At 39.7% G+C, this 115,985-nt stretch overlaps 8 protein-coding genes across 10 annotated transcripts; all 8 read left to right on the plus strand.

Moving 5' to 3' along the window:
* Nucleotides 1-7,206: 7,206 nt before the first annotated feature.
* Nucleotides 7,207-47,041, plus strand: si:dkey-234i14.2 (heterogeneous nuclear ribonucleoprotein C). Its single transcript, XM_051943557.1, has 7 exons — nucleotides 7,207-7,410; nucleotides 14,754-14,829; nucleotides 38,084-38,134; nucleotides 42,639-42,808; nucleotides 43,993-44,106; nucleotides 45,251-45,408; nucleotides 45,759-47,041. The coding sequence occupies exons 1-7, from the start codon at nucleotides 7,389-7,391 to the stop codon at nucleotides 45,795-45,797; spliced, it is 630 nt and encodes a 209-aa protein (XP_051799517.1). The 5' UTR covers nucleotides 7,207-7,388; the 3' UTR covers nucleotides 45,798-47,041.
* A 1,238-nt stretch (nucleotides 47,042-48,279) lies between these two features.
* On the plus strand, nucleotides 48,280-50,272 carry LOC110948677 (5-hydroxyisourate hydrolase-like). Its single transcript, XM_022190323.2, has 4 exons — nucleotides 48,280-48,499; nucleotides 49,380-49,519; nucleotides 49,631-49,766; nucleotides 49,975-50,272. The coding sequence occupies exons 1-4, from the start codon at nucleotides 48,446-48,448 to the stop codon at nucleotides 50,062-50,064; spliced, it is 420 nt and encodes a 139-aa protein (XP_022046015.1). The 5' UTR covers nucleotides 48,280-48,445; the 3' UTR covers nucleotides 50,065-50,272.
* A 331-nt stretch (nucleotides 50,273-50,603) lies between these two features.
* Nucleotides 50,604-53,590, plus strand: pdcd5 (programmed cell death 5). Its single transcript, XM_022190325.2, has 6 exons — nucleotides 50,604-50,798; nucleotides 51,822-51,859; nucleotides 52,185-52,246; nucleotides 52,334-52,425; nucleotides 52,519-52,590; nucleotides 52,668-53,590. The coding sequence occupies exons 1-6, from the start codon at nucleotides 50,733-50,735 to the stop codon at nucleotides 52,713-52,715; spliced, it is 378 nt and encodes a 125-aa protein (XP_022046017.1). The 5' UTR covers nucleotides 50,604-50,732; the 3' UTR covers nucleotides 52,716-53,590.
* A 911-nt stretch (nucleotides 53,591-54,501) lies between these two features.
* mvda (mevalonate (diphospho) decarboxylase a) lies at nucleotides 54,502-59,056 on the plus strand. Its single transcript, XM_022190290.2, has 10 exons — nucleotides 54,502-54,724; nucleotides 54,955-55,025; nucleotides 55,528-55,642; nucleotides 55,745-55,891; nucleotides 56,193-56,392; nucleotides 56,565-56,639; nucleotides 56,761-56,979; nucleotides 57,556-57,671; nucleotides 57,943-58,051; nucleotides 58,498-59,056. The coding sequence occupies exons 1-10, from the start codon at nucleotides 54,649-54,651 to the stop codon at nucleotides 58,576-58,578; spliced, it is 1,209 nt and encodes a 402-aa protein (XP_022045982.1). The 5' UTR covers nucleotides 54,502-54,648; the 3' UTR covers nucleotides 58,579-59,056.
* A 695-nt stretch (nucleotides 59,057-59,751) lies between these two features.
* On the plus strand, nucleotides 59,752-62,751 carry LOC110948655 (cytochrome b-245 light chain). The gene is made up of 6 exons (XM_022190289.2): nucleotides 59,752-59,914; nucleotides 60,155-60,224; nucleotides 61,064-61,138; nucleotides 61,239-61,322; nucleotides 61,443-61,524; nucleotides 61,954-62,751. The coding sequence occupies exons 1-6, from the start codon at nucleotides 59,857-59,859 to the stop codon at nucleotides 62,140-62,142; spliced, it is 558 nt and encodes a 185-aa protein (XP_022045981.1). The 5' UTR covers nucleotides 59,752-59,856; the 3' UTR covers nucleotides 62,143-62,751.
* A 1,571-nt stretch (nucleotides 62,752-64,322) lies between these two features.
* Nucleotides 64,323-85,886, plus strand: tcf25 (transcription factor 25 (basic helix-loop-helix)). Its single transcript, XM_022190317.2, has 18 exons — nucleotides 64,323-64,662; nucleotides 65,620-65,766; nucleotides 65,875-65,946; nucleotides 66,195-66,319; nucleotides 67,421-67,486; nucleotides 67,586-67,668; nucleotides 68,810-68,940; nucleotides 70,121-70,220; nucleotides 72,448-72,541; nucleotides 72,681-72,773; nucleotides 74,865-74,970; nucleotides 75,073-75,232; nucleotides 75,420-75,507; nucleotides 75,765-75,923; nucleotides 76,061-76,151; nucleotides 76,923-77,002; nucleotides 77,118-77,193; nucleotides 80,752-85,886. Exons 1-18 carry the CDS (start codon nucleotides 64,441-64,443, stop codon nucleotides 80,917-80,919), a joined length of 2,061 nt encoding a protein of 686 aa, XP_022046009.1. The 5' UTR covers nucleotides 64,323-64,440; the 3' UTR covers nucleotides 80,920-85,886.
* A 1,159-nt stretch (nucleotides 85,887-87,045) lies between these two features.
* On the plus strand, nucleotides 87,046-90,668 carry mc1r (melanocortin 1 receptor). The gene has a single exon (XM_022190320.2). It carries the CDS (start codon nucleotides 87,654-87,656, stop codon nucleotides 88,626-88,628), a length of 975 nt encoding a protein of 324 aa, XP_022046012.1. The 5' UTR covers nucleotides 87,046-87,653; the 3' UTR covers nucleotides 88,629-90,668.
* A 4,182-nt stretch (nucleotides 90,669-94,850) lies between these two features.
* def8 (differentially expressed in FDCP 8 homolog) lies at nucleotides 94,851-113,069 on the plus strand. 3 transcript variants are annotated; one of them, XM_051943541.1, is made up of 12 exons: nucleotides 94,851-94,980; nucleotides 99,993-100,115; nucleotides 104,653-104,747; nucleotides 104,893-105,042; nucleotides 107,264-107,405; nucleotides 107,712-107,876; nucleotides 108,064-108,191; nucleotides 108,702-108,815; nucleotides 109,151-109,231; nucleotides 110,658-110,798; nucleotides 110,979-111,088; nucleotides 111,490-113,069. In XM_051943541.1, exons 2-12 carry the CDS (start codon nucleotides 100,007-100,009, stop codon nucleotides 111,581-111,583), a joined length of 1,329 nt encoding a protein of 442 aa, XP_051799501.1. In that variant the 5' UTR covers nucleotides 94,851-94,980; nucleotides 99,993-100,006; the 3' UTR covers nucleotides 111,584-113,069. The 3 variants fall into 3 exon arrangements, with proteins under 3 accessions (XP_051799501.1, XP_022046010.1, XP_022046011.1); XM_022190318.2 differs by lacking the exon at nucleotides 94,851-94,980 and adding an exon at nucleotides 98,363-98,522; XM_022190319.2 differs by lacking the exon at nucleotides 94,851-94,980 and adding an exon at nucleotides 98,606-98,772.
* Nucleotides 113,070-115,985: the final 2,916 nt, after the last annotated feature.

The following is a 115,985-nucleotide window of genomic DNA, read 5'->3' on the forward strand; positions in this document are numbered from 1 at the left end:
TGTTTCTCTACGTTGCTTCTACACAAACAATGATTTGCTTGAAAACAGCCTCAAATTCAACATACATGAGGGAAAATATTATTTCATGTTTTTAAGCAGACTTGGTTTCATATTTTCTTTGCATTTTATTGTTGTTGTGCGTTTTCATGTGTTTCTGCCAGAACTGATTTCTGTCAGGCTCTCAGTCTGATGCAGCAAAGTCTGGTTAGTTAAGAAGTTTTTTTTTTCCCGTCACAGCTGGGCAGTCCGAGTGAACAAGGCTGTCCCTGACACAAAAAGATAGGGCTGTGGAGGATGATGAATGGGGCTGTTTGAGAATGCTTCTCAGTTCAGCCACGCTCTCCATTGTGTCTGTCTCACTACAGGAAGCAGGGGAAAGAGACGCTAATTCAAAGTTAACCGAGTTTCAGATTCTCAATATCTCAGGGAATAATTAAATCCTCCTACTAATTAGTCATCAGAGACTGGCCAATGCAAGTTGGATCATCCTCTGAGGAACCTGCTGTGCTCCTCGTCGGGTCCATTTTTCTTTGTTCGGCACATCACAAGTCTGGAAACGGTGTGCAGTCATATGTGTGGTCTCGGTCCGAGAGATGCTCCAGGGGGAGACAGCCTCATCCAAAACTGAGATCAAACTGGACAGAGGACACTGTTATCTCACATTCAAGTTTCCAGCATTTAAACCAAATCCTAACAACAAAGGCATGGTCTAATTCCATGTTTTACAGCATCCAACGCTGGCCTTAATTTTTCAGTAACAGCATCAAACCATCAAACAGACTACACTCCAAGGTCATAGATTCTTTGCCACTGTCACCTGTTTTAAAACAAAAAAATTAAGCACTTTTCACAGTTGTATATACACACATATTAGATTAAAAAGCTGCAAAATTGTTCTAAAGAATGAATTTGAATGAGCAAAGAGTGTGTTAAAAGCCAGGTAAAAGCTTTTGATACACACAGCTCAAAAAAATTGCCTCACCTGGTCACTGCCTTGCTGATGGATCCCTCTTTGATTTGGTCACCACTGATCACACAAACAGGTATCTGCACACACACAAATGAGATCTGAGCACACACAGGCAACACAATAAAAGACACACTGGCTCAGACCCGGACTATAACTCGCTGTCCGATTGAGTTTGCAGGTCCAGTAGCAGAACATAATGAGGTTTTCACACTGAGACACTCCAGCTACAGAGAGTGGTGGTGGTGGTGTCGGGGGGATGATGTGGTGGGAGTCAGTGGGTGTGACACGGAGAAGAAAAAGGGGAAGGAAAAGAGAAAAGGCACTCAATGATAATGTATGAGCTGTCGGCAGTGCTCCGTGGTGGGGGAAAGAGCGCAGTGGTGCATTTAAAAAGAAGATTATCATGTCAAGATACAGTAATACCTCGCTGAACACTGATTTTCATTTGGTGTAGGTGCGCGGCTCCGTCTGTCTGGGTGTGAACGCTCGGAGTGGCTAATCAGGAGAGGTAGGAGGGCATCTGTGCAGGACATGTTGTCTTCAAATTGTGTCAGAAACAGGCGAAGATGAGCTAAAATGAGACACAAACACCACTGCTGGTTTCTTCTGGATTTCATGTCATCTTTCCCAAACCTCAAGGAGTGTTACACGACAATGTGAAAACAACGTGACAGGAGAGATGACTTAAAAGAGAATTATCACCCAAATCTGCAGCTCCTCCCAGTTACAGTTCAGTTTCTGCTCATTATTTGCTGTAAGCTGTGTGGCCTGAATCTGTACTGTTTTCTTTCACTCTCACAGCATCATTTTAAGTCACAAGGACCAGTTGTTTCAGTAAAGCTACGAAATTCCCATTCTCTAGTACCGCAAATTCACCCAAATTAAGGCGTTGGTACATCAATGTTGGGTTTCTTACTTATTCCTGCTGCCCTGTTGTCTAAATCCATAATCACAAAAGCATTATTTTACCATGTTATAGTTGCATAGAAGCAGATTTTGCACAATATTCAATATGTTCAAAAGTATTACATTGATTTTTGTGACTTTGCAGAAATTCTCATTTAAAGTGTTTATTCATTATGTTTCTAAAATCTACATAACTGTCCAACTTACTGCAAATTGTCACTGTTTATTGTAGTAAGAATTTATAGCACATACTTAGATTTGCATGCCAATGTTTACTGAGACAAATATCACACATAAATTTCATTTTGTGTTTCCCCGGCGAACAATGTAATTTTTCACGTTTAGGGTAAAATGAAGACGGGAATGCAAGTTCAGACTAAATGAGAAAATGGAAACAGAAAGAGCAGAAAAAAAGAAGATGCAGATGATTGTGCCAAAACTGAAAGGTGTGTTTCATTTGAAACTAAGCAGATGGGCGACAGGCCCAGCAGTACGTGGAGACAGAAAATCAAACTAACATGTAAAGTGTCTGCAAGTCCATTTGATTTCATGTCATTAATGCTGCTCTGCTACCTATATCTGCTGTAATTTATTAAATTCAAAGGCTTAATTCCACTGCTTGAATTGCTCCAAATCTGTGCAGTGATACATAATGCCTGATTAACAATATTTTACAGCAGCAAACTGCATTAGAGTGCGTTTGATGTTTTTTGTGTGAAACAGTCATGGTTGAACCAAAGGTCAGGAAGGCTACACAGACACCAAAAGTTAAAAACAAGAAACAATGCAGCATCCTAGTAGCTCAACAGGTTGATCAGTTAACCCATAAACAGGGGTTTAAGTTCAAATCTAGCCCATGGACCTTTGTTGCAGGTCCTTCTCCTGACTTTTCTGTTTCTCTCTTCCTACTGTCCTCTCAATAAAGCTGAAAAAGGCAAAAAAAAAAAAACAAACCCAAAAAACATCCAACAAAGTGACAATATCTAGCAAAGAGAAAAGTAAGTTTTCTCTCGGTTAATTTCATGCACCTTTTCCTCCTTGAGGTATATGACAGATGCTCAAAGTAAAAACAAAAACATTCTCATTAAAAATCAAGCATAAAGAAGCAACAAGAACTTTTACCTTCCCAATCATGATTGTGTCAGATTCTGTTCCGCCAGAGCAACCTCGTTTAATAATATGGTATTAGAATTTTGCTATTCTGTCTTTTTGCTCTAATTATCAGCTTGTTTGTGTATGTTTCTACCCAGCTGGGAACTTAAAATCAATATTTAATGAGTGTGTGGTTAAATATAGCCTGTGCCATGATTGGCAGATGTCAGAGGACTATTTTAAACTCTCTTTATATCTTTTCAGGTTCTCTCCAAGACAGATTCTGTGTATCCGAACACAGAAATTTGTGTTTTCATGTGAATAAAGACGTTAAGATCTTAGTTATGAGTCTAGTACTGAATTCTCAAGAGTTATCACACAACATTAGAAATGCAATCAATCTTCTACTTCAAACTTTCAATGCAGGAAAAATGTTTTGTCTTCAGTCATTACTAGCTGCCTGCTAAACCCCAGCATCTCCTCATGAGAGTTCATCAACAGTAAATAGCCTAAAGCACATACTTTGCTATGTGGTCAATTTGACAGTTGGCTAAGCACAGCTTGAGTATGTCAGCTAAAACTAATTTCTTTCTGCAGGCCTATAGCTGACTTTGATAGTCCAACATAAAGGCGCAGGTGCAAAGTAACACTTCTTAAATATCCATGTATTAAGTTAAGAGAAAGCAAATAATGTTCCACCTTCTTAAGTCTCTTCAGCCGGAATAGTTGTTTATCTACTCACATGCATTTTGTTCATTTCTGTAAGTATTTTTGCTTCATTTTTCCTTATTACTCCCCTCCCTTCATGTTTGTTCTGTTCCCAGCACTTTTGAACTCATTCCAACCGTTTCCTAAGCCTGCAGGCTAATTTTCTCCCTTTGCTTACCCTCCTCCCCCCCTCCTCCCTTCTCTGTTTAGGTGAGTCAGATCGCTGGACTGCATCAAGCTGAGTTCTGCTCTACTACCTCTTTCCTCCCTACTGTCCCTCTCTCACCCCCTCATCCCTCTGCTGTTTCTCTTTCTAATTCCTCAGATAGCTGACTGTGCACACAAATACATCTACAATATCTGTAAAGACTGGGAGAAGCAAAAACCATAAACAAACAAAGATGGAGAATATTCCACAATCTAGAATATAATAAATAGAGAGTACATTTATGTTTGATGTGTGCTGTTGGACGTGAATAAAGAGCTGTCTGGAGACGACATGCTACTGATTTTCCACATGTTTAACTCAGGCCACCATCCTAATTGTGTTTGCCATACACAATAATTACAAAAGACACAGCAGTAAAACTGACTAAAGCTGTCAGATACATTTAAAAATAAATAAGACTTTAAGAATAACACCGTCAAATCTATTATGTACACTATACCCCAGGATTCACCTCAACGTGAAGAGGCAGATGGCTTCCATCCCTGGGCCTGGTTCTGACGGAAGTTTTTCTAGTCCTTCCTCATAAAGGGGAGTTTATAATTTCTTCCCATTGTTGCCAGAAAAGTTTAGATTAGTTGAATTTCTCTTTAGAAATTTTCATACAATGTATGCTCCTTGAGATGACAGACAGTATGCTGTGAATCCTCTCTACATAAGTAAAATTGAATTGAACTGATCTTTGGAAGTTACAGTTTTCGTGTGATTCATGTTTCAGTCTGGCACAGCCTTAAGAAAACTGGTGTGTGAAAAAATTATCATTTTTTTCATCATTTCTTTGACTAGTGTATATTCTAAAATGTTTTTCTTCTCCTGTTTTGCTTCCATGTTGTCCACAGTGGTTTTTCCCTGGATGTGCATTTCTTTAATTTAAAGACCTCTTCTGGGACTATCCTATTTTTACCTTGTTAACATGTTAATATGGTGCTTTTTAAATGCACGCATTTCCATCCTGAAGCTGCCTTGTATGGATGGCCATGCCAAAAACATGCAATCAGACATCTGAGGTTTCATTTGTAACTTACTTCTGGAACCCTTTAAGCCAATGTGCAGATTGGGGCTTTCAGTATCATTACTCTTCTTTAGAATTGGTTTCTGCTTTGAACATGTTTAGCTAAACTCCTCCAATGTTGCTTCTTGCCATTAGACTAAAGTAGATTTGCAGTGTTTGACAGAGTCTTAGTTGAGCTGGTGTGCTCGAGCTCTAGAGAGCTGCAGAGGGGTTGTGGTGCATATCGGTGTGAACTTTATGGATCTGCACATTGTAAAGTCAGCAGCTGTGTGGAGTTACATCTAAGCAATTTCAAGTCAGGAAGGGATTCATTTTATACACAAATATGTGTTTTTGGAGTTTCAACAATGATCAGGGAAGAACTTCAAGTTTTACAAATATCAACCTGCAGTGCAAAACTTTTTTCTCCCTCTTCTGGCAGTGAGAGTAATTACATAAACACTGTTAATATTATGTGTGTCTCACCATTGATCAATTAGTTTTTTTTCCAAACTTCAATCTCTTCTCAGAATTTCGAGATCCTTTTCTATATGGAGCGTCAGAAGCTTTTCGCAGATGCTTACATGTTTTTCTGCCATACTCGTAGCTGCTATCCTTCTTCCATCTGTCACTATGGTTACTTCCCTTTACAGCCCTGTTAAACCAGTCATTGCTGGTTAATGTAGAACTCATTGCTACTGGTCTATGCAGGGATGTATCACAAATGTAAAACCTTTGTACAGAGATACTCAAATGGTACTGATATGTTCATGCAAATGTCCCATATTCTACCTTTAAACCGAGTTTAAAGATCAGAATAAAACCATACCGAGTGACTCATTCAATGTATCCTGCTGTATGGGGGTTTAAAGTGATACACAATCAACGTATAATGTGTGGCCATCATTGAATCCAGCTCAGCTTGCGTCAGTTTATTCATAACTTTTATTTTTTGTCATGCCAGTATGACTTTATGATAATCTGGAATAAATATTTTGATTTATCACTGCCTGTAATAGCAGCTTGTTTGAGATTCGTTTTACGCGTTTTTTTAATGTCTTTGTATGAAAACACACAAAAAGCGATAGAAGTAAATGCATCCATCAGTATTAAAATTACAAAGCTCTTTATATTTCATAATAAAACAACAACTCTATTCTTCACTTAATGTATTTCTCAGTGCTAAAGCACCTTGTAGACTGATGGCCTGAGGCTAATTTAGCTGCTTGTCACAACACTGAGCACTCAGTTATCCAAGGGTTAACAGTTTAATAATGCAATTGTGCCTGGGTTAAGTGTAGTGTGAAAAGAGGTAATAATCATTTTAGAGTTGACTAAGATTAAAGTTTGGCTTGCAGCCATTCTTACCCTGTGTTGGTTGTTAAAGAAGCTAATTAAACCCACATGAAAGCCCCTCCTCAGGAGCAAGAAAGATTAAACGCCCTCAGGTGGGTTCTCTCTCCGACTGCTGTGCAACAAAAATGGCATAACGATTAGACAGCATGCACAGTTTGCAGTATGTAAAAAATGGTTCTGCTGGGTGTGTTTTCAGATAGAGTATTAATTATAATAAAGATCCCACTGATGGAAATAACATTCTGATATGTGATACTAATATTAGATTACTAGACGTGTAAGAAGAGCTGTGCTTACCGTGTCGTCTATGCAGCTTGTTTTAGGTTTGGTGTAGTGATTAAAGCATTTTCAACTTGGATGTTTATTGATTCATCAGATGAACTTGCTGCACTTGTCATTAAAGCTATTATCTGCTGTCTTACATAATTACACTAGGGAAAATGCTCTTCTTTCTTCATAATGTGTATGTGCATGTCCTCAGTGTGTGCATTATTTTCCAAATGCCTCGTTCAGATAATCATTAGTGAATGAACTGAGGATCCTCTTAGAGTATGTTTAACCTATCTTCTGATGAAGCCCCCTTGTGTGATCGTCATTTCATTTGTTTAGAATACAGTGCTGTGTACTGCTTTGTTCTGTATGCGGTCTCACTGAAATGTGAAGTGAAGCAAGTGCACAGCTGTGTCTTCAGGCTTCTGCACTTTGACACTTGCATTAAGATGCACACACACAAACACACACATGCACATGTGCCACAGCAGCTTCCTCTTTGCCTGGCCGGAATTTGTAAGCCCTGAGCTTCAGCCAAGCTCCTGTTGCTGAGGGTGAACCAGCTGCACACTCATCCAATCCTCCTGCCAGTTCTGCTGCTAATGGAACAGCCCAGTGCACCCCTGTCCACCCCTTCCACAAGAACACATTTGGTACAACCCATTGGTGCTTCTCTAGCTGGTTTGTCACTGACTCAGTAGTATCACAGCAGTCAGCCAAACGGCAGCCAGAGCACACACACAGACACACACCATCAACACCGCACACACACACTAAGAGTGAGGACATAAGAAGAGAGAGTTATCAGAGAGAAGAAAGGAAACCCTCAGCTTCCACTCTTACTCTTCTGGTTGTTTTGCATCCCTGATATGACCCTGTTCAGTCCAAGATGTGAGTATATCGGAGTATATTCCCATATATGCATGTGTATATGTGCATGCATGTGTTAGTTGATGTTTGCATGCAGCACACTGTTTCTGAAAGACAGTATTTTCCACTGTGCCTCTCTATGCTCTTCCCCTTGCTCATTTCTGTGCTTTATCCTAAAGCTCAGGTTCTTTCTTTCTCATTTGTGCCTCTTAGCTGTTTTGTCTGGCGTTCTCTGCACCTACTACACATTGATCCAAACAGATGGGGGTTTGGAAAAGGCACTGTGGTTATGTTGGGGGGGGAGCTCGACTTTATGGCTGTGCCTCAGATAAATTTACACCAAAAAATGTGAGCTACTGGATCAAAGATAAACTTGCTTCCCACACTGGCAATGTCAGCACCTGCTCTCTGGACATAAAGGCGTCTGAGTCAGAAATGGCCCAAGGCTTAATTATGTTGTGCTCCCAAATCCGTGATGATGAATTGCGCCTACATTTCTTGTTTTCCCTTCTCATCCCCTGTTCAGCGGATAGTGTTTTTATGAACAATACTTAATAGCAGCACTTTCCCAGGTATGCAGGCAGAGCGGCTACATCCACTCACAACTTCCACACTACTTCAGAAACAACAATCTGCTGAGAAACTACATGTCTGCTGGGAAAGGAAAGGCTTCAGACAAGTGCAATGCAGGCTGGAAAAACTTCACAGTGAAAGAAAAACTCACCTTAGTGTGACTGTGATTTTGAATGATGTGGGATGTTTTCAGGATCTGTAACTGAATGTCCTCCTCGTTATAATTCAAGAGCTTTTCACTCGCCTGCTGTTTTACTGCTGTGGTGTGTAGATTCTGTCTCATTAATCTTGGCACACACCAGCATCTTTCTCAATCTGTCACATATTCATATCAGCCTAACGTGATAATCCATGGTGTCGGCTATGTTGACAGGGATGCCTGTGATTAGACTGCATTTAGTCCTGAAAGTGGATCTAAGGCTTCACGGTTGCTACTTGGCTCAAAGCCTGACCTGAGGTCAAATGCAGTGTGGAAGATGTTCCAAGTCACTGCAAGCTAGGATAAGTGGAATTAAAAAAATATCACAAAGCGGGTTGTTTTTAAATAGAATGTAATAATGTGTAATGATAACTTGAGTGAATTTCGGTGTAATTTTTTTTAAAGAAATTGCTTACATTTTTTAAATAATGCGTTAACATTGACAGTTGGTATCACTGTGGGACACAAACCCATGTCTCCTGGGTGAAGGTTTAGTGGTTGACCCATTTATCCACCCCGACCTCCTCCATATGTGGATTTTTGTGCTCTTTATTCTGCCTCATCTGATTTCCTAAAGCCTTTCAGGTAGAAAGCCCTGATGACAAACGTTTCCCACTATACACTGAGTAGACAGAAAAACTGTAGTTTCTCAGGAATTCAGAAAAACTGAAAAATTCAGAAACTAATACATACAGTCGATGTAAAATCTAGCGATGTGGTCTTGGCTAAAGTTGAATTATTTCGAGCTATTTACCCTACAGTTACTCACACATTCTAATATATCTGCAGATCAGTAGAATATATGTAAATTTGATAGTGACTAAATTAACTTAACTCATTAATTGTAACTGAATTCTTTAATTACATTTGCAATCTGGACTAACATCAGCATCTGCTACATTTTTTACACCCACCTCCATATGTGGGCAACCAGACTGTGGACTGATTAATAACCTTGAAAGGAAGCGAGGGCTAAACAACTCTGTGTGTATTTAAAAACCACACACGGTGAGAATGGCCTCTTTTATGATTTATGAAATGTTTAAAACATCAGCAAAATGCATCGCAGTTTGTCAAGAGGAAACAGAGAGAGAAAAACATACAGATCTGATTAATTGTAACTCAAACTGCACATGAAACAAATACTGTCAGTTTTGCGGAAAGGCTCAGAGTTGTTTTATATATACAGAGGTATAGAAATGAGTAAAGTGTAGTCCTATCAAAAAATGTCATTTTGTACTAATCCAGTTTTTCTGCTTGATAGCAATTAATATTTTATCTTGTCTAATTGGTTCTGAGTGAAAATGATCAAAAAGTTGTCAGATTCAACAATGCCAGTAACAATTACATCAAAAGAAGTCGCAGTAATAGGCAGTAAAAGGGGAAATGTACCATGCAGAGAAAGAAAACAACACAAGAAGAGCACATGAATATCTCACTGCAGCAGGATTTTCTTTTTTTCTTTTTTTTTTACCAAGGTACGAAATCGTTTCCTAAATCTGACAAATCAATCTTGCAATCCTAATTTAAATGATTGTTGCAAAAGAATTCAGTCTTAATTACTTTGTTTTTGCTGGAATGTTTGAGAAAGGAGAAAAAAAGCTACGGGAGCAGGATTCAAAATCAATTTTTGATTGAGATGCCTCCAAAAAAACCAGTGTCAGTCATCAGCTCAAGCATTTGTAATCTGTGTTGAAATTAGTTACGTGATTTTAGGTGCTGAATTGAATTAAATAGAAAAATACACGAAACATTTAAGGATGCGGTTCAACCTACTGCGTGGAAAATTGAAGAATCAGGAAGAAATTAAGTGATTATAGAAGGCAGCAAATTTAGCTGTTCATCTGATTATATTATTATCTTATCTCCCACACATCACAGACTTCAAGCTTGTGTGTGTTTGTGTTTGTGTATATGTGTGTTTGTCTACGTGTGTGTGTGCGTGTGTGTGTGTGTGCATGTGTGTGCGTGTGTGTGTAATCATATGCAGAGGATGGAAGAAGCTGCTTGCGAACATAAAACGAATGCAGTGAACAAATACCCCGAGTTGGCGTGTTGCAGAGTTCATGACTGCCATTTCATTTTTGAGTTTTTACAGTTGCACACATGGATTTCTAAAGGCAGGGATGTCTTTTCAGTGTGTGCAGGGAAGTGAAAGTACAGGTTCAGAACTCAAGGACACTTCAGCAGGGTGGATGCTGACTGACTGGGGTCTTCAGGGGGAGTCCAGTCGGTGCACGCACCCCTCTCCTGCTTCCTCTGGAAACTCAGAATAAGAACAGCTTTTCTGCTTTGTTGCTATGTAATTTTATTTCCAGGTAGTGTTGTGATGAAACCAGCTTTCACTTTGGCTCTGTATGAAGTGATGGTTTGGCACAGAGCCTGACATCCGCTGATACAAAGCACAGTGACTGACCTCAGAGGATGAGGCTTTAGAACTCATTATGTGTGATCTCATGTGACCTTGATGTGACCTTTGGTGCACTTTACTTCTATTTTTTTTACAAACTAGCTGTCTGTTATCTAAATCTCCTCTTTGATTTCTGTATCTTCCTGCCAGTTTTTAGCCAGAATCTGCTGGAGTTGTTCCTGCTTCCGCTGGTTTATAATGACAATCATGACTCACAGTGGTAATGATACGATCACCATGCAGGCATATCAGCTTAATGACGAGGAAAATATACCTCTGGAACGGAAAAATAATCTGTCAACAACCAGACAGCAGTTCTCCTTATGTTGCAGAAGTGATGCCATGTTTACGTAGTTTCATAACAACCGAGATGGAGCTGCATTTGTCACTGAAATTCTAACATAGATATGATACTTGTTTAAACATCTCAGTACTGATATTGAAACCATACCATTTGAGCTAACACTAACCCTAACACTTAAAACAGCAGGAAAAGAACATAGATCTTAAACTTCTTTGTGTGTGCGATTGCCATGTCAAACTAATGTCACACATGCTATGTTTAGTTACATGGGCATGGTGTAACTATGGTATCTTTCGCTTGTACGAACCTGCTGCTCTTTGAATCCTTTGAACAAGCTGGCCTGTCTGTTAGGGAGATGCTTTGCCAAGTTGGACATGTTGGCTCCTTTGGTTTGCGTAGGTTTAAAACATCTTTCTCAGACAGGCTTTGTAGTGTCTGTGGGCTCACACTGACTGTCGACTGTGCTTGGCAAATAATTCCACATTCCGCTGTGTGTCCCTCCTATGTTGACAATATGTCAATACATCCCTCAGTGCAACTCAGGAAATACTGATTAAAATACTGCAGCACTATAGCATAGACTACAGGACCTTCTTATTGTCAGGGTATTATTATATCTTTCAAGTGTCAGCATATTGTGCAACACCAGATGTACATAAGGTAGCCTGAGCCATTTAAACACATACAGTGTAGATGAACTAGCATTGTTTTATATAACGTATTCATGCTGAGGTTTTTCTTCCCCTTTGTTTAATTCAAAATCCTAAAATAATAAGGATTTTTTCAATAATTAAAAAAGCCAAAAAAGACATAAATGAGAAATACAATCATCCATAACTTACCCCTTCTTACAAAATATAGTAAACAGCATAAACAGATATCGAATGATAGAAGTCAAACACAGCTGTGGCAACATAAAATATGTGTTGGAAGGAGAAGTTATAATTTTTATCAGACATTGCACATCAGTAAGCACTCCTTTTGCTTGCATATGACTACATTACATTACAAATTCCCCTTATTTCCTTCATCACCTCATGTTTAATGGCGTTGCACAATGTAATAAATAATATACACAGACATTGCATGACGGGATTCCATTTTTGACCAACACTGCACATTAGTAAACACTTTTCCTTACACATGCCTACTCATGCTTGCATACAGATACATTACATTAAACATTAATTTGAAGGACACTTTTGTCTAAAGCAATGTGCAGCTGTAGGTGCTGTTAAGTATTTATGAATTATTTATAGACTGGTTATAAATGTGAAATAGGGCCAGTTAAATTTAAGTGATATTGCAATTGGTAATGGTAAGAGTAAATAATGTATACCGCATCTCAACAGCTCTTACAATTCCTTTTTCATTTATCATCACCACAGTGAAAGCTATTACTGTATAGTGCAGGTTATTGTAGGGAACATATGTTCTAAGTGGTATTTACATTGTCCTGTGTGTTTAAATAGTCAACTAGGGAGTGAGAATCCAAACAAAGGATTATATTCATCACTGATTAACTATATTTTTCATTTAATACATCTACTAACTTCGCAAAACTGCTAAAAAAAAAAAGCAGAACTCTTCCGAGTTTGCAGTAAAAGAAGAGTTCATTTTTTTCTGTACCTCACAACAGAAAATCAAAGAGAAAACAAGCAAACTGTATTTGTGTGTGTGTGTGGGCTTATATGTGAAGTCTACACCGGGGAAGCTAACTGTGGTGTACAGGATTTTGTTTACCAAATAGCACTCTGATTACCTCCTGAGGTTTTGCTCCTGTTGAGCGAGACAACTGTGCTCAGCAGCATCCTCCCCTCTCTTCCTGTGTAATGGCTTCATCATGCAGTCAATCATACAGTCTTCGTGTTGCTCGGCAAACGCATCAGAAAAACTCGGTTTTGTTTTCCTGCCACACAATACTAAGCCTGTGTAAAGAATTGTCCATAATATTTTCAGAAATGAAGGGCAAATCTTTTGTCCTCTTAGTGAAAAAGTATATAGTTGTTGTTATTCTACACTGATGTATAAACACTGTGGCCTGTTCAGTTTTACCTGCACAGTATGCAGTATTTTTAATATGATGCACTTTAAATTGAGTTATTTTGAGTATTTGAGGCTTCAATGCAATTTTATTCAAAATAGTAAGATGGTTTTGGCTGAATTAAACTAACAATAAATGCTTGTTTGTTCGTTGTTTTCAAAAATGCGTTTATCATACTTTAAAAACTGTGTTCACACTTAGTATATTTGGAAATGTCAGCCTTATTCCCTCAAATACGGTCATTTTTATACATTTTGGCGCATTAAAAACTTCCTCATATTCAAGCATTGTCTATATTCCTTACATTCAGTGCACATTACTGGTGTGCATAAATGCACGGTTCAGGCAAACAGTGGTGAAGGCGTCAGCAGGGTGCAGCTCCTCACCAGCAGAGACTCTGTTGGCTGCAGAGAAGCCATCCAGCAGGTCACTGTTTGACCATAAACTGTCAGGAAATTATCTCTGCTGTGGGAGGTAAAGGCGCATACACATGTCCATATTTCTTTTCACACATTCAGACCCATATTTAATTAATTGTAGCTTCCAGCCATTTGACAGTCACGCTGTGTGAGTGTATGTGCAGCTGGCCTGGTCACACTCCATTCACCACCCATCTGTCCATGTCAGGCCGGACTCCTCTCCTCCTGTCCACTCTCCCTTCTCTATCCCCTCTTTCCTCCTGCCTTCTCCCTCCTTTTTTTTTTACTTACCTCTGGTAAATCGACGCAAAGCAACTACAGTACGAGCAGCGATCCTGTAAACAAGATGCCTAATTGTCAATCAGAACATGTGTTTAACAGATATGTGGTTTAGCTTTGGGAAGAAGAGGCTGTTTATAATGTGTTGGTGCGGCTCAGACGGGAGACAGAAATAGAAGTGAACAGCAAGTTTAAAGTTGCTAGAGCAGTCAAACAGGGTGTGAAGGAAGATGGATATGAAAACTGGCTACAGTCAGTCCTTTCTGGCTCTTTCAGTGACGGAGCCAGACCATTTTTAAAAGCGTGGCCAAGCTGGGACTGGTACTCACACTGAGGTGGCAAAGAAAACCGATATCTTGTTAGTTTTCTTTCTGTGTGACAAATCACTGTGGCTCAAAAAGTCATTTTTTTGTGGTCAATTGCTTTTATATTCTGCTTATGCAGGAATGACCGACCATGTAAAAATAAATAATTTCTTACTCTGATATTCAAGAAATTCAAACATTGTGGTATTACAGTTTAAAGTGCATTACTCCCACAGGATAGATTTTCTGGATAACGCCCTTACAAAAATTTGTCTTGGGACAGAACAGAAGTATTCTCTCCCATTTGGACATTATTTTGAAAGTAATTAAAAAAAAAAAAAGCAACAACCGACCACATCTGCCTTCATGTAAAATCATGGATCCATTCATTTGCAAATCAAAGACTTCAGTTTCAGGGACTTAGGGGGATATTTTTGACTCGTATTTCCTTTTTTTGGGCCTTTTTGTTCTGTTTTTTGATTGGTCAGGGGTCACGTTAATGCTTGAAATCTTTTGCTTTAAGTTTGGAATCACTTTAATTTACTTACACACTTACACACTCCGAGTATGTGTGTAGCCCTCTACTACCATAGATCACGTCTCTTGTGTTCAAATAATTTGTTTTCAATGTTTTGGAAAGCACCTTGTAACTCCAGTGTTGAAAGTTTTAGTTATTATTAAACTTGAGCATAGGATAAACATGCACCAGCAATTTGCATTTCGGTTAATCATCTGAACAGTCTTCTAAGTGTGTTTTGTACTCTTCCTTTGTTGTGCTCTGCTTCTCTTTACTGTATCATTACAAAGTTAATTGGTTGTTCTTTCATTCAGACATGAGCATGAGTGGAGAGTTGAAGTCAAGCCGCTCCAGGGCAGCCAGTAAGAGGGCCAGCAACACCACTTATGGGTGAGTACGAACCCCCCCAACACACACACAAACACACGCGCGCATTCTAATACCCCCACACAGTCAGAGACAATCATGTGCCCTATTATTTTCTGCAGCCCTTTATCTGTAACTCAGTGGTTGCACCTCAGCTTTTCCAATCATTACTCGTTATTAGCTTCATACCAGCTGTGTGTGTAAGCTGCCATTGATTTTAGCCAAAGGTGCTGTCTCCATCAGTCAATGTTTTAATCTATCTGTTGATGTACTGCACACTTATGCCTGCTGGTGATTACTGTTTATTGCTGCCATTTCAATACGCCACTGTAGAGATGCACTAACGTAAACTGTGTGCTTCGAGGGCTGGAGGAGGGGAATGGAGGGCAGTGGGAGAAAGAAGAGTGTGTGTGGGCCTATTTGAATTCATTCACGCCTTTATTACTCCAGCTCTCTCCTTGAACTGCATCTTTTACTCAAGCTGCAGCTCTGCTGGCCTGAGCTCCTCTAATGAGCGCAAACCACAGCAAGTTCTCTTTGTGTGTGTGAAGTTTGTGTTGATTCAGATTTCGTCGCTCTCACCCCCCTGATTCTTGCAGCGTATTTTCTCTTACATGTCCTCTGGAAGTCCATATATTGTCCTTCATACTGCCACTGCTCACTGAGTTCCACTTGCACAGATACAGAAAGATAATAATACTGTGAATGGCTGAATCTTTAGAGCCAATTTTTACTTTTTGCTGAAAATAGAGATACAATAGTGAGAGGAGAGATTTTTTATTAAAGCAACTGGGATAGACAAAACATGAAAACAGAGCTTTAAAATGCTTTGCAGGACACCCTCCCAAGGATACCAGAATTATAAATTGGTTAGGGATACGAACACGAATTGAAAATGAACATTAACAGATGTAATAGTATTGAGGCCAACTTGTTTGTGCCGAGCTTAATCAGCAAATCTCATTATTATTCTGTCTTCTGTGCAAGTGGGGCTCCACATATGTTTCCAGCTCCACACTGAATACTGATACTTTTCCATCCGAGGCAGCTCCATTTCTGTCGCTCCGTTGGTTCTATCATCATCATAAAGTAGCATGTAGAAGTACAAGTACTGCAGTGTTGGACATTATGTCCCCAGAATGTCCTTTAAAACAACTAATCCAGCTCTCTGCCTGCGCTCCCTCTGACCATCTCCTCCTAAACCTTAAACCCTAAAACATTATTTATCCATTCCACCGTGAAGTTATTCAACAACGTGCAGCCATGCATTAATGAGGTTAGTCATACAACACACACATGCACACACACTCGCACACAATGACTAACCTCAAATGGAAAACACCTGAGGTATCAGCCCTGATATAGTCCGCCTGATATTTCACAGTGATGACATGGACTTAAAACTGGCCAAGTTGGATTTCTGTGGCCGCACATCAAGCTGGCTAAACTATGAACCTGTCCAGCCTGTTAACACACAGAGAAGAATAAGATGAATGGTCTGTGGCCCCACTGGGAGGCTGTGCACAACAGATTTTAAAAATGCTCACAGTGGTGACGCTTATGAGCTGATGCTGCACAAGTATAAAGCCATTGTAGTTTAGCATATTAGCAATGAACTCATCTTCTATAATCAGTGGAAATGTCATTAGTTTTGGAGTTATTTGTACATAAACTACAGAGCTGGACAGTTAGAATTTTGACCTGATGGTGGAATTAGATGTAAATTCAAAGGATCACCAGAATCATTACAATTCATCCAGAAGGGAGCACATAAGTCTGGAGGAAAAAATCCATTTGTTCAAGACCTCACAGTGGAAGTAGATTAAAAGTCAGAGGATCACAAAAGTAATTAGGATTCCTGCTCTGGACCCCATTACTGTCTGTGCAAAATTTCATGACAATCCATCCAGCAGCTGTAGAGGCACATCAACATTGCCACTTATGAAGCTATGCTGCCAGCATGGCTCACAATAGTCACATGGACATAATGGGAAACTGTGAACATAAAAAGAATGAGTAAATGGTTCATTTTTCATGTTATTTGGAAAGCAGCGTGCACATTTTCTTCTGCATACAATGTTATGAGTTCTGCTAAAAATGAGAGACATAAATTCCGAAATGATCCAATCTACATGATCATTTCCCAGAAACAGACACCACAATACAGCAACAGTCACAAATGTAAATGATGGGCGAGACAGCGACCAAAAATCTCTCTGTCCAGACTCCAGTAATCCTGCTCTGTGCTGCTGGCAGCAGTGTGCCCTGTCTACTCCCTCCTCCCACTGTTCTCACAGAGCCGGCCAACAAACACTTCTGCCTGTGGCCTAGATTACTTTGCGAACAAACTTTCATGTCTTAGATGCTAAAGCAGTGTAATCTGCTCATCCAACACCATGCGGGCTACCAGCATTTCTGAACTGTTATTGCTAGAAAGTTGGATTATTGAGTTCAAAATTAAATTTTCATCCTCTATCTTTAGTTAAACCCAACAAAAGCTTGTCATTTTTTCATTTTTGCGTCTTAAAGCAGCAAGTCGTTTCTTGTCGCGTGACGGCAGGCCCGTTTTTTTTCTTCCTCTCTTCCTGCTGCTACTCTCTCTCTCTCTCTCTCTCTCTCTCTCTCTCTCTCTCGCTCTCTCTGTCTCTCTCTCTCTCGCCTATTTTTCCCCCTCAGGCCATTTGCTCCACAGCGACCCCGACAACATATGGGTGTTGTCATCATTTATCGTTTGTACTTCCTGACTGTCACAGGTCCCCTCCGGCTTGCTGAGGCCCAGCTGTGGAAGCAGGGATGGGCTGGAGTGAGCGGCAAGCGATTCACAGCCCAGATGCTGTTGCTGTTGCAGACGTGCCCTCTGTGTGCTCCAGTGCGCCTCAACAAAAGCTGTGAGCTCACTGTACTGCGTGGCCCTAATAGGGAGGCTCAGGTGCCACAAGAAGGGTCTCATGGGTGCAAGTGTGTATATGTACACAATTAACCCATGACTTGGTTTGAAAGACATGGGCAACCAACATAAAATGCTTTTATTGTTCAGAAGTTATTTTGTCCTTTTTCTACCTCAATCCAACATTAACTCAGTTAGAGGCCCAAAAGATCAATTACTCAGCCCAATCTCTCCTTCTCCACGATAATTTTCGCAAACTTTTATAGTGTGCTCTTGCAAACCTCACGCTTTGTTCATGGTTTATGTGGTCGTAGCAGTGTAAATGCCCAGTCTGTTTCGAGGTTACTACAGTGCTCGTTTTTACTATCTGCTCCATTTTGCATCTCAGTGGAGAGTGGAAGCAGAGCGGCACAGAGGGAGGAGAGGGGACTGGCCCCAACACCGAGTGGCAGAGTGTACCGAGCATCTGGTCTGGTATTTTCGTCTGCTTTCTCCATGCGCTTCATTCTTTTAATATTCTCTCATCTGTTTTAATTATCAGAGGGGCCAGTCATAGAGGAGCGAGGGTGAGGATGGAAACGATTGCAGCAGGCCCATCTGTTATATAGGCTCAGAGAGGCTGTTGGGGGGGCAGAGAGAGGTAGATGTGAACTCTACACTTGCCAGGAGCAGTGGGTGATGATGCCCTTATGTCCTGTGCGGTACACAATGAGCCACAACTTTAGGACTAATCTGACGGTAGATATTGGAGTAATGGATGAAAGAGTGACAGGAAATAGTTAATTTATGTGATATTTCGGATTACTTACAACTTTAGGGACGTTAGTAATGAACGGTTTAGATCAGAAACAAAGTCATTCAAAGTTATTTAAAAAGGAAGCCAAAGTTGAACGGATAAATCCAGACTGACATTGGCATTAACATCCGTCACAGTTCCTCCTTCCGTTACAGCTTTCGACCTCCTGTTTTGTTCTAAACGGTGCATGGTTTACACCTGGCTAAATGATAATGTCATGCCGTTAGACTACGTTGTAATGATGTCACCATGTTCTCTAAGCTCAGCTGTTGATTTGGTGTGTGTAATGTCATTAGAACTGAAATTATGTCCAAGGTTATTAAAATAAAGGCAGAATTTGTAAACCAGGATTGTATTTAAAAGTATGCTAGTACTGGGAATCGTGCCTAAACTTACAGTGTGCATCTTTCTTTTTTATTTTTCTGTATCTCATTTGCTCCCATGCAACACTCGACACTTGTTTTGACAGATTGTATATGTGTATCTAGCCCGAGGCTCGGTTGGCTGACATCTGTAAATCTACCACAAGCGGTGGAAAAGCAAAGGGCAAATGGAGGCAATCTGCAGTAAAGAAAGCAATGCTGAAGTTCACCCGTTTTTATGAACGACCTGCTTCTGCCGGATATATTCTCGTGGCATCACTCTTCATCATCATAACACAGCTGACTGCCAGCTGTTATGATGTCCACCCAGAGCTTAATGTGGACACACAACATTGTGATTTTTTTTTAATTAAATGACATATAAACGGTATTTAAAAAGAGATGAGTACACATGGTGCAAGGTCACAGGGTATTTATTTATAGTTACGTAATGAAACAACATGCTGTTGCGTGTATCACATTAATACATAAATAAGCATGTAAAATAGATGCAGAACTTGATTAAAAACACCCCCTACGCTCTTCCCAGCATGCATTTCAGGTTAAAATGTGATTTGTGCACAGGTTGTCCCTTATCTATGCAGGAATCTAGTGTGAGCTCGTGACTGAAACTGTGTCACTGTGGGGAAGAGCTACAATAAACATTCTGCAGGCGACCACGTTCATTTCCTTTAGGACATACTTGTCCTGTGTTTGCTGGCTTTGCAAGAAGCCATGGTAGGATGGTTCTGATGTTTAATAGATTTTATACACATTTGGAAAATCAGCTAACAAAGGAAAATAAGACGAAATAGGGAGAATCATCTACTGCAACATGCCTTAGTGTGGGTTGATCATTCGCTGAAAAGCTCTGTGGAGTAAACTCCAGTTTACAGTGATGAATTTCTCACCATTTAGTTTGTCCTCACAAATAGCATCGCCATTCTGCTTATGTCTGCACCTTGGTAAAATGAAGTTAAATCAAGTGTGGAGAGAGTTCTTTGCCTGTGTGACTAATATACCAGTGTTTTCATTGTGAGCAGCAATGTTTTCTGGCAGACAATGAAGCCACTCAGTTCTTATGACTGACTGTGCAGCAATCATGAAACAATTCGAGACCCACGGTGTGTTTGTGTTCATGTTTGATATCATGACTCATTCCCAACTCAACAAGATTTCTGTATTGCATTAATCTGTGTGTTGTTTTGATCGAAAGCAGGAAGAGATGAAGACACTGATATCATCCAAACAACCCAATGTGAAAATCTATATGCAAAAACAGCAATACAACTCAAGGTGCATTCAAGAAGTTACAACATTATGCCTATGAAAAGCAACAACAAAAAACATCTAATTTAAAGTCGACAGGCTTCCCATGCTCTACCTGTGCAGGGATGCACTGGAACACTTTCTGGAGTCCCGTTCTGACCACATGAAAGTGCACATTTGTAGTTTCACCATGGACCACGAACTTATGCAGGGAGCACAGAAAAAAACATGTATATAAAGATGGGAGCTGGGATAACCCAGAGACTCTTCAGGGGAAGAGCCTGCAGTTTCTGAGACTAAGTGAGCCGCATCAGGTCAACAGCACAACCTAGAGCTTGCTTGTCGTTTTATTTGACATTCACAGGATTGTGCATTGTGAATGTTGACGGTACCCCAGGGTTGGAGTGTCAACTCAGAGCTGAGCAATGCTGAGATATCTGAGGAGGACATTCGGCACAAACTCCCTGAAATGTGTAGTGAGTACCAACATGCGGCCACTCACAATGTGTTGAAAACGCAGAAGTTTTGGTTCAATAATGCAACCGCCACTCTCCCCCCACCCTGTTGGCTCCCAGCATCTTATTTTCTTCCACATTAAATCTTCACCTTAAAATGAAATTTAGATTGAAGGTTCATCAGTTTGACACACTGGAGGAGATTCAGTGTGTACCTGAGAGTGTACACTCAGAACAGGACTTCAAGGTAGCATTTCAAATGTTACTTGAGCACTGGGAGCAGTGTATCTCTGCACAACACTACTTTGAAGTAAACAGCAGCCAGATTTACACGAGTTTGTTGCTTTTAATAAGTGCAGTGTCAAAACTTTTTGATCACTCCTCACACTGTACTCGTATACAGAAGAGGTTCAACAAAGCAAACCAGACTCAATAGTTAAGGCACTTCAATGCTTTAAACAAAGCACTGGTTGCATCAGTCAACAGCACCTCAAAACCCACCTACTTCCATCCCACCTTTTCAATGTTGGAAATGTAGCTGGCGACCATCCGACATGCACTCCACCACATCAAGCAGCGACTGGCCAAGACAGGAGAAAGAACTCTGAACTTCTCTCTTAAGCCTTTTTATTCCTCTCACAACTACTTTTGTCTCTTTTTTTATATCCATGCACAAGTGACTGCCAAGTGAGGAGAGACTGTGACTGGCTGAGTGATTGCGTGAGGGACCGTGAATGGCAAGCATATCACTGTGGTGGCAGTTTTTGCTTGTCCCGTGGCCAAAAACAGCCCACTGACTCTTTATGAAAGCGTACTGCGCCCTCCCCTTCCGCTCCAGCGTCGATTTTACAGCGTAAATGCTTTTTTATATTTTTCTGTCCAGCTTTTCTCTCTGTCCTTTGTTAGCTTTCTTTCTGCATGGCTGCACAGACGATGTGCGGTTCACAGTCCATTCCTGGGAGATGGCTGGGGCTGTACTGTAGGTAAAGGTCAGTGCAGTCCGAGGTGGATGTACTGCTGGGGAAAAGGTCACTCTCTGCAGAGAAGAGAAGGAAAGTGCATCTGCTGGTTTCTGGGCCATTGACAAAACCTCTGAGACAGTGCAGAACAACAGAGACAATAGGAGATGGGTGGATAGAGAGAGAAGTATGAAGGTCGGAGCGACAGAGTGACATGCTGGCTGCAGACATGATGTTCTGTGGAGATAAGGTCATCGGCCAGCGGTAGTGACACCAGCAGCTCAGGGCACAATGGCAAGAATAACTATGATCGTGTGAAATAGAAATATTTTCTAGCTGTTTCAGTGGGTGTATGTGTATGTGTGTGTGCTGGTTTATATCCATATATTCTGTGGTTCTGAGCATTACAAAGCCAGATGAGTTATCTCGTCTGTCCTGCAGGCTTATCACTCCATAAGAGTTGGTCCCTCTGCTAATGAAGTCATCTCTATCCCTGCTGCCTCTACTCTGGGAGGAGAAAAGTAAGGGAAGCAGGTAGAAAATTGAGGGAGGGAGGCATGAATAAGGACTCATGCAAAAAGGTGAAAGACAGGCAGGGTGTAATACAGAGTAACTGCAGTGAAGAGGACAAGTGTGAAACAACTGAAAGAGAGAGGAGTACACAGGAGAGAAAAATGCAGAGAGAGAAAGAAATAACAGCAGTCAAGGAAAGTGAGGGGTGAAGAAAGCAAAGGAGGAAAAAAGCAAGTGAGCACTGCACTGCGTGTCATTGGCCCCCTGGCGTGAACAATCCATCTCAAATTGATCTTCCAGCTCGGCCCAGCAGGGCATTCTGAATCAATCTCAAATTGATCTCTGTGCCAGAGGTCGGGAAAACTAGCAGTGGAGCTTATCAGAAATATAGTGGTGCTGGGAGGATCTGACAGGGAAACTTATCACACTGCACAACAGGAAATGGGCTCTGAGCCCCCGGGGCAGCAAGAGGACGAGTCTGCTCCCTGTACACACACAAACCGCACACACTATCACACACAGATTTAATGTCTCTGCATGTACCCAACACAACCATACACTGACACATGCTCCCCAGCGTTCAGCACAGTACAGAAAGACTATGCCGTGCATAGACACAGGCGCATAAACACACAAGCTCAGACACGCACCATCCAGGTGTCAGTGTGCACCTACAGGCTACCTCAAAAAATACAAAGTTTGTCGGAGCCCAATATGTCAATATATTTTAAGTTAGACAGGTGAGATTCGAGGCCTGGAGCTCTTAATGACTTATAACACATTTAATGTGTCCTCAGCAAGGCTGTGTGAAAGGCCGCAGGAAGGACGATCAATATCGGCTTGCGTTTAGACGGTCAGTCAGCTTAGGGGAGCAACCTGCTTCTCCAGGCCCAGTAAAAAATAACACCACATAAACAATTGCTCAAAGGTGACTTTCACTAGTATCTCTGGAAACACTCAGGAAATCCAGTGCAGGAGTGCAGGACCTCATTTAATGTGCGTGTGACAGCTTCTTAAGTACACAGAATTGGTAAAGTTTGTAGACTCCAACATTGCTGTTATTACAGCCCAGTGGCCAGTGTTCCCATTTATACTTCTAAGGGACTGCAGATTCTCAGTGCTATTTCTCACTTCTCGTTGCTTTCTTGTGTCGCCAGATTGAATCTGACAGTGTCTTTACAGAGCACGACGAGGGACCAGAACCCACAGAAAACTAGCTTGAAGTTCATTTGGATGGCAGAGAGAGTTGCAGAATGACACAGAGATAGGATGAGGGGAGCAATACAAGCAATGAGTGCAGTGGAAGGAGTGATGAGGGGAGGGTGTGTTTGGGCTTGTCAGCGTTCGGGAGGCAGCAGGAGAGCCTTTTCTGTGGCCTGGACTGGAAAAGCTGTATGTCAGCACAGAGGGGTAATGGGGGTTAGCAGGGGGAATAGGGGGAGTGAAGATGAGCATGTGAGTACATAAAAAAGGGGGAGTGTGTGTGGGCATAAGGAGTAGTACGGTGGATCAGTGACCCTGCACAGTTACAGAGAAATAACTATGGTTACATACATGTACTCGTATATGAGATACAAGAAAAGGGGGTTCAAATTCAATTTATAAACTGTAAGAGTGGGGTAAATGCAGCAACATCTGAATATTGGTTGCCATGGTACAAAGACAGATGCAGATTGAAAACGCGCCATGAAGTCTGCAGCCTGTTGTTTCATGGCCTTCCTTTGGCCACAGTTCCCAAACCACAAGTGCTTTGATGACGGGCTTATCGTAATTAATCCTTCAGCAAAAACAGGCCAAACCTTTCTTGACCTCTGACCCCCATGAGAGACACTCGCATGCAAAGGCACACTTCAAAGTCTCCGTGCAGGCTTACAGATAAATACCCTTCAAATTTCACATTTCTCACACGTCTGCCTCCATGCTGGTGTGTTTATTAGTAAAAGGATTATTGGATGACAAATCTATCATCACTGTTAAATGTCAACCTTAGTTGTTTATGTAAGTATACAATCTTAAGCTTAAAACAGCACTGGCATTGTTAGTTCAGGCAGAAAGTGAAGTGCCTCGTGTCATTCACCCAAATTTGACCACTGAACCGCCTCTTCTGTGAGCTCACTAGCAACTGATGCACCAACTGTGCATATGGGAGCATTTAGCTCAGAGTCCCCATAAGCTCCAGGTGCCAGATGCATAAAACTATGTGGAGATTCACAATTAAAAAGACAGAAACATGGGGCGCCTGTATAGCTCAATGGGTTAAGCAGGCGACCGATGTACAGGGCTGGTCCCAGACACAGCAGCCAGGGTTTGACTCCTGCTCGTGGACCCTTGCTGCATGTCTTCCCCCAACTCTTCTCCCCTGTTTCGTGTCTGTCGTCACTGTGCCTATCCGATAAAAAGGCAAACAAAATAACTTAAAAAAAGACAGAAATATGTATATAAATTCTTTTCATCAGATTTATAAGACTGTGCATTCAGATGACGTCCTTGTAGGTAATTGCTATGGAACTGGGTGCATTTTAGAGAAGGGGCGTGCACCTTGTCTTTGTGCGTCCTTGTAATTTATTCGTTTGACCTCAGTTCTTTCTGTTTTTCTGAAATTAGTAATGTGCAGTTTCATCTCACCTTGGGCAATTTGTTACCCATTTGTTACCCATCTTTCGTCTGGCTTTATATGCACCTTTAAATTTCTCTTTGCATTTGCCTAGGGTGTAAAATGAACACCTGAATGAAAAACATCCATCCATCCATTCTCTATACACCGCTTTATCCTCACTGGGGTCGCGGGGGGTGCTGGAGCCTATCCCAGCTGACTCGGGCGAAGGCAGGGGACACCCTGGACAGGTCACCAGTCTGTCACAGGGCTACATATACAGACAAACAATTACACACACATTCACACCTATACGGGCAATTTAGAGTAATCACTTAACCTCAGCATATTTTTGGACTGTGGGAGGAAGCCGGAATGAATATGCACAGGGAGAACATGCAAACTCCATGCAGAAAGATCCCAGGCCCAGCCCGGGATTTGAACCGGGGATCTTCTTGCTGCAAAGCAAAAGTGCTAACCACTACGCCGCTGTGCAGCCCTAAATGAAAAACATGCTCATCTGAATATATGCATAAAACTTAAAAATAAGGAATTTTCTGAAAAATCACTTGAGAAATAATTGATGGATAAAATGACAGATTAGGCAGTACAAAAAAATTAAACAGAGGGCAAATAAAGTCATTGTTCACTGCAGAAATTATGTACAAATTCAGTCCAGTCCTGCTCACTGATTCACAGTATTTCCCACAATAACCTTCTACAGCCAGGCATGTTAAAGATGCCACTAGTGCAGCATAAATTATATAGAAAATCTGTTGTGGTAGACAGAATTATTTCTCAAAGATGCCTCTGTTGTTTACAATTTGTCTAATTGCTTTTGAAAACAAAATCCACTTAATATAGATGTTTTTCTAGGTATGTTCTGTGAAGACATGTATACAGTAATCACAATTTTTAAAAATCTATTTTATCCACATAAGTTCTGTAAAAACTTCTTTTCCGCATCTGTTTTACCCTCTAGTTCTGCTGCGTTACTCTGCTCATGGCTAATTTCCAAGAGTCCCACCATGCTGCTTAGTTTCTCATTAAGGTGAACAAACAAAGTCTTGAAGTTGTACATGTCTGCCTTCTTTTATGCATATCTGTCTCTTTTGATTTCTCTGCCTCTTTCACTCTGTCTTAACCCAAATGATTCAGATACCGGGAGGATGTTGACAGAGCATGCCTGATGTTAGCTGAGGTTGAAATTTCGCCCAGTGAGGACCTCGAACTGCAGTCTGAAGCTGACTGAGCAAATGTCAGTCCCGTCAGTCACAGTTAAAACCACAGGCAGCTCTCACGAGGGCCTTCCAGAATGGCAGCTTATTATTTGCCTCAGATAGCCCCTAAACGTTCACATCCTCTCTTGCCAGCTGAGGTGGAAGCTGACGTTGTTTGCTCCACGGCCGGATGACAAAGTCTAACCAGACACAGCTGCACACACCAGCTTTTGTAGTTTTGCTGTATTTTTTGCGACAGTGTCTTTTTTTTCTTTTAGTAGAAGGCAAAGAAGTTAATTTTAGCTCAGCGTAACCATGCTGCTTTGCCCTTCACGCACTTGAGCCAAAATGACTTTTAGCTTTTAATTCTTCAGTAATTTCAGGACAACAGCATAGTTCAGGACGTGAAAACGTTGCAGGGGCTTGACACAGTTGAAAAGGCTGGAAGGATTAATTACTCCAGGCAGCCTTGGGTAACCTTTTAACTTGGCTCTCTAAGTCGATTCTGACGGGGACCCTGTTAGAGGAAATGTCTTGATATCTCTGCTCCTCACACTCTTTATGGGTAATGGGTGGAGCGGAAGGGTCTCTGCGAGTGCCCTGGATGTCGCTTGTCACCTTGCAGTGTAATGCCGCTAATTAGCACTAAATATCCTGATCTCTGAAATTTCTAATTACTCTGGCGAGCCTCTGAGCTTTTGATGAATGGCACCGAAGTAAAGCAGTTTGCCCTTTTGAAGAGAAAGCACACACGTAAATACACAAAGAAGGACACGCACTGCATCACTAACAGGCAGATGACATGTTCATCAACCGCTGTTTTAAACTTCTTCTTCTCACTCCTTCGTGAGCTGTATTTCAGAAGCTCTTTTTGAAGTTGCTTTAGAAAAAAAACGGAACATCGTTTGCTCATTTTCTTATGCGTTGAGTTGTGTGCAGATGGTCTTAAGTCATGCAGAAGAATTGGACTTATCCCACTCCAAACACTCTGCCTCCAGGAGGATTAGGCCACACTGTCGACATCACTGAGGGGAGATTGTTTCTACCTCTCATACACATTGAGCTAAATCCCTACTTATCCACATATACACATATTTATGGTGCACATACTGTATATACCTACACCCACGTACTGTGCATGCACCCTCACACAGAATTCACTGTAGAACGCACACACACATGCAGTCATGGATTCTACTGTATGATTTTAAATTCACAGGTCTGTAATCTTATATTTTATGCCTTGCTTTACATTCTCGGTCTAAATCCAGCACCTGATCAGACTGGATTATGCGAAGTGTTTTGTTTGCAACGACAAAACATGTACAGAATTATTCATTTATTCATGTGCTGTCCTGCTAGCTCGAGCTAAATAAGCAATTAGTATAAAAGCTGCTTTTAATCACAGTAAACACCTGTACCGTAAAACCGTCTGATTTAAAAGGCAGATTATGTAAATCCTTTGTTTAAACAGTCCACGGGCTTGTTCTGTCCTGTCGTCTCCTCTCCAGTGTCTTTTGTCTCACTCCATACTGTAACTGCAGTGTCACCATTCTTCCACTCACTGATGTGTTCATTTTACGTTTTTAGCGTTTCCGAGCTCCTTTTCAGTCTTTTGAATCTCCTCAGTTGTCCTTAGCTGTGTGATCAAAGCCCTGCTGTAAATGCTGACATTAAGGTTTAATGACTACACGCAGTAATGACACAGTTTTACATCCCTGGCAGGAAAATGCTATCTCGTATGACTTCATGCATCAAGCAACAATGAAATTGTCAGCTTTCCATTACTGTTCGCTGGTAATGATACTCCAAACACAAATAATGCCTGAGTATTATTTCCAACTGGCATTCTGTAGCTGGTTGGCTAATCAAACGGTAACCACGCCACGCCTCATCCCTGCCAATGCTGATCCTACAAGCCTATCGTATCAGTGAGGAATGTCCACACCCTGACAGCTGTAGGAGAATCTGACTCATTCTTCCCAATGTCCCCATCCTTCTAGTCTCTTTAACAAACACCACACTCACCCTTTCACTCTGTGCCTGTCCTCTCTGTTCTGTCTTCTCTTGTTTAAGAGCTCTGGCAAGGCGGCATTGCCTTCTCCTGTCATTTGAGCGTGAGTTTACGGCTCATGCAGGGATGCATTCTAATGACGGCTGGACCAGAGGAGCAAACGGGAAAACTCCTTTCTCATATATGACACTCTTTATTGAGTTTCCTTCTCCCTGTTGTCTGATATGTACTTTGTTGAACTCCATCTCTGCTCCTACTTCAATGCCTTATTGATGCAGCAGCTCCTCTTGATCAATCGGCCTCTCTTTTTGATGGTGAGGCTGCACTCAAACGGAAAGAGCTGTCAACCATTCGGGGCTGCTTAAACTAAAGAGAAGAAGGATGAGTGCCATCTGACACATAACCCTTATCTATGCACTGCTATTTCTCAGACTGAAAAAATTGCACTCGGGCCGTAATTTAACCTTGATGCATGCGGGGTATAAATTTATGAGCTCCTTGAGTTGCCATTACTCTAGTACCTCTCTTGCTCTCGCCTGTAGCTGTAGATCACCATTGTGGAGTGCATACAGTACATCCAAATAATGCAGACCTGTGGACTGGGCAGTAATGGATGTCTCGGAGCTGATTACACGGTGACGTGTTATTGATCGGCTACTGTCCAGCACGTGTCATCGATTAAAGCGGCAGAGTGTGTGATTGCTACACGTTTAAATGAGTTCATAGGAAATAATAAAGACGTTCTTGGTCAAATGTTAGCTCACCCTGGAGATGAGGTGGGAAAGCTGCAGCGCGGGTGTTTGCGTAAGTTTGTATCCTGATGATTCACCTACTTTAGAGAAATCTAGCAACCAGATTGGGATGTCAAAAAATGTCATATGTGAAAATTAAGTGAAGGGAAATCCAACAGTTGCCATAAAACAGTCTTGCTTGTGGATTTTCAATCTTTTTTCCAATAAAACTTTTAAGTGTAGAAGTCGATACCTATCAATGGATGGATAGTATGATTAAGTGATTCTGGCCATCTATTTAGTAGAGAGAACATGGAGCTTACATGAAACAATTAGCGATGATCTTTTCTTGGCATACACATAACATAACCAATATAAATCCACAGTTTTATTGCTTTTAATATGTCTCTATATAAGTACATTTATGAACACATGGCAGATTGTCGCGTCTGAAGCATCGCTCATGTATTTTATAGCAAACAAGAGAGACTTAGAGGAATAAATCGTCAATGTGAGCAGAATGGAGAGAATAACAGCGACAGTGATTAAATGAATGGGAAAGAGGGAGTAGATTAGCTCTGAGTCTGTCCTTAGAGAGTGTCTGAGAGGGCGAACGAGCTGCCAGCACTCCCTTCATCTTCCCTTTCCTCCCCCATCAAAGCTTCTCTGCTCTCATCTTGATCATACTCACCCTTAACATCCCATGGCCTCTCTTTCTTCTCTTTTCTCTGTGTCTTTCCTCTAATCGTCAATCCATGAGCACAAGTGCAGTTTTTTTCTCTCTCTTTTTTGGAGACAGAGAACAAGGAAAATCCCACAGCACAGTTTTTTTTTTACACACAGTAATCTCATTTCTTCTTGACTTCATGCTCTTTTCAGTTTCTCTGTAGGTGTGGGTTGTATTCCAATGTGTTCTCTTTTGATTGTTCTGCCACGTTTTGTTTCCATATATTTCTTTATAACTGAAGGGACTATGATGCCTTCTGAACTAGTGTATCTTACAATAATGGTAACAAAAAAAAGAAGTTTCCATGCTGTAGATGGTTCAGTAAGAGTTGGGTTGACTGGACCTTAATAAAAACCATGGCTGTAGGGTAAGAATTCTGCTGTCATGTAGAATGGGACTAGAAAAAAATAGCAAGTATACATGCAGATAAGAGGAAAGCAAGAAATCCTTGAGCTCTCCAGCTTTACAACAGTATTCGAAAGCTACCTTTGGCTCTTCACGCTCACCTTTTCCGATGAAATTACAAAACATTTTCAAGAACTGGGCTCATTTGGGACTTTTTCTACTCTACAGTCTTTCCAGTCTGTCCTAAGGTTTTATTAGCTGGATTTTTATCATGTCTCATTGCAATCCACTTTGACATACTGAGTATAAGAACTTCTTTTGACCTTTGCCTTTCTATCTCAAATGATATGGAGCTCTGGGAATCAGTGCTGTGACTTTGAGGGGTAATGAAACCTAGAGGGAACATAGACAGGCTCATAATCAGCTCGAGTCTTGTCTGTTGTTAAATCGAATCCTCGCTTGAAACCCAGTCCTCTTCATTAATTCTACTTTGGAACCCATCTGAATCTCTCGTATGTCTTCTCCCGCTGGCTGTGTATCTGTGTTTGCCAAATAAAAAATGTAAAAAATATTACTAAAGTTATAGCGCTCATTGCTTCAAGTGGGAAGCGTGCAAGAGGGAAAAAATTCCAACCCTTCACATACACATATTCATGGAGAAACTCAGTTCTGGACGCAGCATGCGGCTTTGATCAACAGAGCTCAGCATTCACTATGCTGTGACTCCTATGAAAGCATAAGAAAATAAACTGTTAAGTATTGTTCTGCATGCACTTAATCTATTTACACATTAAGTCCACACATATATATCCACCACCTAGCTGTGAGGAGAGCCTGGGTAAATAAGTAAATAAGGATTTTTGTTAAAGCTTAACCAAACATTTCATTTAATCCAGTGATAAAATCAGAAAGTGAGGATACAACAGTTTTAAAAAATGAAGGAACAAAAAGTCTTTTTTTTTTTTTTTAATTAATAGAATTCTCTTGAGGGCTGCACAGTGGATTAGTGGTTAGGACTTTCACCTTGCAGCTACAAGATCCACGATACATGTCCCTGCCTTCTTTCTTTCTTTCTGCATGGGGTTTGCATTTCCTCCCTGTGCATGCGTGGGTTTTCTCCAGGTACTCCAGCTGTCTCCCACAGTCCAAAAACATGCTGAGGTTAATTGGTAACTCTAAATTGTCTATAGGTGTGAATGCAAGTGTGTTTGTCTCTATATGCAGCTGGGATAGACTCCAGCCCCCCGATCCTAATGAGGATTAAGCAGTGTATAGGATGGATGGAAAATTTTCTCATATATGACCTCAACTATTCCTAATCTTAGATCCAAAAATAACAACTTTGTGATCCCGTTTGAGCTGCTATGAGCTCTTGGACAACCAGCTATTCAGAAATGTACTCAGTAACTTCAGTCTGTAGTATTACTTGATGTGTAATTACCAGAGTTTTGCTTTTAAGCTTAAACTCCATTGACATATAATGGAGGAAGGTCAGTGTTGGAGTAATGTGCTCCCTGTGTTTTGTCTTTGTTAGAAGATTCGCTGCACTGCTTTGCACCAGCTGAAGGTGAACCGCAGCTCTTTGATTGAGGCAGGCATACTGGGAATTACAGTAATCTAGGCATGAAGATGCAAAGATGTGATACAAAGATGCAAATTAATTTGCATAATAATAACGTATAGTATCTCACCCCATAATTATTTCCTAACAGGAAAGAGCCTGGTCTAAAAAATTTGTTAATACATGTGAGAGAAAGACAGAGTATTCTACCAGGTTTGGTCGTACTCAGCTTCATTGCATTTCTTCCCAATTATTGCACTAATTACTGTGGAACAACTCACAGCAGAGTATTTCAGTGTTTAGACCAGAATTTGTCCAGCTGAGCTTCATAGCAGATTTCAGCTTGAACTGCAGATTTATTAGTGGCAGCAAACAAACCATCAGCACGGCAGCAAAACCATGTTTGTGTTCACACTGGGTAGAATGTGACCGACTGTAAACACAACATCAGTCACAGTCGGACGGTGTTTGCTCATATCACTAACTACGTTACAACAAATGAGGTGTGACAACAGTGGATTTATCAAGGAACACGAGGAGCATATTAACATTATTAACTAGAAAAGCACTCGGAGAGCGCATACCTCCGCCATGCCGTTTGTCTGTCTGTCCGTCTGTGTGTGTGTGTGTGTGTGTGTGTGTGTGTGTGTGTGTGTGTGTGTGTGTGTGTGTGTGTGTGTGTGTGTCTGTTTGTCTGTTAACAGCATAACTCAAAAAGTCATGGACGGATTTTCACCAAATTTTTACAGGATGTCCGGAAGAGCAAGAGTAAGAATCGATTAGATTTTGGAGGTGATCCGGATCACCATCTGGATCCATCTCTCAATTGTCCTTCGACCTTCAAAAAATTCCTGGATCCAGACGGTGATCCGGATTACCTCCAAAATCTAATCGATTCTTACTCTTGCTCTTCTGGACATCCTGTAAAAATTTGGTGAAAATCCGTCCATGACTTTTTGAGTTATGCTGTTAACAGACAAACAGACACACACACACACACACACACACACACACACACACACAGACGGACAGACAGACAAACAAACTCCGGTGATTACATAACCTCCTGGCGGAGGTAAAAATGCCAGCACACGTAACACGAGACTGAATGATCACATATCTGTTGCCACAGTGCATGATGGGAGGAATCCCTCCACACTTACCCTGAAATAAAAAATTATCTCTAATATTAATGGCTTTATGGGATTAGTTTAATGGACTACATTGATTGCCTGGAGTTCTATCGGCTTCAGAAGTGATGCCTGTGACTGGTCCATGATAGAAGTCAGTAGGAGATAATCTGCACTCCAGAGGCTGACTCAGTTTGTGCTGAAAGAATTGATTCTGAGGCCTGGTCACTTCAGTTTGTGTGGTGGTCTCAGCCTAAGCTCCTATGGTGGATTTGTTCAGTGACAATGGGGAGATGAATGCTTTGTCTCTGTTATATCTTTTTATTTTTACTGCTAGAGTTTGCACTGTCTAAATTTTGCAAATCATGCTTCAACATTCACACTGCTCCCAAATCCAGAGACATTGATTCTGTTCATTTGTATTCACTCTGTGAATATAGAGAGCGTCAAAGAGTGTAAACAGCTTGATATACATCTTGATTAGACGCTTACAATTTCATCCAGACTTCAGTATGAGCTTGACTTTTTCTCTTGCTGTTCTAGATTACAGAGACGCAGTTTGTAGATGTGATTCTACTCATACAGAGCACTTTTCTGACTTTTCTTCGCCTGCAATCTTAACTGTTGCAGTGCAATAATTAGTTAGTGCAGGACCCTACAGAGCTGATTCAGAAAGACATCTAGTGTTACAGGGCTGCACAGTGGTATAGTGGTTAGCACTTTCGCCTTGCAGCAAGAAGATCCCCAGTTCAAATCCCGGGGTGGGCCTGGGATCTTTCTGCATGGAGTTTGCATGCTCTCCCTGTGCAAGCGTGGGATTTCTCCGGGTACTCCTGCTTCCTCCCACGGTCCAAAAATATGCTGAGGTTAACTGATTATTCTAAATTGCCCGTAGGTGTGAATGTGAGTGTGACTGTGTTTCTGTATATGTAGCCCTGCGACAGACTGGCGACCTGTCCAGGGTGTCCCCTGCCTTCGCCCGAGTCAGCTGGGATAGGCTCCAGCACCCCCCGCAACCCTAGTGAGGTTAAAGCGGTGTATAGAGAATGGATGGATGGATGGATCTAGTGTTACATCTGCTGTAACAGAATAATCCACCAAGCCACATAAATTTAGCCACTTATGTTAAGGTATCTTCTTCTACGTCTTTTACTTGATTCTATATTCTCTCCTGTCTTACATTTCAGTTCCACTTCTTAAATGAGCACAAGATGATATTGTCTCTTTCACATGATTCCAAATGTAAATCAATGACCATCCCATTTTTGCAGGCAAGAAAGTCCATAATAGGTGTCGCAGTGAATCAACTGGAACTAATTCCTTCTTTTCTTGCAACAAGTGCGCTTTACAAGGTTTTGCACCAGGCGTGACAAATTACTACTTAGCAGCTTGTACAGGTAGAAGCTAAACTTAGCTTTTTAATCTATTGCTGAGTCCAGCTGCAGGTTTGTGTGCTACTGTAAGCACTCACTCTGTCGTGTCTTTACCACATCTCAGGCAACCAATTAATCTTTTGCAATATTTGCACCATCATTTCTATATATTGTATTGACTTCAGTGAGATTTTAACTGTCCAGGCTGATTGACAATGTTGTGAATTGAATACAACAAAAGTTCAGGACAAAGGAAGCCATGATTGTTTGTCCCCACAATCAAGAAAACAAGAATCTCACATTAAATGTCACTTTGATTCATTGTTAGTGGAATTTAAATTACATCTGCCATTCAGTTACATCTCTAGTAATTCATCTCAAACTGTCTGGCACACACACACACACACACACACACACACACACACACACACACACACACACACACACACACACACACACACACACACACACACACACACACACACACACACCTCCAGGGTTTTTCCATACAGTCTCTGAAATTTTGATGTATTTTTCTGCCGTCGGTGGATGTGGAGCGAAGATGCTGGAGGAAATCCCTGAGATGCTATCTTCACAAAAGCAGCTCGTCTTTGCCCAATAAACACACACACGCGTGCACACACTTACATGCACAGGCACACTGAGGCTGAGATGATTTATAGCCAGCCATGTCTAATGGATTGCTTTGGCACTTGAGAAATTATGAAAAGAAATTAATTAGCCTTTAGTGACCCTGCTGTCCATCTGCTTCTCTCTCTCCTGGCTGAGGTGCTTGGCTGCTCACTTTGGATATAATTACAGACTAAATGGGCTGTGCTTACCTGTCGCAGATTTATCTTCACTAAATCACATGAAAATACCCATGTCATATTGATGCTGCACCACAGTGACATTTTAATGACCCAACCATCATTACAAAATGAATAACCAAACATTTCTTATTCAACATTTGCAGGTTAAATAACAACTAATGTATATGACCTACTGTGTAAATATGAAAATTGTTGCATCCAGTAGCTGTACTTCTGCAGCATTTATTCGTAATCAATCACAAATAAATGATGATTATGTGTTCGGGAAAAATTACTGACTTATTATAATAGCTTCTTTTAATCAAAATATACTCAGAAATTGTACTGAAAAGCATGCAATTACAGTGACAAAGCCTCAAAGTAATTAAGTTTAAAAGCTAAAGATTGCAATAAGTTTTTACAAAAGAAGTGATTAACTGAATGTCAATTATTCTGTCTGCCCCAGAGACCTGCAAACACTCCAGCCAAAGGTAAACCAGTGAGAGCGAACAGAAAGTGAACAGCAGCTTAGTTCCCCCTCAGTGAGGATTTTGGTGAAAAGCTGTTATTTTCCATCTCTCTTCTAGCTGAATTCAGTTGTGAACAAGAACAAAAAGCTCAGCTCTGCTAAGAAGCTGTGTGTGGGGTTACTGCTCCTCTTTGTCCTCCTCTGTCCTTCTGCCTCTCGATGTGTCTTATTCTAGTACAGGATGTTAAAAGGCAATTTCACTGGGAATGCCTCTTAATTTTGTGTGCTCAAATGCGTAAAAAAGATGCTTCAACTGGTTGGACAAAATGTGCTAAAACAACATGTCAACCCTCTCCATTTCAAATAACAGAAGGCAGTCTTTAAATTGGATTGAAATTAGGCTTTGCATTTTTGGCAAGTGTGCAGCTGAGACATGAGCACTTGTTATAAATTATTTTTGAGGTTTCCTGTCTCCTGAGCTCCGAAAACCAGCTGGTGTGAGACAAAGAAGAGTCCGTGAGAGTAATGCTGGAGGAGACGTGATTATGGTCCACTCCAGAATAAGTCTGCACTTCAATCCACACATGCACTCTCTCTCTCACACACACACCCACACAGAGGTTGTAAGGTTTGTTGCTTGTTTTTCTGTTTGTTTGCACACGTGTGTATTGCTGACTACTGTGCAGAAGTATTCACTGAACTCCACTGATGTTTATCCTGACATACAAAAAGACTGCGAAAAAAACTGAAAGTCACCACTCAGTCAGTCTAAAAATGTGTCGTCATGCATATGTTAATGTTTTTCATTTGCCTATTTTAGAGGAACATTATTACAGTATGCTGTATGAAACAAACCTATAGAGAAATATAATTCGCCTGCAGTCCACTTCAGCTTTATAGACTCTTCACTGGCTTTAGCTCATTGTTTTGGTCTTATGTTCTGCATTGTCACCATTTTAGTCGTGGTTTTGATTCTCTCTGCTCTCATTAGTATACTTTTTGACTGCAGCAGGCTGCTGTTTTCAGCAAAAGGGCTGTGATAAACCTACTGCCACTGTGCTCACAGTGTAATGGAGCATTCAGCAGCTAAGGAGCCGAATATTTATACACGCCGATCAGCCACAACGTTTAAACCTCGGACAGGTGAAGTGAATACCATTGATTATCTCATTACAACGGCGGCTGTCAGTGACTGAAATATATTAGACAGCAAGTGAACAACAATCTTTAGCTGAAGTCGATGTGTTGGAAGCTGGAAAAAAGCGATGATCTGAGTGACTTTTTAACAAACTGTGACAATTAGACCACTGGGTCAGAACATCTCTAAAACAGCAGGTGTGGTTAGGTGTTCTCAGTATCTACTGTGGGGGGAAAAAGCAAGCTGGCAGAGGCAGTATGAAGCTCTGGATTAAGTTCTGCTGGGAAATCTGGCAAGAGATGTCAGTGGTTCATTGCTAATCAATTAATTGCCATTAAGGACTTGCATGCTGGAAAATGTGTTGTATGTTAGCTGTAATACCTGACTGTGCTACCAGGTGGCGTTTCCATTTATTTAACACTGTAGTGGCCTGGCTACCGGCAGTTCTTTGTTGTGAAGCAGAGAGCATTGTGTAAAGTTTCCTAGTAGAATGCCACCATGAGGAAGTCTTCTGTGAGGCTTAATGCCTCCTGCCTAGAATTCTCTTTTTGTAGGTGAGCTGAAGTGCCCTAAGACAACATTACGGTGGTTTAGTGACTGATAATTTAATGTTATTGATTGATTAATTATTTACTGATTGAAAAGACTGCAGATTATAATCTGGTAAGAACTTTGTTGAAAATTTGCATCCCTAGTATTTGTCTTCAGATAGATCTTACTTTGACATGTACCATCTACATAAACATTACTGCAGACCTCATACACCCTTTCATTGTAGAACTATTACCAGGTAGCGTCTTTTAGCCGCACAATGCGTCTTGACACACTACAAACAATGCTCGGGAATGGTTTGCAGAGGATGACAAAGACTTCATGGCGTTCACATGGCCTCCAACTTCCAAAATTACCATCTGTGGGATCTGCTGGAAAACCAAGTTGAATCCACTTCATGATTTATGGTTCTTAAAGGATCTATCGGTATTGTTTTTGCGCCTGATACCACTGGACACCTTCAGAGGTCTTGTCCAGGCTTTAGTGGATCAGAACTGTTTTGATTGCATGAGCTACGCAATATCAGGCACATGGTTTTAATGTTCATTTTTGTTTGTGAGCAAGCTCCCGATAATAACTTGATGCATTAATATGTCAGTGTTGTGAATGCAACTTTCTCTACTACCTAAATGTGGCCAAAAATCGCTTATTGCAGCTTCTAAAACAGGGTGTAATGATTCAGTACATATAACTGAAGTGAACAGAACTTCAGTGGCGATTGAAACAGAAAACATGGCATAAATGATAGAATGACAAAGACGGATAGAGAAGAGTGAGTCAGCCGGAGAGACAAAGGGACAGAGGGAGGGTGAGCAACATGGAGGGATTATTAGCTACTCTGTGCAGGGATTAAGGAGGAATGCTGAGGTCTGACACACCAGAATGTGATCTCGCTCTGGCTTACAGTTACTTTGCTCTCCTCCACATCCTCTGGTCTCTGCAGGTACACACCAGCTACCAGCCCATGTAAGTTCAGTGCTGTCACATAACTCATCTGCCTCGCACACACATGCCTCTCAGCTTACCTCACCAGGCTCACACATCGAGGTGTTCGGTGGGTGGTACAGTTGGAGCACGATCCAATTTCTATGGATTTTCCACCCTGGATGCTGCAGCAGAACAAATCCAATGTTTTTTTTCGAGCTGACTGGAGATCATGAGCACTGTATTCTTTCCAGATGAAGTGGTTGTACCATATAACTCTGTTGCGATTCACACACATTTACACACTGACGCAACTAACTGAGCGTGTGTTTATTTTTTGTGAAATATTTAATAGCTCTGGTAAAAGAGCATCATGTAGTTTTTGACAAATACCTCACCAATCACAATCTCCTCCGTCTGCATCTCTCTGTCTCCATCTTTCCTGCAGATCTGACTTCGACCTGGACTATGACAGCTATCACGAGGACCACTATGACAGGTACTGTCAGAAGGCTACGCATGGCAGCTCACACACATTGTTGCTTGTCTGCGTGTCACAGGAGGCTAAAGGAAGAAGCTAAAGCGGATTCTCCATCCTGACGGTCTCCAGCAGTCTCTGCTCCCCGCCGCTGTCTGCCTCACAGCTGTCAGTCATTCTTTCTTTGCTTACACTGTAGTCTATTACTGCTCAACACCAAGGAGCTCAGTAGTCACACTCACACACCTGCAGACACAGAGATACTCCAAAATATAAATTCTCACTTACATAGACAACACTTAAAGGCACCCAAACTCTGAATTTTCTATATGGTCCTATTTCAATTTGCCTAACCTGCATGCCTCCAGAGTGAGGAAATCTCATTGAATTTCAAATGTAAATATATTAAGCTTCACTTGCGTCATGTAGCACAACGTGATCATAATATTCTGATGCATTGTGTCCTATTAAGGTGCTTGGCCATCATATATAGCACAGGTAGGACGGTTTCACCTCAGCCTGGCTTGGATTTTCCAAGTTTCAGAGCTCTACTTGATCAATGGACATGATCTTTCCAACATACATTCGATTTTTTGGTGTTTTGATGCAACTGAAAGTCATAGCATATTACTGGTTGTCTTTTTATACTCATCAAACCTAGTATGGAAACATCTAATATTTTGCTTTTCTAAACTAATATGTTACTTTTTAAAATGTGATTTGTCACCAACTTGCAATTTTATGTTGTAGATTCAATGTAGTAATTTTAAATCTTTGTGCTTTATGAGCAGAACAACTAATTATTCCCTAACCCTAACTTTTTGTTCTGATGTTCTTCCCTCTAGCTAAATCTAGGGGAATAAGAAATAACTAGGATTGAAACAAAATGGGGAAAGCAACTTCTTGAAAGGATTAAGAAAACCCTCAGATATAATTGTACATATCTAATTAGAAGGCAGAGATGACTAAAGATGATTTTTTTTAAAATCTATTATTTAACAGGACCTAAAAATACATTTAAATTAAAATCAACATCAGTTTCTGTTGTGAAAACTAATAACTAATTTGATTTTCTAATGTCTTCTCTCTAACTGTATTTAAGACATAAGGGACGTGTATTGGAGCAAAATATTCTGTAAAGGACTAAGAAACCCCTAAGTTTAATTCACTGTACTGTATCTAAAAGGCATGGATGACTGAAGCTGATTCTTTTTTCAGTCTGTGAATTAATTAGCCTAGCCGTGCTAGACCCAGCTCTGAAGACACAAGGGTCTAGTTACCCTCGGTAAGCCTCGAGGCTGGATGCTCCTAAAACTGGCCGACGAATCACCATGAAGTGTAGAGTCAGAAGGCGGGCGTAACTAAGTGACGACAGAGGCGCGACGATTCTGACAGAAACAACCAGAAACAACTCACCTAGCCGCGCTAGACAACCCATGGCAACGAATTTAACTCTCTGCCAGGGTCGACAACGAAAACGACAACAGTCGTTTAGCTCCATTAGCACCGACTCTGAATAATCTTTCTGCTAACATGTCTGTAATATACTTGAGCTTCACCCATTGACTGTATAAATAAGGCTTCACCGAACTACCGCATCCTCTGATTTCCGGCGCTCTAGGAACTACGTCAGCCTATTCGTTGCGCTGATTGGTTGTATACCTACCCAATTGCTGCAGAGTGATTTGAAAGACAACCTTTTAGCCCGCCTCCCTCCCTGTTGAGAGTTCCTAGACCCTTACGTCTTCAGAGCTGGGTCTATCGCGGCTAGGCTATGAATTAATAAGACCAAAGAATCTATGAAAATTGCTGTCAATTTCTGTTGTGAAAATGTCAAAAATTTCAGGTCATTTTCACTTCTTTCTTATAAATTTGCAGCTGTTTTAGCTGCCTGAAAACAACCATACTGTGGAGTTAAATGACGGCTCTTAACAATATCAAATTCGAGTATAATGTTTGCGACTTTTCATGAACTCTTAGCCCTGCAGTAACGTGGTTTTCGGTGTGCGTTTGTACTGTAAGTGCAGGTGTTTGGTAGACGATGTAGTCAACTGAGCTCCACTCACTGTGGCTTTGTATTATTGGTCTTCCAGTGAAATTGCTCTGGGACCTTCCTGCCTCCCCAGGCCTCACTCGTAAACACTCCACTCAGCACATCTGAATACGAGGAGGCAGCCACGTTACGTATACACACCAAGAATATATACACCTCCTTCTATTGCTTTTCTCGCACATATCGATGCTCTGTTGCTCAGAGTATTAACTGTCATCATTTCTTTGTTTTATATTTTCATGAGGTTTTCCTACCTCTGCATTTTTGAGCCTTTGCTCAGGGGGGAACACTCACTGCTGATTTTCAATTTGTTTTTAACACAGTGCATGATTATTCCCCATGCTGTTGGCTAGCACTACTGACAGTTGTGTGTGTGGGGGAATGGAAATGTGTGTTTTGCCTCTGGGTTTGAGTGAGTGTGGACTGTGTGTGCGTGTGTGTGTGTGCGTCTGTGTGTTGTTTGTGCACATCAATATGTGGGAAAGAGAGAAATGACTGTTTTTGTCCGCTGTCCTCTTGTGCAAACACGAAAGTAAAGTGTCTTTCAACATTCAGATAACAGCCCGAGCTGACAAAGCTGCTTTCCATGTGGGGTCTAATCCACAGAGACAAACACTTTCTCACACACATTCACACACTTTTCTGTAATCCTCACTCGTCTCTCATTGTCTGAGCCTCCATTCTCTGAGATGACACTTCAAAGCCGGTGTAACAACACATTGTCTATCTGCCCCTGCAAACTGCTCTAAAATACTTTAAACTCCCCTAAGTCTTTGGTCTCTATGTCTCCCCACATGGACAATGCTCAAAGCCGCTAATCTTACACACTTATGGTGGCCTAATGCCCTTCATCCTTATGTGACATTGTGATGCATTTTTGTCTGTTTACCGTGGAAGTACACAGAAATCTCTGTATCGAGTAGAGAGGCTTCACAGAATATAACAGAAAACAATATAGAAAACTTTTCAGGGAGCCAGGCTGTATCTGATGGACTGGTTAACAGCTCAATCAGTAAATCTACATTACTGTCCAAGTCCAAGTCCTTGCAGCTGACAGCTTGTCTCCGTGTTGTTGGCTTGTTATATACGGCAGAGGAGCTTTTCACTCTCCTGCTTCACAGGAACCGTTTAGGCTCAGACTGTCCTTGTTCCAGAAATATCCGGACTACGGCTAGATCCACTTGAATTGCTGTTACCATACAGATTTGTAATGTGTCTAAAATAATTCTGGATTTGTGGTCTGACCTTTAATGTTTTGGTTCTTTTCTGTAATTAAGTCACTGAATCTGTGACTTAGTTTATCATTTACTGTGACTACAACTACACAAAAAGTCAAATCATTCATAGATTTGGCTCTCTTCAGTTCCTCTGCTTTTTACAAGTTTGTGAAATGATGACTGATTGTTTTTTGTTTCACCTGGTCAGTGGGTCAGTGAGAGTTGAAGTCAGCCTCTCCTTTAATCCCAACATCATTTTTGTTTGTGCTGCAACACGCATGCACAAACACCAAGAGTCGTCTCTGTAACCACGATAGAGTTTGACTGTGATACACCCCCTGCCACCAGCACTACCAGCCTGGCGGGGAGCTATTGATTGGCCCTGACAGAACCAATTACATTCAGTGACAGATAGAGACATGGAGCCGTCCACGGGGAAGAGGCAAGAGCGAGAGTGAGACAATTTCACTCTCTTGCTCTTGATAGATAGAAAATAAAAGACAAAGGAACACAGAATATTTGTGAATAGATCCATATTTACCTATCAAATGCATGAACAGCTGCATTTCTTCAAGCTTCTCCAAGCTAAAAGTGGGTGTAATTTAACATTTATGATACGAATGCCAACACTGTCCCTAACCCTAAAGACATAAAGTTTGGTAGAAATGCAGATACTTTTTTGATATTTTAAGAAATGAACACAGTTTTCTACGAAATACTTTTTCAACTTTTCAATTTTGCAAATCTCATGTATTAAGTGAGTTTAATATAGTATAAAATTGATAAAAATTTATTTAAATCAGAAACTATTGCTACTCGTCTTGCCATTTCATCTCTCTGTGCTGAGCTGTTTCTGATACTTAGAGCTACAGATGCATTTTGCAATTCCTAGTTTGACCATCGCCCTGCACCTTGCATTAGTTGGCTGTGTGAGTGAAGGTTAGAGCATGCAACTTTGCACACCTGTTGACTTTAATGTTGACTTTGAAGGCTTTGAACTCAGCACACCAGCTGCAGATGGCTCAAATTATTAGCATAACAATCATCTTTACTGCTGTCCATCTATCAGCTTGGTCATTTTCACAGATATGTGGCACAACACTTTGTTTCCAACTTTTTGTGAAGAGGCTTTTTCATTATCATGTCAGACAGACACTTGGATTGCACAAAACCACAGACAACTTTTCCAAGAAACACGATTAGCTGCATGAATACAGTGAGTGAAAATGAGTCTATTTGTCTACCTAATTTGCAGGGTGTATGACTACCAGCGTGTGCCAGCATCCCTCTCTCCTCTACCCCTGGGACCCAGTCTGGCCAAGCGATCCCGGTCCTCCTCCTACTCCTCTGGGCACAGACGCAGTCGAGACAGAACCCACTCCAAAAGCTCCAGAGCACACTCCACTAATTCAACCACAGCCAAGTGTGAGTAAAATGAATCCACCGCAAATGCGATTTGCCTGCACTTACCTGTTCACAGCTGTTTTATGTAAAGTGTGATTATCTTGACCTTTCATTCTGGATTCGAAACGAAGGCAGAAATTGATGGTCCAGATTACCTTTGTTTACCTAAACCTCTGGTGAATAGAATATTCAAGCTCTATGCATTTAACTTTAAATGTTAATGCACTAAACTGCAGTGTCTGATGTTAAATAAACCATGCAGAAAGGGAAAACAGCTGCATGCTTGCCAGGAGTGCATGATACATATTCTGGTTTTGGGTGGCAAATCAGAAACAAATAAATAAATTCTGAACAAGCAGTCAAAGTTCATTAAATCTCAGACAATCCCAATGTGCGCTGTGTTAATTAAAATACCCCAAATCGCATTTATGCTGTGTGTACTTTGGCTTCATAGCCAGGATAATTAGAAATTTTGAAAACTACACACATTCATCTCATTCATTCAGATCTGTATGCTGCATAAAGCACCTGGAGCTTTAAATAGTTAGTTTAGCTTAGCACAAAGACGGTGATTCCTTGGAGTCTCACTGTGAAGAAAAGACTCCAGAAAGTCACTGCTTCTGGCCACGATATAGCAGTGCATATATAACACCATGTAAAACCACAACACCATTTTCAGGCTTAGTTTTTTTTGTTGTTGTTGTTGAAATCAAACAAAACTATAGAATTAAATCATCATTCCAAAGATTTTCTGTAAAAGCAACTGTTTTTTTCTTTTGGTTCTTGAAGATGTTTCATGTTTTATCCAAGAGACTTCTTAAGGAATCCAAAAGAGAAATCTTCTTGCTTTTTACTGAATCTCTTAGGATTATAGTGACCTGGGTGACTGAGAATCTACACAGAAAACATGATCATTAGTGGAGGGGCAGACAGGTTTTGTTACCTTTAGAAAGAGCAAGAGCTGCTTCTAAACTGTTTTATGCTGTGGCTTCATTTTCACCGCACAGATATGAGAGGGATTTATATATTTCCCAAAATGCTGAACTCTAGATGACATTATCAGTGCTGAACTAACAATGGCTACATATATTGTTCTAGCATTTCCACACATTGGCTGGAGTCCCTTTAAAACTCTCCCAAAAGATATTTCCTGGCTGTGTAATTTCCTTCTGTTGCTTACATTCTCTCGCTCTGTGTGCCTGCAGTGGGGATGGAGGAGTTGCAGGTGATTAAAAAGGAGCTGACTCTGATAAAGACACAGATCGATGGGCTGCTTGACAGTCTTGACAGGATGGACACACAGAGGAATGACCACAAAGGTGAGACGCTCATTCAGAAAGACAGTGGAGGCAGATGGGTGTGAGATCAAATGTTAGATAATCTAGTCGCACCTCAAAATCATTTTGATGCCGACTCCGGTGATATGCCACTTTCAGATTTCTGCTTGATTAGCTCCTCCAGTCACAACCCCAATCTAAATGGCACCTGATCTGTGCTGCAGGGAAAGTGGGGGAAGGGAAGTGCACTGCACAGAGGGAGCCACTCCTGTTTTACCTGACAAATCAATTATTTTCCCCCAGTCAGATTTTTTTTTTGAATCTAGAGCAATATCTGCTTAGAGTGGAGGTGTGTGGATTTATGGTGGTGAGCAAATTATGGAACATGCTGAACAAACAGTGTGGTTGAAGTAACTGACTGATGAGGTTTCAGAAAACACAAATTATCAGGGAGCGTGAACAGCAGCGGATCACTACACATACTGCAGAGACAAGTGGTGTTGCTGCCCTCATGTGGACTTTGGAGCATAACTGCAACTGCCAACAAAAGCAACAGCGCAGGGAATGAACGGGCTAAAGCTTTATTATCCTCCCTGAGGAAACTGCTTTAACTGCAGCCTTAATTAAACTGATTATAAACTGAAACACAGTTAATGCCACTCAATTGGAGCAGTCCAACTTCCTCTGAGCTGCAGAGCCTGAGTCACTGCTACACTGAAGTGTTCTTGACTCAAGAGTGTTTTAACCTCAAACCTTGAAGTCATTATCATCACATCAGACTGCATATGCATATAGAAAACTGTGCTAAAAAGAAGACGTGACCTAGTCCCTCTGCAGTTTAACCGGATGTGGGTGTACAACCGTGCAGAAAAGTATGTGTGTGTTCTAGTTTGGATGACCTTGGGCGATTGATAGCCCTCATCTTCATATTAATTTATCTCCAGCTCCACTTGATTCCCCCGTCCCTCACTATCTGGCTCTGCTGTCTCTCACCTCCCTCTCACTATCTCCACATCTGTCCTTCATCCTGTCACTCCCACTCCTGTTTTCTGCCTGTCATCTTGTACAAAGTCAGTGAAATGCTGTCGACCCAGAATGTGTTTTCTTTACAACCCCACTCACCCAGGACCCTAGAAACTTTTTTCTTTAATCTCCTTTTGCGCCTCTGTTAATTCCTGTGTTCTAGGGTCTCCCCTTAGAGATGACAGTCCAGTTGGTTCACCATATCCTCTGTCACCCAGCAGCCCAGAGCACTCCCTCTCCTCCCTGTCCCCTCCCAGCTCCCGCCATCGAATCCACAGGGAGGGCCCCGACCTGAGGGAGCCCGATGACGACCACCACACGGTAAATGCTATGTTCATTTTTTTTGCAGCTGACTAAAATTGTGTAGGACAGCCCTCTTGGTTTTATTGTCTAATGAGTAAACAGTTAAGCAGCTGTTTTTTTCTATGTCTGAATTCTTTTATGTGGTGAAAAATATATTAATTTGTCTAAAGGGAAATTAAGAAAAGAGAATTACTAAACAATTTCAAGTAAAACAGGGCAAGCCATCCATCTTGTGAGGTACGCGGCCGTAGACTCCTCCTTTGAAATCAAGTTATACCTGCACAACCAAATTTTACTGAGTCATTCTGAGCTTGCAGTTAATGAAGTGCCTCTTTGTTTTTCTCTCGCTGTCTGTCTGTCCGTCACAGATGAGCCACCACAGCTCTGACCCTGAGGAGGAAATATGAGGGAGGAATATAAGAAAACGACACGGATTAAGTGCCAAACATGGAGGAAGAGAACATAAACCATCGAGCTAACACCCATATCAGAGCCTCAGCATGGGGTACACATATCATAAAATATAATACATTTATTTGTATCACAGTAGCTTGATTTCCCAAAAAACACTGACGCAGGTGACTGAGACAAACACACAGCATATCTGACTGACAAGAATTCTTTAGGTTGGCCTGAAAGCATGTGAGCGAGACAGCGATCGTATCTAGAAAGTAATTATAAAGAACAGCTGGAAGCAGAGTGGTGAATTTAACCTAGGTACTTGAAATTAACCTATTCTTCTATTAATCAATACGATTAATCAAAAAATGGTGGTGTTAATCTGTATTAAGTGAGACAATATAATACCCTGGTTAAAACACATTGTTACCAGCTTGTCAGTTTATCATATTAGAATAATATCAAGCTACACACACAATAATAATTTATTTCTAGTTTTGTTGGGAGAGTTTCTTCCCAGAAAGAAACATCAAAGTGGTATAGCATTAAAGAAAAACTGGAGCATTTAAAATTCTGTTCATGAAGTTATTTAGCTGGATAGTACACAAACTGATAAAAACCATGTAAACATCAGCTTAAAAAGTCCTTATACAATGTTATTTCAAAATAGGACTATATCTGGAATATTTTGTGCTTTTGCAAAAAAATGAAAATTCAACTCTCTGTATCTTGAAGTATTTTCAAACCTGATCACTTTCAGACCAGGCTTTTTGTTTCATGCTCATTTCACACTTTATCTTCATTGTAAACCTCTTTGATAACAGAATTTATCTGGATGATCATTCAGGAGAGAAATGCTTGTTTTTCTGCTTTTACGTATCAAAATGATCCTTCAGAATGTGTAAAGACATGTTCAACTTGTCACATCTTTCAGATATACAAGCACTTTCTCTGTGTTAAGTGTATTAGAGGAATGTCACGACTCTCTTCCACTATGTATTTGGCACTTAAAGATGTGCAGAGGCCCAGGTCAGTGTGTAATATTGTGTATTATTGTATACTTTACTGTAATTGTTTAGCCGTCTGATTTTAATCTTGCTTTAGGACTTCTCATGTGTTTTTTAAGGAAAAACAATGACGTTATTATAATTCCTATGGTGTCACATGTTTTTGTTTGCATTCTTAAGATAAGCCAAGTGGAAATACTCATTGTCACTGTAGTAAAAGTATTTTCATATTGAGTATAAATGCAGTTTGTGGTGGTGTGTTTTTATTCTGAGTGGAAGAGAAACAAACACAGGGGGATAAAAATCATGAAATAATGTGCAGGATCAATCGTTGTTTCCAGTAGGAAACCTTGAGACTATTGAAAACTATACAATTACTGGTTCCACACCATAATCCATACAGAACTGAGGAGAGCTGGGAATATCACCTTGCTTGCAGTGAGTCAGAGCAGATCCTCAACATCTCTTTTACTCTCTGCTCAGATGATTTTATCCAGAGGCCAATCTGACCCTCAGGAGATGGTGCACAGTAGCATTCGTAATGTGTGTGCAGCTTTGAGGGCAACTATGTGATCCCATACATGATACATGAACTGGACTCAGACTCCAGAATTTTCCACCCAAAGCAAGTTTTCAATGTAGCACTGAAGAGACTCTGTTTAAACCTCTATGTCATAATCCAGCAATGTGGCAGCCGCATAGGTCAGAGGCAGGTAAAGGATTCAATTTCCCAAAAATGCTGGAAAAGAATTCAATATATTGTTTCAAGTCTGTTGTTACTGTGAGCAGCTTATGGGATCCTGAAACAAAGTCACTTCACACTAAAAGGAGCATCTTCACTTGCAGCAGCAGCAGCAGCTGTTTCAGGAACAGAATTACAGAGCTGAGATACTACAACCGCACAGGGAGAAAAAGGCCTATGCTAGTTTCCAGTTCAATTTATGCTACGGTGAAAGGTGAAAGCAACCCAAACACGGGAGATTTAAGTTGCTCATTGAGAACAGTATCATTCAATAAATGTTCAGAAGTACCACTGAGCCCCACAGCAATTTTAATACAAATTCACCATAATTTGATCAGTGATGCACATTAGGCTGCTTGAGGCACATTGTTTTCTTGGGATCAGATGTCAACATGTGTTGTTAGTTTGACATTAGCATCAGAAGAAACAACATTTAGCTCCAAAAGAGCACTCACATTTAAAAACATTATTAGAATTGAATTTGGGGATGTCGTGTCTGTCAGTGAATTCATTCAAGCAGGAAGGTTTGGATTGTGTATTGATGGTTTATTAACCCTGGAGTCAAACACACCAGTGTGGAAAAATAAAAATGACTTTGACAGTTTTTATATCATTATTCTGTACTGATCTGCTCAGGCCTCAGCCCAAGACAAACCCACTTTGATCAGCCACTTCCACTGAGTTCAAAGTGCTGAACACAAAGTGTGACAAAAAGGAGCTCTTGCACAACCAGTTTCTGTTGACAGAAAGATAAGCACATGAGCACTGGATGTCATACAGAAAGGGGCACAGTGCAGAACTTCGTGTGGGTAATGTGAGACAAAATCGGATGCTGTTAAATAAACCGTAAAATTACATTTCTTGGTTAAAACTGCTGACCTAGTTTAGATTTCATTCATCAGTGCACATGAGCGCATTCAGACTGCAGCAAGTGAAGGGTCATATTTTGCCTGAAAATAAGGTAAGCACAAAACTAAAGAAAAATACAATGCAAATGTCAGATTTTCATGAAACCAGCTAAATGTAAGGACATGTAGACTTTAATATTTAAAGCGTAGTGCTGTACCATACTATATTTTATTACCATTGGCTCAGTCAGGAGACAATGGTAACAGTCAATAATCCTGTATTTAATTGAATGAATTGTTTAAATTTGGAAACATTCATACAAGATTATATTCACAGGTGTCTTTTTACACCATTTTACTGTCAAACATGTTGTTATTAGCATCAAAGACCAACTTGTACTGTACCTATTAGAGGAAATTCATATTATTTGATTATCATAAGAATCTATGTATTTAATCATAACTTACTTGTTCAGCTTGCTAGTTTTGTTCCAATATTTGAAATGTCAATAGAAGACACACAAATCTACACATATACTTAATAAAATAAATCATCCCAGCTATAGACAGTAATCTGAGGAAAGATGTAAATTCTGCATTCGCAACTACCACATTTTTATTCAATAATATTGTTTTTCTCCGGTTATATATTTGAAGGCTGACATTACAAACTTTTCATTACTGAAGAAGGATGTAGAAATCCATTAATAAAATTCACATAAACATCAAAAATACTCGTGTCAAATTTAAGGTGGAAATAGTGTGAAAACTTTGACACAGCAGTACGTAGTATCTATGTGCACGATAGGATGTTAAAGCATTTATGCTGTCAAAGTGGCATGAGCTACGAAAGCTGATTAAATATGCAAAGCCAGTGCTGTATCTAAAAAACCTGACCTGTATGAATATGCCAGTTGCCAGAAACAGTGTCTATGAATGAAGTGTTTAATACTATGCTGATCACTTTAAAGTCTTGCTTTTTTTGTTTTGAAGATTGCGACAATGGCAGGCTCACCTAGTCCTCTAACCACACATGTCCTGAACACTGCGATGGGTGTCCCTGGCTCTAACATGTCCCTCAGCCTTCACCGACAAGATCCACTAACTAAAGCCTGGAATTTGATAACCACTGGGTAGTAGCATAAAAATATCGATCACCAAGTACAACTGTTGGAGAATTTCAAAGAATATCACACAATTCATCATTTTGTTCAAAGAGCTTCAATGTTATTTTGTCTGAACAGAATCACTAATGATGACGGTCGCTGCCCAGGACTTATCACAACACAGCTGTTTACATCTGGTGTGTACAAACTGCATTTTGAAACTGCTCAGTACTGGGGAAGTAGGGGAGAAGCCAGCTTTTACCCCTATGTTGAGGTGAGAAAAAGGCTTAAAATGGTGCACGTATCCTCAGCTGTCATTCTCATGTGCATTGTTGCTTTGTTTTCTTGTGGTGTTGCCAAATTTTTGCAACCTAATCGGCAAAAGTGTATCTTTGTTTAACTGTATGTGTCTGATCCTGTTACAAATCTTGCCTGTCAGTATGGTAGTTGCTAATCTGTTCTTATCTGCTGTTTTGTTACAGATTGTCTTCACAATAAATGAACCAGGCCAAAAGTACCACATTCCACTGCTTCTGAGTCGTTTCTCTTACAGTACGTACAGAGGGAGCTAGAGGTCAAGTGCGATAAAACCTCTGAGGAGATCTTCGTCCATCAGCTGACACATCAGAAGCAGAAGCTACTCCTCCAAGAACATTCATGGCAGCATCAACTAACCTGCTATACTTATTCATTCATTAGGCACAATGCTTAATTAGACTGATTCCTCCATTTACGTAATCATGTTACTATCAATAAATGGTTTTTTTTGCAATGAAACAAGCCATCGTGTTATTCATATATACTGTACTCTACGATATTGTTCACACCTGTTGGAGGAAGTTAATTTAAGATCTGCGATAGCTTTATTATTAAATAACGTGTTCCATGTGGAAAACATCCTTAATTTTTCAGTATTTTATACAAAGTGAAAGTAGCAATAATTGAGATTCTGTAGTGGTGGAGTGGTGGAATTTTGTATGCGTATAATTTTAAATAAATGCCATTATTTGTACCTTGTCCTCGAAAACAAACTACAGGAAGCTCGTTCGGGACTTTTTAATGCTTCCGGACTCTGTGCTCGATTGCTCGATTATAACCAGTGTGTTGGATCAGTGTTTCCGATATCAATTTCGCTCCCTGAGCTGGGTAGGGCCTTGTCAGTGGTTGGAGTGTAGTGAGCATTTTTAGTACGCTATCGCATCCCGTTTCTTGTTTTAGATCTCTATTACTGTAATAAACAATGGCAGACGACGAATTAGAGGCAATTAGGCGGCAAAGGATGGCAGAGCTGCAGGCAAAACACGGGGTAAGTGCTGAAAGTAGGCTGGGAAGCGTGTTTGCTGCCGCCTTATAAGGAGATGCTGAGTTCAGGGTGCTGCTAGCTAATGTAGCTAAACTAGACGCTTGTAATGAAACTGTCACTCAGGTGCAAAAATCACTGTATCTAGCCATGCTGTGTGTAAATGCTGTCCTGTTGTCCCAGTAATTAGCCAAGTCACAGTGGTCACCGCAGTGCTAGCTTTGTGCTAACTATACTCCAGTGAACAAGACGTTCACTTGCTTGACCAAAACTGAACAACGAAACATAAACCATAGTGTTAAACTGTTTTGGGTAGACAATGGAGTGGTTGGCTTGGTTGGGAATAAGGAATAAGACTTTTCTATTCGAGTTTTGTTTTTACTTGTTTCTAAATTGAGAGTAGCTATCCCAAGCTATTTCAAAGAAAGCAAGAAGTATCTATCTATCTATCTATCTATCTATCTATCTATCTATCTATCTATATGTGTGTATTTTATAACTGCATGTAGGCAGCATTCTTTAGCCGTGTTTGGTGCGTCAATTCAGTTTTGGTTGGCCTTTAATGTCCAGGGTCTTTTCTTACCTTAACTTGACAGCCAATATTTAAATTAATTGTTTATGGAATATGTCAAATTTCTATTTAGAAACATCATATGGGTTTGGTTTGGTTATGGCTACCATTCTGTTAAATTTGTTAAAGATAACAATCAGATTTTTGTCTTATAGAAGGAAAAAAGCAGTAGAAGAGTACTGGAGTTATCCGCATTATTTGTGGTTGTTTTACAATACGCCAACCGTTATCAAGAGACAAGCATTTATTTTTTTCTCAAGGTATTAAATTTACTGATAACCCTTCTCAGGATGGAGACAAAATAAGAGGCTTCTTAGATACCAACAGCATAAGAAGCAGTGCATGCTGGAAGTTGTTGTAGTTATAATGCAAACATACATGAATTGAAGGTTGAAACAGTGAGTTAAATGCAGAAATACAACCTAAATGTAATGATGCTGTCTCCTATATTATTTCAGGATGGTAATAATCAGCAAGGAGAGGAGGCCAAGCAAAGGTAAGATGTGGAATTCATCTAAAAGCTAACAACTATAGTTTTTACATTTTAGTTACATACAGGTCACTTAATTTATTATTCAAATAAATACATTTTAAATAACATTTTTGAACTGAGCTATCTTGTAGAATCATTATTCTTATAGAGTATGTTTGATGAAAGTTAGAAACATTTTCTACAATATTCAACCTCTCAAGTGTAGCTGAGGTACCCAGCAGGTGTTCTGATAACTTTTCAGTTTAATAAATTGAAGATTTTTTCTGGTTTCTTTTTATTGTTCTCAGTAGTGAGTGGAACTGAAAATATTGTTTGTCTTTATTTACAGAGAAACCGATATGAGGAACTCTATATTGGCTCAGGTTCTAGACCAGTCTGCCCGTGCCAGATGTAAGTGTTCTGTCAGATTTATCTTTAAGCCCACTAATATTTTCGCTTTCCAATGTATCGATGTCCTTTTCCTTCCCTTTTTTTCAGTGAGCAATCTTGCTTTGGTGAAGCCTGAGAAGGCAAATGCAGTTGAAAACTATCTCATTCAAATGGCTCGTTTTGGCAAATTAGGAGGAAAGGTGAGAAAATAACCCTGAATGCTTGAAGTTCTGTATGTTATTGAGATTCTTCCACATGCCAGTAAAGCAATGAACACAATTTCTCTTTGGCAGATTTCAGAGTCTGGCTTGATTGAGATCCTAGAGAAAGTCAGTCAGCAAACAGAGAAAAAGACAACTGTCACAGTAAGTTCCACTGAAATGTCACGTTTGATTGATTTTCGGTCACTTGTGATATGTTTCTAATACACTGTATTTGGCAGTTTAACAGACGGAGGGTGATGGACTCAGATGATGAGGACGATTATTAACTTTGAACAGGAGCCCTGGAAGGAGCCAAGAAGTCATGAGTTGACGTGCTTCACTGGGACTCTGACTGCAGATTTGACTAGTGTGCTTCTGTTAGCAAGATCCTGGGATGCTACACTAGTTTCTTTGTGTCTTTGGAAACTACATACCAAGACGTAAGAACAAGGACATTAAGTTGATATTGAGGGAGGTGGTGGAGGGTAGAGCAGACACAGTGTCAAAGGTTTTCTTATGCAACCTCTTTTCAATGAAGTTGCTACAAATTTGTACTGCTTGTGTTGTATCCCTGGACAGCTTATGGCACTGGTTCACTCCTAGACCTTCTCAGTAGTTACTATTTTTTTCTTTATTTTCGCTATCTGTTCTTCAAACACAAGAAACTAGACAAAATCTTAAACATACTGCTGCTGATGCGTATTATCTAGACTGTTCTTTGAATGAAATGCGTTGTTTTCTATTGAGGACTAACATCCCATTAGGTCTGGATGTTGTTCTTGGATGTTTTGTTGTTGCTGACATGTATCATAAAGGTTTACATAAAAAACAATAAAAAAGCCTTAAATTCAAGAGTTGGTTTTCTAGTTGACAATTTCTAAAATGATTCTTGATCATCTTAATGAAAGTTCAGCCCTTGCAAAAAGGTTCCATTTGGGATTTTACACAAATTTGTTCCATTCAGTTGAACAGAAAACTTAGCAGCATCAATACACAGTGTACTCAGCACCACAGGAAAGGCTGATGTTTTTGGTTTTATATGGATGATTTGCTATGTTTTCCCTCATAAGTTGACATTTTGAATTTAATTTCAGAATGAACAGTTAACAAATTGCCAAATGTATCCAACTACTTTTTCAATAAAATGCATGGAGAAATGTGATTTTACTTTTTTCTCTAACAATTCCTCTATTTACATCCAATAAGAGTCGACATAACGAGCAAGCTTTGTTTCCACAGACAGCATACAGCAATAAGGCACAGCTGAATAACCAAAGGAAAAAGAGACATCTAAATCTGAAAGAAAAGGACTGGACAGCTACAGTTACTGTGCCACCAGATGTGGAATTTCGTAGTCTTTATTTGAGCCCAAAATATGACAAATTGAGGTGGTGTATTTGAAATTTTACATAAGGTAGTATTTTAAAACTCAACATGACCTAAAATATCGAAAATAGAACTACCCATACAATCAAAATTGCCCCTACCAATACCAAAATACTAGAATGTAAAACAGATGTATATAGCAACATTTTAATATTGCAACTGGTTATTGTATAACCGTGCATCTTTAATGAGGCTATTTTATGTATTATGTGTAAATAAAGTTACTGAATGAATGTTGTGGAGTAGTATTTCCTCCTAAAAGGTAGTGGGGTTGACCTATTTACTGGTATAAAATAGAAGTATTGAAGTACAAGTACCTCAAAATTGAACAGTAAGGACTTCAGTTCAAGTCAAGTACAATACAAGAGTACTTAATTTCCAAAACTGTCTCTTTAATTTTCAGTTGCTTTTCCTGATATTTATATTTCTGCTGCTTTAATACACTGTTATTCACAGTAAATTTATTTTTATCCATAATAATCAAATACTTCAAAGCTAGTTTATGTTATTGATAATCCTTATAAATTTTGCATAGACTTGAATGAAGCCTTGGTGACATTCAGCCATGTGGGTTGGTCTCCGTCCTTGCCCCATTTTCGCACGACTGTGGTCAGATGATTTCTCATTGGCTGATGAAAGCAACTGGTCTCTGATTGGTGGTCGGGTTTAACCACGTGTTCACCAGTGGCCAATCGAGTGAGCTGTCCTGTAAGCGCTACAGGAAGGTTGTGTTGGCTGCAGTGTAAATTCTAAACACGAGAAGATCCACGTTCACTGTTTATTAGAATATTCTGGTAGTTTTATCAGTACGACATTAAGTTTACATTCAGAGCAATGCCTGAGAATAATATGGACAAGCCAAAAATAGTGACATGCACCGCACCTGTGAATATAGCTGTCGTTAAATACTGTAAGTATCACCTCGACTTGTGTATAAGTTAGCGTTTTATTAGTTTTGTAGCAGTGAAGATGACTAAATCCTACTCTAATCGAAAGCAATTGTGTGTAGTGACTTATTGTCTCACTGAATAGTTGCCATGAAAGGAGTGAATTACTGTTGAGTCTGTTTAGATTGTGTCATAGTATCATGCTGATGTTAGCTCAGTTGTGCTCTGTGTTTAAAGCCTTCTTATTTTTCAGGGGGGAAGAGAAACGAAGAATTAATTCTACCCATTAACTCATCTTTGAGTGTCACATTGCATCAAGACCAGGTATTTAATTAACAGATTTTTTTTTATCAGTCTGCAAACCTTTTGCTAATTGCACCTTTCCAGAATTACTGCACAACTTCTACTGTGTTTTCATGCCATATATTGGCCCCTTAAACTAATATGTTAAAAGAAATCAATGAAATTGTGCTTTCATTGCATGTGTGTTTAACTATTGTTAGTTTAGCTGGCCAGTCTTGATCTGTTCATATTCACTTGTGCAATTTCATGCATTGTGAACTCACTCCTGCAAAAATATCTCTGTGACACTGATTTCTGTTAAAGATATATATGAAAAATGTACATGGAACATTGGAAGATATCATATATTTGATGGCTCTGATCATTGAAAAAATTAAATAACCCTACTATAGCTGTGCCTGAGTCGCATGAATATTTTCATGTGATTTGCACATAGCTTTGAAGCTTCAACTCTAACATTACATTACTGATGAGAGAGGTACAAGTAATTGCTGATCTTCCTTACATTACCTCTTCTGTTTAGCTCAAAACAACCACAACAGTTGCAACCAGCAGATCTTTTCAAGAGGATCGAATATGGCTCAATGGCAAAGAGGAGGACATAACTCATCCAAGACTGCAGTCCTGTCTGAGAGAGAGTGAGTCATGTCTGTTTTACTTTTACCCTTACAACTAATAGTGAGTTACAAAGCATGTAGACCACAATGTCATTTTCTGTTTTTGATTTATTCTGTATTTAGTTCGACGACTAGCGCGGAAGAGACGTAATGATGGAGACCCTAGTGTGGATTCAACTGGTTTGTCACACAAAGTCCACATTTGCTCTGTTAACAACTTCCCCACAGCGGCTGGACTCGCCTCTTCAGCTGCGGGGTTCGCCTGTCTAGGTGAGTGTGTGTGTCAGCTATGTTTCATTGCATGGCTTAAGAACACTAATGACTTCAGAGGACATATTTTATTGAAAGCCTAATAACTGCTTTTGAGAATAGAAAAAGAAACTTTACATTATGTCACCTGTCTTAATCAGTTCTTCAGTATGGATTGTAGTGTGAATTTAGGTGATTTTTTTTATTAGGTGAGAAAATTCTGATATACAGAAGAATAAAATTATTAACATTTACTTTAATAAATCTCCACTTTATGCCGGTTTTCGCTGTAGTTTCTCCTTTGGTTGTCCATTTGCTACAGTTTACACTCTGGCTCGGGTGTTTGGCGTGGAAGGGGAGTTGTCTGGGATTGCTCGTCAAGGCTCGGGCAGCGCATGCAGGAGCATGTATGGGGGGTTTGTCCAGTGGATCATGGGAGACAAAGATGACGGGAAGGACAGTCTAGCCCAGCAGGTGGAGCCACAGACTCACTGGCCTGAGCTCAGAATCCTTGTACTAGTGGTAGGTCTGACTGTGTGTGTACGAGAATGAAACCAAGTGTGACAAAATGATAATGAAAGTTCTGCTGTGAGTCAGTAGTGTGCTGGCAAATTTGTTAATGTTGAGAAAGTGTCTCTATAGAAAATGCACGCTTTTATTCTGAGCAGTGAAAAGTTTGACTACTTTGTCACAGGCCAGTGCAGAGAGGAAGCCAGTAGGCAGCACCTCTGGAATGCAGACCAGTGTACAAACAAGCTGTCTATTAAAGGTATTTAGTTCCCAACCCACTCTGCATTTCACTATATTAACAGTATAGTCTCTTCTGTCACTACACAACATTTAAATTCAGCTTTTTGTTACTCATACAACATTTGTGTGTGTGTCTGTAGCACCGTGCTCAGTCTGTTGTGCCAGAGCGGATGGTGGAAATGATTGATGCGGTGAGAAGAAAGGACTTCCCTGCATTTGCTGAGCTAACCATGAAGGACAGTAACCAGTTCCATGCCACCTGCCTTGACACTTACCCTCCAATCTTTTACCTCAGTAGTGTGTCTCATCAGGTCATCAGCTTGGTGCATCGGTATAACAAGCATTACGGGGAGACAAGGGTGAGCAGCTCTACATTTCTGTTGTTGATCAGAGAAAACATCTAATCCAGTGTTTGATAAAACTGTTTTTTATAGTTCTGTGTTCACCTTTATTGCATTTCGACACTGATGACTCAAATTTGGCAATAAAGAAAGCAAACAAAATTTTATTTTCTCATAGATTTAGTTAATGAAATACATAAAACTGAATTGTAATTCTGCTGCATTAAATGGCAGAAAATCACTTGCTGTTTAAAGTATTATGAAGGTGGGCAGTTATATTAATTACACAGAATATATTTTTGAGGTAATAGAGGCAAATGTCCATGGCAGTTCTGATCATTTGCATGTAAGTGTATACATCTTACAATGATATACTTAAAGAGTATGTAAAAGCTGTGTTACGGTTGTAATATTATTATCAAATATATATGTCCTTTTTATCCTTTCTCTTATGTTAGAAATTTGTCTCACTTCATGCAGCTGAATTTCTGAGATAGTGTAATAAAGATGTGAAACTTGTGAGGGCTTTTTCAAACTGTAAAACAGGAAACTGTCTGTTTTTATATGACACTCACCATGTCTGTTGTCTTGCAGGTGGCCTACACTTTTGATGCAGGACCCAATGCTGTTATCTTCACTTTGGAGCAACATGTTTCTGAGATTGTCCAAGTGGTTCAGCATTTCTTCCCCCCTGACACGAACGGAGAAGAGTGAGTTGACTGATAAGGCTCAATAATTGATTATGAAAAGTGAAACTTTTTTTTGTACATTTATCAAAAAGGAAGAACTGAAACCTCTCATTTAGGAAAGTATGGTTTAGAAAGACTCATGCCTGTGGATATCATCTCCCACAATTTAAAAACCATACAGTCCTGAAACTCTTAGTAGAGGGCTGAATTACACATTTACTGAATAGATTTGAGGTTTGTTTGCTTAAACCCCTTTTAAAAGTGTCACTGACTGTTTTTTCCTCCTCTGTAGCTTTATTAAAGGTCTTCCAGTCAGTCGCGCTCCTCTTTCTGAGGAGCTGAAACGGGGTATTGGTCTGGAGCCAATGGCAAAGGGAATAAACTACATCATCAGTACCAAGGTAAAGAAGAACTCACAGAAGTACTACTTCAGCTCAGTTCTTTCATCTGTTTACTTTAAATAGCAACTGAAAATCAGTTAAAAGTTATCTGTCTTGGATCTAAATGTCTTGATGTGGCTTTGATAAAGTTGCACAATATACAGTATAAAGAAGTGGTGTATCAGTTGTTGGATTGCAAGATGAGTTTAGATTTATGTTTCCTTTTAACTTGCCTTTACATAACTTTGTGTTGCGTTCCTTCCGTTTAATATAATAGAATACACTATGATATACTGTTCAAAGTTAAAGCATTAATGCAGTCACTTCCATTCACAAGTGTCGATTAGAACAGGTTAATAATTTTGATACATGCATAAATGTTAACACAGACAAACAGGATTATTTTAGAGGATGAGTTGGTGCTTTGGTAAAAGTCAGAAACATGATCTTTTGTTTGTACATTTAAGGCTGGACCTGGTCCTTGTGTGGTTGAGGATCCCACTCAGCATCTGCTGTCATCTGATGGTTTGCCCAAGAAAACTGTGTGATGCCCTGCAGCCCCGAAGAGACAAGTTCTCCTGAGCAATACCGAAGCCACTTCAGCAGAGTTAACATTTGTATTATCAGATGTAGCCATAAATAGCAAAAGCAAAACCAGGCACCTCCCTTATCAGTGTGGACACTAATATGTCTCTCTTCATTCAAATGACGCTGATGTTCTCTTCTCCTCTTTCAGTTCCCCAGTATGTGTAGCTCTCTGCACAATAAGATAAGGTTTATCTTATAGTATTTAATTGTATCTACAGGTGGATACTGTGTTACATTCATGTAATGGGTTCAGTTGTGGACTTGAGCATGTGCTTGACTCTCAGGTAGCAAATAAATACTCTGAGCACTGAGTGGTTCACAACTGGAGCAAATGGTCACTACAGGGGGCCTTGAATATGTGTGTCTGTGACTTCATGGAGTTTTTCATCATCTTATTTTGCGTAAAATTAAATAAAATATATATTTTAGTCAAGATAATTGTTTGTCTTTTGTCATTTCATTCGTTTTCATTTCTTTTATTCTCATACATTGTAAAAAAAAAAGAGAGAAAAAACAACTTGTAAAAAATAAAATAGAATATATATCTGGCAACAAGGGTTCCAGAAAAAAAAGCTAAAAGTCTATTTTGTTAAAATAGCAACAAATATCTGTCAAATAATATTTGTTAGCTGATTTAAATACAATAAAATATTTACAATTTAAACGTACAATTTAAAAAAAATGCACCAGGTTTTTTATTGGACATCACTTGTAGTTTGACCTGTTATTTTTAAATGGTTAACATGTAAATAAATTGTACGTTTTTCAGTTACTTTAGGACTTACTACATTTAAAAAATAAAACTTTTTTAAAAATATTTTTTACAGTGTAGGCACAACCGTGAAAGATGTTCAGCTATATCCAGTAAGTTAACTTTGGAAGCTAAGCCATTCTAAATGAAATGGACGTTTTTTAAAAAAAAGTTTTGAAGATGAAAACACCTGTTGAAAATCATAAATGGCCGCCGACAATAACAGACTGTTGAGACACAAAGAGTCACGTAGCTCACAGCTGCCTCCTGATGATACCTGAACCGTGAGCTGGATTATTGCTCAGCTGCTGCATTTTTAGGAAATGACGACTGAAACGGGGGGTGGCTGACATTAGCCCTGCCTCCTGCTTCACATCTACACGCCTCACGTCTCGTAAAATAAAATCCCTTCCTTGTAGAAATCATTTAAGTGGTGAGCCGCCACCTGGAGACTTGTAACTGCAGTGGAGCTGAGCAGGTGAAACCAATGGGCCAAATCGAGTGGGCGATGTGGGCCAACGAGCAGGCTCTGGCTGCCGGCCTCAGTGAGTACAACTGCTTTGTCTAAATGTGAAAAAAGAAGTGGTGTTTACTCTTAAGTTTTAATGTCTAATTAATTATGGGCAGCTTAATTTAAACAGGAATTGTTCATTAGGAATACTACAGTACTTGTAGCTGCCTTCTCCAGTTTCATCACAGAGTGAATACCTCGGTTTTGAACCTCTGTGTATTATAAAAGCTGTATTGTTTTATTTAAATAATATATTCTTGCTTCCTTCTTTCAGTTCTCCTCACTGGAGGAGTTGTCGGGGTGGCTGGGCAGTTCAGAGGCTGGCAGTTTGCTGCTTATGCTGTGTATCCTTTATGCTCTGCATGAACCAAAACCGGTTTGAACTAAAGAAAGTATGTCTAGGTTTGCTTTTTGGGCTTCATATACAATATGAGTACAATTATGTGCTGTATTAGAATTTAGAAATCGCAAAGCTGTAAGTGCGGATGTCAGAATGAGCTGTTCTGCCAAATTGTGTGTCCACATACAAGGAAACTATTTTTTTCTTTGCTCTCAAAGTGCTCAGACAAAACACATGTACTTGAACAAGACGAGCAGGTTAAAGGCAGGAAAATAAGTGTGAACAACTATTTATAGCTACTATAACACTACCATGTAGAATTATAAGTGTAGAAATGTTTGTAGCAGAGATGTAGTTGAGTAAACTGAAGTCTGTACCGGTATGGAATCATTCACACTTAATATTTTAAACAGTATTTTTTTTTTCACCTGTACATGAACTTGAAATGCTCTCTAAAATCACAACAAATGCAGCATTTAAATGCATGACTAATCGAACAGTAACGAGAACAATGATGTGGCAAGTTAAGTCAAACCTGATTTTATTATTGGCATCAGAGTGAGTCTCAAACTTGTCTGCTTCTGTTGGAATACAGAAAATACTTTTTTCGTTTGATATTATTGAAAACACTCAAAGGTAGAAATACATTTTAACTATTTGGGGTCACAAATGTTTGTTTTAGCTTATGTTAGTATCCTATCAGTGCTAACTGTGTGAATCCTCTTGATGATTCTTTTATTCCTCTGTTTTTGTAAAGCGCTTTATTTGCTTACATTAAGTAACTTGTTTTTAAAAATGGAATATTGTTAATGTTATCAGAAAGCAGCCTTGACAGATGACTAGTGCTGCTGGAGTGTTTGTGTGTCTACTTGAGTATCCCAGAAGCAAGAGGGCCAAGGGGACAAGTGTAGCCAGATCGTAAGTGATGCTGAATAATTTCATGCTCTTGCCACATCTGAACCGTACTTTAATGGGCAAATTTTGTTAAGTTTATTTCTCATTCTGTGTTTCCTCTCAGCGGTCAGTACTGCTTCACGGTGTGTGTAAAAGCCTTCGGACCACTGACAAGGAACTACTACGTCAGAGCATTTTTACATGCCGCGTAAGTCTCTTTTCTTTGCTGAACAGCATTCCTCTTATTCACTGTTCTCTCCAACAAAAGCCCAATGACTTGTCAGTATAGCCTTTTGTCCTCATGATCCCCTTGTTTTGTCTGGCTTAGAATCTGCGTACCTGGGGGTTTCATGCTTGCTACAGTCCTCGGATGTGTCTGCCTGGGCATTGCCAGCCTCATTTACCTCGCAGTAAGTAGGGCGGGAGTTTTTCCCACATGTTTCTAAATCTAGCAAGTGAATTATCATCAACTTTGATAAAACTGTTATCTGAGGTAAGAAGGGGCCCAATTACGGAAACAAGGAAATGCTAACAAGGAAGAGATTGTTTCATTACTGGTCCCTCTGTTGAGACATGGCTTTGCAACCTATTGTGAAATCTGACCAGTTAGGGGTGTGACTAAACTCGTCAACAGCTCTAAATGTGGAAACCGAGGACAGGAAGTGTTCCAGGAAGCTTTGCACAGTTTACCTCATTTTCTGTACATGGGTTATGATAAGGACAATTGTTAATCTTTATTCTTTTATAATTTCTTGGATTTCAACAATCAGTTCCTGTTGCGCTTCACTTGATCTGACTTTAGCGGACCAGTGCTGACTTGTTATCTTCTTGCTATCCAGGCAGCCATTCGAGGTGAACACTGGGAGCCAATTCTTCCACAGAAGGACACCAGGAAGCCGGTTGCACAGAGTATCAAGAATCCTCCTCAGAATCCACCACCCAGACCTCCTGCAGAGCACCGCAGGAAACCAGCAAAGGACCTGGAGTCAGCAGCATATGACAACCCCATGTCTGTTACTGATGAGTAGCCTGCCGAGTGCTGAATCCCCTGTATCCCTTCTCCTCTAAACCAGTTATTGTGCAACATCACCTGATTCTGTAACTCTAGATGAACAAATTCCTGAAGTTTAGTGAAGCTCATGACTGGGTGACATGTTGAGTGCACACCTTCTTACCTCAACTTGTAGGGGTGGGGGGGGACTGCCAGGATGAGAATTCAGAGGAGAATGGATGAAGTGAATTTATTTTTTTTTTCACGCCACCGAACATAAATGTAAATGCTGTAGCTGCTAAGTGGCAAGAACAAACCAATACTCTCAGGTTATTTGGCTGTAGGAATGTTGGTGTTAGTTTACTGCTCTGATATAAGATCAAACAAATACCTGTTTTCTGTTCCAGCAACCATGTACTTCAAATTATACCACATCTTCTGTTGCCACACTATGTTCTTAACCCTCTGTATTGGTGTACTTGTTTAAAGCAACTGATCAGAATACTGTATGATTACATAGTAGTGTTTAATAAGATTACATGTGGACATGTTGGGTTTTGGATGTTCTATGCTAATGTTTTCCATTTATATAAATTTTTATCTGTATTTTTGATGTGTTGTAAATAAAGCCTTTGCATCCTTTGAATTATGTCTTGGGTTTGTGCTTTCATGCTCTATTTTACAAGTTTCCTCTCAAAATTTATTTTAAGAAGTGACATTTGCAACTTCCCTCTTTCACAAACGCACTGAATTTCAATACATCAGAATTTCCCTTTCTCATCTCGGATGTTGTTTCACACATTTTTGTCCTATTGCCAGCCATTGTTGAGTTAAGATTGAAACAATTAAGTCATTTGAAAAGTTGTCAAACAAGTTCAGCATGTTTCTGATGTTATTTCAATTGTCTCAAGTCTTTTATTTGCTTTTGGTTGCAGCTGGAGTCTGTGCTGAAACCACAGAAGTGCAGTGCTCCTTCCTCAATTTAGTGTGTGGCTCTAATGTGAGATGGCACCAATGAGCGGCACTTAATGAACTTATTGTTACTATTTCTTATCAGTACTTGTAAGTTGAATTCCTGTAAAGTCTAGTAGAAAATCAGTTATCACCAAAACAGGATACAGTTTTCTAGTTTCGGGCTACTTTCAAGATTGTAACAGATGAGAGAACAACAAAAGTTAAATCTCTGTCTTGCTCTGGCAGTTTTATTTGTGTACATTCTGCCACCTCCTGTTGATTTAGAGAACTACATAAAAATGCTGCAGCGCCTCACGGGGTCTCGCATGATGGTGACAGTAAAGATCTGTTCTCATGAGCAATCCTTCATATGTTTATTTTTGCTGTACCAGTGAAACTCTGATTTTTTTTTTTTTTGCAATAAGTTGATCAGGCGTCCCATCGTTTGGCCTGGATTGTTTATACATATATACAAGTACAAAGCTGTAGTAAATTTAACTAAATTTTTTTTTCCACTTGTGTGTTCCAGTTATCCGTTTGCTTTCCTTTGATTCTTTACAATGTGATATAAAACATTCTAACTATAAATATGTGAAACTGAGCATCAACATTTCAGGTGGATGTACAAACTTGCTATTTAGTGGATTAAACTAACAACTGCAACCAACACGTTCAGCTGTTTTGGAAGACAACAAAGGTTCACATCTGAGTCTCTGCTGTTTAAATTTCATGTGTTGAGAGGATTTGAACTGAATCTTGACAACAGACATGGTTTTTTGTTAATTTTCTTCTGTTAATCATTTAGTTGTGTGTCTGTCATGTTTACTCACACTGATTTTGATTTATTCTAGTCAGAACCAATATCAAGAACACTTCGAAGATGTTCAGAAAATGAGCTCCAGCTCACAGTGGAGGTAAAGTAATGTTTTAAAATTGTGTTATTTTGCTTTTTTATTGTGACCTGTGACCAGTTCTATTATGTTTTTTATGGACAACAGACACGTACAGACATTTTTTTTATTTTTTGGTATAAGTAGCTAACTGTTGACTGTTGCATCATTTATGCACATTGGACACCTAAATTACATTTTTGTAGTATTTTTTCATTTTTTTTAAATTAAATGTCAAACAAGCACACAAACAAATGAATTAACAAATATAAATAAAGATCAATATATTGAAATTAAGATTGCATGTGCAATTCTCCTCTATTCCGTAAGGGGCAGTAAGATACCCTGACGCGTTAAAATATGTAGTAGAAGAAGAAGAGGCAACCAATACAGTTCATCCTCATTTCACTGGACTGCTGTGCCTGTCAGCTAACAAAAACAGTCTTTTAATCACCGATATCGAAGTGTATGTGGCCCCTGAGTAGTGGACGATGTCTAGCCGGGCTCTGCGAAGGCTGAGAGGGAAGCAGCGGGGTCAGGAGGCCTTGGACTTCGGGGATGTAACTTTGGATGACAGCCCGGAGGAGCAGGCTGAGGCTAAGGAGGAGCAGCTGGACACGGCTAATGTTTCTCCCCCGTCTGACAGCAAAGGCAGCAGCCGAAAAGCAAAGAAAAACAAAGCTCAGAAGAATTTCAGCAACATTTATGAACTGGTAAGTTGGCGTTATTACTGGTGTTACATGTTAGCTGTGTCATAATGTTGGTATATGTTTGTTCCCGACACCTGCTTACTGCTAGTTCACTGTTGATAAGTCCTGCTTGCTAGAACAGCGTAGCCCTGTGGCGTTAGCTCATGTCTCTGTTTGCTGAACTAAAGTCATGAAATTGTAGGTTAAATTATACTAACCAGGTTAGAAAATAATCAGGAAGTAGTCTGCATCATAAACCTTAAGTGAACACTGACAAACATTGTCCAATGTGCGTTACGACAGTGTTTACTAGCCTTGAAGTGATCCGATATGAAGCTAATTGCGCAGGATCCGTCTTATGTCTTTAGGGACTCGATGAAAAGATATGCTGAAGCCATATTTTCTTCAGTTAAAGACGTGCAGTTTTTAATTGTCGATCAAATTTTGGGTAGATGTGGATATAAGTCTTCAAAACTATTAATTTCAAGCTGGTTTATAAGTTGTACAGGCAGTGTCTTTTGATAGGTATGTAGCAACACTTGAACTGAAAGTGTTTTGGACTATTGTGATATGTTATTTATTATTACAAAAGAAACGTGGACATTTGATTGAAACAATTTGTTGAAGACAAATATAACGTCAATTGACTATTCAAGCTAAGATCTTTTTTACATCAGCTTATTGACTTGAATTGAACCTAAAATAGCTGTGGCACATTGTCACAATCATCATAGCATTTTTTTAAACATCAAAGGAAACATTTATTCATCAGATTTATAAAGACCTCTGATTTCCAAACCATCCCTTAGCTGTGGTTCACAATGTGAAGACAAATCTTGGTGTTGAATTTGCTTTAGCCATGACATATTTTTCGTACGATGTCTTGATGTTGATGCATTTTTTTTCAATGTTTCATCGAGCTGAGGGGTCTTTTAGCACTGCTTTACTCAGTACATTTTTTTTATCTCATATTTTTACTAGATAGGTGATGCAGACAATGAAGCAGAGAAAATTTCACCTGATGAAGAGACAGAGAAACCAGATGGAAGTAGAACAAGCGACATGGAAAAGAATGATAAGAAAGACCGTAAGAAACCAGATCAAAAGCACGAGGAAGCATCCAACAAGGTAAAATTGAAGAGGTTTGATGAAGATGGCTTTTTGTAATCTTCCAATTACAATTTAATGTTCTGATCTACATGTGCATCTTTGCATCATCTCTCTTTTCTTTACCAGTCAATGTCTGGAGACAGAGTTAAAAAGAAGAAGAAAAAGAAGAAAGCAAAAATGACGTCAGAAGATGGACAGGTACATTTTTTTGAGAATATGTCTGCTTTGACAAGACGGCTGTCAAGTATGGTATAACACACACTTCATATTTGACATTATCACTATCATTTTATGAAAATCATTTTGCTAACAGGGAGAATGTCTTGCAATAAGCATAAGAGAATGTAGGTTCAGAACCAGAACCTACATTAACAACGTCCTCAACTTTACTTCGTCTTGTCAACTAAAAAGCAGATTGTTCTTGTCTCACTGACTTCACTCTTCAGGAGGCTGCACCAGATGAGAACATTGATTTATTGCTGGAGAATCTGGAGCAATCCAATGGTCTGAGTTTGCAAAGTGAGGATTGTGGAGGCTCAGATAGAAAATCTGTGCTGCATGTGGAACACAGGTGAGATAAGCAACATCTTTCATGCTGACAACATGAATAGATTCTGTTTCAGATACCCTATTTGTTCATTTTTTTCATCACCCAGACTTGACCTAAGTGCTGGCAGAAGCATTAATCTTTACTCTTACCAGTACACAGCAGTTTTCCAGTGCTGTATTATTGAAACTGGTATTACATTGCATACAGTACAGCATGGTTCAGATTATAAACAAATGTACATGAATGTGTTTAGGTGAGTAGAAATGCTAAAGTAGCACTCCACCAGTGCACAGCTGGCATGACTTGGTCATTGGTGAGTTTAGTTGCCCCATTTGTGTTAATTTACAGTTATGACATTTTTAAATGGCACCATGTGGTGGCGCTCAACTCGCACAAGAAAAAGTTATTATATGGTGGCTGTTAGTCTCAGGAGTTCTTTTACATCGAATCAACATCAAACTTCAGATGCACTGGAATATGTTGCACATCAGACTACACAAATGGTGACTGTGTAGCAGATCGTTTCAATTCACTTTCAACAGCACATCAACCGTATTGATAGCAAAGCATCTGTTGTCAGCAGTCCAACCACACTTACACATAGCAAGCAGTTTGAGCACCTGTAAGTTAGATGTATGGCCCCAGTTAAACGCTGCGTTGCCAATATGTCAACAGCAACCAACAGCTAATGAGGCATTTTACTGAAATGTAGTTTCCGTGTAGCCACGTGTTTACTGTTCTTGTTCACTGACAGATCATTTTATAGTTCATGACGCTGAAGAAAAAATGTTTCCCAAATAATGAAAAAAAAAAAAAAATACAGGTTATATCGTTTTTGATTCTGTGCACTGACAGTCACATGCGAGGACACTTTAAGTGGATATTCCGCTAGTTGGATATACTTACTTAGTTACCTACTGTTGCTTTCCACATGCACTGTTTTTGAATAGTTATGGTTTTACATCAGCTTCTGCTTGTTGGCAGTCATTTCTTTTATATACTGAGAAGTCTAAAATATCTGTATCAAATAGCTCCTGTGTTTGCCTTGGAATGTATTTTCTCTCCTGGTTCGTGCTGTATAACTGTCAGAAATGAATGAGTTTTTGTTTGTTAATTCGTTAGGAATCTCAACCCAGAGACGGAGCTGAAGAGATATTTTGGGGCTCGAGCTGTTTTAGGAGATCAGAGGTAAAAAGAAGAAGAAAAATATAAGATTGTTTGGATTTTAGTGACCCGTGCCGTCTCTATGTGTACATTATACTCTTGCACTTGTTTTTTTTTTGTCAGGCCTCGACAGAGAAACAGGCAGTTTCACCGTAGCACATGGATGACCAGTCCTAAGGACAGCTGGCCTCGCTTCAGCCGCCCAGGTAGTTTTTTAAAAGCATACGGAATTCTGTTCTGCATTATTTGCTCGTAATTCCAGGTTGAAACTAATTGTAGGTTGTAATCAATTCAACTTTGTTTACATCATGACTGCGTTTCACAAATAGCAGAACAATACAGTTTAAAGGCATATACAGTATTAATTCATTCTCCACCACTTCACTCCTGTTTGTGTTTTTTATGAGCCAGTTTCAGTGTGAACATTTAGTTAAATTCTAATGATGGATTGGAACATCTAAAATCTTAATTATCTCAGGATGAGGAAATATGTATTCACAATTTGTGCAACAGGACAACTGATATTTATCGTTAATGATTTTTATGGGTCTAATTAGTAATAGATTTTTCTCAGATTTATTGCAGACTGAAGATAGCTTGTGATACTGGCATCTTTATTAAGACTACCTCATTGTGAACTCACTAAAAGTCTCCATTGATATACAGTGTTGTGTGGTCTTTCTGTTCAGCGTTCACGCCATGGTTGCATTTTCTTTCAAATTTAGATTGTTATGAAAGTTGTAAACCATGCTCTGGGAGTATACAAAGTACAGCGCATCAGGCATTTGTTGATTTGTTAAGCCTGCTCTTTCTCATTATTCAGGCCAAAAATAGGATTTCGAGGAAGTGGTAAATGACTCTTTTAGCAAAGTTGATGTGAGGACCTGTGGTACAAGTCATATAACGACCTCTCACCATATTTTAACAAAAAATCTTTTGTTAGAAGTTTTGTAAGATACAAATACAAACCGTAAACTAATAGGTGTGGTCAGAAATGTTTAAAAAATATTTTCACGTGTGATAAAAGCGTTTAGTTTTCAAGAGGTTATTTAGGTTATTTGCTGGACTTTTACAGTAACATCAAATAAATTAATAGCACTTAATTTAGGTCGTATTGTACTTCCATCTACTTGATACTAAGGATCTAAGTACAGAAGGGACTGTACACAATAGACGGTAAAACCCCTTGAAACAAATTTATGCTTTTAGGCTATTTAGCTTAACATGTGTATGGTATCATTACAAGGGGTCATCTCATCTTTTTATGTACTCAGTTCTGTTAGTGTGACGTAAAATGTGTAAAATCTGTTCTTTATATGTTGTTAACTCTGCTTGATATTTCCACAGGAATCTCAATGACCTTACTGGAGTCAAAAGACGGCATCCAGTATTTCACCTTTGAGCACAGTCGGGACTACCAGCAAGTACAGTTCAAGTTCCTGGATGCTGTTGAGTCCATGGATCCTAACAACATTGTGGTAAAACGTTTGTCCTTTTGTTTACACATCTATTGACTTTTGGGAGAGGGTCCACTGTGCTTGCAGAGAGAAACAATTCATGCAGTGTGATTAAAGTCATATTGAAGTTTGATGCTGAAATTGAACAATTTTAATCACTTCACTTTTGGATTTAGTTGTAGGGCTGTGTCTTTTGACTGCTGGTATGATAGCTTGAAGCTTACTGAGTGATTCTTCCTGCTCTGTTGTCCACAGTAGTTAGTAATTTGTTTACAGTGGAGGACTGTCCTCTGCTGTGCTGCTCTTTTTACAGCTAGCTCAAGGCAACTGATATCACTCAATTCCACAGTCTCTAACTGAAGTCACATTGCACAGCATAAAGCTAGGATCATGCTTGGCAGAGCCGCTTGTTATATTTTGTGGATTTTTGCTCGGGTTAGATTTTACAGTGGTAAACAAGAGGTTATTAAAAAAATATGAGTGAATCATTAACCTGAATTCATTCTTGAATAAAAAGATTAAGCCAGGCACTTTTCATGGATTTCATTTTGATGTTTTTGAAGATGCTTCACCTTTCATGCAAGAAGCTTCTTCAGTTTTTGGTTGAGAGGTAGAACATCTTTAAGAACCTAAAAGGAAGCCCAGTTACTTTTCATTAAAGCTCCAAGGATCACCAGTACCTGGATGACTAATAATCTACACAGACTGGAAGCTTTTGTGGTACCTAACTGTCAGAAATAGTTTTTTCCATGTCTAATGTTTTTGACAGAAAGAAAATTGAACTAATTTTGATTATTAATTCATCCAACATAGTAAGAAAAAAAATTAGATGAGATTAGTAATTTGGTGGTATCGAACTGCAAATGTTTATGGCTCTTCACTATGACAGACAAGAAAGACTGTTGCATCCTAATGATATTCAAAGTGAATTCAGCTTAAATAGATCATCACAAGATTTTGAAAACTCTCACACGCCCACCTGTAATGTTTGATGATGCCTTCTCTCTGCTCCCACCTAGTTTTCAGAGAAGCAATATTTGTGCCAGGCAGGACTGGCCACAAAAATACCAAAGTGTGCTTGTGACTGAGCAGGGCAAGCTTGACTGGGATCTGCGCCACACCACCAGTTTTACAAAAACAGAACCACGTCTTTGTCCGTCTCAGTCAGTTTGAACATTGTCTCTTCCTATTTTCTCTTCAGGCTCTGCTGCAGCTTAACCCGTACCACATTGATTCATTGCTTCAACTTTCCGATGTCTGCCGGATACAGGAGGATCAGGAGATGGCCAGGGACCTCATCGGTGAGGGTTTTATCAAAAGCCAAAAATGTGTTTCCTGCCACTCAAAAGCCAAATTATTAGGCAGCATTTTATAAAAGGATTGCTCAAGGATCCACTATTCTCAAGCACAGCATGTTTTAGAACAAATGCAAACTGACAGTTTGCAAGTGTATTATGATTCATTCTGATATTTTTTGCTCTTCTCAAAAATTACACCAGAAAATGTTTGGTTTAAAGTCACATGCACGACCGGAACGTTAAGGTTTTCCTGTGTGAAAATAGAAGCTCACCAGTTTGTGCTTTAGTGTAGCCAGCCAGGCTTTTCTAATTTGGCTGAGTTAATAAACAAGCTCCTTCTGTTCCAACTTTGTCCTTTTTATAGACAACAGATTTTGGCACAGACATGAAATAATACAGTCTTTGTCAGAGAAAGTTCTGCTTTTATGTACAAGTCTGTTTTTCATCATTGCAGACAGTACCAGGCATATAGCTGTACATTTGTTGATATTAACTGGCACAGAGTCGGCATGATTTCAGTTCCAAACCATGTCAGTATCTATATTGAATTACAGAATATCAAGCACATACCAAAGCAAATTCACACGGCCATAAGGATTATGTTTCATTATGTATTGATATGTGTCATGAGACATCCTGAAGATTTAACAGAGAAATCATCTGTAAAGTAAAAAAAAAATATTGTAATGATTAAGGAATTTCGGCCAATCTCATGTTAGATTTTTTTTGTGCAGTGAATACTATTGCTCTCCGTGGTGCTCCAGCATAGGACTTTCTTCTTAGAATGACTTCAACCAAAAGTGTTGTTGTCAAATCGCTGCTATTTCCTTTTTTTTAACCAAATTGTGACGCTTAATAAATGTAGTTATTTTAGGACAGAGGGTATGTGTTGTAAAATGTGAGTCAACAAACCCGCCACTGTTAACAAGTTAAAGTTCATGCGAATCACAGTGGGGGTTTATTATCGCACGCCTGCTCCTAAACCACTTGGCTAACATAGTGTATGCAGAAGACCAGAGGGGTAATTTAACAACAGGCTTTTGTCTGTCTCTGTGAATGATTTTATTACATGCCATCAGCTGAAAAAAGAATTGCCATAAAATGGCCAAGTAGGACAGGTATTTTTAATGTCCCTCTCAAAACAAGAAAAAAAACTTATTCCAAAGAACTTTTAAATTGAACTAAGTGAAAAAATCTGCCAATAGAACAAGTGAAAAATGTCTTGGTAAGATTTCTTGAAATTATATGATATTTAGAATATTGAGAACTTAAAATTAGCTGGGAAAACTTATTCTAAGCTATATTTTACCAGGATTAGGCTTAGGTGTCTTAATCCTCCTGTTGTCTTTATTTACGGCACCAGAAAATATTGTTTCCTTGGCTGAAAAAAATCCAGAAATTAAGCAAAAAGTTCCCCAAATTTATAAAAATTTCCCTTTAAAGTTTTATTTTAAAAAAATCTCCAAATTTGACAAAAAATCTGAAAATTGTAAATATTTTCATAAATGAGTAAAAATCTTCCAAAAAAAATCCTAAAAATATCTAATGTGATTCCATATATATCAGTAAAACTTATATATTATATATTATGATTTTATATATATTTTATATATATTATATTTTCTTTAAGAACATTCATAAAAAATCAACCAAAATCCAGCAAAATTCACTGCATTTTGGTTGATTTTTTTTGTCAATGTTCTTAAGAAACATTTTTAACATTTCTTTTTTCCACCAAAAAATGTCAAAAAATTTCCCAAAAAATTTCGAAACTGTGGAAGTTTTCACTGTGAAATATATATATTTTCCCCACATTTTTAAACTTTAAAATGAGTCCATTTCACCCGCAGGACAACACGAGGGTTAAAACAAGGTAATTTCAACAAGAAATTTAAGATGCATTGTCTTAAACCAAGTCCCTCCATCTTGCTAAATGTAACTTGTTACATGAATTTGTCTTAAATCAAGTGGGATGAGACATTTAGACTAAAAATAAGACAAATAGACTTGGTGAGATTTTGAGTTTTTGCAGTGTGTATTTTTAGGATGCTGACTCTTGCTGATGAGTCAGTTGTATGTCAACAACATTTCTGACAAAGCAGCTGCACAATGTATGGCTGTGTTGGCTACTGTTTTTCGAAAATTACAACATTACACTGTTTCTGCAGTGGAATGGTTTTATTCCTTGTTGTTGCACATGTATATAAAAACTTTCTCTTTTTTTTTCCAGAAAGGGCCCTATACAGCTTTGAGTGTGCTTTTCATCCTTTATTCAGTCTGACATCAGGTACCAGCAGACTGGATTATCTGAGACCAGAGAACAGGTTAGTTGTTTCTTTTCAATCTCTTCTTGTTGCACATTTCGCTTTTGTAAAACATCAGTAGGATTCTAGTCTCCTTGTTTTCCACTTAAATTATATTTTAAGTCCTTAGCATTCAGTGATTCAATAATCTTTTTTGCAGAGCATTTTATCTGGCTCTTTACAAGCACATGATGTTCCTGGAGAAGAGAGGATGCCCACGGACGGCTTTGGAGTACTGCAAACTAATCCTGAGGTATAAAGAGAAAGGCTTGAGCATTGGGATTTTCAGGCCAATTTACCCCTGTTTCACAATCAAAGCAGACACCTGACCTTGGACTTTGGTCTGAACCAATATTTGACCCAGGTTATTCAATAATATGAGGGATTTACAGATCCAGTCTCAAGTGCAAGCAGACTCAGCAGAGGCGCCAAGATAATATCAAATCTGTTTGATATTTTTACGAGTTTAAATCACGATGCGACCTGAACCCACAAACACTGTTAATGAGCAACAGCAACTATTCTGGCCCTTAAGGCTAATGTTAGCTACAGATGTTCAAATTGATAGTTAAAAGCCTACATCCAGGTTTCACTGAAGAATAGACAGACCATGTTCAACAGTGTATCCACAACTACTTCTCCACTCGACTTGTTTAGCCTTCAGCTTTTTTTTGTTTTTAAACTCACTGCCAAGTACTATTAGCACTACAGCAGGCTGTTGCAGCACAGTGTCCATTTTCTACACGTCTGCTTCCCCATGAGATCACAAGAGCTGATGTACTGCTCACTGATTGCTCCTCTGCCATGGTAGTTTTAATAACATCCTGCAGTGAGTAAAGGTGATGCACCTTTATTTTCTAATCTTGTGGTGCATGTGTCTGAGATAAGAGCCGTGAATATCTGTGAAATTCCTCATTATGTGCATGTTGCGACCCAGTTTCAGAATCTGTTAGGATCCTAAATCCCCTGTAGTGTGAGTTAGGAATTCGTTACAGTCATTACTTGCCTGCTCTTTTAATGACTAAGTTTGCATTATCTGTTCAGCAGTCTATTTGTACAGAAACAAGGAAGGTAGAAGTTTGGATCTGTTTGTCTCAGTTGTTTCTTCAACTTCTTTTTTGTCAACACAGTGAAAAATCTTACATGTGATCACATGGCTTGCCAGCTGCACAAAAAGAACTTTGTATCCCTTAATGAAGTAGCTGCCACAACACGAATCATTAGACTTGCAATATTCTTCAAAGAATGTTAACTCGAGGACTAAGTTTTCATTCTGCCAAGTACTAACTCTATCCTGTTCCTGCTTATTTGTGTAAATGTGGGGATTTCTACTGATCAAAGGCATGTAACTCAAAATGCTTTAGAAAGTAAAAATCAAACTGACTTCCCAGTGTCTAATAGGCACTACTTGGTTGATGTTGATGCGTTTGACATGTCAGTGCATTGGACTGTTCATTAAGGTGTCAAACAGTGATAGTGTATGTACTTGGGGCTAATGTGATGTGTTTGACTGAGATGATGCACATGATAAAATAATTTAAATGGTTATTTAGTCCATAAACAATCAGTATAAGTGTTTATATGTCATTACATAACATAAAACCTCCAATATCATGCCGGCACAGATACCAATTACATAAAAGCTGTTCCCACACACTGCTGCTATTAGTCTGCGTGAGCTTAGCTTGAGCTTTACCGCCTCCTGCACTGGTCAGTGTTTATCTGTGCTTTTCATCAAACTCTGTCTTCCTGACTTTATGATAACTATGTTGTTCTGGTCTTTTGTAAAGCAAGAGTGTGGGAATAAAAACCGATGACTGTCCCTCTCCCACCAGCAGTGAGTAAATCACTGTTTAACTATATTTTATCCCCTGTGAAATTCCCTTTACAAACTTTATTCATTATCATCATAAGGGCTGTGATGGTAATACATATATTGCCCTGAGTACTGAAGGAAAAAAATTACTCATTTAAATGTCACTGTCTGCAGCAATGTGTGTGCAGCAGACCGATAACTGGGAAAGCCGCTGTGTGGCTATTTCAGGTGGTCAGCTGCCCAGGCTTCACAGTTCATTCTGAAAGCAAAAAGCAGAGGAGTGGTGTTTTGGCGCTATCTGGTTTCTGATGTCTTATTTATTTAATTCAAAGGTGTGAAGATTTGTCTTCAAGCTAAATGTTAGCTATAACAAGCACTGCCTTGAAGTCAGTATGTTGTTTTCAAATAGTTTTTAATGTTCAGTCTCAAAATGTGGGATGAGACCGTTAATTTTGCTTGGTCGAAGCATCTTTTTGGGCAAGTACTTACAGTTATTATTTGCATGTGGTTTTGTCTCACTCTTATTAGTTTGGACCCAGACTCTGACCCACTGTGCATGCTCCTGCTCATTGACTTCCTGACACTGCGTTCTCGAGAGTACCACTGTCTCCTTCAGTTACACCAGGACTGGGAGGTAAACTGGGGATTTCTGTGAAGTTATTTGCAATAGGTATGTTTAGTATGCCACTGTTTAACTCTCGTTGTGGTACAACAAATGTGTGTTGTTGCTTTTCAGGAGCACCGAAATCTGTCTCAGCTGCCAAATTTTGCGTTCTCCACTGCACTTTGCCATTTCCATCTTAGTCAGCAGGAAGATATCGCTCCTGAAGAAAGTGACAAGCAAAGACAAAAAGCTGACCAGATGCTGCAGGATGCTCTCATCATGTTCCCTGGAGGTTAGAAATGAAGGACTGTCACCTGTGTATCAATACTTAATTATGACAATGCCTTTGACACTTCTTCACATAGTTGAAGGCATAATAAATGAATTTCTCTACTATAGAGGGGATTGTTGCACTTCACAACACACTGTTTATTTGTGTTTTAACCCCACTGTGTTTTTTGCAAATATGTTTTGTACAGTCTTGATGCCTTTACTGGATCTGTGCACGGTGCAGGCAGATCCAACAGTCACCTCTCATAGCTTCTTTGGCCCAAAGAGTCAGTTAGGGTAAGTTGTACTCTCTTGGTTTCTGAAGTGTTGCATAAAAAATTAGTCTTTTTTTTTAACTAAAGTATCTTCTTTAATTTTTCATTCTATTTTAATGCACATCCGTTATTTAAAACAGATTCATTGTACAATTTCTGCAAATCTTTTCATGACCTTTATTTGTAGTGCATGTCTGTATCAATTTTATTTTTCTGTTATGTTGTTCTCCTCCTCTTCTACCCTAATTTTAAAGCTCATCTTGCTTCCTCTGTCTCCAGGCAGCCTCCAGCTCTGGCTGAACTCACAGCTCTGTATGTGGGCAGAACTTACAACTTGTGGAGGGAAGCAGCAGTAATGCTTTGGTTGGAAGAGTCTGTGAAGGAGGCGCTGTGTCGAGTTAATGCCAAAGACCCTCTAGTGGAGGACTGCCAAAACAAGTAAGATGTTACTGACCTGCTCTGTTGCCATCAGTCACATTTTTGCCAAACTTGACGTTGTGAGCAATAGAAACATTCATTAATGACAAATGATAAATGAACAGATTGCAGCCTTCACCTTTACAACTTTGTTCTAGGAGAAAGCAGAGGTACCAGAGTGCACCAAGGAACATCCATCGCCACGTCCTTCTCTCTGAGATCAAAGAAGCCACCTCAAGTCTGCCTCTAGTAAGAAAGAAACAACACTTTTTCATTTTCTGTTTGAAGCACTCTCACACAGCAAAGTGCAGATAAGTGTGACCTTCATGCAAGTCCATCCAAATCATGTTGCATAACTCTTCCCCAGTAAGTCATGCCTCATTCACATGTTTGTCAGTGTAGCCAATCAAAGTCATCTATTCTTTAGTGAACGGTACAACGGCAGGTCTTAAGTTCAGTCAAGTTCAACACATTAGTGGGTGATATCAGCACCATGATTTGTGTGGACTTATAAAAGCTTTAAAATTAAGTGCGGCATTGTCCCAAAATTTACACTGAAAGGCCGATAAGATGAAAGGTTTTTTTTGTTTATGGAAAGCATACATTTAAAAAGCTTTGTGTTTTATATCTGCACCTGCCTGTCTGCCATCACAATAAAGATAGGAAAAATAATATATTAATAATTACGGTACGGGAGGAGATCTGATATTCTCTAACATTAGGTGGATAGATATTTACGTATGTTAGCATTAACTTTGGAAAATACTGGCTATTTACAAAAATCCAATGTCATGCTTTTACCTCCTGCATCCTTCCTTCCTTTGTAACCCATCTGAATATTAAAAATTAATATCTCTCATTTTGTCCCTATTGTTTCTGAAATGTTATTGTTGGGACAGCAAAGCTTGCGAGTGAATAGATAGTACAATGGTGTGAGCTAAGTGCTTAATTATGTTCCTCTGAAATCGCACATCTGTGTGGAAGTTATTAGAAACTTGTGTATCTGTTTGATACCCTCAGGAGGTGACCACTCAGCCTGTGATGGGTTTTGACCCTCTGCCTCCTCTGGACTCAGTGATGTCATATACCCGACCAGAGAGGTAATGAAAAGCCAATGCATTTATGCATTTACCCCTTAACTGTTTTAAATAAAAATCTGCTTTATAGCCTCAGTGTGCTCTAAAATTTAAAGAATCTTTGGCTCAATGTTTTTAGGCAACATGCTGGTGCATCCAATGAGAGTACATTATCACTGTTTTTCCGGTCTTTGCTCCCAAACTTCAACCTTCAGGTGAGTTGCATGGACACTCAGAATAGTTCTGGTAGGTAAGTGTGCTGATGATTGGATTTCGGGCTGAGTGGTTCATGATGTAAAATAAGAGTTGTGGGTTCGTTTTACCAAAAGACACACTTACAAATGTCCTCACTTAATTAAAAAAGAGTGAGTATTTCAGTTGTTTTAAATATTTAGAGAGCAAATGCACTTTAATCATAATTCACATATGGTAATGTGATGCTACATATCTCAGGTAAAAGTAACATAAAATAACAAGTCCACCCCCAGCAAAGTCTGCTGGTGTTATGAAGATGTCTGAACAGATGGTGAATAACAGGAAAGCACTTACAAAGAACCCATGGTGTGCATGTGGAGACACCATGTGATTAATATTTATTCAGCCTACAAACAAAACTTAACTGTCTTCTAACAAATCGTAGGTTTGTTTTCAGGGGCAGCAGCTTAATACCATTGTAGTCTGTGGCTCTGATAGGTTTATAGTCCAAAGCTGGACATCTGGTCATGTAGCATGGTTCAGTTCCTTGATTTAGTACGAGAAAGCACTGCAGCCTCCCCCTGAAAACGGAGACACTGTCATTTCATATATTAACTACTACTAAAATAACACACAGATACACCCATTTTGCAGCAGTGCCCTGCAGGCTTGGTGGAAAGATCTGAACTGGTAAAATATCTAGGAAATTGTCTTAACACATCCATGGAAGATGGGATATTTCCTCCACGGACTCATGGTTACCCCAAAGGGATGTAACTAAAAATGTATAAAAGAGGACACATGAGCCTGTTACAGCTCATTCTGTTTTTTTATTTCCCACAATCTCAGTTAAGAAGACAACAAAAACAGTATTCACAAAGTGAAAAGTTGTCTGTAACATCAGTTCCAATTTCTCTTTGCTAATAATATTAGTAATGTTTCATGCTTATTCAATTATGATTTGCAAGGCAAGTTTATAAACCCAAGTTCATGGTTTTGCTCTCCCATAATTATTGGTGCACATTTTGTCAATCTTAAATGTCTCTTGTATTTACAAGAACAACATTTGTAATTGTGTCCATTGTTACTTGAGCATGTTCCATTTTTCTGCTCACACTTGAAGAGCCATTTATACCATCTCTGCAAAACCAAACTTTGATGGCTGAGTTTTGAGATCAACACCTGCAGCATGATGCAGTTTTTCCTGCAGCATAAAATATGTTAAGAAATGCTTAACAAAACAAAGTGCAAGCAAAAGACACAGGCAACACAATCTGTAGGTTACAGTGTTTAACCTCCTGAACTTATGCGCAGCACTGGGTAGAAAATTTTACTGCACTGGACATTTGTGAGAAAGAATTAAAGTCTTTCTGTCAAAGAAGCGGATGTTACCTGGAAACTAATCAGTCCAGAAGTTTGGGAAAGGTTTTATAATTTCTTAATTACTGGAACTTAATCAAAGTTTGATTTTGAAATGACTTTAAATGTCAGAACTTAACTTGAGGGCTTTATTACATAAATTAAACTTCTATATTCCATCATGAGGATGATCCTTAACCCTCCTGGATCCATACTGTCGTCAGCAACAAATGAGTGTTTGCCCTTTCCGCTCATTTTTTTCACAATATTTGCTTTCTCCTTGTTCCCTCAGAATAGACTGTAATTTGGCTAAGATTGTGTGAAAATGAGCAAATGTACACAAAGACCATATGGCGACAAACGCATGTTGGTGTGGTGCAGGACACTGACGCATACAGTTATCATTTTCAGTTCAAGTCTAATGGAACATAATGTGTTCATATCATACCAGACCGTCAAAAAACATCACTGATATTGCCACAGTATTGCCGGCATTGGTCTAAAGTTAGACACACACAATTATCTGACACTAAATTTTATAATATTTTAAGTACAGAAATTATCTTGAAAGATTTTATCCAAACAAATAACATAGTTCTCAGTTAAAGTCTGTCATGTAAGACTAAATTATACCAAGTGCTTGTAACTGAGGAACAGCTGCAGTGTAATAAGATGTGATTTTAACTTTATTATAGGCCAACCTCAATTATACAGGTGGCTGATCAAGAAAACTTCCTACAAGACGGGGTATTTTTAGACAGCATTCTTGTTTAGCTGTGTGGGCATTTTGAACATCTCAAATCTCTGTTTAGCTGATCTGCATTTTTGTCATGTTTCCTCTCTATAGTTGATTATAAACCAACACTAATTTGATAGCAGAAACATAATTTAAAAAAAAAAAGTCCTGCAAAACAAGAGTTTCGGTGCTTAAATGATTTAGAAATAAAGAGCCATGTGAATGCGACTTCTCTCACAGCTTTAGTGGTTTGGTTTCTGTAATCTTCTTTTGACATAAGAGGAAACTGTGTGAAGAGTCAGTGATTTCATCAACTGTATAGCTGAAGAGGCCATGCACCACTCTGCACATAGTCCCTGGTATTTATACAAGCTGAGATGAGCGCGATATTACACTGCTGAAAGAAAAAGCAGAAGAGGATGCATCTTCAAACACTATTCAGTAAATGAGTTAATGTATTCTGTGGTATTGGACGAATGCACTGAAAGCAACAAGTAGACTGAACCCATTTTGACCTGGTTTGTTTTTAAAGATGCAAAATTTCAGCCTAAGAATTCATTGAAATATACTGAAAATAGTTAGAAATATTCCCACTTATGACTGGTGGTTCATGTAAAGACTTGAAGCCAACTTGATGCTGTTACTGGATGTTGCAGGCGCCACACCAAGCGCAGAAATCGATCTGTTTTTTTTTGTCCAAACAAGGTTAAACAAGGTGGCATTCACAATTTTATGATGACTGAGGCTCTTATTGCGGAACAGTGTGTACACAGAGGATCATAAATGTAATACATTTTGTCAGTGTCATCACTGATGCTGTAATCCGCTGCTGTGTTCTGCAGAAAGCAGCCACAGCGACATTAAGATGCATGTAGAAGGTGCAGCCACACAAGCAGTTCAGTGTCTGAGTCATCCATATGGCACATCCTTAATGTTAGCAGATGTGCCCAAGGCATCTTTCCATCAGGACTGTCCGATCCATCCTGATAGCATTATCCACTTATGGAGAGGAAGAGATGCAATATGGATAAAAGAAATGTAGTTAGGACTAGAATATATAGACTTCTAAATTGTTCTTTTTAGTCTTAAAGTTACGCACTTGAAAACAGCATAATGCTATGTGACTTAGCCTTAAATGGGTATTGATGTGATTCCCCCCCCCCCCCCTTTTTGTTTGATACATGTGCACTATGTTGAATAGGGCACTATGAAGTTCCTCCACTGATGTGAGGTTGTTGAGCCTGTATTGGCGAATTTTGAACAACACACTTATGAAAATCAAATGCAAGAAAATGATCATAGAAGTCAGTGGTTGCACTGGATAACCATTTCAGAAAGGAACTGCAACATTTTTAAGGACACTAAGACATTTTTCTGTTTTAAGGACATTTAAACAGAAAAATGTATTTTTGAGAAGGCCAAAGACTTATAAGACATAAACTCTAGAAATGTGTGATTAATTGATGTCTCTTTTACTCTTAAGGGTGGACCGAGGCTGGAGGATGACATGGAAGTGGCTCGAGCTGGACAGGAACTCAACCAGGAAGTAAATCGCCTCATGGTGGCAATGAGGGACATGCTGGCAAATATCCGGTTTCAAGAGCCGCCAAGAGAGGACAACCCCTACAGAGATGAGGATGAATGGGACTGAGAGGAGAGGGAAACAGAGGTGGATTAAGTGCTGAATAAATGGAAATCAAACAAAGAAACCTTAAAAATATTTAATGGTGTTTATAATTAATAGGAGATGAAGTGGGACAGCCGACTAGTGATTTTTAATTGTCACAATTTCAGAAATCTAAGCACATGGATTAAAAGAATATTCTGGGTCCATGTAGACAATGATGAACAGTCAGAAACAGATTCATTGTCAGAAACAGTTAGTTGAACCTGTTATGTCACCAGGGTTGACAGCTTTATTCATAATTAGTTCCAGCATCTCCTGTCATTTTTCAGTAATACCAACACATGATGAGTGTTACCCTTCTTTCTCTCTAAATTTTCCTGTTCACAAACACACTGTGGACATCTTTGTGAGGTTGGAACAAAGGTTCAAACAGTTTATATGTTCAGTGGAACTTCTGCATCACAAATCATAAATTTTGCTTGGCAACACTTCATCAAAAATCGTTTTTACCACAGAATCAGCAAAAAAAAAGTTTTTATTCTCACTGACTATTCAACAGCTCCTGTCGCTTAAACAAATCTTTGGGAAATCAGTACATTGAAGTTCATGCTAACTCTGGAGACAGAAGTGCAAAGGTGAGAAATGCACACCGCTAAACAGATTTGTTGCTTTACTTGAATATGAAGATATTAAATTACTTAATACACAGCCAGAAAGGCATTTTTAATCTGGTAATCCTATGTTTCCAAATTGAATATTCACTTGTTCTGTCTGGCACTTATTCAGTAATTCATATCTGCCTTCAGGTCTTTTATCATCTTGACTTCATAGAAGATGAGTAGTTAATGTAAGACTTGCTATAGACCCTTTATTTGTTTACAAACATTGTGACGTTTTTTGTGGGCGGGGCTTATGCTGGAGGCAAAAGCGGAGCGAGAAGTCAAGCGGGACTGGTAGTATATAGTTTGCGCTGGGAGTTTGCGCTGCAAACTCGAGCATTTTTAACCCGTTAAACTGCAGTGTACCGCCGGCGGTACACTTACTAATTTGCATAGGGATTTAAAGAATGTCCGAAGGCTGCAAACGCGATTATACAAACACTATACGCCGATGGAAAGCTTAGATTCTCATGAATCCGCCGGTATAAACCACTTTCAGATGTGATTACCACAGCGGGTAATATAAACACATTTGTCCGACAAACAACGAATATCCATCCATCCTTTCTCTGTACACGGCTTTAACGTACACAGCGCGACTCACATTTCCGGGTTTATTATTACACACTGTTGAAAATATTCCACAAAAAACGGCCATAATCCAACCTTGGACATCCAGACGACACAAGCCAGTAAACTGTTTTGTCCAAAACATATCTAAGTCGGTATATAATCCACGAATCGGTCGTTTTCAAGGAAATGCACCTCGCGATGCGCGTCCAATATTCCCTGTATTTCTCGTCATATTTTTTATTTACAAATAGAATATTAGCGATTTTTTGTACTGAAAATGGCTGGAATTGACTGCAGCTGATCGTCTCTGTCCAGTATTTTCGCCTCAGTGCATTTAACCACAACTGTCTTCGTTCCCTCTGAGCACGAGTGCGGTGGAATCCTATAAAACTTTAATTTGCGTTCGCCAATGTCATTCCTCCTATTCTGGCATCCAAAAACACAGCAGGCTCTATTAACTTTTTTAGAAAAGTTAATAGAGCCTAGTCCTTCAGTCTTTCGCCTTTCGGTCACGGCCACGGGTTTCTCTTTTGCCTCCAGCTAAAGCTGTGATGTCATTTGTGACGTGGGTCATTAAAGGGTCTATTGAAACACATCTTCAAAAACATTTATGAGAAATTACATTTGTAAAGAGAAGTATTTTTGCAGGAATGCTGTAACCATAATCATCTTGTAAAACTTTACTGTGATGTAAAAAAAATACATGTTAAGTAAAGAAAATGAGGTAAAAAGTCAATATATGGGAAGCTCTTCACTTGTCAAACTTTTATGATTTCCAACCAAAAAGAAGGTTCTCACATAAAAGATTCCACAAAACAGGAAGAAACACTTTATTGTAACTGTGCACATACAGCATTATTTAACTACTAAAAATGATGCATTGAATTTCATTACAATATTTTCAAAAAGCTGCTGCAAATTGAGTCGCACCAGATTTCATTTCCCATAGATATGATTTATGTTTAGACTTGCCTTCAGATAATTGTGGCATTTACTAAATGAATTCACACTGTTGGTCACCTTATCTTCAGTCATTTACTTTTGTCACAATTTTTTCACTGAAAAACTTCAATTGTAATCCTGTGTGAATCTTGTCATTACTGCAGGATGCCTGCTGTTTTTGTTCTCTGCTACGGTCCGTAACTCTTCTAATCTGTTTGGTACAGATTCCAACATTTCAATTTGAGTTGACTTGACAATATTCAATTATTTATGGCTTACCTAATAAAGCAGTGCAGAGATTTGGCTGAAACTTTTTCCAGAAGTCTGCTGCTGTCCATCAACTTACATTGAATCCAAGAGTATGGCAGACATTTTCTAAATTCTAAACTGAATTTAATACTTCTTCTGCACTCTCACTCAGACACTCATGACCTCATCCACTGATGCCTCATTCGCTCCAACAAAACCAGGGGCTGTAAGTGTCCTGGCACCAAGAAAATGTTTATGACTTAACTCCTACTTATTATTTTTCACCGTCATCCAAGTGTTTCACTTGTCTTTCGTTGGTTTTTCAGATCATTATTTCTGTGGTAGAATGCTAGCCTGTCTGACGGTGAGCAAAGCCCTTATATAATTTCAGCTTGCCAAAGTGTCTTTCCCACATTGTTTCCTATTTTTGTCTTACTGTCAACCCTCTCAAACTAAAAACGTGTCCCAATGCCACAAGGATATCATGTGAAACCCAATCTTGTCTTTTCTGACCATTTCGATCACAATTAGAAACTTTTTTTTTCATTTAAAAGGCTAAATATTAATGAGCTGTCTTCAAGGCTTCACAGTATAAAAGGGAACAAACTCTTTAGATACTGATCTCTCAACACATGCTGCAGCTACCATATACTAACTTTGTTGCTTAGTGAGCCACATGACGGCAGTGACTGTGCTTGATGGTCAAATGAGGTCATTGTTTCTAAATCTCCTGGAGCTATGGTTGAGGTTGTGAGGTCTTTTCATGTGATCCTTCTGCTGTATAGCAAGGCTTTCAGATTCATACCTTAGAAGCTGTCTGATGTGACTCCAATCTGCTACACAGAATATTAGATTGTATTGGTAATCAAAACGTCAGGGTGTATTAAATTGGCATAGCATAATTATTCTCATAAGCTGTTCCTAAAGGATTTTTTTCTGTTGTTGTTTTTTTTTTTAAATGGGTAGCTTACGTAAAAATTAGAGCTCGGACTTGAATGTGTTGATTTCAATTAATTACAGAAAAAATAGCATGTTAAAAAAAAGCATTTAATCCCATGTTTCACAGTCCACTAATTTCTGGCACACCAATGCATACTCCAGCCTAGTTTATGCAAGTCTAGTTTATGCAAATGAGCTCTGAGGAGACACACCAGATCGCACCTCAAAATGGTACGTGTCCACCTGATTCGTTTTTCCCACATGGTGGGCGGTCACTAGCAGGCCAACAGCTAGTTTAGCTGTTTGACCAAAGTTTCGCTATGCGTCAGACCTCTGCATGCCGCATCAAATTTGCATAAAATAGAAGTCTAGTCTACTTTATGCAAATGACTGCAGCCTGCTCTGTGGAGACGCATCGCAACGGAACCAGCATGCTACGTGGTGTGTTTCACATACACAATAAATGGGATGCGAGAAATTGACGGCTCTTGTGAACACAGCTACAACAACATTGGTACCTGCAAATGGTGTAGCTCATAATAGACCACTTGTCAAGACTTTGAAAGAGCTTGAGTCTACAAAAAGTCTTAAAATGTTGAATGTAATAGCTGTAATTGCACTGTGAGTTTGCAGTAATCTGTGATGTAGTAGACAGATATAAAATGCACAGATAAATATTACAGGATGGAGGTGGAGCAACTCACAGTATGGTGTAGATCCCACAATCTCACCATCAATGTGGACAAGATAAAAGAAATGGTGATTGATTTTAGAAGGTCTGACAAAGATCACCACATGCACCTCACTAGAAACAGTGCTACCGTGGAGTGAGTCACCAGAACTAAGTTCTTGGGACTACCCCTCGCTGATGACCTGTCCTTCTCCATCAACTCTACAGAAGTCACCAAAAAGGCACAAAAGTGTCTCCACTCCTATCGGAGACTCAGAAAAGAAAGACTCCCTATACCTGGCCTCATCACTTTTTACAGCGGCACCACTGAAAACATCTTTACTCACAGCTTTACAATCCTGGTTTGGCAGTTGCAGGACCCAGGCCAAACAACAGCTCAACAAGATTGTAAAGACTGCCAACAAAATTATTGGTGCTCCTCTTCCATTCCTGGAGGAGATCTACCAACAGCACTCCATGCACAGAGCAACCTCCATCAATAAAGACCCCCACCACCCCTCTCAGGGTCTTTTTCCCTCCAGCCGTCTGGCAAGAAATACAGGAGCATCAGCTGCCGGACTAGCAAGATGCGGAGCATCTTCTTTGCACAAGCTGTAAGACTGATAAACGGACTGTGCCCCCCCCCCCCCCCCCCCCCCCCCCCCATGTGAGAAATGACAATAAGACAACCTGTCTGAGTGTCTGTAAAACATTGTAAATTGGCGGTAGTAACACTAATCCATTATTAATGGACTGAATATCTTTTTCCTCAAACTTAGCTGAAACTCTGCAGTCAGTCTGAATGAACCTTACTGTCCTGGCATCACATCTGATCTTTCCACCTCAGTAAGCCATTTTCAAATCAAAAGTAATCTAGCTGCTTCTGTTAAAACAACACTAAGTATTGTCAAGTTTGCACATAATCATTGTTTTAAAGTCAATAAAGACACTGTTTTTCATTGTGTGACTTATTTAGATGCCTTTGCAATTTTTTACTAAACAGCTCAGACTTAGCTGTGATCTCTGTGACTTGTAAAATATGTTTTGTAATATATTTTCCACAAATTATCAAACTGTGGCTATGATCAAACATTGATCTATGTTAGGGGGGGAAATGAATTTGTAAATTAGTCTGCTCTCTCATCCAGTCCTCTACAGTCACAGCGTTATCAGATGGAAAATAGCCAAGTGGATCGTTCCACTTATATTATTTCCAAAGGTCAAGTGTACTTGACGTAACACACATTTTGAAAGCTTCATGTGTGATTGCAGTGTTCAGTTCAGCTTCTTCCCTCAGTCCAAGTCACAAACAAGTTATTGCCAGTGACTTTAAGTTTGGGTGTCTTAGGGAAGGCAATGTCAACAATAATTGCAGATTTTGACCCTTAGGATTCATTACTCAGAGCTGTTTAAATAAAGTAGCAGAAGGTCTACAAGGTTGAGATATCAAGTTAGTGAAACCCATTGTCATTAACCCTCTGGTATTTTTTGTTGTAAGGGATGGAGGCAATACTCATGGTCCTAGATTTGTGCTGCAGTGCATTCCATACTTAAATCAAAGTTCATATAAAGGTTCTGGCCATCTGGGTTAAACATATCAATTGGATGATGTTCAAGGTTGCTGTCCTTTTCACTCGGGCAGCAAACATTGAAACACAAAGAGGTGGTTCTGCTCAGAAAATTAAGGTTGCCATTTAAACGTTTATCTAATTTAAACTGCAGATGTCTCATTTTATTTTCAACTGAAGTCATTTTTACGTAGGGATCCTTCCAAAACTCATTTAGGAAGGAACCTCTTAAGAATGAGCTTTTAGAAAGAAATAACAAAAAGAAGAGATGAAGTGGTGACGATGCGCTTTGTGCGTAAAAGTGATTTTTGAGAGAAAGAATCTAACGCTGCTGTTATTATGGCTAAATTAAAATTTAATTGTATTGTTCAGTAGAATAAACATGTCAGAAAGATAAAAGACCAAGGGGGAGAACATCTGAAATCAACCCACCAACTCTCAGCTCTCCTCTGCCTTTTTCCCCTTTTGTCCTTACACTTGATGCAGCGTTGCCGACAGAAAACCACAGCCCAGCTGACGTTTGTGTGAGAGGAGGAGCCGCCTGAAGTCATTCAGAGTCCAGCATCACTTGGAGAACTGCTCAAGAAACTCACCCATTAATTCTCGAGGTGCCACAGTCTTGGCTCACTCTCACCATGTTGGTCAGAACAGTCTGAACTGATGCGCACAGTTGGGCGGATGGACGGATCAAGTGCAGAATGAGACTGCAAATCATAATCAGCATTTTTTTTTTGATGGAGCAGGACATTTTATGGGTCTCCCAACCGGATACTCTGCATGAATAAAACAGAAGAAGGCTTGGATGAGAAGACGCACTTTTCACACGCCACTTCTCCGCACCGTTGCTGTGCGTTAATTGGACTTTATCTCCAAGTAACAGAGAGTTATTTAGGCTCTTTAGTGGCTTAAATAAATATAAATAACGTTTCATCAACCTCTTAGAGACGCTGCGTGGATATTAAACTGTCCACGCGCTGATAGGCTTCACAATTAAACAGCTGTCTGGATGATTTTTTTTTTATCGTACTGAGCGGCAAAGTCGATCTGCAACAGCTGATGCTGCATCCTCCAGCCCGCCGAGACAACAGATGAAACTTCCTGAAGTTTGACTCTTAAGTTTAACAGACAGCCCGCAGATCTACCACGAAGAGGCCAGACATGGAAATGACCAACAGGTCGGTGCATTATCCCTCCATCCTCCGTGTGGAGTTCGGCCCGCTACATGACTTTATGGATGACAACGAAACCAACTCCACGGCCGGTGACCAAAACCTGGGCTGCGTTCAGATCCGCATCCCTCAGGAGCTCTTCCTCGCGCTGGGACTCATCAGCCTGGTGGAGAACATCCTGGTGATTCTCGCCATCATCAAGAACCGTAACCTGCACTCGCCCATGTACTACTTCATCTGCTGCCTGGCCGTGTCTGACATGCTGGTCAGCGTCAGCAACGTGGTGGAGACCATATTCATGCTCCTCAATGACCACGGCCTCATGGACATGCACCCCGGCATGCTGCGCCACCTGGACAACGTCATCGACGTGATGATCTGCAGCTCCGTGGTGTCATCTCTGTCCTTTCTGTGCACCATATCCGCAGATCGCTACATCACCATCTTTTACGCGCTGCGCTATCACAGCATCATGACCACACAGCGCGCCGTCGCCATCATCGTGGTGGTGTGGCTGGCCAGCATCACCTCCAGCATCCTCTTCATCGTATATCACACCGACAATGCCGTCATCGTGTGCCTGGTAACGTTCTTCTGCATCACCCTGGTGTTTAACGCCGTGCTCTACCTGCACATGTTTCTCCTGGCACACGTGCATTCTCGGCGCATCATGGCTTTCCACAAAAGCCGGCGTCAATCCACGAGCATGAAGGGAGCGATCACCCTCACCATCCTGCTCGGGGTCTTCATTTTATGCTGGGGCCCTTTCTTCCTCCACCTCATCCTCATCCTCGCCTGCCCCACCAGCCCCTTCTGCAACTGTTTCTTCCGAAACTTTAACCTTTTCCTCATCCTCATCATCTGTAACTCGCTCATCGACCCGCTCATTTACGCGTACCGGAGCCAGGAGCTGCGTAAAACCCTGCAGGAGCTCGTTATGTGTTCTTGGTGCTTCAGCGTGTGACATAATGTAAATTCAGGGACAGAGAAAGAGCAAATCGGGTTATCGACAGTGTTCCCTTCTCCTGAATGTACTTTGTGACAGCTGAGGGCTAGCCGTGACTGAGGCCATGTCTGAAATGGCAGATGGTGACTGTCCCCCACACCGTCCAAGACTGTAGCTGTCTTCTCATAAAGACTTGTGCACGTTAAATCATGAATTCAGCTTCAGTTTTATGTGAGGGTTTATTTTTTGTTGCACTTAAAAAAATTGTATATGTCATCTGGCAAATGATTCTCTTAAGTTACAGATATTCTTTGATTTCAAACACTGGACTAAATTACTGTAACTGTGAGGATTTTTTTTTTTTTTTTTTTTTTTTTTGCGTCTTTTGCTGTTTTTTGGTCTCTTTTTGTGTATATAAAGTGCTGAAACATGTGACCTGTCTCATTTTTACCAAACTTTAATGCATCAGGAAAAATGAAAAGTTACTTCCCTTTGAAATCACCTTTAAGTTAGGATATTATGTGGATCTGATTTATTTATGATTCAGCAGCAAAGAACTTTGACATTTTAGGCTTTTGATGAGTCATTAAAAAAAAAACCCTAACTGTCATGACTGTCATGCCCTGCAGCTGGGACTTATTCTGCTTCTGGCATTATCTTAACACTATTCTTGCCCTTTCATTCTAAAAGGAACAGATGGTGATGCACACTATGTCATTGAAGTTGAAATCAATGTTGCTAGAGCACCATATATATAGTATAGATGTCACCGTGCTGATTTGTTCAAGCTTGGCTCAAAAGGAGCAAACGCATGAAATTTTAGAAGAGTAATACTTTACAAATGAGCAAACTTACAAAATAGTCTTTGGTTGCAGTGTTTGGTGGGGCCGCATTTGAATTACTCTTCCAAAAATAAAGGTAAAGGATGGGACAAACATCACATGAGCAGCCTGCTCTGGGTTGGGACTCATTTATAAGAACGTTTTTGAAAGGAGGCATGTCAAAGTTAAGCATCTGGAGGCTTGTGCGGTTTTCTGAAATGTGTAAAATGGGAAGCTTCAAAAAGATTTCAAGCCTCTTCATACTTATGTAGGTCAAACAAGTGAAGCATTGGGCCAGAGGGTCTTTGGGGAAGTTTTGATTAAGTATAGCACTGAAAGAAAGAAAGGAAGAAAAGAACCTCTGTTACTGGACATTTTTTGTCAATGTAACCAGCACAAATGAAAGTCCAGCAAATTGGAATCACCAAAAACAGCCTTTAACTTCATTAACTTTTGCCTTCAGTACCTTATTAACAATTTCCATCCATCCATCCATTCTCTGTACACCGCTTTATCCTCACTAGGGTCGCGGGGGGTGCTGGAGCCTATCCCAGCTGAAGGCAGGGGACACCCTGGACAGGTCGCCAGGGCTATTAACGATTTCAGTAAATCAAACTATCCTAAAACAAACCAGTCCTCGCAGACCTGTTGTCGCAAATACAACCTTCATTTTCCACTTTTAGTATTGTTATTTAATGCAGTCATATATCTCTGCATTTGAGCTGTTCGGCATATTCATTTTCCCTACTTGTTGCTGTGGAGTAGCGGTTTTTAAGTTAAAAGAGGACATTTATTTCCATGATGAAGGGGGGAAAAAGGTCCCGTGATCAAGATGACCATGCGAGACTAGCACGCAGGGAGAAATCTGGATGTTACTGTCAATAATGTACACTGTCATACACTGTAGTACTTTAAATCATGCTTTCCAGAGTATTTGGTGCTGAGTAATATAGCTAGGATTTATACACTCACCTCTGTTACCAGTCAGTTTAGTCCTTCATGTTTGTCAGTGTCATTTTTCTATTGATTTTGACTGATAATCCACTGTATTATTCTTTTGGTTTCTTGTGTTTTGGTAACAGCATGATTTAATTGTCTGTGTTTTTCTGTCATGGTGTGGGCCTGTTGCAAAGAACTAAGAATGTACAGTCTGGTTGTTTGGTGAAAATAATCTCTATGAAAGGTGATGATACTCTGTGCTTCAGTATATCACCCTAAATAAACATGGTTCAACACATATTAACTATGAAAAACGCTGCCTGCATCTCATGTAGACTTAAAACTTAGTAGCCTGCAGGACTGTATTGCTCACTTATCATATAGAAGGATTGAGTGTTTCATGTAATCATTGAAATAGTTCATATGTTCGTCCCAAATAAAGGGACCAAAAGAAGAGCTTGGTAAACGCACAGCGGTGTTATTTCTGATCACTCTGAAATATATTTTTTGTCCTCTTGTTATTGCTTTCATGTAAATCTGCATATCGCTGCATGCTTGGTTAACATGTTGGCATAGTTATTTGCTGTGCTCCCTAGCCAGATAAGTCTCCATTTTCTCTGAGGAATGACTACACTATGGCAAAAAGTGTCAAATATGGCAATAGATACAGTGTAAAGGTTATGAAAGTAAGGCTGCTGTTCATTTGCTTACATGTGAAAACTTCTGTTTAGATGCCTTTCAATACTTAACTAGACAGCCTAGAACTTAAACATATTTACATCTACCATGAACATGTTTTTTTGCTTCAAAAAAACTGTACAAGAAAACATGAGCTCTCAGCAAACTGTGGGACTGTTGAGATACAATTAAACAAAGGCGTGTTTTGAAATGCTCGTCTGTTAAACTCATGATCAAGTTGAGCACTGCCCTGGAAATAAGCAGAATTGAAGGAAAGGGGTATTTCCAGTTGGAACAAACATAAATCTGTATCCTGTCCTCAGGGATGAAATTAGGCATCTTAATTGTTTGAAATTATTCCATAAAGTTGTCAAGAAAAAGTATGTCATAGACTTCAGTATTTTAGTTTTTATTTATTTATTTATTTATTTTTAGTCTTGCTGGATTTTTAAACTTTTGAACAGAGTCACACTTTCTGATCTGTCTAAAAATAATTCATTAGTCTGCACAGATAATCATTTCTAAATGGTTATTGCTGCTGGGAAATTGTCCCGTGGCTTTCAAAAATTGGTTTAAAACTTTATCTTTTTGTCTATCTGCACTATCAACCCCATCTTAGACCCGAGTGGTCCCATTCTGATGTTTATAGACTGCAAATCAATGCAAAGTTGTGAAACAAAACATTTCTGTCCTGATGGGAGTAGTCTCTTCCAAAGTGACTGTGAAACCATCTGTAGTTTATAAGGGGTCTTTATAAAGGTTTGATGAGCATGAAAAGGATGTGATTACATGCTTTGTCCCTCGCAGTCACTGGGCTGACCTCAGAGAACATCTATCAAAAATTTTGAACCGACATGTTAAAAAATCCTCTTCTGATTATCATCAAACCACCAAGTGAGGGAAAAACGGCAGTTCATCCCTCCAGAGTAGATCTCCAAAAGGACTGTACAATCAAAGCCAACATTATAATTATTTTAACTGTCCAGCCTTATTATTATTATTTTTAGTATAATTGTTTCTTATTTTTGTTGTCAATGCAGATCATATTTTTCTAGCTTCCGTCAATGTTCGCCTGAAATTTCTACTGAAGATGTACGGAAAGTAAATTGAATGCTGTTCTTGAACTGTTTGGAGTACAGGCATGGTTGGGGTCTCCTTTGAAAGCTGACAACCTGAATTTTCACCCAGTGCAGTCAGAATTACTCTAGGTGCTACTTGCACAGAGTATTTTATGTTGGAACACACTGAATTAGGATGACTTTTATTCTCGCCTAAATTTTTTCCCTAATAATACACCAGGCGCTGTCAATTTTGGACACCCTCTGTACATCCTCTGCACACCCTGGGCAAAAATGGTATATGTTCGTTTTTCAGCCCGTTTTCACATTATTTTCACTCCAAAAACTCATAAAGAACTCAAAAAAGGCACTTCAGTGTGGATCAGACGCAGAGACTGGAAGGGGGAGAGACAGGCTGCTGCAGCAGCTGGAGCCAAGGTGTGGTCACACAACCCCGCTGGCAGAGGCTGTATTTATAATCCTGCTATTCAGCAGGCTCATTGGCTACATGCCCTGTCAGTCAAACGTTTCCTCCGACGTGATTTGCTCAGAATTTACTGACGAATTGAGGTAGGTCCAGATCGGTCAGTCTCGGCTACGGTTGGCCGTTTAGGCCTCGGAGGCAGGCCAGAGTCACTTGATTGGTTGAAATTCGGGGTAAACATAAAGGAAAGACTTCAGTCGCCATTTTGAGTGCAAGACCGCATGGATCTCTGTACGCTGAATAAAAATATGGACATAAATACAGTGAATATGAAACGCGCAGCTCCACCATGCGCCGCGTGGACGCGCACGGAGCCGAGCTATTTGTGGATTATTTACTTATTTCAAGACACGTTTTGGACAAAATATTATACTTGCTAGTATTGTCTGGATGCCGAAGCTTGGATTCTGCCGGTTTTTGTGGATTATTTTCAGTGATATGCTGTCAGGGTAGGCAGGGTAGGCACTGCCTACCCAAGGCTGAAGGAATAAATGAAATCATTCCATTTTAATAATTCGATTTTATATTTTTTCATTTGTTTTTATTATTATTATTTTATATATGTATATAATTATTCAAATTATAATTTCCGATATAGTACTATAGACCCTTTATTTGTTTACAAACATTGTGACGTTTTTTGTGGGCGGGGCTTATGCTGGAGGCAAAAGCGGAGCGAGAAGTCAAGCGGGACTGGTAGTATATAGTTTGCGCTGGGAGTTTGCGCTGCAAACTCGAGCATTTTTAACCCGTTAAACTGCAGTGTACCGCCGGCGGTACACTTACTGATTTGCATAGGGATTTAAAGAATGTCCGAAGGCTGCAAACGCGATTATATAAACACTATACGCCGATGGAAAGCTTAGATTCTCATGAATCCGCCGGTATAAACCACTTTTAGATGTGATTACCACAGCGGGTAATATAAACACATTTGTCCAACAAACAACGAATATCCATCCATCCTTTCTCTGTACACGGCTTTAACGTACACAGCGCGACTCACATTTCCGGGTTTATTATTACACACTGATGAAAATATTCCACAAAAAACGGCCATAATCCAACCTTGGACATCCAGACGACACAAGCCAGTAAACTATTTTGTCCAAAACATGTCTTGAAGTCGGTATATAATCCACGAATCGGTCGTTTTCAAGGAAATGCACCTCGCGATGCGCGTCCAATATTCCCTGTATTTCTCGTCATATTTTTTATTTACAAATAGAATATTAGCGATTTTTTGTACTGAAAATGGCTGGAATTGACTGCAGCTGATCGTCTCTGTCCAGTATTTTCGCCTCAGTGCATTTAACCACAACTGTCTTCGTTCCCTCTGAGCACGAGTGCGGTGGAATCCTATAAAACTTTAATTTGTGTTCGCCAATGTCATTCCTCCTATTCTGGCATCCAAAAACACAGCAGGCTCTATTAACTTTTTTAGAAAAGTTAATAGAGCCTAGTCCTTCAGTCTTTCGCCTTTCGGTCACGGCCACGGGTTTCTCTTTTGCCTCCAGCTAAAGCTGTGACGTCATTTGTGACGTGGGTCATGGCATTTAGTGCTTTTTCACAGCCCAATAAAAATGACAACACTCCTCCTGGCCAGGTAGAAATAACTCACCCTTGTGCTGTACTACGGTGAAGGCCACACCCTCTCCTGAAGGCACAGCGCTGCTCTGCCTTCATCTGTCATATCATCCCAATGATGTGTGTTCGCGCATGCCCAGTCAGTTTCACCATAGAAAAAATCATTTACGTAAAAAGGCAGATCGCTACACTACGTTACCGTGCTTTGCCAATGCTCTACGTACGTTCACGGAGAATTAGTGAATTGATACTTTGCTGTCAAGCTAGTTGGCAGGCTCACCGGCAGGATGACATGCTAGAGAGATTAAAACAATTTGCACGTCTTTCTTTTGAAGAAAAACGTCAACTTTTGAATGATGGGAGACCAACACCTGAGCTACCGGATCTTCAGCAAAGGAAAGGGCAGAAAATTGTTCGTACTTTTCAGAGTGAATGGTACAAAAGGAAGGATTGGCTCTGTGGATGCGCTATACGCTGACAGCACCACAGACAGCTCCGCGTCCGAATTGTCATTTTCTCACTCAGTTTGCGTCTCGAACATAAACAAGGAATGCGCTGTGTTGTCATGAGATATAAAGTTAATTGGGAGAGTCTTGGGACTGCCATTAAATTATTGTTTAAGCTTTTTTAATGCTGTCTTACTGTCTTGATTTTGTTAGATTAAGCAGGCACTTACCTACCTACACATGTAAATTGTCATTGGTGTGTCGGTCGCAATTTGCGACTGCCTGCCTACCTAACCCTGGAGCTCACGGCACATGCCTGATTATTTTCATCTTTGACCAGTAAAAGAGTGTCCAAAGGTGAGTTGTACCCTTTAAATGTTTTGTTGTTTGTTGGAGAAATGTGTTTATATTATCCGCTGTGGTAATCGCATCTGAAAGTGGTTTATACTGGTGGATTCATGAGAATCTAAGCTTTCCATGGGTGTATAGTGTTTGTATAATCGTGTTTGCAGCTTCAGACATTTAAGGAAATGCTTATGCAGATCTCAAAGTGTCCCGCGGGACTGAAGCGCAACGGGTTGCAACAATGGTATCAAAACTGCTGCTGTGTCTGAAATGGGTCATATACTCCTGTTTAACACAGCATTTAATGACCTAACAAGAAGAACAGAAGAGCCTTTTATTAACGAGAAAACAGTGTTCTTTTTACACAATGTCTGTCTTATAAGACCATTTGTTTTGCTCCAAGCTACACTGTCTGTCCTCAAGTGCGATACTTTTTTTTTTTTTTTTTTTAAACACCTGGTGGTACAACATGTTTTCCGTTTGGCACAAAGGATCTAATTCATCAACCACAGATACATAAAACAGGGCTTTAAAAGCGGGCATCTACTTTACAGCAGACTCTGACAAGGCTGCTGCCATGTTTGAAGAGAAAGATCCCACTGTAAGTTAAAAAGTAATCTTCACTGTGATGCTGAAACATTCTTTCTTTAGGGCACTATTTTGTCTGATATTTGGCACCTGTAGCAGAGGTGATTCCTCTGGAATTGCCAGGCCAAACTTACAATTTTTACATTGAATAGTAACTACTGTATATTTATCTTAACAGTTTTGAACAGCTGTATTTTCCGTGCAGATGTTATGTAACTCTAATGTTCAATTTCTTATTGCACTTTGTTTCTAAAGATACAGCATGCCAGTCTGTATGACAAGCTGTTAAAAAATGATGGTATTTCCATAAACAATACATTCTGTATTTGCATCATTAAGTATCAATGTTCTATCTTACAAACAGTTGAATTGTGTGACATTACCGATCAGTCTGATGCAACTGAACAATCAAATGGCAATATTAGGAATAATGCCCATTTGATTGCAAGCTCAAAAAGGCGATGTGCTCGTAGCGCAACTGTACTTTTTTCTTTACATGATCACCTATTGAAATTTGGTATCAACACTCAGCTATCATGGTAGACTTTAGGAGAATAAGCAGAGCAAAAATTATGGTGCATAGTGTTTGCATGTGCTAAAACATACAGAATTAATAATTTGATCATTTTTATAACAATATAGTAACTCTACAGTTTAACAGTTCTTGTCCTACACTTCACAGCACACAAACCAGTTTGACTTGTAAGGTCTGAAGATATAATCAAATGCTTCTTCATCTTGGAAATTTAAGAAAGAACAAAAGCTACTTAAACATCAAGCACAATTGTAAATATAAACAAATGAGTACACAAACAAACAAAAAATCTATTTGACAAGATTATTTGTATTTACCTATCAGGACAACTTCTGTATATATTTTTATTTCTTTTATGTTGTAGGAAAAAATCAGGCGTGAACTAACCGTGACGTCACCTGTTGGTTTCAACGCTGAGAAAATGAAGCCCGGATTTGCTACTTCCTGGTCGCCATTTTGGATTTTTTTGGAGCCAGTGACGTAAAAAGCGTCATCAAACAGGCTGGACCGGAGAGCAACTTGGGGCAGGACTAGTCCAATCAAGTATAGTTAAAGTTGGCGGAGTCAGGGGGCGCCCTGACTCCGCCAACTTTAACGATTTATTGAAAATTCAGTATTGATTTATTTTAAGATCGGCCACCTGATCTCTCATTTTGACCATGAAAACTAACGGGAAAAAAATCCTGAGCTGTAGAAAATCAGTCTATCAAATTTTATTTTTTCCAAAAATGAATTGGGGTCTATGGAGCAAAAGCTTTTTGGAGCCAACCCTAGCGGACGGCGTGATATTGCAAGTTTTTGACACTTCCGGGTGGGCTTCAATGTTGGAGCCAGATGCTACGTCCATCTTTATACACAGTCTATGGAAAAAATGCACTTATTCCAGTTTTATTACATGTGAGAACTCCAATTTAGTCAGCCGTTATTATTATGTTGATTATCTGTGAACTAACAGTGGAAAGTGGAGCAAAATCATAATCTGCATAGATTCTCCATCTTCCACTTCATGGAAATCCTAAATTCTCATCTCTTTGGATCTTGTGCATCTGAGAAACTTAGAGTAATTTTGTCCAAACACAACACACTGAGAGACAAAACCTGTTTCACTGTAAGCATTAAAACACCAACACACAAGCTGAGCAACATTATGTATGCAGTTCAGTGCACGGACCTACATGTAGGGGAGACTAGGGGTGCTAACTCAGCTGTCCACCTGCATCTACAGGATTATGTACACTCATTTGAGGACAGCAGTGTTCACATTCTGGACAGAGAGGACACATGGACTGAGAGAAGAGGTTAGCAACCCATAAATGTTAAACTGGTAATGCCATAACTAAACGGAGCAAGGAATCTATGACACCACTTATCACGTACATATGCTGGAATTTTGAGACCTGTCTCCAGAAAGTTTCACCAGTTTTTGCATCTTAAATCACCCCTTACCTGGCAGTTTTACAAATATTGTTGTGAAATCTTGGCTGCACAGTGGTATAGTGGTTAGCACTTTCGCCTTGCAGCAAGGACATCACCAGTTCAAATCCCGGGGTGGGCCTGGGATCTTTCTGCATGGAGTTTGCATGTTCTCCCTGTGCATGCGTGGGTTTCGGGTACTCCGGCTTCCTCCCACAGTCCAAAATATGCTGAGGTTAACTGATTATTCTAAATTGTCCGTAGGTGTGAATGAGAGTGCGATTGTGTGTCAGTATATGTAGCCCTGCGACAGACTGGCGACCTTTCCTGGGTGTCCCCTGCCTTCGCCCGAGTCAGCTGGGATAGGCTCCAGCGACCCTAGTGAGGATAAAGCGGTGTATAGAGAATGGATGGATGGATGTTGTGAAATCTGAGAGTAATTAACATTCCTACTTGTGTGTTAGTTACAACTAAAACAGTCTCTTGAATGGGAGGTGAAATGTCTTCATGAAACAAAAAGAGAAGTCCAGTTGCTTTTTACGGAAGCTCTCAGGGAGTCCTACTGACACACGCAGCCAACACTTTGAAAGTGTTGTTTCATCACTGAGGAAATCCCTTGGAAGGTGCCTACTATTATTGAGGTTTATTTTCAAAGTAAAAGCCGTAAACATGACTTCCATACAAAGTAATACATAGCGTAATAAATCGCAATCACACAAGAGCTCTATTAAGTTCAAATACAGATAAAGTTTAAACAAAGTCTCTGTATACAGTTCATTTCCACATACTAACCATATAATGCGAATTCACCAGTGTAATGAACAATTTTATTTTGAAAACCCCAACCGCAAAAGGCTGTTTTACCAGCGACTAACTTGACGCCGCTTTGCCTTGTGATGTTGCTGATGACAGGGACAAAACAACACGGGGAAAGCTGTTTGTATTTGCCGTTACCGTCGACCACATTATATATTTTTACAGCTGACAGTTCCCTGATGATAATACGGTCAACAACGGGGTAAGCTTTCGACAACACAGCCGCGTTAAATTAGCAAACATTAGCATCAAAACAACAGATGATTTGCTAGTTTTAAAGCTAGTCGGCTAGCTAGCGTTAGCCGCTTGTCAACATCTGTGTGTTGATGTCGATTCGCTGTGTTATGTAGGTCTAATTTAGTAGAGTTTTTGCATGTTTGGCAGTAATAGGCGAATTATAATCAAGAAGAGGAGACTGTCAGCAGCAGCCCTGATTGGTTGTCTTTGGTGAGGTGAGGCTTCAACTTAATGCTCCTCACGCTTTGTAGTGTTTGCACTGTTTCCTTACTAGATCCTATCTACTGATTTCAAGCGAGACAGAAAATAGGATAAAGAGCATGAAGTGTGTGTGGATCATTTACTATTTCCTGCCTGCAACCACGGATGCTGTTGATCATTTGAGCTTTGGTTTCGCTCTTTATTATTTTTATGCCTTTTAATTAATTTGCATTTTTAATAAATTAGTCCTGCAGCCTTTTGGGAATTCTATCTTTTGGGTATGCCATTTGCTGGAGATCCCCGTCCATTATTAACTTTTCAATAAACAGATCTTATTGTGTTTGTGAAAAAAAACTGTCTTGATATGACAGTTCTTTATTCAGTTTGCATTTGGAGCAAAAAAGCAGGGTCCCAGTGAGGATTGTGCTGATATTTCATGTCAGAGGCAGCTTATTAGTCAAAGGGAGAACAACTCCGCCTGTCAAACAGCTATTTGATGTCTTCAAAACGCAAACCAACCCTGAGTATGTCGTCAGGGCTTTAAGAATACAATGCAGTTTTACAGTGTGAAAGATGTAGACATTTACCAGCCAACCTTACTTGTCAGATTAAAAAGACTGATTAAAAATAAAATTGAATTGCATTTTACTAAGTGAAGTGTTTCTTAAATGTAGCTATGTTAGGAAGTAAGTCCTTAAAGTTGGAATATCTCATCTCTTTGCAGCTGCATAATAATTTGACCATATCTTAAAGTGTGACCTACACAAATCCCCATACCTTACAAGTACAAAACTAAAGGCAACTCATGTAGGACATATGTATTTTAGCTGTGGGAAAGGTATCATCTGATTCTGCTTCTCAGTTTGTAGCACGAGCAGCACAGTGAGTATATGAGATTCATTTCAACCAACGTTGAAAGAAGGCACTGCTTTGCATGCAACACATATATTGTAATAAAAACAAAACAAAATTGGAACTCATTTACTTGTTAGGTCCTCTGAGTGGAATTTTATAGCCTCTGAGCAGCAATCTAATAACTAAAGAGCAGCACAATTGAACAGGGATCTCAATAGGAATGCGCTGCACAACAGGCAATATCCAAGAAGACACATTAGCTAACCAGCTTCCATTAAAAGGCAGCCAAGGCCCTTCTTCCTGCATCAATTCATAAACACAAGACAAGAGAATTTAACAAACTGCTCAGTCTGACTGCACGGTCTTTTGCCCTTCTCAGATGTAGCCAATAAAATGGAGTATGATGAGAGACTTGCACTTTTCCGCCAAACCCGCCTCAATCCCTTTGACCGTGGAGAGGAAGAAGATGGTCCCCAAGGAGGGAAGACGCCGCCACAACACGGTGAGTTTTCCACAGTTTATCACAGGCAAATCATGACACAAACATCTCAAGTATATAATATGGACTACTTTACAGTTGTTTCCACACTTATGGTTTAATTCAAGAAGAAACAGTTATTGACTTAGCTAATGTGAACCAGAGGTGTGCAGCCTTAAAGTGGCATCCTCAATTATGGGATCTCAGTTTTGGTTTCATCCTGCGTCATCAGATGTGGAATTATGCGTTTCATATCCAGTTTTAATTTTGCAAATTGTGGCTTTGGCTAAGAAATGCATCTTTCCTGCTTTGGTTTTTTTAGTAGATTGTAAAAAAGATCCAGTTAATTTCGTGTTTTAGTTATCCTTGTGGTGCAAATGTTCCCCCGACTCTGGTCTGTCGTCGTGAGGAGGATAAATACCCAGCTCGCTGTGAGATGTTTTCTTTAAGAACATGAGAATGAAGATAAGACATTTTTGTGATCTACTGGTGTAAATAGGATACAGTGTAAAGATTTCGGTAATATTTACTTTGTTAAACAAATGGGCGCTGCAATCGGAGATTATTTCTGCTTCCCTTATAACAAAGGTAAACATTATCGGTATGACTGACTCAGTTTATGGAGCTTCGACTCTTTCATGAACAAATTATTTGCTGCAGTTAAAGAGTTTTCATGTATTGAGGGGCGGGATGGCTCAGTGGGTAGAGTGGCCATTTTTAACTGTAGACACCTCGAGCACGACGGGGCGATCCTCGCCCCGTCGTGCTCGAGGTGTCCCTGAGCAAGACACCTAACCTCGAATTGCTCCTGATGGGGTCGTGGTTAGCGCCTTGCATGGCAGCTTCCGCCATCAGTGTGTGAATGTGTGTGTGAATGGGTGAATGTGACGTATCATGTAAAGCGCTTTGGGTACCTTGCAGGTATAGTAAAGCGCTATATAAATACAGACCATTTACCATTTATTGTAGAACAGATCCTAAAAAAAACAAGTACACAGGACTGCTGTGTACTTGTTTGTTTTAGGATCTATTCTAAACAAACAAGTACACAGGACTGCTGAATAACACTAAGCTCATGGAAAAGGAAGTTGGAAATGCTGTCGCTGAACCAGAGGAAATGAAAGGCTTAAGTGCACACAGTGCTTTAGTAACACTTCCTGTATTTTTGGATTTGGGAATTGAATAGTTTTGGTTTGATCACAATCCTTTTGACAGTCAAGAACGACTCGCAGTTATCTGTGCTCGTTCTGCTGGTATAATCAGCGTTTCCCACCTTAAGTATTGCGTCTCTGTCTGCCATTGAGAAGCCAGATTCACTCAGCATGTCTTGTTTGGAGGAGCACACAGGTAATGAGGGCATTTATGTGCACATTTTCAGTAAGACCAAAAGTAGGTTTGTTAAATTATGTGAATAGTGGAGTTTGTAATGTAATGTATCGGTGGAAAGGTTAAAACTATGTTTTCTCAATCTTTTCAAATTATGTGTCATTTTGTTTCTTTTTTTTAGATTCCTCTGTTCAGTTTTGCTTTGATCTTCACCTCATTGACAATAATATCAGGTTTCGCTGTTGCCAGTAGGTACAATCACGGTTTCTCTGCAGCATTGATTTAGCTGTCACTCACTACAGCTGGGTCCAATCCACCAGGACTGAGAGCAGGTGGACACTCTGAACACACCTGAACCTGACATCACATGACCTTTGACCCTAGCATCATCTGACCTCTGACCTTAACATCACCTGACCTCTGATATCACATTGAACTCATAATCCCGATTCAGATTAAACTCTGATCCTGATTTGGATTAGATTTGGACGGAAGACAGGGCGGCGGCCGCCCAAGAGGACGGGAGACGATCTTGAGCCTAGCACTGCGTTTTGCTTTTGAAACTTTTAACTATTTCTTTTGTCTCCTTCCATGTTTTCATATAAATAAACAGAACCTGAAAAGGTATACTTGCTGAAAATGAAACTTTAACGTCCGTAGAGACTAGAGGCTGATCAGATTTTGTGTGTTGAAAAAGTGTTGCTAGCAAACACATTTGAATTTGATGTCATTTTAACTGTAGACAGGAGAGGAACTGGAAACACCACTAGTTGACAAGAGACAGCCTAAAAAATGACCATAGATCAAGATACATCCATAACAGATCTCACAATAAACATTACATTTTTAATTGAATTTGTTTTTGGTAGCATTATATTTTATTTACATTTTTACACATAATTCAGTGTTCCCTGTTTATTCCTAGTTTTGAGTTGTATGTACGTACATGTACATTGATGTTTACACACGTGGACAAAATTGTTGGTACCCCTCAGTTAAAGAAGGAAAAACCCACAATTCTCACTGAAATCACTTGAAACTCACAAAAGTAACAATAAATAAAAATTTATTGAAAATTAAATAATCAAAAACAGCCATTACTTTTGAATTGTTGATTAACATAATTATTTAAAAAAACAAACTAATGAAACAGGCCTGGACAAAAATGATGGTACCTCTATAAAAGATTGAAAACTATTTGACCAGAGTGACATGATTAACTCAGGTGTGTCATTTAATTGACATCACAGGTGTTTCCAAACTCATAATCAGTCAGTCTGCCTATTTAAAGGGAGACAAGTAGTCACCCTGCTGTTTGGTGAAAAGGTGTGTACCACACTGAACATGGACAACAGAAAGCGAAGGAGAGAATTGTCCCGGGACATCCGAAAAAAAATTATAGACAAACATCTTAAAGGTAAAGGCTATAAGACCATCTCTAAACAGCTTGAAGTTCCTGTGACAGCAGTGGCTCATATTATTCAGAAGTTCAAGACCCACGGGACAGTAGCCAACCTCCCTGGACGTGGCCGCAAGAGGAAAATTGATGACAAATTGAAGAGACGGATCGTTGGAATTGTATTCAAAGAGCCCAGAGCAACCTCCAAAGAAATTAAAGGTAAACTCCAAGGCCAAGGTACATCAGTGTCAGATCGCACCATTCGTCGTTGTTTGAGCCAAAGTGGACTTCATGGGAGACGACCAAGGAGGACACCACTGCTGAAAAAAACTCATAATAAAGCGAGACTGGAATTTGCAAAAATGCATGTTGACAAGCCACAAAGCTTCTGGGAGAATGTCCTTTGGACAGATGAGACCAAACTGGAGCTTTTTGGTAAGGCACATCAACTCTATGTTCATAGACTCAAAAACCAAGCATACGAAGAAAAGAACACTGTCCCTACGGTGAAACATGGAGGAGGCTCAGTAATGTTTTGGGGCTGCTTTGCTGCATCTGGCACAGGGTGTCTTGAAAGTGTGCAAGGTACGATGAAATCTGAAGACTATCAAGGCATTCTGGAGAGAAATGTGCTGCCTAGTGTCAGAAAGCTTGGTCTCAGTCGCAGGTCATGGGTCTTCCAACAGGACAACGATCCAAAACACACAGCCAAAAACACCCAAGAATGGCTGAGAGAAAAGCGTTGGGCTATTCTAAAGTGGCCTTCTATGAGCCCAGATCTGAATCCCATTGAACATATGTGGAAGGAGCTGAAACATGCCATTTGGAGAAGACACCCATCAAACCTGAGACAACTGGAGCTGTTTGCTTATGAGGAGTGGGCCAAAATACCTGTTGACAGCTGCAGAACGCTCATTGACAAATACAGAAATCGTTTAATTGCAGTGATTGCCTCAAAAGGTTGTGCAACAAAATATTAAGTTATGGGTACCATCATTTTTGTCCAGCCCTATTTCATTAGTTTTTTTTTTAAATAATTATGTTAATCAACAATTCAAAAGTGATGGCTGATTTTGATTATTTAATTTTCAATAAATTTTTATTTATTGTTACTTTTGTGAGTTTCAAGTGATTTCAGTGAGAATTGTGGGTTTTTCCTTCTTTAACTGAGGGGTACCAACAATTTTGTCCACGTGTGTATAGTAAAGGTCTTGTCCTGCATTTTGTTTCAATTTTACCTGGACAGTGCAACATGGCAGATACAGACAGTTAGATGTTAACAGGGAGTTCAGACAGACCACAACAAAGCTAAGAGAATGAATACTTTCCTTTTGTTATAATGTGTTACATGTCATATGACTTTCACCATAACAGGTTTTTAAGGTGGTGTCAAGAATTGTGTTTTTGTCTTGCTCTGCTGCCTCCGAGATCAATAAAAATACATGGCATAGGCTAGGCACGATCATACAGTACTACAGACTAGTTGTCCATACAGAGAGGGAAATGCTAGCACTGCAGTGTAGTTGTTTCAGATACATACCAAATGGTTAATTTAGAAACAGCCTGGTTGCAAACATGTAGAGTAACAGTAGTGACATTTTACACAGATGTCTTGTCAGCTGGCCTGGTTACATATTACCAGCTCTGATAAGACGATTACCGGTGTATTGTTCAGCTGGCTGTTTTCCGCTGTTGTCCTTAAGGAATTCTTGAGCGTGTCAGAATGTTCCTGAATGACCACAGTCATGTGAATGAAATTAGCATGCATGACTGAGTGCACTCGCCAAGGTATAGCGTGCATGCTACGTGTCTTATGCCACGGTTCCCTCTTTTTAGAAGCAAGACCTGAGCTGTTCTCAGGGACCAGAACCCACAGTTCAGATCGGACCATGGACCTCGGTCTAGCTGAGGATCACTTCTCGCGGCCTGTGGTATGTAATGTAATTTTCCTGCTGTTCAGCCAAAATCTAAATAATGCTCCAAAGCAAATCAAACTGTCCATTTTGCTAAACGGAAGTTGCCTGCATAAAGACCTTTTCTTTCTGCTTCCTTGTTTGTTTTAACTTGCTCTTTCAGGGTTCGTTTGTGGCGTCGGACATTGAACAGCTAAAACTGGCCATAGAGGAGTGTAAGAAGCTGATCTTGGAGCTGCCGGAACATTCGGAGAGACAAAAGGACACTGTCGTGAAACTTATTCACCTGCGTCTCAAACTGCAGGAACTTAAGGTTAGGACTTTTATGAAGAAATTTTATGAGACGTGATGCTTATGAGTAGTGATCAGTGTGAGGCAGATAGAAGAATACTGTAAGAAAAGGCTTCATTCCTGTGTGGGAAGTCCCTACTGGAGCTTGCCAGGATGGAGAACAGTGTCCTTGGCAATGCTCTTGAGGGAGTCCCAGAAGAATCAGAAGAAGAGGAGCAGCCCAGCAACTCCAATACTGAAAGCACAGTTGATTGCTGTGCTTATAACTCATCTCAAATAAAAGCGTTCATCAGCTTTAACTGTAGCACTTTTGGCCCCTTAGCCATTGGTGAGACTGATGAGTTGATAGAGAGTTAGTAGAGATCTAAAACTTCCTGCATAAAATTTTATGTTTGAAATAGTGTAGTTTCCGTATCTTGGGATTTTCTTTAATCTATAGAAGTACAATATTGTGTGTGCATAGTGTCTTGAACGATGCTCAAGTAAATAAACCATTTCATCCAGCTGAATGCGTTTTATAGGAAAGACAACATTAGTGATTATCTTGTGTGACTTTGGAACTTTGTGCTTTTTTGTGTATTGATTTATTTCTATGCCCAGTCTGAGTGCCTTAGCTGAGATTCTCTTTAAAGGAACTCCTCTGTGTCTTGACAATTCAGCAGTGTCTTGGCCTTTACAGTCCCTCTGATATCTCAGATTCAACCGTGTAACTGACTTAATGGGAATGTTGCTGGGAACTGATGAAGCATCAATATCCTCTTTCATGAAGTGTTTTTTGAAACCGTATCATGTGAAGCAGCTCAAGGTTACATCTAATGCTGTCAATTATAGGGAATTTACCCAAAGCGCTGTGTGTTTTGGAATAAAGCAGCTTTATTGCCATCTGATCAAACTGAACAGACACGTTTTGTCTAGGAAGTAGAAATGTCTTATTCTTTTTGAGATCATATGGCGAGACCATAAGGAAAAATTACTGCGTGTTCAATTCTGAGAAAAATGGACATGCTTACATATCCATGCCTTATAGACCCTTTATTTGTTTACAAACATTGTGACGTTTTTTGTGGGTGGGGCTTATGCTGGAGGCAAAAGCGGAGCGAGAAGTCAAGCGGGACTGGGAGTATATAGTTTGCGATGGGAGTTTGCGCTGCAAACTCGAGCATTTTTAACCCGTTAAACTTAAGTGTACCGCCGGCGGTACACTTACTAATTTGCATAGGAATTTAAAGAATGTCCGAAGGCTGCAAACGCGATTATACAAACACTATACGTCGACGGAAAGCTTAGATTCTCATGAATCCGCCGGTATAAACCACTTTCAGATGTGATTACCACAGCGGGTAATATAAACACATTTGTCCGACAAACAACGAATATCCATCCGTCCTTTCTCTGTACACGGCTTTAACGTACACAGGGCGACTCACATTTCCGGGTTCATTATTACACACAGATGAAAATATTCCACAAAAAACGGCCATAATCCAACCTTGGACATCCAGACGACACAAGCCAGTAAACTATTTTGTCCAAAACATGTCTTGAAGTCGGTATATAATCCACGAATCGGTCGTTTTCAAGGAAATGCACCTCGCGATGCGCGTCCAATATTCCCTGTATTTCTCGTCATATTTAACGGGTTATTGTTTTTGATTGTATTTTTTTCTGTGTCTTGTTGTGTCCTTGTTCTTATGGTGTGTGTATTTGGACCCAGTGTCTGGAATAAAGCTGAATTGAATTGAATATTTTTTATTTACAAATAGAATATTAGCGATTTTTTTTGTACTGAAAATGGCTGGAATTGACTGCAGCTGATCGTCTCTGTCCAGTCTTTTCGCCTCAGTGCATTTAACCACAACTGTCTTCGTTCCCTCTGAGCACGAGTGTTCAGTGGAATCCTATAAAACTTTAATTTGCGTTCGCCAATGTCATTCCTCCTATTCAGGCATCCAAAAACACAGCAGGACGACATTTTAGAAAAGTTGATAGAGCCTAGTCCTTCAGTCTTTCGCCTTTCGGTCACGGCCGCGGGCTTCCTCTTTTGCCTCCAGCTCAGGCGTAAACTAACCGTGACGTCACCCGTTGGTTTCAACGCCGATAAAATGAAGCCCGGATTTTGCTACTTCCTGGTCGCCGTTTTGGGGTCATTAAAGGGTCTATTCAGCTGTACGTGAACTGTGTCACAGCTGTGTTGTTGTTGATATGGATTTATGTCCTCTATTTTTCCACTTGTCCTTTTAAAGGACCCCGAGGAGGACGAGCCTAATCTGAGAATTCTCCTTGAGCATCGTTTTTCCAAAGAGAAGAGCAAGAGTGTGAAACAGACTTGTGACAAGTGTAGCACTATCATCTGGGGCCTTATCCAGACTTGGTATACCTGCACAGGTGAGACACACTAAAGAGTGTAGCTGCTAATGTTGCTGTCCAGATATTTGTGCCAGATATTTGTTCAAAATTGAGACCTCATGTGCTTTTAGACTTTAGCACAGCCTCACAGGATGGGACTGAAACGTAGTAGTGCAGCTGTCTCACTTTTTTGTCAAAGCTCCACATGCACACTTTGGGGTTGAAATGTGTTTCTGTCTGAATCTACACAACGGTCCAAATAATCTTATTGCCAATTGAACTTGGATTCATGTTTTAAATTCAGTTTCTTTGTCATGACATGTAATTGTCACTTTCTTGTTGCAGGATGCTACTATCGTTGCCATAGTAAATGCATGAACCTGATCACCAAGCCATGTGTCAGGTCGAAGGTCAGCCACCAGTCAGAGTATGAACTCAGCATCTGCCCAGAAATAGGACTAGACCGGCAAGACTACCGTTGTGCAGAGTGTCGTACTCCTATTTCACTGAGTGAGTACAAATGTACTGGCAGTGTTTAGTTATAAGAGGTGAAGTTTTCTGCTTAAGACTTAATTGACACAGTACAATTTACATAAAATCTTTGTTCTGACTGTTCTAAATGTATTTTTCTTTGTGGTTACGTCTTGCTTTCCTTTTATAAAATAGTTTGACTGTGCCATGCTATATTTTTTTGCAGGGGGCGTACCTAGTGAGGCCAGACAGTGTGACTACACTGGACAGTATTACTGCAGCACATGCCATTGGAACGACACAGCCATCGTCCCAGCTCGTGTCATCCACAACTGGGAGTTTGAACCGCGCAAGGTACCCTCAACAGCAACTCAAAAATAGACTTGTAAATTTAAAGCGTCTGTCTGTCTGTCTGTCTGTCTGTCTGTCTGTCTGTCTGTCTGTCTGTCTGTCTGTCTGTCTGTCTGTCTGTCTGTCTGTCTGTCTGTCTGTCTGTCTGTCTGTCTGTCTGTCTGTCTGTCTGTCTGTCTGTCTGTCTGTCTGTCTGTCTGTCGAATTTATCCTTTCATATGTCATGCTATAAACAGGTCTGACAAAATGTCTTAAAGGGGAATCAGACTGATTTTGTTTAAACATTAATACCAAGAAATGAGTTTCCTGTGTCTAACAGACATAGGAATTTATCCTGTTTGTGAAAGCCAGGCATCATCTGACCAACTTCCAAGTTCCATTCATGTCAGGGTGAGGGTGGCGAGTCGCGCTCAGAGGATACGCATTGTCCACTAGTGCAGGGTTAACCCAGGTCACTGTTATGTTATGAAAACGGGTATTAGTGTGTGATCTGCTTGCGTGTTTCTTTTTCAGGTTTGCCGCTCCTCAATTCGCTACCTGGCACTGATGTTGTCACGACCTGTGCTGAGGCTAAAAGAAATCAACCCGCTGCTGTTTAACTTTGTGGAGGAACTGGTTGAGATCAGGGTGGGTAGATTCACTTTTTGGAAACGCTGGTAAATACTTTCAAATAAGTTGTGGAATTTGAATTAAATAGTTTGTGACAGATTTGTTCTCAATTTTAGCTTGAACTTCCTTTAAAAATGTCTCTGATTGTAGCAACACTTACAGTTGTTCTGTCGCCCAACCTATCTCAGCACTTTGTTATAATCTTTGATTTCAGGTGATATTTTAAATGGAAATCAACCCCTTTTTTTCAAATACTGCTAGCACATGGACTGAGAGAAAATAAACAGCAACTCAGCGCATTTAATGGGACTGACAGTGGCGTGTGTCTTTGTGTTTGGGGGTTTTCTTCACAGAAACTTCGTCAGGATATTCTGTTGATGAAACCTTATTTTATTACCTGCAAAGAGGCAATGGAAGCTCGGCTGCTACTACAGGTTGGTAACTATTTACATGACCTATTCACCAAATATGAAAAGGACTTTGCAATGCACAGTTCAAGTGTCTTGTACAGTGGCAGCTTTTTAGGCTGCATGAGGGAAACCTACACAACAGGAGGTTTTAATGTCGTGGCAAATAGGTGTCACAGTGCTATGATGCAACAGCACCAGCATGTGGTAGAAGTGGAAAGCTCACACTGAAGTGACAGAGGCTGTTAATGTACAGCCTGTTCATACACTGTATTACATGAACTTGACTAACCTTGGTTCAACTTCATTACCAGATCAATTTGTTTAGAATTTTTAGTCTAGGAGTAGGCAGCGTTTGCACAACAAATTACACAAAAAACCAACAGCTTGCCAGTAGGTCAAGAAAAGAGTAAAATGTGTTCACATAAGAACTGCAAAGAATGTCTGTCTTTATCAAGATATTCTGCTAGTGAAGCTTACTTTTATTATCTGCAGAGGAGCAATGGCCACTGAATTACTCCTGCTTGTTTCCTAAATAATGTAATTTCTCAGCAAAGTTGAGGCCAATGACATTCAGATCGACTGCATAAGTTTTATGATGCACTGAGCAAGGACTGCAAATTATATCATTTTAGCATCAGTGTTGCAATGTGCACCTGCTCAGTGGTCACGCTCTGTGAAGGGAAATGCAAAGTACTCCAAATGAACTCAAACACATCATGTCACAACTTTTTTCTTGCTTGATGCAAAAAGAAAACCCCCGCCTTTCTCATTTTCTATGGCTAGTCTGTCTGATAAAATATCATTTTCTTCAATTTATTGTTTTCCTGGACACACTGAGTTTTCATTTCAACTTGATCATTTGCAAATCACAAAGTTTGTTGATACGCAGCTTCAACACGTCACCAGGAGAGAAACACGAAAAAGGAAGATTTGGTTGCACAAGGAAACGCAGCATCAGTTGTATGGAAATGTTTTGGTTACAGTAAGGATGGTGTTGACAAAAACAGGTATTCTGTCAGCAGGGCCTTGCCATTGTTGCCACCATGTGAGACAACACAACTGATTTGTTTGACCTTTTCTTTCAGCTCTGTTAAGTTCAAAATGATGAGTGCAGTGCTAGGTCTGAGTACCATCCAAAGCAAAAAAGTAATGCAGATGTCTTTGCCAGTGCTACACCATATGTGAATGATTCCAGATGTTTCTTTCACCTTTTTTGGATTATTTCTGTGTTCTATGTAGATTGACCCCTCTACGAAATGACCCTTATCTTTACAAAATGATTAATTCTTTCTAAATGAAGATGTTTAAGTGTAAAAAATCTAGGTATTTTTCACATGACATTATATATTACAGGAAAACTAAATATCACAATGGTAGTTGTTTTTCATTACTGCCCCGCCTTACACGGAATCATTTTTATTAAGAAGTTGTCATTGTTTGTATTCTTCAGCTACAAGATCGGCAGCACTTCGTTGAAAACGATGACATGTACTCACTACAGGATTTGATCGACATCTCCAGTGGCAGACTCAGCTGCTCCCTCACAGAGATCCACACCACATTTGCAAAGCACATCAAACTAGACTGTGAGGTGAGCGTTTACACAAAACTACTGAATTTAGTGTGTTTGGAATACACATACCTAATCTATCTATTAAGAGCTAGTTAGTAGTATACTTACTTATTGCCTTGTTTTCCAAAGACACAAATGACAACATAAAACCTTTGTGACGTCTTCTCTTTCTCTACTATTTTGTCTGTGTTTGTGCAGCGTTGTCAGGCCAAAGGATTTGTGTGTGAGCTTTGTAAGGAGGGAGACATCCTCTTCCCTTTTGACAGTCACACCTCAGTCTGCCACGACTGCTCTGCTGTCTTCCACAGGTTAGTCACCCCCAACCAGTCAGAATGAAAACTCCTGCAAGTTATCCGATTGCCAAAATTTTTTTAAATTACTCGTGAAACAATTTGTGAAGAAAAATAAAGCAAATAAACAACAAATAACTGAATTAAATTAAACTCTTAAAGCTGCAAAGGTTTTGAGTGGAGCTACTGGTAATCCCAAAGACGTCCAACTGTAGGTGTCATCTAGCATAACATTAACACACTTTTAAACTGAATAGAAAGAAATAAGAAAGGCTGTTGAGTTTGTCTGAAAGTAGCAAAACAGTCCAGTTGCCCAAACACTGAACTGTGACTTTAAAGTAAAACACCATGCCTAATGGGATATCATTGGTATGATACATTATGTAACAAAAACGGCAATGTTTGTTCTGTCTCTTTAGAGATTGTTACTATGACAACTCCACAACTTGTCCTCGATGTGCCCGAATGACGGAACGCAAACAAGACGACGTATCAGATGAGAAAGAAGCGTAGCTCTCTCTAAAAAAAAAAGGACCACCTGATGTTACTGGATGTTGCACTTTGCCTCAAGATCAAGAAAGCCTGATCATAGTGTTACAAGTAGCTCCTCATCTTCGTCTTTGGTTTGTTTTGTGTTTATGCTGTTGTGTCTTTATTTTCATGTGCACTACATAATGAAACAGGGTATTTAGAAGCCCATCTGGAAATTAATATATATATATGTACATATATATTTTTATCAAACTTTTGAATTCATACTGAAATTGGATGTACTGAACACTGTGTATGTATGTTTGTTTCACTTGAGTGTGTATGTGTGTGTCTGCTTGTAGAAATATACAAATACACGCCCTGTAGAGTAAACCCACCTTATCAGTAGGCGATCATGCATGCAGAGGCTGTATAATAAACTGGAAGCCTCAACTGCATTAACCTTTACTGCCAACTTTGCAAAACGATAAACTTTAACGTTGCCATATGTTTAACTGTTTGAAATTTTAAGGATTATAGCTACAGCTTCCAATGACAAAATTAAAAATTGTACTAACCAGAAATTTGCCTTTCAGCATCAAGTTGTGTGTCTTAAAATTAAAATCCTGTACTCAAGTCGTAGCATTTTACTGAGCTGCTGTTTCTAAGCATCAGTTTATTAGGTCATATAGCAACTATCAATGTATAGTGTCTCATTAGTGTTCAACATGATCTGGATTAAATAGGCTAGACTTTCACAGACTTTTTATAAAACGAGTCTAACAGAAGTTGAGATCTTTAGATCCCTGCAGCTCTGACACACTTTGTCTTATCAGATCAGTCACTCTGTATAAGAATAATAATCTATTGATCTGGTCAAACGGGTCTTCAACCAATTTCTTGTGTCTTCTCTGAAAGAAATCCACAGTACTGTTCTATTTTATACAGCTTAGGCTGACTCTGAGTTTGTAATTAGTCAACTGAAACCATAATTTCCAAACACATATCTTTGCAACAGATACATCATCAAAGCATGCAGTGCATTTTCTTGTGTAAACCTTTCAACCAGAAAAGAAATGCGACATGGGGGTTGTGAAATATGTGTTCTTTTCATTCGGAACCGTGAACTTATTTCATACAGTTTGACGTGTTTGATCCAGTTCTGTTTAGTGCACCGTAGCAAATAGCCGTGGATACTCATGAACATTGTGTGCCTCAGGTTGTCAGGTTACCTACAGCTGTTATCCAAACATTGTAATGCCATCACGTTAATATGTGGTTTCAGTCTTCATCTACCTATAGCACATTTAGTCCAGAGGTGACAAATATGTTAAGTGGCAACTTTGGCGATGTGTAAATGTTGATCTGAAATATTTGTTTTAAAATAATGACTTTTGGCTGTGTTATCTTGTAACAGCATGATGTACTGTATGTTTTGTTTTTCAAACTAATGGACAAACATGGTGCTCGTGAAAGCCATGTCCTGCTGTAAAACATGAATTGTGCATGAATAAAATAATGAAATGCATTTAAGCTGCATCGTCAGATTTTACCCATTGGTGAGCCTTTTTTCTAACTGACAGCAACATAGTTTTAATAAAGATAAATGTCTGATCAGTATCAACACACCAGCAATTATAATACCCCTGTTGACCAAGCCCTCTGACTTTGGTAAATATTTATGTTTCAAATACAGAAGCTGCCTGAGGAGCTCCATAGCCCTGGAGCTGGCCTGAAGAACACTTCTACGCTGTTTGTCTGTTTAGTAAATCATTCGTAGACCTATTATCACAGATTAAAATGGGATTTTACTAATCTAGTCATGTTAATGCTTCCTCGGTGTGGAGCACAAGTCTCCGAAAAAAGGAAAAGCTAAAGTGCAAATTGCCATCTACGCCCAAAAGTGACCGACATGAAGGTTTTATATGTAAAATAGTGTTTTTTGTCTGCTGTTTCTTTTAAAAATTTCTATGAGCAATAATATAACTTTCATTACTTAAGTTATTTTAATGTATTTCAGTCACAGTGTAGGAGATGCAATACATTTTGGGCAAATCTCTTTATTGCTGATGATGTATTTTCTGAACTCCAGAAGACCAGAACACATACAGTCAAATAAATGGTCTCTTGTGTTGTGGAGCAAAAGTCAAAAGTGGCAGAAAATTTAAAAACGTATGTGCAATTTACCTTCCAAGCCCAAAAATGTGATTGGCATATAGGCTTTATTTAAAAAATACAGATTTTTTTCCCATATATTACATATTGTGTAGAATCCAGTAGACAGTAACAGATCATATAAGTACTTTTTTTTTCAAATAAAGAGCCACCTAACCCCCTGGAAACCATTGTTTGTCCTGTTTTTGTGACACCCCTCGGTGACCCTAGAGTCATGTTTTCTGAGCAACACACCATACTATGACGTTTTTACAGTGATGGTTCTACTATGGAACCAGTTTGACATGTTCAGGTGTTCTTTGTGTGAAAACTCAGATTTCAGGTATCAGAAGGTGGTTTTCAATTTACTTTGTTAACTTTCTGCTTCAACTTTAAACTAAATTTACTTCACTAACCCAGCCCTCTGGACTTCCAGTAAGCTGTGTTCCTATTGGCTGTCCAGGTGGCTGCTTGGTGTTATCAGGAACACCTGAGCAGCTCAGTGTCTTCATTTGTCTGCAGTCAAACATTTCCTCTGCTTCTCTTCACTGAACCGGGTTTAGTTTCGTTGCTTTAGTTTGTTCTTTAGGTGTTGGCTTGCAGCTTCCAGCAGTAAAATCAAATTTAATGTGTTTCTTGGTGTGTTTTAGGGCTTTGTACTGGATAGTTGTCTTGGTAAATGTGGTTCTTTAGCCACAGTTAGCACATGGTGCTAATGTGTGCAGTGATTAGTGGGTTTGGTGCAGCTGAGTTGTGTCTTTATCTTGTCCGTAGTGAGTCTTTAGAGGTTTTTGATCAGACACATTCTGTATTCTTGTTTGTGAACCAACGTTGGTTGTCCAGAAGGTAAGAGTTCCTGTCCTGGTTCTCTCTTTAAAGAGGTTCTCTGGTAGGCTGCATTTGGACGACTATCTTGAGGCCCCTCCATGTGGTTTAGTGAGCTTTTCTGGAACAGTTCTACAAAGCAACCTGCAGCAGAAGAGACTTTGAGAGTTTTTAGGAAGTTCTGGAGACCAGACTTTGAAGCAGCAGAAATGTTTGTCAGCAGTTTGAGCAGGAGAAGGTGAGCTTCAGAGTAGAAATGAGAAGGAAACACCTTTTTAACCGGTCTGGTGAGGTCCTGTACCAAGAGTCTGAGCAGGTTGTGAAGAGTCTGTAGTTCTTTGGTCTGAAAACATCAGAAAATTGACTCATTAAAGGAACAGGAGATATTGTTGGTTCTGTTGCTCTGCAGTTTCCTTAGACTGAATATCAAGTTTCTATTTTTAAATGATTTACTGTGTGAGCCCAAGAAGACTTCAATAAACTCTCTCCATCCCCTGCACACAACATATTTTAATACCATGTTAAATGTTTTTTTTTTTAAATATGTTTTGAGTTTCAATAATTTTGGCATTGTTTTTTCTCTTTGCTTGTTTAGTTTTGTCATCTGTGTGAAAGGTGCTAAACAAATAAAGTTGAATTGATAAACTGAATAATTGACTAACTCATGATTGTGACAAGTATTTTCATTGTGACTTGAGGGTTTGTTTCATTTTTGAAGTTAGGGTTAAAATGTTGACAGAAAAAAGATTAGAGATATTTTACATTTTAAAAAGCAATTAAATCGGAGGAAAAAACATTTAATACAATAAAACTTTAAAAAGGAAAATTAAACATTAAATACTATATATATACATACAGGTGTAAATCCATCCATCCATTCTCTATACACCGCTTTATCCTCACTAGGGTCGTGGGGGGTGCTGGAGCCTATCCCAGCTGACTCGGGCGAAGGCAGGGGACACCCTGGACAGGTCGCCAGTCTGTCGCAGGGCTACATATACAGACAAACAATCACACCTACGGGCAATTTAGAGTTATCAATTAACCTCAGCATATTTTTGGACTGTGGGAGGAAGTCGGAGTACCTGGAGAAAACCCACACATGCACAGAGAGAACATGCAAACTCCATGCAGAAAGATCCCAGGCCCACCCCGGGATTGAACCGGGGATCTTCTTGCTGCAAGGTGAAAGTGCTAACCACTATACCACTGTGCAGCCCTGTAATGTATATGTACACTGACAGTCATTAAAAACTTTGAGACCACATTTTTCAACATAATTTTTATTTTGAAGCCCGAAACTGGATTTTCTTCATATGAATCATTTGTTTTGCATATTGGCACACAGAAACAAAAATCGAAAGTTTCAAGAATGATTTCAAAATAAAGAATTTCACAAAAGAAAACCGCACCTGCCAAACACGAAGTCACAACAGTCAATACCGAGTATGGCCTCTATTTGCTT

This window comes from Acanthochromis polyacanthus, chromosome 2, assembly GCF_021347895.1.
Source record: "Acanthochromis polyacanthus isolate Apoly-LR-REF ecotype Palm Island chromosome 2, KAUST_Apoly_ChrSc, whole genome shotgun sequence".
Taxonomy (NCBI): domain Eukaryota; kingdom Metazoa; phylum Chordata; class Actinopteri; family Pomacentridae; genus Acanthochromis; species Acanthochromis polyacanthus.

Bases quoted from the DNA above. Each gene is read 5' to 3' on its own strand.
- si:dkey-234i14.2 (XM_051943557.1), top strand. From the start codon at position 7,389: ATGACCCTGTTCAGTCCAAGAT. The intron at 7,411-14,753 runs GTGAGTATATCG...TCTTTCATTCAG, and splicing joins GACCCTGTTCAGTCCAAGAT to ACATGAGCATGAGTGGAGAG. The intron at 44,107-45,250 runs GTGAGACGCTCA...CCTGTGTTCTAG, and splicing joins ACAGAGGAATGACCACAAAG to GGTCTCCCCTTAGAGATGAC.
- LOC110948677 (XM_022190323.2), top strand. From the start codon at position 48,446: ATGAGCGCATTCAGACTGCAGCAAGTGAAGGGTCATATTTTGCCTGAA. The intron at 48,500-49,379 runs GTAAGCACAAAA...TTTGTTTTGAAG, and splicing joins ATATTTTGCCTGAAAATAAG to ATTGCGACAATGGCAGGCTC. The intron at 49,767-49,974 runs GTGAGAAAAAGG...GTTTTGTTACAG, and splicing joins GCTTTTACCCCTATGTTGAG to ATTGTCTTCACAATAAATGA.
- pdcd5 (XM_022190325.2), top strand. From the start codon at position 50,733: ATGGCAGACGACGAATTAGAGGCAATTAGGCGGCAAAGGATGGCAGAG. The intron at 50,799-51,821 runs GTAAGTGCTGAA...ATATTATTTCAG, and splicing joins AGCTGCAGGCAAAACACGGG to GATGGTAATAATCAGCAAGG. The intron at 52,247-52,333 runs GTAAGTGTTCTG...CCTTTTTTTCAG, and splicing joins CCAGTCTGCCCGTGCCAGAT to TGAGCAATCTTGCTTTGGTG.
- mvda (XM_022190290.2), top strand. From the start codon at position 54,649: ATGCCTGAGAATAATATGGACAAGCCAAAAATAGTGACATGCACCGCA. The intron at 54,725-54,954 runs GTAAGTATCACC...CTTATTTTTCAG, and splicing joins TATAGCTGTCGTTAAATACT to GGGGGAAGAGAAACGAAGAA. The intron at 55,026-55,527 runs GTATTTAATTAA...TCTTCTGTTTAG, and splicing joins TCACATTGCATCAAGACCAG to CTCAAAACAACCACAACAGT.
- LOC110948655 (XM_022190289.2), top strand. From the start codon at position 59,857: ATGGGCCAAATCGAGTGGGCGATGTGGGCCAACGAGCAGGCTCTGGCT. The intron at 61,139-61,238 runs GTAAGTGATGCT...GTTTCCTCTCAG, and splicing joins GGGACAAGTGTAGCCAGATC to CGGTCAGTACTGCTTCACGG. The intron at 61,323-61,442 runs GTAAGTCTCTTT...TGTCTGGCTTAG, and splicing joins AGAGCATTTTTACATGCCGC to AATCTGCGTACCTGGGGGTT.
- tcf25 (XM_022190317.2), top strand. From the start codon at position 64,441: ATGTCTAGCCGGGCTCTGCGAAGGCTGAGAGGGAAGCAGCGGGGTCAG. The intron at 67,487-67,585 runs GTAAAAAGAAGA...TTTTTTTGTCAG, and splicing joins GCTGTTTTAGGAGATCAGAG to GCCTCGACAGAGAAACAGGC. The intron at 74,971-75,072 runs GTAAACTGGGGA...GTTGCTTTTCAG, and splicing joins AGTTACACCAGGACTGGGAG to GAGCACCGAAATCTGTCTCA.
- mc1r (XM_022190320.2), top strand. From the start codon at position 87,654: ATGGAAATGACCAACAGGTCGGTGCATTATCCCTCCATCCTCCGTGTG.
- def8 (XM_051943541.1), top strand. From the start codon at position 100,007: ATGGAGTATGATGAGAGACTTGCACTTTTCCGCCAAACCCGCCTCAAT. The intron at 109,232-110,657 runs GTTGGTAACTAT...TGTATTCTTCAG, and splicing joins AAGCTCGGCTGCTACTACAG to CTACAAGATCGGCAGCACTT. The intron at 110,799-110,978 runs GTGAGCGTTTAC...GTGTTTGTGCAG, and splicing joins ACATCAAACTAGACTGTGAG to CGTTGTCAGGCCAAAGGATT.